Source organism: Arachis hypogaea, chromosome 9, assembly GCF_003086295.3.
Source record: "Arachis hypogaea cultivar Tifrunner chromosome 9, arahy.Tifrunner.gnm2.J5K5, whole genome shotgun sequence".
Taxonomy (NCBI): domain Eukaryota; kingdom Viridiplantae; phylum Streptophyta; class Magnoliopsida; order Fabales; family Fabaceae; genus Arachis; species Arachis hypogaea.
Window position 1 is genome coordinate 110,902,033 of NC_092044.1, and position 144,179 is coordinate 111,046,211.

A 144,179-nucleotide genomic window follows, 5' to 3' on the forward strand; every position below is an offset into this window, starting at 1 on the left:
TTTAATTTGGTCAAATTTAAAAAGTATGAAAAGATTATATGTGAACAATTTGTTTCTATTCCATTATGCAAACTTTTTCGGTCACATATAATTTTTTCATACTCACATTAATGGATTACATGCTCACATATAATCTTTTCATACTTTTTAAATTTGACCAAATTAAAAAGGTTAAATAATTTTTTGAATTTATTAAAAAAAAATCATGGGATGTATATTATTAAATTTACATTTTACTGTTTCTCATCTTTTTTAAAATTTTTTTATAAATTCTTTTTCTCTTTTTTCTTCTCTTTCTTTCTTTTAATTTTTTATTTTTTTATTCTATCTCTATTTTGTTTAACATATCTTTCGCTCGTTATTTTTTTAATATGTATGCATTTTGTTATATATATTTTTTTGTTATTTATAAATGCATAAAGTAATATTAGATGCATATTCCTTTTTTTTGTTTAACATATTTTCTTTTTAAAACCCTAACGCTTTGGCTTCTTGACACTCTTCGGGAGAGGGGGAATCAGTCTCGAGCTTCAATGGAGCCACCTCAATGTCACTGTGAGTTCATGCTCTTTCTCTTTCTGTATTAAAATCCTAGCCTTTCTCTCTCTAGGAACCTTTTATTATTCCCCTTCTTTCATGTCTGATTTTTTTTTCTTTGCAAATCTATGGTTGATTTTCTCGCATTCTGCGTTGGACTCGATTTTGGCAGGTTGTGCAATCATTTGTCTATGGTATGGTGAATTTGGATACTGATTTTTAGGTGGAATTGTGCCGTGTTTTTTATCTTATGTGTTTTTCGGGATAAATTTGAGATTTACGAGTGATTTTTGGTTTTCAGGATGAGGTTAGTTGAGGGGTAAGTTGGGAGAAGGAGGTAGTAATTGAGGAGTTTTTGTTTGTTCTATTTCGTCTCATTTCGGTTAGAAGTGGGATGTTTTTTAAGAGTTAAGTGAAATTGCGCAAAATATTAGATTCTTGGGTTTCGTTGTGGTTTCCTCTTCTCTGTTTCTTAGTTCTTCATTAGGTGTCTCTTAGGTATAACTATGTGCTTTTTGGGTATCTAATGTACATAGATGAGAGTTTGAATTACTGCCATCCCGGTTGAAATTAAGCTTGAGCACTTTCATATAACTATAACTTCGATATGCACGGTAAAAGAAATGAAGGAGAAAGATTTTTTAGTGCAGATGTTTTAAAGTTAGTAGATTATAACGTTATGTGTAATGAATAGGTATTTTCTTCTCTTTAAATTTTATTTCCTGTGGATATGGATCCCTTGCAACAAATGGTGGGTTTTGATTATTATGTGTTTACAATCTTTGATGCTTTTATCTTCTGATTGTTAGTTAATTATGTGTTTTCAGATTCAATTTTATGTTTATTAGTTTGTAGAAATTCATCATTAACATTAATTAAATCTATGTCAGTATGTTTTCTAACTTCTTCTTCTAATTATGTAGGAAGGTATTTTCCCTCTGTGATATTAAACATCACATGTCGATTGGTTTACTCATCCACCAAGAATCATGATTTTGAGCTGATTCTTTGATTAATGGGGTCTTCTCTTCTGATGGAGGGCAGCAATCTTGCTAGCAGTGCCCATGATAATAGTCTCTCTCTCTCTCATGTTTCCTTTACTTATGTTATCTTTGGTATGGTAAGATAAAAATTGAGTTATCTTTATATGTTTTCAGGAAGTTGGTAAAATGATAAATTAAGACTTTAATCAACCTCCTTAATGATTTTCTAATCTAGATTTAGGTTGAAATAAAATTATCAATGAGAAAAAAAGTGATTAATTGATTTTGAATTGGTGTGGGTTTGTCTCAAATTTGTCTATTTTTGGGTGTAGGTTTTATTTTGTTTTTTAAATCTCTTGAAGTTTCACCTAAACTCTTTAGCATGAGTGATAAAAGTTTGTATTTTTTATTTTATTTTTATTTGGGTCAATCTTCATAATTGATGTGTTTAAATGAATTTTTTAGAGAAAACATTCTGATTTATTTGTAAATTGGGTTTTCGAATATTATGCTTTTGCTGGATCCATTTCCTATTAGTGTGGTTTTGCAATTTTTGAGGCTTCATTAGGTTTGCAACACAATATATTTTGAAGTGTGGTCCTTATTGTTTTCATTTTCGATTATTTTGCACATTCCATTATATAAAATTCACTTTTCATAGGTATTCAAGTTTCATTCTGGTTTTACTTATGTGGTGGAGAAAGACCTAAAATTTTACCTTTGCTTTGATACTCTGATTACAAGTTAATAATATCGTACTGACATAGACATCTCTCGAAAAAGATTCCTAGGATGTTATCTTTGCTTTGATAAGGTCTGTTCAAAAGTAAAGAAAGATCTGATAGTTAGTGATTTGGATAATAATTTTTAACTAAAATACTTTTTGTTGTGGTCTATAGATTTCATTTGAATCATTAAGAAATAAGTATTAATTTTTTCAAACTATAATTATGGTGAATATTAGTTGGTTCTAATTATCTTTGAATTGATTAAAATTTTATAAAAATCTGTTAATGTTATTCCACTCAAGATTATATGAAAATAATATCTAATTAAAAAGAAAGGAGAAGTTGAGAATAGAAAAGATCAGTTTTTTATTACTTAAACTCAAAATTATTAATTAAGTCTTATTAAAGAGACTTTTAATGCCAAAATTAGTAACAATAATCAATTTTTTTAACATGTATCATAAATTCTTACAAAACTGTTTGATATTGGTTCAAGGTTAAAGCACGTTTCACCTTTTTAGGAAAGTTTTACATGAACACAAGAATATCTATTCAAAAGTGAAGAAAGATCTGATTGTTAGTGATTTGAGTCATAATTTTTAAGTAAAATATTTTTCACTCTGGTCTATAAATTTTATTTGAATCATTAACAAGTAAATATTAATTTTTTAAACTATAATTATTGTGAATATTAGTTGGTTCTAATTTTCTTTGAGTTGATTAAAATTTTATAAAAATGTCTTATTGTTATTTTACTACAAAATTATATAAAAAATATCTAATTAAAAAGAGAGTAGAAGTTGAGAATAGAAAAGGTCAATACTTTAACTCAAGATCATTAATTAAGTCCTATTAAAAAGACTTTTAGTACCAAATTTGTTAAGAATAATCAACTTTTTTGTTTTAACATGTATCATATTTAAGAAGGAGCAAATATTTTATAAAAAAATAAATATATCTGTAATTATTTTCTTATGTAATTTTCATAATTCGTATCTTAATGATTTTTGTGTCACGTAAAATTTTTATCAATAATTTAGTTATTTATTGTTTTTTTTTAGCTTTTTGTGATTTTTCGTCATTTTTATTTTTATGTGCATTAACAATAGAAAAAATAATTGAAAAAAATGTGAACATTACTTAAACTTTAGGATACATAAAATTTATTAATATAAAAAACTCATAAATAAATAAAGAAAATAATTCATGATATATATTTTTCGGGTAAAAAATCATAATAAGCCAACTGGCTCAGAAAATTACGTAAATACGCCAAAGCAAAAATCGTTTCAGCAATAAGCCAGATCGCATTTTTATATAATTCGAACCAGGTTGGTTCGAACTCTATTTGTTAGTAAATCGAACCAGGTGAGTTCGAATTAGTGTTTTCTGTTGTTAATAAATCGAACCAGCCTGGTTCGAATTAGGAATGAAGGTAATTCGAACCAGGTTGGTTCGAATTATAGAGAGAGAAGGTTCCCATGTAATTCGAACCGGGTTGGTTCGAATTACACCAATCATAGTTCGAACCAGGCCGGTTCGAATTAGTGTGAGACTGAGCTAGCTGTGTATCTATGGAGGAGGCAGATCCGAATCGGCCAAAGAGATGCGGCCTATGTCGCCAACCCGGACACAATTTAATAAGAAAAAATAAACACTAAACTGTTTCAAGATTCATTGATCATACAAAATGAATGTCCCAGAACACAAATAAAAAAAAACATAGGTAAACAGACTATAACATAACAAAAAAAAGTACAAACCACTATGATATTTGATTGAACTTTAAAGAAAAAAATACATAATTAAAGAAGCCATATTCATTACTACTCGCAACAATCAAACTAAAAGTCATGTGCACTAATGTAAATAATACTGAGACTAACAACATGGGAAATAATCTAAATAACTCTAAGACTAGTAAGATGCGCACTAATGTAGATAATGCTAACACTAACAACATGCATCCTAATGGTGTCCTGTCTGAGACGAGCCTGCAACCTGTGGGCAACTACGTCGTGTGTGTCCGGGTTGGCGACATAGGCCGCACCTCTTTGGCCGATTCGGATCCGCCTGGTCCATATTCGTCCGTATCCTAGTGGATCTAGGACGACCCTCTCTGGCACGCCTCTTGTCAGGGTCTGGAATCACCGTGGGTCCGTCGTAAGGTGGCCAGAAGCCCTCCGGGATCGGAGGTGTGAATCCCATCCGATACACATTGAACACCGAGCTAATCTGATAGACGCTGTGAACGTAAGAGGTCCAGGTGACCCGTGAGTATGCACAGCATGCAAGTGCGTGCTGACACGGGAAATGAAGAGCCTGGAAGTAGCCGCAGTCACATGTCCGAGAGGCAAGTGATACTCTGTAAGTACCCAAGGAGAAAGAACCAGTCGGAGTGGTCTCTGCTACAGTGAACTCGGAGTTATCCCGGTCATACAGCGTCACCGTGAAGCACCTGGCCGTCTTCATGTTGGCCTCAATACACTTCACCAAATGCTGACTGAATTGTTGTCCTGTTCCCATCTGGGCCTCAGCCTCTCTCCCCTTGCGAACAAACAGTTCCGCAAGCCTACAATATGTTGCCTTCACCAGGGATGCTACAGGGAGATTTCTGACCCCCTTTAGGATAGAGTTCACACACTCGGAGATGTTTGTCGTCATGTGACCAAATCTCCGCCCCTCATCACGATGCTGAGTCCACAACGAGTAATCAATCCGGTTCGCCCACTCACACATCGCCGGATCTTCAGATCGCAGGATATCAAACCAGTAATCAAATTCAACCTCGGTCTTCGCATACGCCGCGTTGACTAGTAGCCTCCTAGCGTCTTTGCCCTTGAAGGTTAGGGCAAAATTAGCCGCTACGTGTCGTATGCAGAATGCACGGTACGCAGATGGCGGTAGCCAACCGCTGTCAGGAGCCTCAAGCGCAGCCTTGATGCCGTTGTGCCTGTCCGATATAACCAGCAGACCGGGCTGCGGGGTCACGTGCTGTCGAAGGTGCGAGAGAAAGAATGTCCAGGATTCCGCATTCTCACCCTCTACTAGTGCGAATGCCACAGGTAGAATGTTGGAGTTCCCATCCTGTGCAATCGCGATGAGCAACGTTCCCCCATACTTCCCATACAAATGTGTGCCGTCAATGCTGATTAGCGGCTTGCAATGACGGAATGCCTCGATGCAGGGCGGGAAAGTCCAGAAAAGTCTGTGGAAGTACGCTTGAGATTCGTCCACCTGTCCTCCAACTCGAACCGGGCTCGTCTTCAGTACCGCAACACTCCCAGGCATCGTCAGCTGGACACCCAAGACCCACCTAGGCAGGTCGTTGTAGGACTCATCCCAGTCACCGTATATGAGGGCAATAGATTTCTGCTTCGCCATCCAAACCCTCCGGTAAGTCGGCCTAAAACCAAAGTGCGCTGCCGTGGCGTTCAGGAGCACCTTGATGCTCACGGATGCATCGGCCCTAACCATTGGCATAATGAACGCCGAAATCACATGATAATCCAAACTCCTGTGGTCACTCGAGATGGATGTGGCCAGGCAGGTGTGAGGTCCATTGTACCGTTTGACCTCCCAAATGCCCTTGCGCTTCCGGAGACTCAGTCGAATCAACCATGTGCACCCGTTCCCAAACTCGGAACACTTGCCCACATACCGGCGGTGATCGGACTCCACCACCTTGTACTGTACCCCTCGCCTGATGCTGTAAGTCTTCACACTTAAAAGGGCCTCATCTTTATCCTGGAATTGCTGACCCACCTGGAACTCTGTCAGACCAGTAGTCCCTTCCGCATCTCTAGCTCCGAATCCAACAGCGTGCCCTAAAACCCCCTCATGTCTCATGGCGTCCAAGTCCAACGAGGAAAAATGTGGTGGATACTGCTGTGTGCCAGAGCTAGAACCACCTACCTCCAACGCAGGCCCAGTCGCTCCAATATCATCAGCGCTATCATCGTCAATCATATCCGGCTCGACGTCATCCTCGTCTTCATCGTCCAAAAAACCGTCTCCTACGCCAACAAGTGCAACTCCCACTAAAGCGTTCGGCAAGTTTTCCCTTTCCACTACCTCGTCGCCTTCGGTGGCATTGAGGTCAACAGCGAAAGATGGGGAGGCGACATGTTGGACCACTGGTTCGTACACAGGGACGGACGAGGAAGCAACGGCAGGCCGGGAACTAGAACCTGCTGCATTCGCTATAGTGTTCGTATTCCTGTTCGAACCGCCGGAGCTGGATACAACATCAACCAGCCGGGCCAACAACTCCGGTGTCCTCACCTCCGGAAACTGCCGCCGACAGAGAAACATTACTTGCAAGTCCGCATCATTATTAATCGTGAAGCAATCATACTTCACCGTATTCTGTAGCACCGTGACTGGAATGCGATAGAAAAACTTCTTTACCCGCTTCGCACCCTCCAGACCGAGCTTCATTAGTACAGCGCTAACAAGGTCATCGTAACTCGTCGTTGATGTTATGACAATACATAGAGGATTCTTATCTGTGAACTTTACTCCGGAACGAGTTTTTCTATTAACAGATCCTCTGTGGTGCACCAAAACCACAAAACTCTCCTCACTAGCCATCCTACTCCCTCTAATGATACTAACTCACGTTTGGAACCATATATATACAGCTCAGTCTCACACATAGTTCGAACCAGGCGGTTCGAACTATGATTGGTGTAATTCGAACCAGCCCGGTTCGAATTACATGCAAACATTCTCTCTCTATAATTCGAACCATCTTGGTTCGAATTACCTTCATTCCTAATTCGAACCAGGCTGGTTCGATTTAGTACCAACAAAAAATCCTAATTCGAACTCACCTGGTTCGATTTACTAACAAATAGAGTTCGAACCAACCTGGTTCGAATTATATAAAAATGCGATCTGGCTTATTGCTGAAACGATTTTTGCTTTGGCGTATTTACGTAATTTTTTGAGCTAGTTGGCTTATTATGGTTTTTTACCCATATTTTTCAACATTTAACCATTCTTTTTAATTGTCATAAATACTAAAAAAAATAAGTGCTTCTTAATAATTCGAATATTAAAAGTCTTTATGATCATTAGTAATTAATTCTTCATAATAGTCCAGCTCTTTTTTTTTTAAAAAAAATTTAACTATCTTTTATTTTTGTGTTTCTTTAATTTTTTCCCAAAGTTTAAGAAGATCAACAGTAATCACCAGCAAAGAGTAAAAATCCAAAGGTCACGACCCACTTTCTCCACCTTTCCCCAGCGAAAAAAAAAGAAAGAAATGCGACAACAACATACTTACTGAAGCTCTTTCGTCTTTCTCTGTATCGTGTCACCTCGCTCAACCCGCAAAGTCTACCACCGAACTTTTTCATATTCAAAACCCCATATCCTCCTACAGGATACCAAGCTGTCCTTATCTGCGGTGGCTCCCAGTGCTTCAAATCCCTCCGACAGACCAGTCTACCTCGGTGACTCGACAGATACTTCTTTATCTTCAGGTTTTGACAAATCAAGACACTAAACTTCAGCCAAGTAACAAGGGAGGTGCTGTTAAGGTAAATCCTTTAAAAACTGAAAATCAAAGATCAATTTCAGCTTTTGTCCTAATGGTTGCACTGATAACTAAATTTTCTGTTTTGTATCTTTTTTTTTTTCGTTTTCTTTTCAGTTTTGCTAGCTTTCTTTGCCTTTAAACTTTTTTTTTCTGGACATGCATGTATTATTCGGTGAAAGTTTAGCTGCAAATTTAAAGAAAAAGAAAGAAACAGTTGATTTTCAGCACATGACATGTCTTATACTTCCTTGATCACAACATCTGATTCTTCTCAAGTTATTTTTTTATGCTTTCTGTTAGCATGATTTTAATTTTACATTTAATTTTTTTTTGTTCTCTACAAGGATCAGTTATTTTGTAAAGTACTCCAACTATTAATCCCAAATTTATTTTCTCAGGTATGGATTTACTCTTTTAAGTTTTGTAAACTCTTCCTCAACTTAAAAGATATAATCATTGTTTACATTATTTTATCGATTATTTTAAAATATAAAAAAAGATTTTCTTGAAATCAGTTTTATCATATTTATAATTTTTGAATATTCATTCTAGTCTTTTATATTTTAATATTGATCTAATTTTTGTATATTTTCTTTTTTCCATGTCGTTTGTAATGCGTATTGTAATTAACAAATTGATAATTCATGATTGTTTGTTTAAATTATTATTAGTAGTGATTAACTTTTTGAAACTTCTCGGCTTTATAATTAGCATTAGCAGAAATTTAATTTACTAGAATAAATAACCATATTTTTGTTCATCTATTTCTTCTTTTGTTTATCAATGGTTGCTGTTCCTTCTTTATGTTTGTTCTTTATCTTTATGGATTCAATTTTATCACTTATTTTTCTTGAATTTGTTGAAATCTCATATTAGGATTTACTTTATTATAGTACTCTCTTTTGCAGTAAGACACAAGATATTTTCTCTGTTCTTGAATCTTTATACCAAGTCTCTCTATCTGATAAGGGTGAATGGCGATAAATGCTAATAGAGAAGATGCAAACAGGTATGGTGTTGAGCATTAGAAAAAATGTTTTTTTTGCTGCATTTTCAATTCCATTGAAGTCTCATTTATTTTTCCATTCAATATATTTCATATTAGCTTTTGAAAATTTTAATGTCAATTAAATATCGTGTTATGCCATCTATAGTTTTTTTTTTAATTCTTTCTCAAATATTTTTCATGTTGTAATTTAATTTTATTGTCTTCGCATTTATATGTAGGCCAGATTTCATAAGTTGTCCTAATCTGTAAAATATGTTGTATAGTGGTTTTCCAAAGTGATTTCTTGGGTATTTTTCATTAATATGCTTTTAATTTGTTACTTAACTTTTTTTGAATACTTAGTTAGTTCGTTTCTTGGTTAAAAGTCTCAGTCTTATATTCTAATCGTACCATTATGTGCTAATAGGAGGTTTTTAGCAACCCAACAATATTGGTCCAACGAAAAAGAACTGATTTTTAGATTTCGCCTTTTTAGTGATCATGTAACGAAGTATATTATGGAATATTATATCATGTATGTTAACCGATTAAAGAGGTGGATTTAATCTTTAACTTCGAATGGTTTGTTTTTAATTTATATTCAGTTAGTAGTCTTTTTTACTTTCCTCCTCTTGATAGTTTCTTTTCTCTGTTAGGTGAGTTTGATTAGCTAATTCTGAGTTCCTGATATTTCTAATCTCAAATAGGTGTAGACTACAACAACTCTAAAAAGATTTGTTTTCATAAATTATCAATGTCCATTCAAAATAAATAATATAATCTTTACTAATCATACATATATTGATACTAACTTTAAAAAATCAGCATTTATTAATATGTGAAAAGATGATTCGAAATTTATGTATATGATTTGGTTTCAGAATCTATCAAGATAACAGCAAATTTTTTTTCATTGTTTCTTTCAAAATTTTAGTATTTTTTTTCTTGGACATTCAAAAAGACCTCATATGTGTTAGTTACTTAATTACCTGTTTTTGTGATGCTGATTATAATGTCTGTTCATTTACGTGATTATTGTTCTCTTGTGTTGCTCAGTTGGTAATAATGATAGATTTAAAGGTATATATACTTCTCTTTGCTAAATAATTAGGTAAAATTATCTGAAGTATTTTTAGCATCTTTTGTTAGATATAAATTAACTTTGGAAAAAAATTTGAATATAGGGTGAGAGACCTCTTTCCTCAACTTTTGTTTCAACTCATAGCGAAGGATTTGGGCCAATGTTCTATGTCATTGACGAGCTAGATAATTGTTTAGTCTTGGAGGTGATAAGAAAGAATGATCAGTTGCTCATAATTGACTACTCATTTGAACAGATTAGAACTTTCTATTTTATCGATAGAGCGGCATCTGTTCAATTTAGGTATGTCGGTTTTTGAATTTTTTTTTATTTCATTGTGGAATAAGGAGAACCAGCCATCCAAGTTCACCTTGATCCTGATGCATATGTGACTGAGCTAATGGACCCAGAGACACTTGATAATGTATCAAGAGTGTTCCGCATCAAATATACCAGGATTGATGAGGAGTCATCAGCTGATGTGATGGTTCTATCTGGGTCTGAACCATCTGATGATTAGTTTTCATCAGATGGTGATGAAAACAATGATCAAGATGGGATACTGGTAGGGGATAATCCGCATAATCCGATAGATTTGTCTAGTGGATGCAGTTTATCATTAAAGGTCAACGAACAAAGTAACGCGGCAAACGAATTGTCTGATCCTAGGTAATGTTAGATGTAACTTTTTTTCTTCTGTTTTAGATTTTAATATCATGGCATAGCTTGCTATTTTTTAGTGTGGTGACTAACATATTTAAATTATCCTGAATTAGATACGCTCCAGAGGTTTGTTTTGAAAAGATCATCACGGCTTCGGATCTGGGTCAATCTAGATTGGTAACGTCATCTCAAAAGAGTGATTTCTTTTATTCTTTTTTTTTCTTGCAAGCTTATTGAATGTTCTTCTTAAATCTGTTATTCATTTTGTATGAAAATATTATGTTTATGTTAACTATGAATTGTTAGTTGCAGTATTTGGCTTCAAAATTTGCTGCGTATCTTAAACTATTTGAAGATGGTTCGATTTGGACGATCACCGGTCCAGATTTCAACGTAGAGAAGAATGTGTTCTTTTTCCACTTACTGAAAAGTGGAGAAAGAGGTGGAGAATGAAAATTTGGGGTCGGGTGGAATGAATGTTGTAGAGTATATAATTTAAAGGAGGGTGATATCATTACCTTAAAACTCGGCTCAATAGCTAACCGCCAGATAGAGTTATTGATTCAGCGACGTTAGGCGTCATATGTATAACTCTATTTGATGGATATTTTGAATTATATGTTAAGTTGTCTTTGACATATTTTGTTTTTTGTTTAATAAACAAATTTATATATGTTGTATATATTTTGTTTTGCTATTAGTAGGTATCTTGACGTTATGTGTTTAAAATAATACGTAATAGTAAAATACATCTCTGTTGGACTTCTTTTTTCTGTTTTTTTAGTGGCTAACAATTGTTTAAATATTTTATTATCTTTTATTATCTTAGAAACTATGTTATACCATTTGTTGACATATTGAATAATTGATGTATTCTATTTTTTTATTTTAGTGTAATAATAATTTTGTAATTATCCAAATTTAATACAACATATCTATTTTTATAGAATACATTTTAGTGATATTTTTAGTATTTTTTTTTAAAGGTCCAAAAAAAAATTTCGTGAAGTCCGTGCATTGCACGGGTTATCACGCTAGTATATATATATATTGGGTCATGGCACATGGCCAAACTGGGCCGGGCATATCCCAGTATGGTTCATATGATGTATTGAATCTACGAGACAACACCAAAAAGTAAAAGAGGCCTTATGGGCTTTGGTTCAACAATGTCATGACGTGGCTGCATGTATGGTTTAATAGGCACGTTTGTTCCCTGACCAAAAAAAAATGGCACGTTTGTGCAACTGAACCTTAGTTCACATGGCAAAAAAATTAGTAAGTGCGTGAAGAATGTGTGTACGTTGTTCAATCCATCTGAAGTATTTAAAATTGGCAGTTATCCAATTTATCAGACAAAAAACGGTCAGGAACTTCTCTCGGAATGGTCTCTGAATTTGGTTATCCGGGTCTGACCCGCTTCGCTCTTCTAGAAGGTTTGGAACTAGTCCACTAGAGTTTCTAACCAATAATCAAATTTAAATCTCTCTTATCTTGACTTGTTTGGGTGAGCTTTTAAGAAAATATCTTTTTTCGAGTTATCTTTTTTTAAAAGATCTTATAGAAAAGTAAAAGTAATTTTATGTTTAGATATCTCATGTAAAAAGGTTTTTTTATCTATCAATTATATTTGGGTATAACAATATAAAAGTACTTTTTTGTTTATTTATTACATGAAAAACATCTTTTTTTTAAGGAAAAAAGATCTTTTAAAAAAAATGTAAATTACAGCTTCTAAAAAAAAATCTTTTTTTATTTTACTGGTGTTTTTACTTTTATTACTAAAAATTTATCAAATACGTTAAAAAATAAAAAAAGATATTTTTTTATTAAAAAATATATTTTTTTAACAAAATAACGACATCCAAACATGCCAAATAAGATTAAATAAGATAATTATCAGTCCCCATATAAAAGAGGCGTTTGTCTTAACTTGCAAATTTTCAATTTATCTCACAACTCGTACCAGAGACATCTTGTACAAAAAATACCACTGACAAAACTTTCTTCAAATAAACTTATTTTTTTTGCGTGACAATATTATAAATTACATAAATCATATAATTCTTACATTAGTATTAAATAAAAATAAAAATATTTTAAAATCTAATACATAGAGTGAAGAATTATATAAAAATATTCCAAATAAAAAAATTAAATTCTATTTTATTAGTATATTAAAATTATACTAAACTATAAAGTTCAATTTTAAATAAAAATAAATTATTTTTTTAAATAAAATAAAATTCTTTTTTCCAAACAAGTTCTAGGATGAAAAGTAAAAAGCAAAATAATGCGTAATGGTCGTATTGGAGACGTTAAGGATCTGTATGATAGCAGCAGATACCGAGACTGAGCGCGACAAATGCTCCGCGCCCGATCTTCAAAGCAACCCTCTCGTTGCCCTCTGCAATTTTCACTCATTCCATTCCATTCCATTCCAAACCTTCTTCTTTCGATCATGCAAGCGCCAACCCAGAAGGACTAGACACACAAACAGGGAATATATTGTTTTCCCAAATCGAAAGATTCGATTTTTAGCGTGCAACCAATAATGGGGTCTGCTAAAACTAAAAGATCGTCTACTTCTCGAAGAACTAACATTTCAAACTCAGGCACGTTCTTTTATTCCATTTTAATTTCAATTAGTATTTTCATGTATACTTTCATTCTCTACGTTCAAGGTTATATATATTTATTTAATTATTATATTTAAGCACTGTTTTAATCACCGTGTTATATTTATTTAATCTACGTTCAAACTTGTTCCACTCTGGGGTTTGCGTATTTGGTTTTGTAATTTCAGGCTTTTTTTAAAAAAAATATTATTTTTTAATCTGTGAAATTGTTTGTAGTTAGGAATTAGGATTGGGATGGTATAACAATGAAGAATTTTTTGCCAAATTGAATGGTGATGTATGATGCTTTGTGGAAGAGGGCTTTAGTAAAGTTTTTCACGGTATTTTGGAAAACATCAAATTTTAGTGATTTGTTATTTTGGGGGGTCTTTGTCATGTATTGTTATGTGGCAATCCATGCCACACTAAGTTGGCTAACTAGCTGTTTGAAACAACCTGAGATTAACATTTGAAAAGTGAAAACCATCAAATTGATTCTACTTCTCTCTTCTTAGGTGTAAGTTGAGTAAAGGTTTAAATTTGGCATCTGGAATTGGTAGTCATATAGTGACTAGAAATTTTCTGTCTTGCAGGGCATAAACGGAAGCAACAATTGGAGCTAGAAAATTTGACGATAACCACACAACCACTCAGAACTCTAAAATTCTTCACACTTGCTATAATTCAATACCTGAAGAAATCAATATTCTATCTGCTGGAAATAGGTGGATGGCTTGTGCTTTTTGTTTGTGTTATAGGGGCTCTTGCCATGATGCTGATTCCAACTGATGGTTCTCATGAAAAGGTATTTCATTTTTCCCACAGTAATGAATGTAGGTACGAAAAACAGTTTCACTGAAAATAATTCTTCAGATTACTGAGTACCCCAGGATTAGGTATGTGAACCTAGACATTCAATTTTCCAGGCCTTTTGAAATATTCAATAAGCAGTAGAAAGATGTATAACTTGCTTAAGTTTTCATTTTGTGAACATTTTGCCAAATGTGTCCTCCCTTCTTTATTTACCGCGGTCATTCTCCTAAGATGCTATCTTCAAGGCCTCCCCCCAACCATATGCAGTTCTTTTGTTTTCGATTAGCTGCTCCGTTGACATTAACTGTTCATGCTCTTTGTGCAGCATTTGGAGGAACTTATTAATTATTCACGCTTTGTACTGTGGTGGGTAGCCCTTGGAGTTGCATCTTCAATTGGTCTTGGTAAGGAATATAAACTTGCATTCCTGATTGAGTTATTTATGGTTAGTACTTCGTACATGGTTGGTCTTTAGACTGCTGTGTGATCTGAACTTTAGAAAACATTTGCTTACAATAAATATTCTTCATACTTGTAAAGGCTTACCAATCCTTGTTTATATAGCTTCTATCCCCACGAGTTATATATTTGGTCCTGTTATTTTATTTTTCGTTTTTTTCATTTTTTGTTAAGTTTTTGTTGTCATTTTCTTTGTTTCAGGATCTGGTTTGCATACTTTTGTTCTCTACTTAGGTCCACATATAGTATTGTTTACAATCAAAGCAATGCAATGTGGCCGAGTTGATTTGAAAAGTGCCCCATATGATACAATACAATTCAACAGTAGTCCTTCTTGGCTCGATAAAGAATGCTCGGAATTCGGGCGACCATTGTTCAAGGTAGTCGATGATGGTTCACGAGTTCCACTCAGCAGCATTTTGCCTCAAGTTCAGGTGGAGGCTGTTCTATGGGGTATAGGAACAGCTATTGGGGAGCTTCCTCCATACTTTATCTCCAGGGCAGGTATATATGATTAATTTATGTGTCTTATTCTTTCTAGTTTTCAATACATGTACTTGGTGACACCAACAACCTTTCTATTTCTCTATAACTTTCTGCAGTTGGTTTGTCTGATTTAGCATCAGTAATTAGTTATTTTCTTTAGGGATTGGTTTGTATATGAGTCTACTAATCAAATCATTTGAGTAGCACGCTTGTCTGGGAGCAAATTGGATGCCATGGCTGAGTTGGATAGTGAAGATAAAGGATTCATGGCAACTCACTTGAATCGAGCCAAGCGCTGGCTTCTATCGCACACTCAATATTTGAACTTCTTTACAATTTTAGCACTTGCTTCGGTTGGTATCAACTTCATTCTTTATTAATAGCATGAACTTTCCCTTCATTAGATTAGACTTCTTGTGCTTAGAGTTGAGAAAATAAGTTGGTTGTTCCTTTGTTCAATGTGCATATGATACATTCATCATTAACATGTTAAGATGCAATCTTCCAACATCTGAATTTACATCTCAGATTCCAAATCCTCTGTTTGACCTTGCTGGCATTATGTGCGGACAATTTGGCGTTTCGTTTTGGAAATTCTTTCTTGCAACTTTCTTTGGAAAGGCCATTATTAAAACTCACATACAGGTTTGTATAATTATAGAAGAGTGACATCGTTGTGTGTATACAAGCTTTCGATTGACGCTGAATGTTGCGCAGACGGTATTCATCATCGCAATTTGCAATAATCAGCTTCTTAATTGGATAGAAAATGGTGTTGTTGGGGTCCTTGGCCATGTACCTGGTGTTGCTTCTTTCTTGCCTCCTGTGATTGCTAAGCTCCATGCAATTAGAGATAAGTATTTGAAAGAACCCATTCCGGTTTTGCCAAATAGTAAGGTAATCATTATTAATTGATATGTTATATGTTTATCAGTGTTCTGAATTGCTAAATATATTAGTATGGTTTGTATAATCTTCAGGAGAAAAAATGGGACTTGTCCATTGCTTCAATCTGGAACACTGTTGTGTTGCTTATGCTTTTGAACTTCTTTGTCAAGATTGTAAATGCAACTGCACAGAGTTATATGAGGAAACAACAGGAGAGAAAAGAGGCCACAAAAACCAATGGATCTTTCTCAAGAAATTCATACATGCAATAATGCAATGCTGATAATCTGCTAGCATTGCTGAATTATTTTTTGGTGGTACTTTGCAAGCATAAACTCTTGAAGGTTACCAATGGAAACTAGAATCAGATAGGTCTAACTAGGAGCTTATATTTATAGGAATGAAAATACACACTTTAGGCAACAAAAGTTGAAACTTCTCATCTTAGTCAATCTTTTGTTTGGAAACTTGACATTATTTTTGAAATGGCAAATGAAATTATTGCTTATTTTATGAATATTAGACCATTTTTTCATTATATTATATTAGTGTCCATTGTGATAATCAATCATAACACGACAGTCCAGCCAATTGTTTGATAATATAATTTAAATGCTACTTCCTACAATTGTAAATAATTGGAAGCAGTCCAAGTCAGCAAAGCATATCAAAATTTTCGACCATGTGATCTAGATTTTGTTTGATATAAAGTCTACTATAATTTAATTCTAACACAGTATTAAACATCATCATTGTCATACACTTTGGTTTTATTTTATGTGTAGATTAATGACTAATAAGAATCTGCTGGCGGAGATTACTAGCAAAATGAATATATTATCTTTACTCACTTGAAAGATTTTAAAACTTAGCGTATTTCTTGATCACTGTGTTCAATTGAGATGATGCCAAATTATCAAGGCAACTTAACTTAAGACTCTCCATTATTTAATCATAACTGCTCCAATTATTAAACTGCACCTTGGCTTCACCTAAGAGGCTTTATCTTTGTTTCATTTATTTTTATATTTTTTTAGGGGAGCACATACCATGCAATAAGGAAGGCCATATTAATATTAACATAATTTAAAATAGGAGTGCAAGGTGGGCTGATCCAAGCTGCATCATTAAAAATTTAAAATAAAAATATTAAACATCCTTCAGAATCATCATAGTAATATTTATATTGTTATTGGCATGATCCAAGATCTATTGCTTGTCCTTATTATAGGTCCAATACAGAATAATGTTTGCTTTTAAGGCATATAATAATTGTACAGCCATGTCTTACTATTTGTGGTTAGTAATATTAATGTGATGATAATCTTTAATTTAAAATATAATTTACCTAAAAATCTGGAATTCGAGTCTCACTCCTAATTTTAGAGGGAAAAAAAAGCCAGCTTACATCAATATCCAAAAGTAAGATGAATTATTTATGCCCAAATGAACAACCAATATTTTTGTTAATCAAAACATTAAAATATGATAATAACAATATAAAATTTAGCTTCATATTTTACATTTGGAAACTAAGTCAAATTTTATTTGGATTTATTAGTAATTTAATTTTTTTTGAAACTATAAAGTAGGTAACAAAATGTATGATTATAAATGATAGAATAATCAAATGAGCATGGACCCAGAAAATAGAAAGAGAGGAAGAAAAGAAAAGGCACTTACTGAGTGCGAAATGAGAATGGCACCGGTGAGTCAAATGGTGGAGGGTCCTACCACCATGACCACCGCAATCTACCGTCGGCAATCCTTTGCATATGGTGGGGACCACCATTGCTATGGTGGGGCGGCGCATCATTTAATATAGCCCTCCATCTCAGGGCGCTCTAACCTCTCTTTTCTCCATAGACCAAACCTTTTAATTTGCCTGCTCTATGTTTCTTGCCAACTTTTCTTTAATTTCAGGGTTTTTTTATACAGTTTTTGTTAGTTAAAGTCTTAAAAATCTTTTCTTTTTTTTTTTAAATAAAACTCACCAGCTTATTCATTTAATACTGTTTGAATAGTCAAAACAGATAAAACAAATTATGTCTGAATAATTTTCTGGACCACCAATGAATAATACTGTTAAATATTGCTCGGCTAAAATTGGATACAATTAAGTGAAAAAAAAATTACTTGCCGTATTATTATATTTTTATTTAAGTCTCGTCAATAAACATTAGATAAATATTTTTTTCATTATTAATTAGTTAATTTTATATGTTTGGAATAAAGATCTGATTTGTATTAACAAGACAGATAATATAATAAAAAGAAAAACATTATGTATGCATGTGTGTTTGTATAGACATGGAAAGAGGTTGTGGGACCCATATCCCCGGATTTTGTGGTGTTATCTTGTTTAGTAAGTGTCCCAACTCCAAACACTTCACTTGTTTGGTGGTTCCCACCATTTTCTTTTCCATTATTTGTATTTATTCTTTATTCTTTTGGGTTGGGTTGCTGGCTCCTATATTATAAATGCATGAGAGAGAGAGAAAGAGATAGAGAGAGTTTGGTGAGTCCAATAAATAGAGGGAAGGGAAGGGAATGGTTCTGTTCTTTCTCTCTCCCTTCCTCCACTAAGATCCAACTTCCAAGAACTATGGTGATCTGATAATCACTCTCATGGAATTGAAGTAAAGCTGCATCCAATTCAGCTAACTCTCTTCTCCCAATTCATATGTATGTATTGAATTGTTTCTAATCTGGATTATTTTCTTTCCTTCAACCTTCTATTGTTCACCTTCTTAAGTTCTGTTTTTTTTTTTTCTTTTACCTTTGGGGTTTGCATTCAAATTCTCAGCTCAATTTTGGTTGACTAAATGGATGCAATTTCTTTTCATGCTTCAGATGAGGGAAGGCTTTATGGGTCCTTCCATGCCTTTTTATTTTTTTCTAAATTATGGTCGTCCATAATTTATATTTTAAGAATATCATTAAAAAAAAATTGTTGATTAATGTTTTTAAAAAAATTATTATTATTATTCTCTTATCATGATAAAGACATTTGTTAACATTATCAATAATCTTTTTGTTTTTGTAAAAAAGGTAATTTATGAGGAGGAACCCACCACCATTTTCCACCCACTCTACCCTCCCCATGTCATGTGATCTCATCTATGCTTCTCTCTTTCCCCATATACAGTACAATTTTTTTAAACAATGAATTTCAAAAGTTCTAATTCACATGATTGGCTCTAGTGGCACTTGGGTAATTTCCCTCTTATGAGTGGCTATTTTCATTGTCTCACTATCACACACTAAATTAAAGAGCATGCTTAGCTTATTCCACCTTCTCAAGTAATCATAGGGATGATAAATAAATAAATAAAAAATATGTTGATTGATATTTATCTCTAAAAAAAAACATCTCTTTCATTCATTTTCATAGCATTTCTTTTTCACTCAATTTCTTGCTCTGCTTATCCTATTTACTAAGCTTTTGGACATTCATTCACCTGTGCCTAATGTAGACATTGCCTTTGACGTGGATTCACCTCGCACCTTCTAAAGGCAATGGACCCTCCAATTCCAATTAGGCCTCATATCTTTATTATCATTTGTGCCGTGTAGTGAATGGTAAAATGTAATGCAATATAATTTCATGTAATGCAAGAAAAAAATTCACTTTATAATGTGATCCAAGTAATTGCGTTCATTCCAATTTTGCTTTGAAGGTATTTATTTATGGGTATTTATTTATTTTTTTCTTTACCCACCAATCTGATGTTACGTATCACACATGCAATGAACTAAGTGAAAGATGAAGCACGTATGGAGAAAATGTTTATTTAAAAATTGAATAAACAATCCACGTAAGAAAGAGATGAAAGCAAACGGAAACAGTCTCCTAGACTCACCAGATATAGAAATTATATTTTTGTTGAACTATAATTTTTTATACTTCATATTTTGGGGAATGAATCATTTCCGGAGATAGTGACACATGGATGAATATTCAACCCAAATAAATTGATTAATATGGTTAACTTTAGCCTTATACATCTGCATAGTCCAAACAAACTTACACCTCTCATTTTCACAGACGATTCAGATTGTCATACAAGCATATATACATACCTTACCTACCTTACCCGAATTTAGCAATAATACGTTTTTTTAAGGAAGTAGAATTATATGGGTTACGTGCAATTACAGTTTTATGACAGTACAAGTAATATTTTAAAAAAAAAATTAAAAGTATTGGACTATTGGTGATTATGTGCAAAAGGAGAAATGCTTGTGCTAGGTGACTAGGTTGTCTTATCTAATTAGCAACATGGGAAGAAGGGTCAATTCCGAGGCTTGGAAGAAATTTCAAAATGTGAACAGAAAAGAAAAAAGTTGAAGTAGCTTGACTCTTTTCGATCAGTGACCAAAGAGTAGGTTACACTGCTTATGATGCTCACCAAACACATAAATAATGATTATTTATAATAATAATAAAAGAATATATATAGAGAGAGAGAGAGAAAGAGAGAAGAGTTTACTTTAATAAGGAGGTGTTAGAGTGGGGACAGGAAGGTGCGGTAAGTCATAGTTGAAAGTTGATTTTATTTTGTGGTGGCATGAGGCTTATCTTTCTTTCAGCATTCACAAGTGGGTAAAGGGGGGCATGAAGACTTTGCTTATTGCCTTATTCCATTAATTGATTCCTTTCATGGGTCCCTCTCTGAACGGGAAAAGGACACAAAATATTGTCTTTTTCAGTTGATCAAGAGGGAACCAAGTGAAGATCTCTATGCTTTATCTTTGGCCCCTCAAAAAAGAAAAACAGATAAGTGAATAAATGAATATCACTCAAAAAAGGTACCAATCTGAAATTCCCATATAATCATTATAATTTATATTTACACCCCCTACCAAACTTTTTTTAATAGGAAATAAAAAATGCTTTCCTGCCATTTCAGCACTAGAAGGAAGTAGATACTTTTCCCTTTATGAAGATGGGAGAAAGGATATTTAAAAAAGAAATCCATGTCATTCTCACTCATCTCTTTATCTATTTATTTATCTTCATGTCTTGCGAGATGCAAATACAACTGGTCCACGCCACGAGAGTATAGAATTGATGTATTTTATTAATAAAATTATCTCTAAACCAATTCCCATAAGGAGAAAAGATAAAAAGTTATTTTGCCTCTTGTGTAAGCCTTTGTTCATGTATCATAAAGTTGAAGAGGCTAGCTAGAGAAAAGAACCAATGTTAAGGCAGAGAGGGTAAATGTTAGAAGAGGTAGAGCTCTGCTGCAATCAGATGAGTTAGGAACATGTTTGTTACTTTTGTGAAATCAAAAGGGAAGTAGAAAGAGGGCACACACGTGTAACATGTTAGAGACAAGAGCAAATTTTTTCACATCATCACAGGTGGGATGTCTGGGCCCACAATATGTCGCTGCTTGAGTTTGGTTATGAAAGGCCTAAACACTGTGATTGTTCAAGTGGGCCAGGGTGTTGTCTGTAACTAGAGGGGACCCTCCATTAAGGGCAAAACATGGAAAAACAAAATTTTTCCATAATATAAAAGGAAAAAAAAAGCTAGCAAAGTTAGCAATATAGCCCACATTTACCCTACTAGGTACTATCATATACCCATTAACAATAATCAATATGATTATTATTCAAATAAAAGTAGTTATGATACACATAAGCCACGTGTGGAATGCTGACACCATACAGAGAACAACTTGTCTAGTGCATAGCCGTGGTGTTATGAAACTATCTTCACAACATTACCCGGACCACACCACCCTTGCCCACAACCAACCAAAGATTCCAGAAATTAAGAAGCCAGTAATAATTTTGAATACCCTTTCACCCCTTAAGCTCCAAACTATTTATCTAACTCATCTGTTTTCTACACATTGATATTACACTCACCTACAACTAAAACTTCTTGCATTCAATCCAGCGCTGCCACCCAAACTTCATTTTATTTCAATTAGGCGAAAGAATGAAACCAAAGAAACGAAAAGAGGAAGTAAGGAATTAAAGCCGAATCAGGAACAGAAGAAGAAAATCATCTTTGATCTTTAAATTAAAAAATGAGGGTTACTGTTATATATGTCCAGACACATACACATTCATCCTACCCACATAGACTTGTCAAAAAGATGTTTACTGCTCTTGTAGCCTAGAAGTAGAAGATAATAAGGGGGAAAAAAGGGAGAAAGAGAATAATACAGCATCGAAGACACCATCTTTCACCACAAAAAGCCATGCCATGCCAAATTATACCTCTTAGCTCACAGTGCTTTCTTTCTTTCTGTTTCTTTCTTGACCACACGCACAGCACAGCAGAGGGTTTCAACCAAGGGATATATATCTCATCCCACTACTCACCAGCGGGTTGCTTCTGATCTGACGGCTTTACTTGAACAGCAGTGGGCACAGGATGGACATACGGGAAGTTAGGAACAAACTGATGGTGGTTACCAGATGGTGGCATTGCAGCAAACTGGGCGGGGTGCATAAGACCCTGACCTGGTATGGTACTGCCTTTTGAATTGTTCACTGCAGCACCATTTGAGGAGTTGCCGGAAGAGCCTGGTCGTTGCATCTGCTCAGGGCCGCGCCGTTGAATATAGTACCCACTTGCAGCAGCCGAAGTAGCAGAGGGGGAACTACCTGACTGTGAAACTTGGGAATGCATATACGGATTTGAGAAGAACAGCTGGGCCTGTGGCATTGTTTGCTTTGGTAATTGCTGCTGTTGCTTTTGTTGCTGTTGTGGCAATTGGGATTTACTCCCAGAGCTTGTTGAAGAGGGTGGTAGCTGAGGGCCACTTAGGATCGATGGGACATTCCTGCCACCAACAGGTGAGGATTTCCGAGCCGGCACAGCAGAAGAGTTCTTGGCTTGCTGTGATGATAAGGAAGAAGTTTGGCTGATCTTGTTATTGTTTGATGCCGATGTTGTCCTTGGGCTACCAGTGTTCTTTGATACTGAGGAAGTAGTTGGTGAGCCAACCACAACTGGAGGAGATGGGGACTGGGTGGAACTTGAAGGTTGCACCTGTGCTGTGGATGGTTTTGGACTTGCGGCAAAAGATATTTGTGCGTGAGCTTGCTGGGAACGACCCTGCTGCTGTAGGGGTAGAGACTTGACTGACGACGGTGTTGTCGAAGCCATGGAAGGAGGAGACTGAGAAGTGGTTGGCCTTGTTGAGTTCTTCCACTGAGCTGACTGAGCAACAGTGCTGCTGCTCTGTACAAGGTTTTGAGGGAAGGCAGATACTGCATTGGGATACTTGGTGGCCATTGCAGATGTAGAAGGTAGATTATCAGAGTAAACAATGCCATTACTTGTGGATGGCGTCTTATTTCGAGTGGAAGCTGCAGCCGCAGCTGCGAATTGACTCTGCTTCTGAAGCTGAAGAATTTGCTGTTGACATCGCTGCATTTGTTGTGATTGACTGGCTGCACTAGTGGAGTTGATGGCAGCAGGCATGACAGAAGCAGAAGCCCGGGAAGATGCAGAACCAAGGTTGAGACTGCGGCCTGAGCTATCAATGACATTGCTACCTGCTATAGAAGTTATTGAGGGGTCAGACACATCTGGCCTTGAGAATGCAATGGATTGGCCCATTGATGATTGAATTTTACTGGACATGGTTTTTCTATCTTCATCAAGGTTTGAAGAATTACCAGCACTTTTCCCTTCTTCAGGGACATGATAATTTTTCTTATTCTGAGCACTTGCAGCTTGTGCAGCAGCCATTAATTGATAATTATGATGTTGCATAATTGAATGATTCTGGGCAATAAAGGAGAGGTCAAGGCCAGGGGCAGCAGTAGCACCATTGATTGGTGCAAATGACACGGCAAAAGCCTGAGATGCTTCACCTCCAGCCTTTGAACCGGGATGCTGCTGTTGTGGTTGCTTCTTCTCACTGCCATTAGACCCAACACCACTAATTGATGCAGGCGACATCAAAGCAAAATTTGGTGTCTGCATTGGCATTGCAAAACTTTGGCCATAGATATTCATCGTAGTTCGGGGAATGCGACTATCAGCAGCGGACGGGCTGTCTTCGCCCCCCATCTCAGACTCAATTTGGCGAGCTGGATGAGAAGCATGATGATTTGGTAACTGCTGCCTGGGATGCTGCTGTTGCATCTGGAGTGGCTGTGAGGAAAGATTTTTGGTGACAGGGAAACCTTGCAAACTTCCACCACCACCACCACCACCACCAGCAGCAGCACCACCATTGGGACCAGTTGCAGCATTAGGCTTTTGTTGCTGATTTTGTGCATGCTTTTGGGAAGAGGAGGACCCACTAGAAATACTGGTATTTTGATGGCCATGCTGCTGGTTCTGCTGTGATTGAACTGGAAGCTGCTGCTGTTGCTGAATCTGTGAAGGATGGAGCATTTGAGAAGAATAAAAAGACCCATTGAAGAATGGGAACGCTTGAGCATGGGTTCCACGATAAGCAGGCGGACTCCCAACATGAGCTGGTATTGGAAATGGGTAAGCATTATTTTGCAAGATGGCCAAGTACTGAGTTTCATTGCCAGGCATATTCGGATAGCTGAAGCTCATTGTTGGTGCAGCAGCAGCCCCAGTAGCAGTTGCATTAGGTGGAGCAGAATTGGAAGGGCCGGATGATGCTCCATTGCTTGTAACCGGCAAGGACTTGACAGATCCAGGCCGAACAGACGCTGCTGCAGCTGCTTGCTGCTGATTCAGAGGGAAGATGAAAGCAGGGCCATGCTGAAATTTGCGGGGGAGGAAGAATTCATTATTTTTAAAAGAAGAGGAGAGGAATACATCCGATATTTCAAAAGTGATAAATTAAAGCATACCAATATATTACTAGGTGCTGCTCCCGGAGGTAAAGCTTGCTGGAGCAAGATTTGCTTTCTTGATTGGTTGTCCACAGCCGCAGGCGGAGTGGCTTTATCCTTCCCAATATGAGCTGGAAACATGGCAAGACTGTGGCCCTTGTCCTGAGTAGAGTTGGTGGCCCTACCAGGAAGATTGCCATGCAAATCTGTGGATGACACCATGTTAAGATGGCCAGGCTTAGTTCCATATAATGACGCTGAACCTGCTGCAGCAGGCCAGAATGGATTCATCCTCGCAATTTGCTGGTGATACATTATGGTACGAGCAATGTAGCAATGTGTTGCACACCGTTTAGGCCGTGGCTGATTGAAGAGAAGATGGGGAGGCTGAAAAAAGAGAATAAATATAAGTATATAAATAAAAGAAATTCAGTCTACGCTTTTTGAAATATTACTATAGAAAATAAGACATGTACCGGTATGGCAGCAGGAGTCACGGTAGTTCCGTCCATAGATACTACTCCTTGTAAAGGTGTCATGTAACTGAAGAAAAGAGGAGAGAAGTCAGATACCACATCCAAAGAGAAAAGAAACATACCACACAAATAGTGCAGCAGATCACATCCGATCCAAAACATCAAACAGTGAACGCATGAAAGTTGATCCCTCCGTACCTCATAGGAGGAAGCCCACCAGGCCAGCTGGGAACAGACATTGGAAGTGGCAAAGAATTGGATTGTACTGCCAAAAAAATAAAAGAAAGCTCATGAGCCACCAGATCAACAAGAAACTTAGCTCAGATAGGGATGCTAAAATTGAAGAAACTGAATTCTTTTCATTATTATTATTATTATTACGTTTATCTTCAGAATTGAACGTACCATTTTTATCTGAGTTTGTTTGCTGCGGCTGTTGCCTCTGAACTGTTTGATGCTGCTTCTTGCTAGCTAAAGTGCCATTTGCACCAGTGTCTCCCTTATCAGTTTTTTCCAAGTCAAGGTGCAAATCAATACCCCTTTCCTTCAGGAAATTAACTGCTTTGTTGGATTCAGCTTCTTCCACCATAGCTCTCATTTTCTCTTTTTCTAGACCCACTGCTGCCTCGTCTTTATTCATTCTCACTTGTTTCTCATCCTGCTTCATCGCAGGCTTCACTTCCTGCACAAACCACAACCCAAATCCCTTTAGAACTGCTTATCATCCAGCAACGCAGAAACAGAGCTAATTGCACAAAACCGTGCCCAAGCCAACTTACTTTCTCTGCGTCAACAACCATGTTCATCACAACATCTCTTTCCGGAGACGACCTCAACGGAGGAGGCGGCGCCTGAAAACCCCACCAAAAAAGAATAAGAATACAGAGTTGCGGAGACAGAGCTCTATTGATTTATTGAAGATGAATAGATGAAGAAAAGGAGATAAGCACCATCAGATCTATCTGGAACTTCTCCTCTCGTTGGTTTTCACCCTCTGATATTGTCGGATTCCTGAAGAACCAAGGGGGAAAAAAAAGGGAAGCAAAGATCAGATTCACATTCAGACCAAACCCACCAAAAAGATAAGAACGGAAGAGAGATAAAAGAAACAGTAGAAAAAGATGGTGCTCACGCTTTAGTCGCTTTCACATCTTCACGGTCATCATCTACTTGCTGAACAGCAGCAGATTCCTTCTTCGGTGAGTGAGGGGCCGCCATCACTTCCTTGCTGCTCAATCCCACATCTTTAGGTTTCCCCGATTCCTCCACCAAAGGCTTAGAATCCGATAATACGTTGCCTTCTGGCTTAATCAGCTCCGGCAAAGGCCCAACCGGCTGCTGATTGTCCAAATTCTCAGGCGCAGATCCTGTGTTGTTCTTATCTGAATTCAGCGAGCAAGTTTCATTCTTTGAAGGCTGTTCAGACTCCGGTTTCATTGCTGATGAAATGGGGCTGCTACGGGCGCCGAAAATCGTCGGATTCTCATCCTCTGGCTTCACTGGACGCGGCTTCTTCCTCTTAGGAGCTGCAGGGTGAAATCAAAATAAATGAAATCACCAAAAATTAAAAGATGAGGAACACATCACTTTCAATCTTGGACAACCGAGAAAATAAAGCGAAAGTGTGGATTTGATTTCCCTTCACTTTCACCTCGTTTTCTAGCCAACCAAAGAGACGATTAAGCTGAGAAAAGTCCCAGAAAAGATGAACCCACCAACAGCGGAAACAGTAACAGCAGAAGAGCTTGAATTCTGAGGCAGCGAGGATTGGGAGTTGGAGATCGGCGATGAAATCCTTGACTTGCCGTCACCGGAAGATTTATTAGCTTCCCTTGACGGTTCATGGGCCAAGATTTCATGCCTAGATGGCCCTTGTGACTGTCTACCCATGCCGTACAGCACTTCCGCGATCTCTATCTCGATATCGTCCTGCGCTGAAGACGATGACTTCGAAGACGATTTTGGTGGCCGAAACTTTGGCCCTCCTCCATTCGGCTTCTGAAAATTACAGACACTCACTGTTAGTACTTCACACCCATTAAGATAACACCAGAAAGAGTGAGGAAGAGGAGGAAGAATACTGAGAACAAGAACTCACTATTTTCTTCCTTGCTGATGCATTCGACGATGACGGCGAAGCTGGAGCAGCTGTCGCTGCCATGGCTGTTCTCACCGGAGAAGTGGATGCCTGCCGGTGATTCTGCTCCGCCGTTATGGCGCTAGTCGAAGCCCAGCATTCATGCGACCTCTTCGTCGATGCTGAAAGCAAAAGAAAAGAATCAGAAGGCGTTGAAAACACCAAATTCTGGGTGGAGCTTTTTGAAAATCTAGTTGATTTGCTATTAATTCTGATTTTTAAATACCTGAGCGTGCCTTTCTGGGGATAGAGACTCCGATCATCTCATCGGCGGCCTTCCACGTCGTCGGCGGGGTTGGTCTAAAAACTTTTGCCGGAGGGAAGCTCTTCCGATGGTGGTTCAAGGAAGACGATGATGAAGACATCGAGGAGGGGTTAAGTGGGAGCATTCTGACGGAAGCGCCAGCGCTACCGGGAGCGGAAGCACCACCATCTCTTCCACCGAGTCCTCCGTCGCCATCATCGTCATCCTCTTCGTCGTTGATACTGTCCTCGGAGGTGTCGTCCCCACCATCCTCCCGGCTACTGTGCATCAACCTATCCCCTCTCCTCCTCTTTGTCCTGCCAAGCCGATCCCTCTCTCTTTCCCTCTCTCGATCTCGATCCTTCTTCCCACTCCCTCGATCTCTGAGCCTCGTCGGCTCCTGGAGCTCGATGGCTCCATCTTCATCTGCAAATTGAAAAAGAAAGAATTAGAATCGGTGACAAAAGTGAAGATTAGAAGGAATGAGAGTGATGAGTTAGATCTGATTGGAACCTGGCGAGTCTCTGAGTGTGTTAGTCCTGGGTCTTCTCCTCGTCAAACCGTTAGCTGCCATAGTTGTTCTCCGTGCTTCTCTAATCCTATCCATTCCACCACCACCGCAACACTATCAGCTGAACCCACCTCCTTCCTCGGATTTATCTCATCTCTCATCACTCATCACTCATAACTCAATCTCCTTTCCCCTTTTCACCAAAATTCCCAAATAGATTAGATATTTTAACCCTAAATTGATTCTCACCTCTCAAACAAGATACTCTCACTTTTTCAGAGATCTTAGGGGCCTTCGCCTTGGCTTATCTTCTTTACTTCTTTCTTTCTCTCTTCTCTTCTCTTCTCTTCTCTTCTTTGCTGCCTCCACTCTCTTGTGCTTCTCTTTCTCTCTCTTCCTCCCCTCTCTTTTCTCCGTCCCCTCTTTTTGTGCTCCAATCTCATCTCCTTTCCGCTATTTCACTCTCCGCCAAACCCACTCCAAAGACTCGTGGACGCTCACGATTCTGCACCGCGTCACCTGTTCCCATCCCCACCATTCCCTCTCTCCCCACATCCAACGGCTCCCCTTCTATTCTGCCAGCATGGCATCATCTGAGACGTCCATCCAACCACTCATGCCAAAGACCTTTTAACCTTTTCAGCGCGTCACCTCCACGTGTCCCCCCTCCTTTCTTTGTCCGCAAGCTTCCCATCTTTACTCACTACCAACTTGGCACAATATCTACTTAATTATTCAATCAATGGGCACAAATATGTCATACTTTAGTTTCTACTCATTAATTTAATCTAATATAAAAGAGGCAACCGGGTATCACCCGTTACCGGGGACCTTGGTAAAAGCAAACATGAAACACCAGATCACAAGGAATCTAGGTGACCGCAGAAAATATCGTTCCCACCGGTCAAATTCATTATTTCGATTCCACGTTTTCCCTTTCTTTATTTTTACTTTTATTTTTTCATTTTTATTTTATTCTCTCTCCTTCTATAATTTCAGAAATGGACTAGACTAGCGGCCCCACGAACGAATAAACAAATGCAAACAAAACCATTTTCTATTCAACGCACCAGATCCTCACATTATCAGTAACATGAGCTTTCTGCGTCGTTGGATTGCATCCTACGTGTCACTGGCACTAGTTTAAAAAAAAAAACAGCTTCGAACGGAGGAGCGGGTCCGACCTGGCACCTACACCAAGAGGTTCGGGCGCGTTCATCGTCAATTCCTAATCTCAACCGTCGAAGCAGCCTGATCCAATGGCTTACATGGGCGCCGAAGCAAGAGTTACTCGGAGTCACGGTCACGGAACTTCCAAGAAGCGTGGACCCCGCAATAGCTGCCGATCTAGAAATTATTTTCTCTCGTTTGGCCTAATTGTCACGTTCGTGAGATGTAGCAGCTTCATGACATGTACTTGGGACCCACAGTTAAAAACTTTTTCAAATAAAAAAATTATCTCCAATACGTAATATGTCAAAATTATATAACAAGGCTGTTAAAAGGATTAAACGAAAACGAAAACGAAAATATCTTTTAATATTCATTTAACAGTTAACTAAAAATCAAATCAAATAACGATGGAGGCAGCAAAACCAAAAGGGCCTCGCTTTTACCCCCACGCGCCGGCTGCATGAATCTGGTTGGACAGCGCTGCAATTATTTCGGGTGACGTGTCAAATTTTGGAAGCGACACGTGGAGATAGTCCCCGTGCTGATTTGTGGCCTCGGATCTTGGTATCGGTTACACCTCTATTCGCTTTTGATCAGGTAAATATCTTTTTCATGAATACATAGTGTAGAGGGAAAAATATGATTACGTCACTCTAGGAGAAAAGGCAATATCATTTTTTTTTCCACTGGCTTAACAAGGAAATAAAATATCGGCGTGGAATGCGGAGGAGTTAAAAAAGAGGAGGAAAATGGTTTTCTGCAGTTTTTTATTTTCGAATAGAGAATTTAAATTGATATTAAATGCAACGAAATCGAACCTGATAAGGCACAGGCAAGTGGAGTTATCATAACTTTTGATTAAAATATGTTTATGTTTGGGAGTAAGTGTGCCACGTCATATTGGGCCCTTTTCTTTGCTTATGTGGACCCTACTCTGCAGCTTGTCCTACTGCGACGTGCTTTCGCGCTCTCTATCGCTCACTCGCTATCGTGATATCCTACAGTTCTGCCACGTGTACAATAAAACTGCTACGTCAGATAGTCTACGTGGATTGGTTTCTGACCGTACAGAAAACCCTAGCCGTCACCAACAAGTGCTAATGTGCCATGCGATGATTTTATTTATTTTTTTTCTCACTTTTCCTTTTCTAATTTTTTTTATTATTATTCATTGTCATTATCACATATTAATATTTACCACTTATATAATGTATCCAGAACCCTCACAATCTAGCATACTATTTATTAATAATTAAATAATATTTTTTTATCAGAATTGAAATAATTGTTTTCCACTAAGTCAAGGATAATTCCTTTTCGAAGTTTTCTAATTAGTGAATTAAAATCTTTTGAAGATCGTCTTCCATTAACCACTGGCTATTAGTGTCCGCATAATACAATTTCTAATATGAAAACGGGTAACATCAGTAAATTAAACAATCTACTTTTTTAAGGGTTTAATTATTCGGTTGGATTTTATAATTTTATTTAATTTTTAATTAATTTTTTATTTTTTATTAAATTTTTATATTATATCTAAATATTCAGATTGTGATAAAAATATTAAAATTAATAGAATATTCTATTAAACTATATAGAATATTAAATTAAATATTAGATATATATGATTTATTTAATAAAATATTTTGTTAATTTTAATATTTTTATTATAATAAAAACTTAATTATAAAATTTAATATAGTATAAAAATTTAATTAAAAATATATAAAAATTTAATTATAAATTTAATAAAACTATAAAAATTAACAAAATAATTAAACCTGCTTTAAAATATAGATGATGCTGTTTTGTTTTTTATTTTATTGGGATGCAACCAGTAAAAGCATCTAAAAAGGATGCGTTGCATTTAATTATTGGCGAAATGCCTTCTCAAATATTTAAAGTTTATTAAAATAAAAATTATAACTTCGTCTATGTTATATTTACGGTATATAATTAGTTCTAAATTTGGATAAAAGATTAGAGTTATGTTAATGTTAGGTTTTTGACAATTGATATAAAAACTTAGTCAAATTTTCATGATATAAATTAAAGATGTTATTATGCTAAAACTAGGTCGTTGTCCAAAAATAATGGGTTGTATAACTCGCAAACAGTGTCAAATAATCAAGAGTCGCTACATCAGTGTCTTGGTATAGTGTTAAATGAACAAAAATTTTCACATTTTCTGAATATACGAACGAGGGTAAATAAGTTAGTTCATAAAGAAAAATTTAAGATCAGAATTACAGAATGTTGATATTTGAGACATAAAATATAGACACTCTAATAGAAAAATCTATAGAGGTGGTGGATACACGACAAAGAAAAAAATTAACATTATGTGCTTATAAGAAATAAAATAGGTTAATGCAAAGACTAAGGACTTGAATACTTTCGAATTCAAATTTTGGTGTAGAGAAAATATGAAGAATAAAAATAAAGTAAGTATTATCATAAATAAAAAATAGAAGAAGGATGCAATTAATATCAAAAAGATAAAAGACCGAATCATCTTTATGAATCAGTAAAAAACGTCTAAAAAGGATGCATTGAATTTTTTTTTGGATATTAATTATTGGTGGAATGCCTTCTCAAATATTTAAAGTTTATTAAAATTTATACCAAAAAAAGTTTATTAAAATAAAAATTATATCTGCTCACTGAAGAAAATTGTATGTATATATATCCTTTCAAGTTACTCAAAAGCACAGATGCCCGTTCTAGAGTTCATCAATCCAAATGGAACCAAATCATATTTAATATTGAGATCTCAAAACACACACTATTAATAAGTAACTTATGTTATGGACGAGGTCACAATTTTTATATATTATCTTGTACCCTTTGCATATCTTTGGGTTTTTCCCCTAATGTTCTCAATATTATTCAACTATGTGAGAAATTAGAGGAAGGCCTGATTAAGGTAGTCAATGAACAAAGCAATAGAGGCAGAATTGGATAGAATTCTCAAATTGGGGAATGAATGAGAACACAAAATCAAAATAAACATGTTTAAGATTGGTTCGCTTCCGTAAAATTTTTTGAAACAGTATTTGTATTTTTTAAGAGTATAAATTTTTTATTTTATATTTGATAAATTAAAAAATTATATATTTATATTTATAATTTTTAAAATATGAGTGTTTTTCAATTATTTAGAGTAAAACTTTTTAAAATTGATTTATATAAAATTAAAAAATTTAATATAATCTCATACATTAATTAATTTTTAAATTTAACTCTTATATTTACATCTATTATAATATTTTAAAATTTTAAAAATAATTTTATTAAATATAATTATTGTTAGTTGAATTTATTAAAAATTATTTTTAATTTAATTTATTAAACATAAATATAACGACTTTTAAAAAATTATCTTTTGAAATTAAGTTTTATAAACTTTTTAAAAAAAGTATAAACTTTACTAAATTAAGAATTCATTATATATTGGACATTTTTTAGCCAAAGTAACTAAAATGTGGATGGACTTCAGCTAAATAGTAAATACAATTTCTTTATAATTTAAAATAATTATTAAGAATACCAAAAATTATATTGACACGAAGAATTAGGTAATTTGACAAGAATTTTTGTGACTCGAAACATATTTTTGATAATGTCATCTGACATTAAATTTATCGTTATTTTGATGATGTTTTACGTCATTTTTAGCATTAAAAATGTGCACTTTAATAATATAAGTTGTTAAAAAAATTTCATTCGTTACGATCTGATATTCTCATTCTAATACTATGGTGATGATGGTTAAAATTATCTGATAATAAATACGACAATAATTATTGTGGTTCTGATAGTAATCAATATAATTGTGAATCAAAATTACAAAAATTAGTAAAAAGGAAACAAATCTAGCGTTGTATTGATTAAGCTTAAATTAGTTTTACAAAAGTTGGACTCATTTTGATTTATTAGTAATTGTGTATTATGAATCGTCGCAATTATTTTATCAAGTATAATTATTTATCATTTAATATATTATTTCACATGATTTTTTTTATCTTATTTAAAAAATATATAATAAGAAGTCATATTTTACAACAATAATTACGAAAAAAATTGAAAAAATATATTTCCCATTTTATTGATATATAAACTAAAACTCGAATTTAAGTTTGACCTGTAAAAATTTACACATTAACATGAAAAAAGAAGGTAATTTGACAAAAAATTCAGCAACTCTAAAACATATTTTTGATAATGTACATCAAATTTATCGTCATTTTAATTCTATTTTGTATATATATATTTTTTTATCAAAGATAGAGAAATTTAAATTTGTAATCTTTTAAGTATAAAAAAAATTATATTATTTAAATTATAACTCGTTCGTATTCTGCATCATTATTTTTAGTATAAAAAAATATATAATTTAATAATATAATATGCCAAAAATGAATTTCATTGGTTATTCTTGGATATTCCCGTTCTAATACCAATGGTGACAATGGTTGGAAGGTGAATTTTAACAATTGTTGATTTATTGGACCCACAAAAAAAAAGAGAGTGTGTGACATTATATTTGTATCATAGAGATAACTTATTAAGTTTTTTATTTTAATAAATTAAATAAATATTTTATTTATTAAAATAAATAATTTAAAAAATTATTACTATGTAGACGAGATATATGTATTTATAAATATGGAAAAGTCTAGGGGACCAGCAGTTTTGTTGAATTTTGGCCAGCATGTAACCAGCAGAGGAAGGTGAGCCATTAGATGAAATCTCACACCAATCTCACACCATCAAATCATCATTGATGGCTAGTTGATGGCTAACAATCACAAAAATTGCTGGTCCCCTTGCATTGCTCTATAAATATAAAAATATATTTTATAAAAATAATAAAAATATTAATAATTTAAATTAGACCAAACTCTTAAAAATAAAACATTTCAATTAATATGGAAGGTGGATGATCTTAACCGTACTACTTCCATCTACCGGCGTTTTTTATTAGAATTTACACTAAATCAATTCAAATAATAACAAGGCGGGATTCGAATCTCCAACACTTGCTTAAGCAAACTAGTGAGCTAACCACTAGACCAAGTTCATTAATTAGTTAGTTAAAACCGCCTATTTCTTCTATTATTTTAAAAATGCTCATATTTTCTATTATTTGAAACTGTTTATCTTCTTATTATTTGAAATATTCTATTTTTAAGAGTTTAATTTAATTTAAATTATTAATATTTTTTATTATTTTCAAAAATTACATTTTTATATTTACAAATACACATATCTCGTTTACAGTAAGGAGATATATGAAAATTAAAAAAATACACATATCTCTATACGGATAAAATTATCTCGTTTACAGTATAAACAAGATAAGAGATGCTGATGTATTTTCCTAATAATTTTTAAAATTATTTATTTCAGAAAATAAAATATTTATTTAATTTATTAAAATAAAAAATTCCCACATATTATTTGATTTATTGTTAATAAATATGTTTATCATTAATCAAATTAGAATTAAGTCCATTAGATGAAAAAATTTTTGAAAAAAATAATATTTTTTTAATATTAACCAAAATAATTTTCATAGAATTTAAAAAAGAAAAAGATTTGGAGACTAACTTCCTTTCACTCTTAAAATTATTACTATTAAAAACGAAAGAATGTATAATTTAAGTAATAAATAATTACTATTCATTTACTGTGGTTAACAAATTTAATTTGTTTTTATAATTATATGTTCTAAATATATTACTAATTATTTTTATATTTTTAATATTTTACATGTTTTAATTTATAAATTGAATTGATAATTTACTATTATTAAAGGTATCCCATTTTTTTAGAAGAAAATATTTAACTTTGAACAAAAGGCTAAATTAGAACGATATAAAATGTTTTAGACAAATAATAGAAAAGATGAGCAGTTTCAAAATAATAGAAGAAATAGGCGGTTTTAACTAACTAATTAATGAACTTGGTCTAGTGGTTAGCTCACTAGTTTGCTTAAGCAAGTGTTAGGGATTCGAATTCCGCCTTATTATTATTTGAATTGATTTAGTGTAAATTCTAATAAAAAACGCTGGTGGATGGAAGTAGTACGGTTAAGATCGTCCACCTTCCATATTAATTAAAATGTCTATTTTTAAGAGTTTAGTCTAATTTAAATTATTAATATTTTTATTATTTTTATAAAATATATTTTTATATTTATAAATACATATATCTCGTCTACATGGTAATAATTTTTTAAATTATTTATTTTAATAAATAAAATATTTATTTAATTTATTAAAATAAAAAAACCTAATAAATTGTCTCTATGACACAGATATAATGTCACACACTCTCTTTTTTTTGTGGATTCAATATATCAACAATTATATACTCTAATTAATTCTTTCCCATTTAAAAACCATCAATATAAACTACTAATACATTGACACCTATTTTTCTATACATATAAAAACAATTTTCTTTCTATACCATAGAATTCACATGGTTGGAATCATCTTATAATAAATACGACAATAATTACTGTATTTCTGATAATAATCAATATAACCGTGAATCAAAATTACAAAAACTAATAAAAATGAAACGAATCTAGCATCGTATTAAACTTAAATTAGTCCTATAAAAGTTGAACTGACTTTAATTTATTAGTAATTGTGCATTATGAATCTTTTTAATTATTTTATCAAGTATGACAAATGACTTTATTAAACCTAATGAATTTTAATATGTCCTGAATATCTTAAATTAAAAAATGTAACGTCAAAATTTTAAATCACATTTCTATATAAATCGAATTGAGTGAATTTGGTTTAGTAGTAAATAGAATTTAATTAATTTAATTTAGGTGAAAAACATAGAGAGAATTATAAGGTACAGATTTATTTGTACATATATTTTTTTTTTATTCATAAGCAAAACAATATGTACTAGTCTGAGTGTTTACAAATTTGAAAGATAACGTAAGAAAGAGAAAGTAGAATTATAGTTAATACATACACTTTAATAGTTTAATTACGGAATATTATTTTTGTCAAGAAAAAGGAAAAAAAATATGAAATAACAAAATTTATTTTTGAGGATGAGTATGTGTATATAGAAGAAAAAGAGTGAGACACTCTAGATATTAAATATACTTTGTCTTTTCTTAACCCTTTTAATGTTAAATTTTTTTATTATATTTCAAGAATAAAATTTATTATTAGAATATTATTTATTGTATTTTTAGAATAAAGTAATTGCACACATAAATTTAATATATTTTTTTAAAAAATAATTAAAGCATTATTAAATTAGTTTGAACAACTTAAAAAAATAATTGACAAAAATAACATTAGTTTAATATTAACTGAATTTGTCTTATTTTAATTAACGGATGAACATGGAGTAATAATAATATTTCAAATTCATTTTTAATAATTTTGTTTCAAATAAATTAGTACTTAAAAAATAAATATTAACGCACGTAAATGGTAAAGGAGAACGCAGAGAAAAACGTACGAAAAAGATCGAAGAGAAAAGGCAAGAAAATGCAGAAGAAACTCGAAAAAGAAAGTTATGTATTTGCGCATTGATTGATTGAAAAATCTGTTAAGAAAACACGTAGACTAGGGTTGGCAATGGGTAGGATAGGGTAAGGTTAGACTCTATCCTAATCCTACCCGCGAAATGAAAACTTTTTTAGAACTCTATCCTACCCTACCCGCGGGTTGAGAATATCTCAACCCTAACCCTACCTACACCCTAAAGTTCTAAATCCTATCATACCCGACCTATTCGTAGAAACAAAAAAAAATTCAAATAAATATAAAATTTAACTATCCTAAATTTCACACATGTTAATAAAATAGACGTGCCAGAAGAGGCGCATTTTAGGGATAAGAGAGTATATAAACTTGTAAGACTTATATAGCAAAAAGGCTTGTATAGGGAGATTAATTCTTAATTTTTTTCATCCAGGTTTTAAATTTTAAAATGTTTGCAATTTAAATTACATCTTATCTAAATTTTAAATTTTAAAATTATTGTAATTTATAATTTATCAAATTTTTCAAACCAAAATAAATTAATTCAATCCAAATAACAATTACTAGAATCACAATGGATAAAAAAAATCAATTAATATAACATAAATTCTTATCATTTGAATTTAATTTTATTAGATTTTTTAATTCAAATGATAAAAATTCATGTTATATTAATTAAATTTTTTTATCCATTTTGATTCTAGTAATTGCTATTTGGATTGGATCAATTTATTTTGATTTAAAAAATTTGATAAATTAAAATTTTTAAATTATAATAATTTAAAAATTTGAGGATAAAAGAAATTAATTTGTCCTCTTATATTATTTTAAAACTGATTTATCTAATTAACTATTATGTTAATATTTATCTTTTAAGTACAAATTTATTTGAAACAAAATTATTAAAAATTAATTTGGAGTATTATCATTATTGCATGTTCATCCATTAGTTAAAATAAACAAATTCAGTTAATATTAAATTAATGTTATTTTTGTCAATTATATTTTTAAGTTATTCAAACCAATTTAACAATGCTTTAATTATTTTTTTAAAAAGATATATTAAATTTATGTGTGCAATTATTTTATTCTAAAAATACAATAAATAATATTGTAATAATGAATCTTATTTTTTAAATACAATAAAAAAAAGAATTTTAATATTAAAAGAGTTAAAAAACATATGAAGAACAAAGTCTATTTAATATCGGAAAAAAGTGTCTCACTCTTCCTCTGCTATATATCCATACTCATCTTTAAGAATGAGTTTTATATTATTTCTCATTTTTTCTTTTTTTTTTATAAAAAGAATATTTCCGGAATTCAACTTTTAAAGTGTATTAACTCTTCTAACTATAATTTTACTTTCTCTTTCTTAAGTCATCTTGCATATTTGTAACACTCAGATTACGTATATGTTATTTTACTTGTGAATAAAAAATAAATATCTGTATAAATAAATCTATACCATAGTGTGACCTAAAATGTAGTTCAACTAAAATTGAATCAAATCAATTCGATTTGATGTTCTCCTACTAAAACGAAACAAATGAGCTCGATTTACAGATGAATTTAAATCGAATGCAATAGATTTGATTTATAAATGAACGTAAATCGAATCGATTAAATTTGATTTAGACATGCACCAACGTTAGGGTAAATCCACACTAAATGTTTCAATTTACAGAGCAATGAGGTATATAAAAATGAGCTCATACACGAAATTTTGCAGAAGAGTAAGATTCACAATGGCTAGTGATGAGAGTTTTGTAATTCTTTTACACTATAGAGGGTCAATTAAGAAGAAAACGCGATCAGGAATTAAGTTCACTGACAACGATCCGCTGAGTGTTTTTCTCAAACGTTCGACCAATTTTGCTGAGTTTAAGAATATTATACTCCAAAGACTAGGACTGCATAGCGTGAAACGAATGGAGAAGTTATTCTATAGAATTCCAATTTCCGTATTACGCGATGATGTAAAGTATGATTCATTCGTAATTAGCAGTGACGTAGATATGCATGTGTTGTTTCATTGTCGCCGTCAGTTTCCTGAGATGAGGACTCCAGAGTTGTTGGCGAAGTTTGTGAATGTGGCATCTAGTTATGGAGATTCGAATTGGAATCTGCACTCCACAGGACATCTAGCCAGCTCTAGTGCCATGCCTGTTGGATCCTCGTCAGCAGAGCCGGTGATTACACCCGAGCCAAATTTAGTGGCTTGACCATCCTTTGCCATTAATCTAAATTGCAGTTGTGATGCATTAGTTGGTGAGACTGGACCGTTGGGAGAGGGTGCTTTCGCGGCGCCCAGTTTCCTCCGTTTGTTCCGGTTTTTGGAGAGGTTAGAGCACCCGATGGGGTTGAGGATGCATTGCATGATGATGATGATGTGGAGCCCGCAACGATTGCTGATGATAGCGACGAGGAGACACCACGGACGACTCCACCTGTGGGTAGGGGAACATCTAGTTCAAGTACTAATCAGTACCCCCTGTACTTCTCTGCTCTGCACTTGGATGCCATGGCACCTCAGGAGGATCCCTCTGTACCTGTTGGCTTCGGGGCAAGAGACACGCAAAATGCAGGAGGTGTAGCTGAATTTCAGGATAAAGAGGAAGTCGTGCTTAGCGTGAAGACCTATAGCATTCGCCATGGGGTTGAGTACAAGGTATTGGAGTCGGATAACCGCAAGTACTATGGCAAGCGCAAGGAGTTCGGGAGCGGAAGCGTATGGCTCATCCGGGTCAGCCTCCGCCAGCGCAAAGAGATTTGGGAGGTAAAACGGTACAATGGTCTTCATACTTGTCTAGTCACATCGATCTCTAGTGACCACAGAAAGCTTGATTATTATGTCATATCGGCCTTCATTATGCCCATGATCAGAGCTGATGCTGCCACATCGATTAAGGTACTGCAAAATGCCATGGAAGCACACTTCGGCTTCAGACCGATGTACAGGAGGCTTTGGATAGCCAAACAGAAGGCCGTGTCACAAATTTACGGAGATTGGGAAGATTCGTATATGAGTTTCCACGATGGGTATTGGGCTTACAGATCACTATTCCGGGTAGTGTAGCTGTGTTGAGGACGAGTCCTATTCGAGTTGGTGGCAACTGGATGAATCTATAGCTTATTTCCATCGCTTGTTTTGGACATTCCCTCCCTGTGTTGAGACATTTCGATATTGCAAGTCGTTGGTCAGTATGGACGGTACACACCTGTACGATAAATACGGTGGTACACTGCTTATCGTGATTGCACAAGATGAAAACTCCAACATCGTCCCTATTGCTTTTGCACTTGTGGAAGGTAAAAATACAAAGTCGTGGTCATTCTTTCTATCTCATCTTCGGGCTCATGTGACGCCTCAACCGGGTATACTTATCATATTAGATAGGCACAACGGGATAAAAGCTGCATTGGAGGCTCCTGATGGGGGATGGCTTCCGCTTATTGCATATAGGGCATTTTGTATCCGTCACGTGGCAGCTAATTTTGCCTTGACTTTCAAGGGGAAGGAAGCAAGGAGGCTATTAGTGAATGCTGCATATGCAAAGACGGAGGTCGAGTTTCAATACTGGTTTGACATCCTGCGTACGTTTGATCCTGCGATGTGCGACTGGGCTAATCGAATTGAGTATGCACATTGGACTCAGCATCGAGATGAAAGCCGCAGATTTGGTCACATGACTACGAATATATCTAAGTGTGTAAACTCGATCCTAAAGGGTATTAAGAACCTTCTGGTGTGTGCATTGGTAAAGGTCACATATGGGAGATGTGATCCGATAAAGCAGCACCGAGGTCGTCTGACCCGCCTGCCTCTCTGTGCCAGGGGGACCTCATCACCACCCATTTCATCGTCACCATCCCCTCCCTGGGGTTCTGCATTCGACGTGATAGCATGCGATGTAGACGGACCGGGCTGGATGATATGGGACATGCGAAAGCAGAGGAAGGGTATCCCACCCAACGGTAACGAGTCGTCCAAAGGTCCAGAAGGAGGCTCGTTCAGGTCTACATCTACCCGAGCCTGGGATCCAAGAAGCGGAGACCTGCTCCTGGCTAGCTTATCCTCCTGCATGATTATGCTGATCTCGTCTAGAAAGTGTGACCTCCAAACTCTGCATCGAGGCCCTCACTACCGAGCAAGTTCGACAACATTTGTCCTGGGCTAATATACGACTGATGCTCCTGCAGACTATCATCACACGCAGGAACCCCAGCGAAATAGCCTCCAAATCTGCAACCAAGAATATCAGCACCATCTGAATCCCCTACTCCCCCACCTACGCTGCCTCCGTCACCCCCACCTCTCTGACCACCTGAGCCCCCCTGCACTTCCTGACCCCACCTCCACGGCCCTCACCATCATCGGGACCCCCGTCATCCCCGTCACCACCTCCCCCTAGACCCTCGTCCCACCACCGCCATCATCATCCCTTCTTCCACCTCCACATCGGGCACGGTCTAGGCCACGACCTCTGACTCCCCGCAAGCCACGACCCCTCCCCTCCATCATATCAATGGCCTCCTCCATCCAAATTTACTTACGTTGGCAAGATCGTGTCCTAACACGGTGCCTCCTAGCAACCCTACGGTTGTCCGAAACATCAGGCAGCTGGTCCATGTTTGGGACTTGTCCGGGACCTCGATCAATCGCCTAAGCTAGTATCGTAGCTGCCCTAAGGTCACATAGGATGAGCTAAGGCGATAAAAATCTCCTACCGTGCTGATACCACCAATCAAAGTACTCATGAGAAGGTCCTGGATCAGGTACGATGTCAAACTGTAGCACGTGTTGCACCCTGTTGACCCAATGAATGTGCCAACTCTGTAGTGTCAACGGAAACCAAGGATCTCCACCCCTCCCATCCTTTGACATTAGAGAATCTATGTTCAGGGCAGCACGTGGCCTACCCTAAACCCCACCAAACTGAGGGAGCACCCGATCTACCAGATGCCACTTAATGACAGCAAAATATATCAATGTTGTTGCAGTCCTCCACAGAGTCATATGGCGTGGCTCCAATATCTCGGGGTGTACCACCTGCACGACCTCCATCAGGCTGTATGGCATCCACAGAAACTGCGCATAGAAGTTCATATTGTTAGTCAACATAAACTAATAAAGATGCAAATATAACATGAACATGGAAATACTCACATCCCTCGGCTGGAGTAAATCAATCCTCAATTTCCAATTTGTGACACGAGGCCCCTTGACGCTCAAGCTCGGCTGATAACCTTCCCATTTGATAACCACAACATTTAGTTAACAATAATTTTAACTGCTAAAAAACGGAAAATAGTTCGCATAGCTAAAGGGAGACTACCTCGACGCCAACGACCAATGAAAAACATCAAATCCATTCGGCCGGAATCCAGGGAACCTCCAAAAGATCTACGACTGGAGGAGCTGCAGTGGACCAACCAACTTCACGACATTTTTGTTCACCACACAGCACATGCACTTGTATAGCCATGACAACGCAGTAGAATCCCAACTGTACTGACCCATGTCCTCCAACCTGGCGACGTACGACAGCCATCGGATGTGGAGGCGGGTACCTGACTTGTCCCCAAACAGCTGCGTCGATAGGAGCATCATGATTTACGCACGGGCATACCTCCTAACCGTCTCCTCATCTGCCCCCTGTGGAAGCTCACTAAACGTCTCCTCAAACCATGTGTACTTCACTGTGAACTTGTCGATGCAGTTCGCAGGAGGCAATACCCCGAGCAGATCCTTAAACCACACCAATGGTGGTCGGCCACCCGCTATATATTGTGGAAAGTCTGTCAGGCATCTGCTAACATACTGACTGTCGATCGGGAGACCAAGGTGGTACGCTACATCCTGTAGGGTTATCGTGCACTCTCCAAATGGCATGTGAAATGTATGCGTCTCAGGGCGCCATCTCTCTATGAAGGCGCTGACCAACGGCTCATCTAACCGAAACCAACTCTCGTTGAATCTTGCAAGATGGTAAAGACCAGCCATCTGCAAGTAAAGAACAATCCTATCATCCAAAATCATACCGTACTGCCGTCTCATGCTGTTGATGCATCGATAGGGCTACATAAGAATAGAAGATGACTTCACACATTCGTCACAAAAAACTGCTCGATGCATCAAAATTTCTAGTTACGACAGACATCGCATGCCATCACCTTACAAACATTTTTACAATAAATCCCTAGCAAACTTTTATAGATAAAAACGCTAACCATTACATTACTCATGATCCAATTCTTCGTATTAACATAAAAAAATACTAATATGAGATAAAAACATGTTCTTTTTATTAACACACATAAAAATCCGTACCTAACCATGTTCATGACTCTACAGCTAACCCTATTCTATAGTTAATGACTCACTAATTCTGACATGAACTAAATTCAAATATCTGTTTTTGAATTTATTTTAAAAATCCCACACTAACAGTTCTAATTAATCACTAATTTATTTAAAAAAATTATAAATATTAAAAAACATTAACCTCGAGGTGGACGGCACCAGCAATATGCGCGACTCCATCTAGTCGATACAGACGATTCGGATCATCCTACATGCATACAGATTCAGTTGTTCTCGGGTTGCTTTCAGAGAAATATGGATCTGGGTGGTAGGGTTGGGGTGGGGTTTGAGGTTTCTAGATTCGAATTATGCTCAACGACAAGTGCATGTAAATTGAAACAAGTAACTTCGATTTACAAAACCATCAAATCGAATCAAGTGGTTTCAATTTACATTTGGCTTGAAATCCGTTGGCTAAATCGAATCGTGTTAATTTAATTTACGTGTATTTAAAAATCGAATTCACTAAATTCGATTTATTCATATTTTTACCATGAACGTAATTCGAATTGATCTGATTCGATTTTCATTCAAGTTCCTTTTTCAATTAATTCGAGTCTAATAGATTCGATTTACAACGTGTTTCACTAAATCGAATTAAGTGAATTCGATTTATATAGAAATGTGGTTTGAGACTTTGATATTGCATTTTTTTATTTGGGACATTTAGGACATATTGAATTTCATTGGGTTTAATCAAGTCATTTTTCTGGATAATTATTCAAAATATTTTTTTCATATAATTTTTCTTAGTTCTATTTAAAAAGTAGATAGTGAAAAGTCATATTTTATAATGATAATTAAAAAAATTTAAAAAGATCTATTATCTCATTCGTTGATATATGAACTAAAATTTTGAATTTAAATTTAAGTTGCAAATTCATAAATTCAATTTATTAAGAAAAATTAATTAATTTTAATGTATTGTTAGTATAAAATAATTATATATATATATTTAATTATATAGTATTATATTAATAAAAATAATTACTTTTTATATGACTTTGTAATGATGATCCGAAAAAATATAATTGTATAAAGCATCGTATATATTAATACATTAAAATTAAATTATTATTAAATCTATTATATATTATATTATATATATCTCTAATTTTAGAGTCAAAATATATCACATGTTACTCTTTCATTACAATTAGAATTAAATTTTTCTCTTCAAAATTAAGAAATTCTCCTTTTCTTCTTACTAATTTTACAACCAAAATGTGCCACATATCACTATCTCACTCTCTCATTGTAATTGAAATTAAATCTTTTTCTCCAAAATAAAAGAATTCTTCTATCCTCTTTACTAATTTTACAACCAAAATGTGCCACATGTCACTCACTCATTGCAATTAAAATCAAATATTTTCCTCCAAAATCAAAGAGTTCTCCCCTCCTCTCTCTTTCTTTCTCTATTTCTCTCATTCCTTCAACAACTCTATTTTATAAATCATTATCAATATCAATCAATGACTAATTACTAATTTAACAATTAAAATGTGCAGCATGACATTCTTTAATTGCATTAAAGTTAAATTGAAATTGAAATATATCTATATTATGTATCATATTGATAAGTGACCTTTGTAATAAATGTGGTCATGCGTCTGAATCTGTGTTATATTGCCTTCGAAATTTTTCCACTGCTCGTCATGTATAAAATTCTTTAAATCCTTCTATTGTTGAACATGCTAATGCTGCTGACTTCTTATCCTGAATTACTAGCGTTATTAATGGTAAAGAGAAAATAGTGGCTGCTGAAATTTGGTGGATTTGGCAGAATAGATGTAATGATTTACTTAACCCGAATGAAACTTGGCCTAGGAGAAAAATCTCTTGCCTTGCGAGAGCCTTGGTGAATGAGTTGAAAAGGGTGAAGAAGGATAGAAATTTTTGGGATTATGCAGTCCAGAATTTTTTGTGGCAGCCACCCCCCAGAATGTTCTTAAGGTCAACTGTGATGCTAGTGTTCTCTCGAACTCTCTTGTAGCGGACTTTGGGTGTGTTATCTGTGATCATTATGGCACTTGGGTGCTGAGTAGCTCGGGACGCTTGCCTTTTGATTCAGTTTTTAAGAATGAGTTATTGGCAGTGTGGAATGGTCTTATGATTGCGTGAGAAGTTAGTTGTTATTCCCTTATTTGTGAAACTGATTTTATAAAGATGTAATTTTTGCTGAACAATATTATCAACTATGTTGTAGGAGAAAATATGGATATTATAGAGAATATTATGTAGTTATTAAGTAAAAACTGAGAGGTGTCATTCACTTGGGTTAGAAGAGAAGCTAATGTTGTTGTAGGTTATCTGGCTAAGATAGGGGCTAAGAGTGTTTATTCTCATTCGGTGTGGATTTAGCCAAATGATGACCTCAAGCAAATTTTGTTAAAGGATTGTGCTGTGTAATTTTTTGGGTTGTTTTTTTGTTTGATTTCGTTTTTGTTATAGACACAAATATATATATATATATATATATATATATATATATATATATATATATATATATATATATATATATCTAATTTTACAATCATAATATGTCACATGTCATTTTCTCATTACAATTGGAATCAAATCTTTCCCTCTAAAATTAAGGAATTTTCCTCTCATCCTTACTAAATTTACAACCAAAATGTGCCAGATGTCTCTCAGCCATTGTAATTGAAATTAAATCTATTTTTTCAAAATTAAAGAATTTTTTCCTCATTCTTACTAATTTTTACAACCAAAATGTGTCACATGTCGCTCTCTCATTATAATTGAAATGAACTTTTTTCCTCCAAAATTAAAGAATTTTTCCGTCATCCTTATTATTTTATAACCAAAATGTGCCACATGTCACTCCTCATTGCAATTGAAATCAAATATTTTCCTCCAGAATTAAAAAGTTCTCCCATCCTCCCTCTTTTTTTTTCTATTTCTCTCATTCCTTCAACCACTCTATCTATTTTATATATCATTATCAATATCAGTTATTAATACTAATTTGACAACCAAAATATGCAACATGACATTTTTTAATAGGATTAAAATTAAAATTGAAATATTAAAATTGAAATTGAAATACCTATATTATGTATCATATATTAGGGTAAAAAACTAAAATAAGTCATTGGTTGATTCATATTACATGAATTAGCCAAAACAAAATCTGATTCACCAATCAACCAATGCACAAATATATGTAGTTCGAATCAAACCATTTCAAACTTCAGTTGAATGTAATTCGAATTACGCTGCTTCGAATTACATGCAACGCTGATTTATACATAATTCGAATTGAGGCAATTCGAATTATTATCAAACGTGAACTCAGCGTAATTCGAATTGAAGCAATTCGAATTACTATGACACGTGAATTCAACATAATTCGAACTGAGCTGGTTCGAATTACTCCAATGTAATTCGAATGACGTTGATTCGAAATACACATTGTACAATTTGAATTAGGCTAGCTCGAATTAGTGAGGACCAGACCTGTATATATATAGTGTGAACGTGAGTTGCTCTTATTAGAGGGGTAAGATGGCTTGTGAGGAGAGTTTTGTAGTGTTGGTTCACCACAAAGGATCGATTAAGAGAAAAACTCGTTCCGGTGTGAAGTTCACTGATAAGGATCCTCTCTGTATTATTGTGAGGCCTACGACGAGCTATGATGACCTTGTTAGCTCTGTACTGCTGAAACTTGGTCTGGAAGGTGTGAAACAAGTTAAGAAATTTTTCTATCGCATTCCAATCACTGTGCTCCAAGAAACTGTGAAGTATGATTGTTTCACGATTGAGAGTGATGAGGACTTGCAGGTCAAGTTTTATTGTCGCCGGCAGTTTCCCGAAGTAAGGACACCAGAGTTATTGGCAAAGCTGGTTGATGTGGTATCCTGCTCGGGGGTTCGAACTGGAATACCGCCACTTTAGCCACAGTAGCTGGTTCTAGCTCTAGACCTGCCGTTGCTTATTCCTCCGTCCCTATGTACGAGCCACCCGTCCAGCATGTCGCCTCCCCTTCGTTCGCTGTTGATCTCAACGGCAGTGTTGGCGATGAGGTTTGAACAGAGAATTTCTGCCAACCTCTGAACAGTGTGCTGCACCGGCTGGGGTTGGAGATGGATTGTTGGATGATCTAGAGGACGATGATGTCGAGCCGGATATGATTGCTGATGACAGTGGCGATGATATTGGAGCGAGTGAGCCTGCAGGGGCTGGAGGTGGTTCTAGCTCTGCCACACAGCAGTACTCTCCACATTTTTCGTCGTTGGACCTGGATGCCATGAGGCAAGAGGGGGTTCCTGGGCAGCTGGCCGGATTTGGCGCTAGAGATGCGGAAGGGTCTGCTGGTCTGACAGAGTTCCAGGTTGGTCAACAATTTCAGGATAAAGATGAGGCTCTGTTAAGTGTGAAGACTTACAGTATCCGTCGACGGGTACAGTACAAGGTAGTGGAGTATGACTATCGCCGGTATTTGGGCAAGTGTTCTGAGTTTGGGAATGGGTGCACATGGTTGATTCGGCTGAGTCTCCGGCAGCGCAAGGGCATTTGAGAGGTCAAACGGTACAATGGACCGCATACGTGTCTAGCCACCTCCATCTCTAGCGACCACAGGAGTTTGGATTATCATGTGATATCGGTATTCATTATGCCAATGGTTAGGGCTGATGCATCCGTCAGCATCAAGGTGCTCCTAAATGCCACGGCCGCACACTTTGGGTTTAGGCCGACATACAGGAGGGTTTGGTTGGCGAAGTAGAAGGCTGTAGATGTCATCTATGGTGACTGGGATGAGTCGTACAACAAGCTCCCTAGGTAAGTGTTAGGAGTCCAGTTGACCATGCCTGGTACTGTTGCAGTCCTTAAGAAGAGCCCTGTTCGAGTTGGGGGACAGTTGGACGAGTCTCAAGCTTATTTTCACAGACTATTCTGGACATTCCTGCCATGTATCGAGGCATTCCGTCATTGTAAGCCGTTGGTGAGTATTGACGGCACCCATCTATATGGCAAGTATGGGGGAACGTTGCTTGTCGCGATTGTACAAGACTGGAACTCCAACATACTCACTGTTGCATTCGCACTAGTCGAGAGTGAGAATGCTGAGTCCTGGTCCTTCTTTCTCTCCCACCTGCGTCAGCACGTGACACTGCAGCCGGGTCTGCTGGTTATATTGGACAGGCATAACAGCATCAAGACTGCCCTTGAGGCTCCTGACGGGGGATGGCTACCTCCAGCTGCATACCGGGCATTCTGCATTCGACATGTAGCAGCAAATTTTGCCCTCAGCTTCAAAGACAAAGACGCAAGGAGGCTTCTTGTGAACGCTGCATATGCTATAGGGCATCCAGATAAACTGCAGAAAGATTCCAACATTGTCAGGCCAATTCTTGATCCAAAGTCATAAAGTTTAATTAATTAAATAAAGATTTCCGGTTAGTATACTCACATCCCTGGGCTGTGTCTATCCTCAGTCTCCAGTTCTACACTCTAGGTCCCTTCTCGCCACCGGAAGGGTTCTAACTTGACCACCTGCATCTCACATTGGTGTTATCGCTAATTAAAAGTGTGACAGATTTGTATAACATAAGAAGCGAACATGGAATCAACTATTTTAAATTGAAATAGAAAGGTATTAGTAGGGTACCTCGAGGCCAACGGCCAGCTGCACGTATCATACCCAGCAGGCCTAAACCTAGGAAAGCACCAGAAGATCCAAGACTGCAGTAACTGAAGTGAACCCGCTAACTTCACGACATGTCTATTCGCCACTCGGCACATGCACCGGTACAACCATGCTAATGCTGCAGACCCCCAGCTGTAGGTACCCATCTCCTAAAGCCTGGCTACGTACGGAAGCCATCTGATGTGAATGCGGTTGCCGGACTTGTCGGCAAACAACTGAGTACCCAACAACATCATGATATATGCACGAGCAAAGTGCCGCACAGTCTCCTCATCGGCTCCCGCGGGGCACTCCCCAAAAGTCTCCTTGAATCAATTGCAGTTTACAACGAACTTCTGAACTTGGCTCGGAGGAGGAATCACTCCAAGCAACTCCTGGAACCATACCCAGGCAGAACGGCCACCCTCGATGTATATATGGAAATCTGTAAGGCAACCACTAACATAGCGCCCGTCCACTGGCAACCCCAACTGGTACGCCACATCCTGAAGTGTGATCGTGCACTCTCCAAACGGCATGTGGAAGGTGTGCATCTCCGGACACCACCGCTCGACGAATGCACTAACAAGGGGCTCATCTAATTAGAACCATTTATCGTTTAGCCTCGCAAGATGGTATAATCCGGCCATTTGCGGGTTCGGAACGTATCTCTCATCGAGTCGCATGCCCTGCTGCCGCCGCATGCTCGAGATGCAATGCTGGGGCTGTCAAAACATGGACCGCATACAAAAGCAATATAATAAACCACATACAAAAGCAATATAATAAGCCACTACAAAAACCGCATGCAAATCCACTTACATAAAACTGCATACAAGAATACCGCTAACATAAACCGCATATAAAACTACTAAATAAACCACATGCAAGACCACCAACATAAACCGCTAACATAAACCATCCACAAAATTTGTCTACAAAACCACTAAAATCAACCGCACACAATACCACTAACGAAAATCACTAACACAAACCGCTAACGTAAACTGCTAACGTAAACCACATCGAAAGCCACTAACAATACAACATACAAAACCAGTTAAACAAAATCACTAACAATACCACATGCAAAGCCAGTAACGAAAACCGCTAAATTAAACTACCTACCAAACCACAAACAAAACCACTTCAATAAACCACATGCAATACCACCCACAAAAATCACGTGCATGACCACAAAAATAAAGCACAAGAAAAAAAACTAACCTCATCGTTGATGACCCCGACAATATGAGCCACTCCATCCAACCGATATAGTCTACCTAGATCGTCCTCCATCAGCTAAATAGTCTGCTGGAGCCTTTGTCGGAGCGAAACTGGGTCGTTTTCTCTGGGATTTGGTGGGGTCTGAGAGTGGGAAGTGGTTCGAATAGGGTGGATTCGAACTCCTTTTATAGAAAAATCTAGTGTAATTCGAAACAGCTCAATTCGAATTACTACTAATGCCGAAACGTGCATAGTTCGAATCAACAAGATTCGAATTATATAGGGTTCCTAACTCAAGGTAATTCGAATCATCTACCTCTCTATTTTTCTAGTTCTCTCTACTATTTTTACTCTATATATAATTTATATTTCATATTAGTAATTTGACAAATTAAAATAAAAATTTTTCTTTCAAAATTAACAGACTCTCACTCTCATTCTTCATCTTTATCTTTCTCTCTCTTTTCTCTCATTTTCTATTTTTTCTATCTTTTTCTTCTATAGAAAATAAAATCAACAAAATAATATAATTTAAATAAAAAATATTATTATTGTTATTATTATATACATAGTTTCTTAGTTTTTTATTTAATTTTAAATTTTTACCGCTTATCATTCTAATCTATATTTTTATTTTTCTTTTTTCAAATATTTATTACATATAATTTTAAGAGAATACTAATGTTATAATTAAAAGTTAGAATCAATATTCAATTATTTTTTTTAAAAAATAATTTTGAGTTAATTTTATAACTATCAGTATAATGCTGAATCAATTTTCCCAGTGGGGTATGTTCGGGGTTCATTTATTTTCAATTTTAAATAATGAATATACATAGAGAGAAAAAATATTATTTTTAAATAGCAAGTATAAAAATTAATTATTTTTATTTGTGCAACAAACTTAACAATTAACACCTAATTAAATATAAAAGTATATACGTTAAATTATTTTAAATTTTAGATAACAAATATTAAAATTAATTATTAATAATAAATTAGACTTTTTTATATAAAAATAATAATTAAAAATCTTATTATTATTTAATTTTTTATCTATAGAGATTTTGATTTTCTTAGTTAGAGAGTTTTGTCAATTTATAATTTTTTTTATAAAAATAATTTGATTTTATAATTTTTTTTGTACCATATATAATCTATACTATCGAAACAAAATAGATAATAATTTTAAAAAAATTATATTTTCATAATATTATTACGCTTAAAAATACTAATTCCATCTAAACAAGGGATGCTACATGTAGCTCACACTTTCATTGGCATGGAGGCTAGGAGGTTAGCTAGTTTGCCTCTACTTTCACGGGTTTAATTTGGAAATTGTTTTATGATGGTATAATATAATTTTACTTTGAATTTTGAAATGTCCAAAATTATTAGTAGCTGCACATATGACATATCATTGTTAGGTGTGACCACCATCATCAGCTGTCCTTCAACATTGGTTAGTTGTCAGAATCGACCACCATTTATTGTTACCGATTAGTGCATGTATTAGTGAGATCGATCATGGTCCTTTGGTAGCAGATAATTTTTCAGCCACCACTACTGTGTTTACAGTTAAGTGTGCCTTGCAATTACTTGTCCATCTTATCATATGCTTAGAATTTTTTTTGTTCCTTCACACAAATAAGTACATTCTTCTTCTTCACAATGCAGCCAACCAGTACCCATGAAAAATCAAATTTACATTCATGAAAAAATAAAAAAGCAACACTGATATGCTTCTAGGCTCTAGCTAGCTCAGTCCTTTTTGGCATTCCATAAGTGATATACAACACTAATTTTTAGAATGATACCTAGGGAATAGATCTTAATATTAGTGCCTTAAAAAGTGTATTTTGACGCCTTATTATCTGCAACAACTAAATTTTTATACTGATATATGATATTTACGATTTTTATTATTTTAATATTTTAAATTCAAAATTTATTATATTATTTTTTGAAATTCAACTCCAAATATTATATTAGTTCTTAGATTTTTTTAGTATTGCAAAATGTTGAACTAGTTCTAACTTATTATGTTAGACACATAATTAAATAACGTCTTTTCGTTTAATCTCTTAAATTAGACAAAAATAATGAAGTCGTTTTGGAAAATAAAAAAAGATATAATGATTTGTATATCATATAAACTCTTTTTTTTATTTTTTTTTTCTGTTTCTAGCATAACAACTCAAAACCAGTTCATTACTACTTAATTCTCTAATTCGGTACTAGAAAGGATCAAGGAATCAATATAGCATCCAGAACTAAATTTTAAAAATCAGTATAGATAATTTTAAATTTCAGAAACTAAAATGATAAAAATAATAAATTTGAGAAACCATTTTGTGTATTTAATTTATGTGTAATTTGACGTTTCTGTGAATCGAATTTGTCTACAAGAATGTGACTTAACTTAATTATATTATTCATTTTATTTTGTTTCTTCTAAATTTTATTTATTTATTTATTACAAAATTGTTTATCAATTTTTAGCAAATCAAAGGTGGTTCGATATCAAGTGGTCTGAGAGCAAAATCTACTCCTCTTTGCAAGTATCAATTTTATTAAAATGCATTAAAGATCTTTCAATTGGACAAGTATTTAAAGAAATCTGAAAACAAATAAAGACTTTAAAAATAAATTGACTGAATTTAAAATGTTTTGCATTGAATTTAAATGAAAGCAATAAAGTACTTTCGATTAAATCAAAGGGCTTTCAAAATTGAAATTAAAGTGCTGAATCTTAAAAGAGAATAGAAAGATAAATTTTTTTGAAAGATAAATTTGCAGAAAAAATAAATATTGCAGAAAATGTAAACATAATTTGAAAATAATGGAAGGAACCTTACAGAAAAATGACTTAAATGCAGACTTAAAAAGTCTCTGAAATGTGAGTGTGTTTGAGTATTTTTCTAAAGTAAAGTTTCAATCCTTGTGCCTTCGAGACTTTTTCTATTTATAAAAATCTTCAACCAATCAAATTGAAGTGTAACTCCCACGTTCATTGATCCATAGGTAACAATTTCTGCTTGTTTTGTTAGATAAAGAGTAACGTTTAAAAAACAACCCTCAAACTTTTAGTCCTTTGATTCAACATGTCGATCAACTTGTTGACTGGTCACGACAAACTCCTGCTCAAACTTTTTTGCCATCTCTTTCGATATTATCTTTTTTTCGAAAATACACTCTTAGTGACTCTTCGAATACTCTCTTTTTAAAATAAATTATTTTCGACAAACAAAAATATTTTTTAATCACTTGGCATATATGGCATATATGTGATGATCATCAAACCCTAGTGAAAAAAACATGTTTAAACTGAGCACATCATCTTTATCATCAGAGCGTTGCCGTTGCCAAGTTGGACTTTTTAAGTTCAATAGGAGGTATCATGTGTAATGAATAAAAATACATAAAATCGCACCTATAATCCCTAAGTTGGGTTATTCAGCTTATATTATGGAGCAAAAATATAAATTGAACTTAGAATTGCTAACATCTATTTATTATCAGGATGTATATATATTTTGTTTTGTCCTCTGTAAAACAATTATAATAATCTCCTTGCTTGATTCTTATTAATAACTAATTAGTAAAACATTAAAATGATAATAACAACAAATATACTTAATATCTAAAAAACATATATAAAACATTAAATAAATAATATTACTTTATATTTTTGTTAGTTTGGATACTAAAAATATTATTAATATATTAAAATTAATACTAAAATTAATTATTATATATTTGTATATAAATATATATTATTTAATTTATTTTTAATATATATTTTATATTAACAATTAATTTTAATATATATCTAACACGATTGTGTTGGCACATGCTGGTTATAAATTTTCAAAGTTGTAGTAATATTCGATTATAAATTATATAGTTGTTGAGAGAAGACGTGTAGTAGTATCATGCTGTATTAATTTCAGTATTCAGGAAGAACCAAACACCAAACTTTATAACACACTTACCCTTTGTGTAGTATTTTAGTCAAACAATAGGGTTGATGTTATCCTCAACTTTCTTGACTAATACGAATACTACTAAAGTACATAGAAGCAATAATGCTCATATTTTAAAATAGCCTAGAATACTGTAGTAGTGTAGTGTATCTTAGGCTCTCTCGTTCATTCTATGTAGTGGAACTTGGATTGTTTCGTGTTTTGACCCAACCTTGCCATGATTAATAATTTAATATAATAATAACTAGATTTAGACTCGTACGCTCTATGTGAATAAAATGGATATATTATTTATAAAATATATAAATTAGTTTAAAATTTAATAATTATAAAATAAAAAATTTATACATTAGATTTTAAATATAATTACAAAAATATTTAATTTAAATTTATTTATTTAATTTTGAATTATAATTTTTATGTTGTTCTTTTATATAATTACTTTTATCATTTTTTAGAGTAAATTTAGATATTATAGCAGTATAAATATAAAATTGTTAGATAAAATACAATTTGAATATAATATTTTAATAGTTAAAGTTAACATTTAATTTTCTAAATTTATTTTGCATGATTTACGGTAATATCATTCAAAATACAATATTACAATTAAATGATATTAAAAAATATAAACTGTTAAAAGAAAAAAAATGATATATAAATGACATAATTAATGAATACAATTAAATTAAAAATAAAAAAATTAATTTTTTTTGTAAAGAACATGATATATAGTTAACATTAATATTCAATTTTTTTAATGTTATTTTTCATGACTCACGATAATTAATATCATATATTTTTAATAATATTACAACTAAATAAAATTAAAAAATATAAATCGTTAAAAAAATTATATATGGATGCTATAACTAATTAATATAATTCTACCAAAAATAAATTAAAAAATTAAAAAGAAATTGTAAAGGTCTAGTGTTTAAGAATAGTTTAATTATTTTATTGATTTTTATAATTTTACCAAATTTTTAATTAAGTTTTTATATTTTTTCTTTTGAATTAGGTGTTTATAGTATTTTTAATTTTATAATTAGATAATTTTTATGTCAAAAGTATTAAAATTAACAGAATATTTGTTCAAAATACATGCGTCTAAAGATCTAGTTAGATTTTTAATTATGAATACTTTTAATTTGTAAAAAAATATTCAATTAACTCTAATATTTTTTTTATATTAGAAAATATCTAATTATAAAATAAAAAATAGTGTACTGTAGAAGTCCAATTAAAAAATATATATATATAAAGACCTAAATAATTAAAAATTTGATGAAATTATAGAGATTGACAAAATAATTAAACTTTTAAAAATTTATCACCTAATATACACGTTTATTAGAAAACTAAGAAAATAATTTTAGTTATCAACCAAAAATTCTTTAAATACTCGTGCAAAAGTAAGAATAAAAGAAAAAGAAAAAGAATAATTTAAGATGCACGAGAATATGTAAAAAGAGGATACGGAGAAGAGGTATGATGTGAGTATTAATTATATAGTAAATATAAGAATTAGTGAATATGAAAGAAGATAATAAATTATATATTTTTTTATTCAATTTATACTTATTAAAAAAAATAACATTAACATTGAACTATATAATATCTTATATGAAGATAAAGAATAAAAGAATATGAAAAACATAGAGTGATTTAAAAAGAAATAAATGCTATAAAAATGAGAAAGAAAATAAAAAGAAGAATTCTAAGTTATTTATATATATAATCCGATATAATAAGTATAAGAATGAGTGAGTATAAATAAAACAGATGAATTATATTTATATTTATTAAAAAAATAATATTAACATCAAAGGTATATAATATTTTATATAAAAATAAAAATAAATAAGTTTAATAATTATAAAATAACTTAAAAAATATCACAAAAATGAGAAAAAATAAAAAAAGATATATGAAAAGTAAAAAAAAAATAAAAAATAAAAAATAATTTAATTAGATAAATAATAAGCAAATTATACCAATTAACTATTTAAATTAATGTAATATAATATTAAAAAAATTAAAAGACTAAAAATACATTAAGTGACTACTTGAGGTTATGTTTTTTTTTTTGGTGACTACTTGAGGTTATGTTTTAATATTATAAACTAGATTTAATTGATTAGAATAATTGGAACTTTGATTTCCGCTGCGGTTGTGGTATACCACATGTTCCTCCATGTCCTGTTTGCTTTAAAAATATGAAAGAAAAGAACATAGTTATCGTGTATCTAAATAACAAGATCCAAGCTAATTATGCTGTGAAGAAACTATTCTTTTAATTATTTGTCTTTTTTTATTTATTTATTTTTTCTTGAGTGCTTCTGACATGACACGTGGACAAGACACGTGCTGTGGTATAAAAAAATATGGCAAGTGCATGAGGGTGGTTATTGATAGTGGACTATGTATGTTAAGGTATTATTATTTGAATAATCATATGAAAACCATTCTACTGAGAAAAAAGTATTTAACGAACAGGGATGTAAAGAAGAATGAGAGATTAAATTAAACTAAAACAAGTCAAGGATTTGATTCGATGTATGGAATCATTTTTGAGCTTTCAATTCGGTTCAATATCTGATATTTCATTTTGAGAATTGAGGAACACGAAAGACATTTAGGAATCGAATTATATTATGATGATATTCGAGGCCCAAATCAAATTGACACAGAATCATTTTGAAACTAAGCTAAATATAAAATAATTTTTTGAAATTCAATATATTTGTATTTAAAGGTATTTCCTTGTATGAAACATTTTTAATGTAAATAATTTAACCAAATTCGGTTGGAAACTATCTTCCATTAAATTTATAACCCATTTTTGCATTAAAAAATTATTAAAACATTTCTAATAAATATTCTAGTTTTAACCATTTTATTGTTTTATTAGAAGTATAGTTAAATAGTTTTATTGTTTTTTTATGGTATTTTAAAGTTTGACAGACAAAAAACTAATTATCATAGATGTGAATTTCTGTGAATAAGAGGCAACTTTTGTATAGTTTGTGATCGGATGTAATTGTGTATGCACAATGCAGGATTTGGACCTCCTACTTATTTGAGAGGATTAGTTGCTAACCATTAAATCAATCCAAGTTGATTTTTTAGATTAATCCGACAAGTTAAAAACTAATTCGTCGTGGATTTGAGCTCTATTTAAAGATCTGTAGTTGGTCAATAACTTGCTACATACATAAAATGTAATTCAAATTTTCAATTCTTATTTAAGCGGATGAGTGAATTGCATTTGACCGATTCAAATTAGTTTTTTTAGTATTATTTTATTTTTTTCTTTTGTTACTAGTTTTTTTTTATTTATTTTTTATTTATCATAATCGCTCGGTTGGATTAGCCCAACTAACTTACATGTGGGCTTCACGAAAAGCGATATAATACATAATGGGCTTGAATGGCTATTACATGGAAGTTTATTAAAGCAAAAACTTAGGTGATTTGCTGATAAAATAATATTTTTGGGTGATTTCCAATTTTTGAATTGAAGTAAATATATATAGAAACTATGTTATTTTTCAATCTTTCACGTTAAAATTTAATTTGTCGCGTATTTAAGTTTTATTTAAGAATATATTGTTGATAAGTTTTAAAAAATAAATGGTGTAAACATATTTGACCAAGAAAAAATATGATAAAAAATTAATTTTGATATAATTACGTAGTTAGTCATACATATAATGTAGGGTAATTCATTGAATTAAATAAATTGGTCATCAATATCACTATAATATATATTTGACAAAATAGATACCGAAATGTATTTTTTCAATAAACTATGTAAACTGCGACAGGAGTATCTCGGTTTACAAATGCACGTAATCTGTTGCAGGGGTGTCGCGGATTACGTTGGAAGAAAAATATCACATAATCCGCCGTAGGGGTGTTACGGTTTATGGTTGTCAACTTTGTCTATAAATACCAAGCAAGATAGGGAGTGGGTCATTTGAGGAGAGTCATTTTTACACTTTCACAAATGGATAGTAAGGAGAATTTGATGGTTCTAGTCCAATGCTCTGGTAAAAAAAAAGTAATAGGCATGGTGTTAAGTTAATTGATAAAGAACCTTGAGCATTTTTATCCGTTCGACTGATATTTTGTCGGATCTGAAGAGGAACATATTGTAGAAGGCAGGGTTGTGTGGGGCCAAATTGGTGAAGAAGGTGTTCTACAAGATTCCGATGATGGTTGTGTCAAGTGGTGTGCAGTATGAAACATTTGTCATAGGATCGGATGAAGACATAGGGGTCTTGTTTCATTGTCGGCGGAGTTTTCTGGAAGTGAAAATACACGAGTTGTTTGCCAAGTTGGAAGACTTTATGGACAATTCCAGGGCTTCAGCACCAAATCTTCAGTCGATGACGGTGGAGGGTGCTTCTACTTCGATGTGTGTCGTTGCACTTGGTTGTCTCCTAGCTGCACCTTCACTTGTTCTAGCACCGACAGCTAGATCACCTGGTTTGATTACTGGTCTTGTTGGTGGTGGTGAGCCGGATCACGTTGAGGACGCGATGCGGGAAGATGATTCGGACGATGAGCCCAATCAAATATTAGGGGATAGTGGAGGAGGAGACTTCAGTGGCCTAACCTGCACCTCATGGGTCATCCAGTTCTGGGTCCAACCAACAACCCCCGCATTTCTCGACGTTGAACCTGGAAGTAGTGAGTCAACAACCGGATGATGTACACACCTTTGGTTACCAAGAATTACACGACGACAATACTTCTGGAAAATTTCAGATTGGCCAATCTTTCCAGACTAAGGAGGAAGCTGTGATGAATGCTACGGATTATAGCATTCGTCGTGGAGCTCAGTATTGGGTTATGAAATCTGATCATTTGAAGTATCTTGGGAGATGCAAGGAGTTTGGAAACGGCTGTACCTGGATGATCCGCGTGGCACTTTGATGAGTGAAAAATTGATGGTTAAGAATTTCACAATTGAAGTCTCGTTGCAAGTATAATTTTTAAATTAACAATAATCCTTTTATACAAAAATTTGGTTGTCACTAAAACAAACCCCAATAAAAATAACCGAAGTATTCAAACCTCAGGTCGTTCTCCCTAAGAATTGCAATAAGGTGTTTTTGTTATTGGTTAGAGGTATTTTTGGGGTTTTTAGAATAAGAGACAAGAATTGTAAATTGTAAAGGAAATAAATTAATAACTGTGAAAGACTCTTGGCAAGGTATGAGAACTAGAAGTCCTATCCTAGCTATCTTTATCAATTGTGATGAGAATTATTCATTGCTCCCACTTAGTTAACCTCTAACCATGGAGGAAAGTCAAGTGGATGAATTAACTTGAGTCCACAAGTCCTAGCCAACTCATAATGAAAGACTAGCTTTAGTGGCATTCAAGTCAATTAGCAACTTCTAATTATCAATCAACAAAGTAGTTTGACAACTCAAGAGTCACTAATTACTCAACCAAAGTCAAGAGGAACAAAATCTAACTCATAACTAGAAGAAACATTTTAACAAACACATAGAAGACAATAAAGATAAACATTATTAATTGAAAGAATTAAAGGAATCTACAACTACAAAATCAAGAGATTAACAATAGAAAGGCAAAACAATTATGAAACAACAAAGAACTTACCAATTGCATTGAAGAAGAAATGTAGATCTATAAAAGAATTTAAAAACTACAACTAACAATACAAAGAAACTACAAGAGAAGTAGAATGCTACAACTATAAGGGAACAATTAAAGATGAAAAAGGAAAATTAAGCAAGAGAGAAGAAATAGATCTAGATCTAAACCAAGAACCCTAATTCTAGAGAGAAGAGAGAGCTTTTCTCTCTAGAAACTAACTAAAGCCTAATCTAAACTAAAGCTAACTAGATACTACATCCCCCCTTCATTCCTTGGGTTTAATAGCTTCAGAAATGAGTTGGATTGGGCCCAAAATGCTCCAGAAATCGCTGGCCACGAGTTGCCTTTAGTGAGTCACGTGCAACTTTCCACGCGTACGCGTACATCACACGTATGCATCCCTAAACGCTAGGCAACTATGGCAAATTTTATATCATGTTGAAGCCCTAGATGTTAGCTTTCCAACGCAACTGGAACCACCTCATTTGGACCTTTGTAGCTCAAGTTATGATCAATTAAGTGCGAAAAAGTCAGAATTGACAGCTTTGCGATTCCTTCATTTCTTCATGAGTTCTCAATTTCTACATGCTTTTTCTTCATTCCCTCAATTTCAATCTTTGCCTCCTAAACCTAAAATCACTTAACAAACATATCAAGGCATCTAATGGAATCAAGGTGAATTAAATTTAGCTATTTTAAGACCTAAAAAGCATATTTTCACTCTTAAGCACAATTAAAGGAGAATTTACAAAACCATACTATTTTAGTGAATAAATGGGAGAAACTTTGACAAAACACTCTAAATTCAACACAAGATAAACCCCAAAAATGGGATTTATCACACTTTGGTAGCGCAAGGGTAACTGGGAGGTTAGAAGGTACAATGTAGCCCACACTTGCTTGGCCACTTTAATTTCGAGCGACCACCGACAGCTCGATTATCACGTAAGTTGTGCGAGGATCTATCCATTGGTTAGGACGGATGTAGCGGTTACCATAAAGGTGTTGCAAGAAGCTACTGAGTCAACCTACAAGTTCTGGCCTAGTTATAGGAAGGTGTGGAAGGCAAAGCAAAAGGCAGTCGTCTAGATTTACGGGGATTGGGAAGAGTCGTATGCGGAGTTGCTCCAATGGATCCTTGGGATGCAAGAAACGATGGATGGAACCATAGCTTTGTTGAAGACTTCTCCAATGCGTGTAGGTGGTGAGATTGATGAGTCTGCAGAGTATTTTCATCGACTTTTCTGGACATTCCCTCCATGCATTAAGTCTTTTAAATATTGCAAGCCACTAATCAGCATTGAGTCATTGACGGTACACATCTGTATGAGAAGTATGGCAGGACTTTGCTTCTTGCTATTGCGCAAGATGAAAACTCGAATATATTGCCAGTTGCGTTTGCACTTGTTGAGTGGGAGAATGCTGAGTCGTGGACTTTTTTCTTATCCCACTTGCGTCAACATGTGACCCCACAGGAAGGGGTTCTGGTGATCTCTGACAGATACAACGACATTAAGGCTGCACTAGAGGCACCAGAGAGTGGTTGGAAACTGCCTCATGCATATCAAGCGTATTGCATTCGCCATGTTGCAGCTAATTTTGCTCTCAGCTTCAAGGGTCAGGATGCAAGGCGGATGCTCGTGAATGCGGCGTATGCCAAGACTGAGGCCGAGTTTGACTACTGGTTTGATATTATGAGGACTGAGAATTCGGCCATGTGTAATTGGGCCAACCGACTGGAGTACGATAAGTGGACCCAACACCAGGATGGAGGCAGACGGTTCGGCCACATGACGACGAACATATCCGAGTGTGTTAACTCTGTACTGATGGGGACACAGAATCTGCCGGTTACTGCACTTGTCAAATCCACATATGGGAGGTTAGCAAAGCTTTTTGTCGTCCGAGGGCAGACAGCAGAGGCGCAATTGGGATCAGTCTAATGGTTTTGCCAGGTGCTGGTCAAGGCGATCGAGCGCAAGCTGAAAGATGTGAGGTGCTTCACAGTTACTCTATTCGACAGACATCAGGCTGAGTATACTGTGGCTGAGACAACTCCTACCGATAACTTCTCGCTTGGGACGTATCCGGTTTTCCTCAGAGATCGCACTTGTGACTGCGGGTACTTTCAAACTCTCCATTACCCGTGCTGCCATGCGATTGCATGCTGTGCTCAGTCCCGGTTAGACTGGGCTATGTATGTCCATGAGGTTTATACCATGAGTAAGGTGTTTAGCGTATACCGGATGGGATTTTTGCCCCCTATTCCAGAGGGTCTGTGGCCACTGAACGCTGGTCTTACTATCGTTCCTAATCCTAACATGAGACGTGCCAGAGAAGGGCAATTGAGGTCAACAAGAATCCGTAACACCATGGATGAGGCCGATACTAGTCAGTCGAAGCGATGTGGGCTATGCAGACAGACAGGACACACTCGCAGGACTTGTCCTCAGCGAGGATCCGCCCCCAGTGTTGAGGCATATGTGTCATTAGGTCGTCATGATTAGCTTACATTTTTCTTTCCTTATTTGTGTTCTTGTTCTGTTTTAACTTTACTTACTGTTAAGTAAAGTTATACTTGCTGTTCGTTTTACGGTGACGTTGTTATTGTTAGCGATTCTCTATGTAGTTGTGATTCTCTTGAGTTAAGTTGTTCTAATTTTGTTGGTAATTCTATGAGTACAAGAGACTAATTTCAATTAAACTAAAGCAGGAACCTATATTGCGCCATACATAAAAATTGCAAACCAAATTTTCATCCAAAAACTCATCCTCCATGAAAAATGAACTAAGTCCACACTAAAGCATAAACTGCAACACCCCTACCGTGGATTATGTGATGTTTTTCTTCCAACATAATCCGCGACACCCCTGCAGCGGATTACGTGTATTTGTAAATTGTGATACCCTTGTCGCAGTTTACATAGTTTATGAAAAAAATGTATTTCAGTATCTACTTTGCAAAATATGTATTATGATAATATGGGTGGCCAATTTATTTAATTAAGTGAATTGCCCTATAATATAATATATTTATGATTTTTGAAATTGACTTGATTAAAATAATTATGCTGCATGTATATTAAATATCAATTACTTATTTATATAGAATATAGGTTAAAATATAAAAAAATTAAATTAAATAATATATATTTATACATAAACACATATAAACTACTTTTTAGTGTAAGTGATATTTTTTGAATATCAAATGATTGTGGATAAATAGTTCACGTCTCCGCATGACCAAATCCTTTAAAGGAAGAAGAATCTTTTGATGGAGTTGTTTTATAGTTTACAGTTTATACACACCATTTTCTCTCTTTATTTAGTATACAATCATATAATCCAACCCTAGCTACTTATTAGCTTTTATTATCATTGAAAATGATTGAAAACCCGGTTTAATTATCTTTTACCTAGAAATGGAGAGAGAGAGAAGGGAAAAGAAAGAAAAGATAAGTGGGAGAGGATTTACCTAGATATAATTAGAATGAGTAGTGGATATACTCCACAATTAGACATAACAAGTGGATTTGAACAGATTGATTCTTGTAGGATTCTAAAGATGGGATATCCATATTGGTGGTCAAACTTATTCGTTTCAATTTCCATTCTTAGTTTCCTATATATTCCTCATCATCACCCTAACACAATGTTTATTGTTTAGAGAGATGATCCAAAGGCGAAGTTGGATTCTGTATATGTGAATAACTTCGCCTTTATAAAACCTCAATAATTAATTATAAAGCTTTGAAGCAAATATAAGAACTTTAGTAGACATATTATGGCAGGAGGAATTATTACATCAGCTTCAGGGGGAACCCATTTTGAGGCCAAGATTACATTTGCTGTCATAATTTCTTGCATAATGGCCGCCACCGGGGGCCTTATGTTTGGTTATGACATTGGAATTTCAGGTATTCTATTATGGAACATATATATAGTTACAAATAAATAGTTAGGATTTGGATTTAACCTTAAAATTTTTGGATGGTCAGGTGGGGTGACATCAATGCCTAGATTTCTGCAAGATTTTTTTCCAGAGGTATATGTAAAGACAAAAGATACGAGAAGAAAAGAAAGTAATTATTGCAAGTACGACAACCAAAATCTACAATTGTTCACATCGTCGTTGTACCTTGCAGCATTGGTAGCAACCATAGTTGCATCTCCGGTGAACAGAACGCTAGGTCGGAAGCAGACAATGTTGGCTGCTGGATTTTTCTTCGTTGTTGGAACGGGGTTTAGTTCTCTAGCAAGGAGCCTCTTCATCCTCATCATTGGCAGGGTCTTACTCGGCTGTGGCGTTGGTTTCGCCAACCAAGCCGTCCCATTGTTTCTTTCAGAGATCGCTCCCACCAGAATTCGTGGGGCTCTTAACATCTTGTTCCAGCTTAACATCACCATTGGCATTCTTCTTGCCAACTTGGTTAACTGGTTCACTTCCAAGTAAGTAAATATATAAACTCTCCAATCCAATGCGAATCGGATTGGATATGGTCAAAATTTCAATCTGATCCGCACTAAATCCACAGTTATTTTGGATGACGATTCATGCACTTAATAAAAAATAATTACATGTGTAGGATGCAAGGTGGAAATGGGTGGAGGGTATCACTGGGATTTGGGGGCATTCCAGCAATTTTGTTAACAATAGGGTCAATTATAGTAGAAGACACACCTAACAGTCTCGTTGAGAGGGGTTTTGAGGAATATGCAAAAGTTGTGCTCAAGAAGATTCGAGGCGTTGACAATGTTGACCCTGAGTTTGAAGAGATTCTCAATGCCAGCAAAGCCGCCAGAGAAGCCAAGGGCCGCCGTTCCGCTCCCTTCGGCGGCCTTCTCGTGCGCCACAACCGTCCTCCGTTCATAATCGCCATCTTCATGCAGGTGTTCCAGCAATTCACCGGAATTAACGCCATCATGTTCTACGCACCGGTGCTTTTCAGCACGTTAGGGTTCCACAGCGACGCGTCTCTCTACTCAGCGGTGATCACAGGAGCCGTGAACGTGGTTTCCACCTTGGTTTCTGTATACTTCGTGGACAAATTAGGGCGGCGCGTGCTGCTATTGGAGGCCGGAGTTCAGATGTTTGTGTCGCAAATGGTGATCGGAGCGGTTCTCATGAAGAAGGTCCAGGATTACTCCGATGACTTGGGAAAGGGGTATGCGTTTTTGGTGGTGGTTATGGTTTGCATGTTCGTGTCATCTTTTGCGTGGTCGTGGGGCCCACTCGGGTGGTTAATTCCCAGTGAGACTTTTCCGTTGGAGACTCGATCGGCGGGAGCGAGTGTAACCGTTTTCGTGAACATGCTTTTCACGTTTCTCATTGCTCAGTCTTTCTTGTCCATGCTGTGCCGAATGAAGTTCGCTATTTTCTGGTTCTTCTCTGCTTGGGTGCTTCTTATGTCTTTGTTCACCATTTTTCTCATTCCGGAGACCAAGAATGTCCCCATTGAAGAGATGCAAGAACGAGTCTGGAAACGCCATTGGTTTTGGAAGAGGTTTATGGATCGGATTGAGGATTGATAATTGGTTCAGTTTCATGTATGAATGGGAATGTATAGTGATTAATTAGTGCATGTTGCAAACAAGTACATTAATCATGATTAGAAAGAATTTTAACGGGAGTATGTACACTTTAGTAGCCAAATTCTTTTATTCATTTATTTTTTGGATAAGAATAAGATGCATGTAAAAGTATTATAGACAAATTAGTTAAAATAGAGATTTCATATAAACTAAAAGGTAAAAGCATAAATCATTTAAAATTATACTATTAAAAATTTTAAGAGTTAATTTGCTTAATTAACAACAGTAACAATGTATATATCAATGTTTGTGATTGCATCATGATCACATAATCACATGATTTTACAAGAATTCTCAGGGGTTAATGCTTCTTTGATTGCAAAGCAATGTGATCACCAAATGGAAACAAAATATGGTGGTTACCGTTTATGATGACACTCACCAATAATTTGTTACAAATAAAAATACGAAAATAGTAATCAAGGCACCCACCAATTTTCTGTTGCAGATGAAGTGTAGTAGCAGCTAGCACATACCATAACAATACTATATGCCCCCAACATAACATTCTTTCCTTTCAAGGTTTACAACCAATATCATATTCCTTCAGATTTAATTAAATTTATCAACTTTGGATTTACCTCTTATAATTGTACACATGATAATTATATATTATTTTGTTATGTTTAAGAACAAAGATAGTATTATTATTTATACTAAATATAATGGAAATTGTTGTCTGTCACTTATGCATTCTATAAAAAGTTTCTAAATTTACACAAAATAGTAATTGAATGTATCTGAAAACAGTTGGAGAACTTTCCTTTTAACAGGGACCTACAGATGAATGCAGTGAGTAAGATAATGAAAGAGTGGGAAGGACCCACCCATGTCGTTTTGTTCATATTGGAAAAAGAGGTTCCCATCAAACCAATTAAGAAGACAATGACAAATATTAAATCCATTTACCATTCTTCAAGTTCCAACCTCCTCCAACTCCCTAAAAGGCCAAACTATATGTCAAAAAGTCAAGGATAATATATATATAAAGACCACAACCTCAGAGAAAACAAGGACAAGTTAAAAGAATCTCAAATACTACTTTGAAGAGCATAAAGTTAAACTGAGGCCATGGCTTTGGTAGTAGAGAGAGCTATGGTTTTGTTGATGGTGATGGCAGTGGCAACGGTGAAGGTGTCATATGGAGCTGTCTACAAGGTTGGGGACTCTGCTGGTTGGACTACCCTTGGCAACATAGACTACAGAAAGTGGTCTGCTCCCAAGAACTTCCAAATTGGTGACACTATCAGTAAGTCTTTCATTACTCTTAATTGAAATCAAGTAATATAATATGTTTATAAAATCATATGTTTATTTTTGTTCATTGTTGTCAAACACTTATATTAACGTTTGGAATTGTTCTGGAAAAAATGGAGGTGTCCTTTCCATAGTTCTGCTCCCTCTTTTTAGAATTAGAACAAGACAAACAAAACAATCTTTACACTATTTTTTCTACAATTCCATGATGCCATTCTCTATCAGCATTCAATTTGGTATAAGAATGTCATAATCCTTGTATTTTTCTTGCTTTTCATCCATGGTGACCCTTTCTGTTTTCTAGTCTTGCTACTCTGTAGAGTCTATATTCTATAATTATATCATAAGTTTAGGGGAGGGCCCCTACATTGGACTCTTATTTTTCACTCAACCAAACCAATCAATAGTATTTCTTTTTCTTATTCTTATGGCTTTTGTTATTTTAATAGCAAATTAGACATGAGTTTTCATGATGATGTAGCATGACCCTACACACACCACTTTCAATTCCATCAAATTTTTTGTTCTTTGCTGTTCTGCACTAGCTTTATTGGATAGGATGAAAAGAAAGGAAAAGAACAGCAATGAATTCTTGAACGCACTGCTCAAAATCATTATAGCCACATAAAAAGCAAAAGAATTAAAGAACCAAAAGATTGATTGATTTTTTTTTGTTTTGTTCAGTATTTGAGTACAATGCGAAATTCCACAATGTGATGAGAGTAACGCATGCAATGTACAAGACATGCAACACATCATCCCCAATAGCAACATTCACAACTGGCAATGACACTATTAAGATAACCAATTATGGTCACCACTTCTTCTTCTGTGGAGTCCCTGGTCACTGCCAAGCAGGCCAGAAGGTTGATATTAACGTGCTCAAGGTCTCCGCGGGTGCGCCTGAACCCTCAGCTTTGGCCTCCCCTGCAGTCTCTACCGGTGGTAGTGTACCAGCACCTTCCCCTAGCAATGCTGATGCCCCATTCATTGCTCTAAAGGGACCATTTGGAATCATCATGGGTTTGGGCATGGTACTCTTTGCACTTGCTTAACAAGGAATAGTGTTCTTTAGCTTTGGATTGTGGGACTTTTTGGAGTCTCTATAATTCCTTTGCCTAGATCCTAGGCACGTTTATACTTTTTTGAATGACAGTGAAAATATATATAGTAGCTAATTAGCCATGTTAAATACAATGTATTTTCCCTTTACATGTAGCTTGAAATAAACAAAGGTATTGTGAACATCTGAAGTTTCTCCCTTATAACACAAGTACACAACTTCTCATCTTTTCTTTTTTATCTCACTTGCTTTATAGTCATTGCAAACGTGCTAGTGATTAGTGAAGGGTTAGAAATAAAAAAGGATCTCTAGTTATCCAAATCAATACAATTCTCTAACTCCTTTAACTAACCAATATCATCACTCTGGTCATAATCTACTCGTACTTTTAGGATCAAAATAACAATAATTAAGCCAGAAGTCTATCTTGATGATAAGTGGTGATGAACCACCGAATGAAGGAGACATCTTATGTTACCCAAAAACCAAAGAAAGAATGCATCTTATTATAATTGTAATAAATAATAATATACTATTCAAAAATCTAAAAGATAGAGAAGAATATGAACAAATCACGAGACAATACAACACAGCAAAAACATGCAGGAACTTTCCAGTTAGGCCAATGTTTCCAGTTTGCGGATAGGGAAGGAGATCCTCAATTTCACAATGGCTTTTGAGTAGGATCGTTTCTTGAAAGCTCATCGTACATATCAGATATTGCTTTGCCAAAGTATTCCCTAGCTTGAGGCCTCTTAACCTGAAAAGTAAAATGCACGTACACAGAACATGATTTCATTGCCACTTAACAGGTGAATCTCACACACTTGAAAGGCTGAGGACTCTATGCTTACCTTGAATGTTGGTGTCAGAAGACCATTTTCTATCGTAAATGGTTCAGGCACCAAAGTAAGAGCTTTTACAAATTCAAAACCTCTAAGCTGCATAGCATCAAATAAGATACAGAAAACTAATTACTACTGAAACTGAGGTGTCTTGAAGTTGAAAACATTAAGTGAATATGATAGAGAGGCGCCTACTACTAACAAGTTTGGACTGTGTTACAAAAGGAGAGGTAAGTAGAGGTAAAGTAGAAGTGTTTTAGGAGTTGTTAGGATATCCAGCTGGCTGATAGGTTGTTATAAATAGCTAGGATATAGTAGTTTAGGGGGCATGGTTTTTCTGTTACGAATTCTGCTAGAAATTGGAGAGGATCTCTCTCTCTCAGAGCTGGTAGTTCCAGCTGTGTAGAACCTTCTAGGGAGAGCTAATTGGCCATCCCGGTATATCAATAAAGCTTGATCATTCTACTACTACTGGTCCTATCAACTGGTATCAAGAGCTTGAGGATCCCGACGCTGAATGGTGCAATCGAGATCGAGAAAAATGGAGTCACGATTTGACACGATTGAATCGCGCATGGAGGAGATGTTCCGATCGATGCAGGAGACGCTACAGCGCTTCGATTCTCGAATTGATGCGTTTGAAAATCGCGTGCCTAATCGGAATGAGCGTGGTTCACCGGGATCGCACTTGGCCGCAGGCTCATCGGCCGGAAGCCGCGGAGCGCCGGAGCAATGGCGAAAGCTGGAACTTCCGATCTTCCGCGGAGACGACGCAGTGGTTTGGGTTCAACGCATGGAGCAATTCTTCTTGCTGCGCTCAGTGCCAGAGGAGGAATGGCTCACGGTCGCCACCTTTGCAATGGAAGGAAGGGCATTCACGTGGTTCAGGTGGTGGGAGGCGACGGCGCCGGTGTTGCAGTGGCGGTTTTTCAGTGCGGCGCTGCTGCGGCATTTTCAACCGGAACGGCTACAGAGCCCTTATCAAGCGCTGCTGAAGCTGAAACAGACGAACTCAGTGCGGGACTATGTTGACCAGTTCGTGCTTCACGCGCGGCCCCTCCGTGGAATTGCACCAGAATTGCTGATGGATCTCTTCTTGAATGGGCTGAAACCAGAAGTAGGGGAAGAATGTAAACTGTTCTCGTACCAGTCAGTGGACGAGTTAATGGAACTGGCACAGAAGGTCGAAAACCGCAACACGGCCTTGCGAGGGGCATCGGGACGCGGTAAATCACTGGCTCCCAACTTCGCCGTTGCCAATTCAACCGCCACCAAAGCGGTGCATCCCACTACAGCGTCCACCTCTGCAGCAAGCAACAGCATGGAGTCGACGACGGACCCCTTGCGACGGCACGGACTGAGACATCTCAGCAACGAGGAATATAGAGCTAAGCGGGCCAAGGGGGGAATGCTTCCTCTGTGACGAACCATACACTGCAGATCACAATTGCAAGAATAGAGAGTTCAAGCTGTTAATCATGGAGCCAGACTTTGAAGCGGATGGGTTACAGCACGAGGCAGTTTCGGAAACAGGGGAACAGGGACAATTGGAGCTCAAATTCATGAGCTTGAGTGGACATCACAAGTCAATCAAAGCCTGGGCAGAGGTAAATGGCCGCCGTGTACGCGTTCTCGTAGATTGTGGAGCTTCGGACAACTTCGCGACACCAGAGATTATCACCGAGTTGGGCCTGAGAATTGACAACACCCCTAAGTTCCAGGTCAGGGTAGCGGACAGTACCAATACTGGGTGTCACACTCCAATTCAAGGAAGTGGAAATCAAGGAAGACTTCATCTTCCCAACTGACGAAGCGGAATTTGTCCTGGGACTGGCGTGGCTAGATAAGTTGGGAGACGTTCTCGCAAACTTCAAAAAATCACGCCTTCGATTTCGGAATGGGGACAGCATGGTTACATTGCAGGGGGACCCGGAGCTGCGCTATGGAGGTATGCACCTTCAATCTGCAGTTTTGTCCATTCAAGAAGGGGGAGAAGGATTTATGGTCTAGCTGTGGCCCATGACTTTGCAAGCGGCTACGGTATCGCAGGTGCCACAGGTAATCGAATCAGTGTTAGCATCTCATGATAAGGTGTTTCAGGCATTACCGGGGCTGCCACCACATCGTTACCATGATCATGCCATTCCACTAATAGAAGGAGCTTTAGTTCCGAATATAAGACCTTATCGTTACCCGCACCATCAGAAAGCAGTAATTAAACTAATGGTACGAGAAAAGCTGGCCTCAGGGATAATTCGGCCAAGCTCCAGTCCCTATGCGAGTCCGATATTGTTGGTGAAGAAAAAGGACGGCAGCTGGAGATTTGGTGTCGATTATAGGGCGTTAAATGGTATTACGGTGCCGGATAAATTTTCTATTCCCGTCATTGATGAGCTACTCGATGAGTTGGCGGGAGCTGTAGTTTTCTCTAAGCTGGATTTAAAATCGGGGTACCACCAAATTCGGATGAGGGATCAAGACATCCACAAGACCGCCTTCCGCACTCATGAGGGCCATTATGAGTTTCTAGTCATGCCCTTCGGCTTGACCAACGCGCCCCTAGCTCCTTCCAAGCCTTGATGAATGACATTCTTAAGCCTCTATTGCGAAAATTTGTCCTAGTTTTTTTTGATGATATCCTCATCTACAGTCAGGATATGGCTAGCCATGCCCTTCATCTCCAACAAGTTTTCCAGATTTTAGTGGAGAACCAGCTGGTGTTGAATGAGAAGAAATGCACATTCGCAGTGAGCTCGGTGGAGTACTTGGGCCACATTATCTCGGCACAAGGGGTCTCGGCGGATCCTAACAAAACCACAGCGATGCTAGAGTGGCCAGTGCCTACGGATCAGTGAGCTTTACGGGGATTCTTGGGTCTTACCGGCTACTATAGGCGATTTGTGCAAGGATATGGGGTAATCGCCAAGCCATTAACGGAGCTGACGAAGCGAAATGCGTTTGAATGGAATGACAAGGCACAGGAGGCTTTCAAGAGATTGAAGAGGTTGATGGCAGACCTACCGACTCTAGCAGTTCCGGATTTCAATCAAGACTTTGTTTTGGAAACGGATGCATCGAGTGAGGGGTTGGGTGCGGTGCTGTCCCAGCAAGGCAGACCAATAGCATTCCTAAGCCAAGCACTATCTCCAAGGGCCCGACAAAAATCTGCATATGAGAGGGAGTTGATGGCCATTGTCTTCGCTGTCCAAAAGTGGCGGCATTACTTGTTGGGTCGCCATTTTATTGTTCTCACAGATCAGCAAAGTCTGAAGTTCCTCACAGACCAGCGACTTATGGACCCAACTTATTTGAAGTGAACCATTAAATTGTTAGGCTTGGATTTTGAGATCCAATACCGGCCAGGCCTTGAGAATAAGGCAGCAGATGTGTTGTCACAGCAAATGATGGGAAGGGCGATTTCAGTAGTACATGTGAACCTCTGGGAAACGGTGGAAGAGGAGGTGGCTCACGACCAAGAGCTACAAAAGATTGTGGTCGCCTTGCAGCAGGGGCGGGATGACTATCCGGGGTATTCCCTACACAAGGGTCGGCTGTTTTATCAAGGGAGAGCAGTGTTGCCTGCAAATTCTTCTCAGATCCCACTTTTGCTGGCTGAGTCCCATGACAGCAGGGCAGGCGGACATTCAGGCTTCTTTCGAACCTATAAGCGGCTGGCAGCAGCGGTCCATTGGTGCGGCATGAGGCAACGGATCAGGGAGTATGTTGCGGGCTGCCACACTTGCCAGCAAAACAAGCATGCAGCGATGAAACTGGCGGGGCTGTTGCAGCCACTACCAGTCCCGGAGCGAGTTTGGGAGCACGTTACGATGGATTTTGTGGCGGCATTGCCAAAATCCAAAGGCATGGACACTATCCTAGTAGTGATCGATCGGTTAACTAAATATGCTCACTTTATCCCGTTAGCTCATCCATTTTCAGCCAAGGAGGTGGCACTAGCCTTTATTAAAGAGGTAGCTAAACTGCACGGGTTCCCCAAGTCAATCATATCGGATAGGGATAGGGTGTTCATGAGTAAGTTTTTGTCCAAACTGTTCCAAGCAGCAAGGACAAAATTGAAGTACAGCACTGCATTTCATCCGCAAACCGATGGCCAAACCGAGGTGGTGAATCGCTGTTTGGAGACTTATTTGCGGTGCTTTGTGGGGGGCTACCCAAAGAAATGGTTGGAGTGGCTCCCATGGGCTGAGTTTTGGTTTAATACCTCCTACAATGCCTCAGCCCAAACAACTCCATTTCAAGCACTTTATGGGGTGCCGGCACCTATTCTTTTCCGGAGAGAGACATTTCCATCACATGTTGAGGAGGTGGCAGCATTGACTGCAGCCAGAGATGCAGTGTTGGCAGAGTTGAAGATGCACTTGGTACAGGCTCAGCAGCGGATGAAACAAGCAGCGAATAGGCATCGAAGAGATATCGAGTTCAAGCCGGGTGAGTGGGTTTATTTGAAAATGCAACCTTATCGGATGCGGACACTAGCGGAGGGTCAATGAAAAGCTAAGCCCTCGGTACTATGGACCGTTTGAAGTGGTTGAGAGGATAGGGGCAGTGGCATACATGTTAGCCATGCCTCAAGGGTGCAGACTTCACCCGGTCTTCCATGTTAGCAAGTTGAAAAAGGCTGTTCCGCCGCAGCAGCAGGTACAGACGCTTCCACCAGGGCTGGCTGAGGACGGTGAACTGGTGATGCAGCCATCCCAGATTATGGCATCGCGAACCGCAGAGGATGGGGCCTTGGAGTATTTGGTGCGCTGGGTGGGCCTATCTCCTTGTGAGGACAGTTGGGAGCGAGCAACGACACTGCGGGCCACCTTTCCGGAGCTCCACCTTGAGGACAAGGTGGTTGTCCGAGGGGGGAGTATTGATAGAGAGGCGCCTACTACTAACAGGTTTGGACTGTGTTACAAAAGGAGAGGTAAGTAGAGGTCAAGTAGAAGTGTTTTAGGAGTTGTTAGGATATCCAGCTGGCTGATAGGTTGTTATAAATAGCTAGGATATAGTAGTTTAGGGGGCATGGTTTTTCTGTTACGAATTCTGTTAGAAATTGGAGAGGATCAGCTGTGTAGAACCTTCTAGGGAGAGCTAATTGGCCATCCCGGTATATCAATAAAGCTTGATCATTCTGCTACTACTGGTCCTACCAGAATAACTTATACTTACCTGAGCATCTCGTCCAACAGCGTCCATATCAGCCAAGACAGCAGCCTTTGTTCGGGGATCATTGCAAAGTTGTGCTAGATCATTATGCTGCATCCATGCACAGAAAATAGGGATCATAAGTTACTTATTGGAACACACAGCTTTCAAAAATCAGCACCATCCCCTTAAAGGAAAAATAAAATAAAAGAATAAATTTTGATGAACCTCCCTTGAAATTTGATATAAATACAGGATGGTACTCCCCTTTTATTCTTTTTCTAATTTCAAAATTACAAATGCGTCGGTTGCTTTAAGTCAAAACATATTTTTTTTTTGGTGACTAGTCAAAACATATTTTAAACATACCGTGTTTAACCTATAAAACTTATAAATCTTTTATCAAAACTAAAAGAAGTTCTATTTAATTTATCGAGATAAACATACAACAACCATTTTACAAATAATAAAAAAGAAAGAAAGAAGCGCATGTGCATAAAAATAGGTACAAACACCACGAAAAGAGGCTATTTGTTACTTAAAAGTTAAAATAAATTTGGCTCCATGTCTATATGACTATATCTCTAGATCAATCAAATGATGCTAAAGTTCCCTGTCATAAATCATATTTACATTTAAACCTTATGTTCATCTCTTTTTAACAATGTCTACAAAATAGAGAATCAACTTCTTCTCTAGGCAGTTAAGGACTTTAGGTTATACATATGAGCCAAAGGATTTGATCTGATAGTTAACAATTAAACTACCTGAATGCCTTCTGAAGCAGCCCATGCTTTCATGGCGTCTGGATCCACCGCAACAATAGCGACCAAGGAAGCATTGAAGCTATCACCTATGAAACGAAACGAAGTATCAGCATGCTAGACAGGGATCAAAGTAGATAGACAGAGAAAATTAAACACAATAATATCATATTTCCTTACCATATACAAAGCATTGCCCAACAAACTTGCATTTGACATATACATTTTCGATTTTCTCAGGAGCAATGTACTCGCCTTGTGCCAACTTAAAGATATTCTTCTTCCTATAATGAAAACGAAAATCTTGATTTATATGCTCGACAAATTCAGTGAAAGGGATACGAAGATATTCAGGAGTAAAATAGATCTTTCTGGATAAGACACTAGGGAGTTCTTGTATAACTTCTCACTATTGTTGTTGGTATTTTTTTTTTTTTTGGGGGGGGGGGTGGTTGGAAATAAGTGAATAGCTGACGCCTCTTAAGAAAACATGACACAGTATTCAGGTAAGATTGCCCACCCTGGATTTCATTGAATGATGACAAAAAAGAAAGCTATTACCTACACTTAAACAAGAAGGAACAGAAAATAGAATCTCCTGCTTGTATATTACATGTAGCTAAGAAGTAGACAGGAAGATAGCAGTAATATGCTTTAGCTCATTTGTCTGAAGTCCAATATATAAAAGTTAAATGGAAGTAATGCTAAGTTAGAAGTATTGCAAAAATGGCATTCATTGAACAGAGCACCTGAAGAAGATAATACCAAGGTTCACCTTAAAATGCATTGATAGTCTACTCAATGAACACAGCAGACGTGCAGCCCAACGGGATTAGTATCACTTCATTGATGGACAGTACTTTAAGAAGCCATGCTTTGTACTAAAACAGTAAAACATATGAAATATAATTAGGATGGTACTATCTCACCTATCAATAATTTTGAGTCGACCACCAGGTAACCACATTCCAATATCTCCTGTATGCAACCATCCTTCTTCATCTATCACTTCTCTCCTGCTCAATTTAATCAAAATTCAGGAAAATTTTAAACGAACAAGGTAAATCTCATAAAAGATATAAAAATCTCATTGAAAATATTAAAAGAAATCACAGAACAAGCAAGGTGGTTACGTCTGAACTTCATCTTTGTAATAACCTTGAAAAATAATGGGACCCCTGACACATATTTCACCACGGGGATTGGGCTGATCATCAGATGAATAGTTCATCTCTGGAACATCCACAAGTTTTATCTCTGAAATAGAACGAAACTCTTAGCACTAGAACTCCAAACCAGCAGTCCAAATAAAATTCACTTTTTAACATTCATTTCAGATTAGGCAGGGGCAGGTAAAAAATTGTTCCAATCCCATATTTTTATTTTTATTTTTTTGTATAATTATTGTCAACTTTCACATTTCCTTTAAGGTGATTAATCCAGGTCCTTTGAGTGATAAAGGTAAGAATCCACAAACTGATAAATCAACTTATCTCTCCCATTTTCTATATCTCTAAACTAAAAAATAACTACTAAACTAAACAATAACTATTAAGCTTTGTCCCATTAATTGTTAGGTGAGGTCAGCTACATATATCAGACAATACCATGGCATCCTGTCACAAATCATATTTAATTTAAACTATTATCATCTTGATCTCTTTTAATAATTGTCATATATACACTATCCTGATCTCCCTCTATATTAAGCTATTTGACTACCGTCTATCTGATTAACCTTTCTCATTAATGGTTTCTTTTATAGTCTTTCTTGAATCATGAATCCAGGGCAGAGAAAGCTATCTGATGTAAAATCCACACCAACTACTTACCACAAGCTGGATTAGCTGAGCCAACATGACCACAAAGGTTGTCATCCAGATCCATACAGCTTATAATACAAGTAGTCTCAGTCATTCCATATCCTTCGGACACTCGAGCACCAAAGCAACTGTGCAGTTCACATGTCATGCAACCAAGAAAAGAATTCAAATCAAATAATAAGAGGACAATCCTTCTTAGCACCTGTGCAAAAACTTACATCTTTAAAAATTCCATGACATCAGGTGATAAGGGTGAGGCACCTGATGTCATCAAACGAACTCGTCCTCCAAGCTTTTCCTTTATCTTGTTGAAAACTAACCTGTCCCATATGGGAGATGGGCTCTTTCCTGAAAAATATATTTATACATATTATATTACTGAAAATAAGTTTCATTTACAATGATACTAAAGTTTAAAGAGGCACAACTGAAGAGGCCACTCTTCTTGAGAATAAGTTTGAGAAAACTATATAAACAGGGAATTAATAACGACCATCAACAGAGGAAGACCGAAAAATACAACTTTGATACAAGTATCAGCAGGATCAAGACGAATAGGACAATGCAGCAATATAAATGCATGTTATGCAGAAGATAGTTCATTGAGAATACAATTTACCATGAATTAGTGCCTGCCTTTTAGCATTGAAGGCAGCATTAAATAGCCTTTCCTTCAGACCACCAGATGTTTTAACAGCAGTCAAAATACTGCAAAAAGAGAAGGGAAAAAAGATTGAATGGCACGATGAAGTTGAACACGGGAAGCTAATATTTTGAAAGGTGTAGTTAAATGTATATTACTTTACCCAGCATATATTCTGTTGTATAGCCGAGGAACACTAACAAATATGGTAGGTTTTAGAGCAGCTATGTCATCCATTAGTTTCATATTATCCTGCATGGAGATGGTAAAAACAAAGTGTCAGGTTCATATGAAAATATTGAAGCATAGAGTGAGCCACTGATATAATTATCAAGTTAGGCTGCCTATATTACACTCTTTGGGTACGACTCTTCTTCGGATCCTACGTTACCACGGGATACTTATGCACTGGATTGCCCTTTTATACAGTGAAACAGAAATAGCCAATATAAAACCTACCTTTACACATCATACAAGGTTGGTTGTTGGTTTGATAATTTGCATGGGACATTAAAGGATATTAACAAATACAATGCTGTGATGTCTTTCATCCATGTAGCTAACCCCACCTAGTGGGAAAAGGCTTTGTTAAGTGTTAAGTGTAAGTGAGGCTTGCTGAATTGAGCTCCCAACTGATGGGGTGTTGTAAGGGGAAACTATTATAAAGATTGTTATTTGCACATAACTTTTGACAGAGTAATGTGGAATTCCATGAAATGGCAATCATGAAATATATGTTCGCCTCACAAAAATATATCGTTCCAATACAAAAAAGTCATTATTCTTGCTGAATTATTATGTGGACTCCTAACACTACAGTATACTATAAGAAATCTTTATCACATTTAAAATGTGAAAGTAAATGGCTATAAGCATCAGACTCATGCAATACAAATCTAAAGCAGCAATTACATAACTCAATCAAAACAAATAGAGAAGTAAGCCATCTCAAAGGAAGAAAGAAGCCTGATTGTTCAAGGTTACATACCCCCTGGTAGAATCCCACTGCAATACCAAAATATACAGTGAAGACCTGGTTAGCTCGTTCATAAATGTGAGCCAAAGGGAGATAAGATAAAAAACTGAAAATTGAAAGAATTTCAGGAAAAGACATCAGAATAAAATACCAAAAGAAACAACAACATCAAATAGAGCCTAATAAATTATAGAGTTCGAAAATGAGCTTACGTATCAGAAGGACCGAAAACTTCATTTGAAGTGCACGTGCTCCCAGCCACACTTGCAATGAAGTTTCCATGGCTCAAGACAGCACCCTGAACAAAATTTGTTCAGCAGAAACATGCAGCAGCAATGCTTTGTAGAGATTCAAAGAGTTATCTGGAAACAATATACCAATATGGAAGCAAACGAGAGTTTCTTTTTACGAGAACCTATGTACCTTTGGGGTTCCAGTGGTACCACTTGTATAGCAAATGGTTGCAACATCATTGGGCTTAGGTGGGCAAAAGGGCTGAATATTACTGCTCCCCTATATCCAAATCCACAAACAATTTGGTAACGATATAGTAAATAGCAGGCAGATAAAATCAATCGAAACAGCATTCGCAAAAAAAACTATAATATTCCAGTGAAGCCTACATGTGGTATAATATGAATGCAATATGTATTGCTCATAAAGTTTACACTATTTGAGAGAAAACTACTAGTTTACCTGAGTAAATAGCTGTGAATATGTAATAACCTTAACTGCGGATGATGAAGGAATTGATGGAATTTGATCATCCATACCTCCAACTACCTGCATACAAACTGAAAATCAGCGAGGATATACTTTGATGTTGAATATTCAGCATGAGCATAAGTCAAATGCAGACGTACCACAATCAGACGTATAGTTGGAATCTCCGATAAGTAGCTCAGCAACTGCAAAGTCAGTTGACATATATAAGAAGGGGTTTTGTATGATAATTTTTACATTGGCATGATAAATTTAACATTTTAGTATCTGATAAATTAAATTTGACAATAAAAACCATTGACAAGATATTGATATGCACTACTATTGAACTTACAATATGACGATAACAGAAGCGATATGCTATATTAAGTATAAGTTGAAGCTCCGATATACTTACTAAATTTAATGTCTGAGGAACACAGAATACAACTTGTACAACAGCATGATGAACGATGTACTTGACAGCATCAGGACCTACAGAGAAAACAATTGCTCGCTATTAAATCTACAAGTTAGGCCAACGTAAATACGAAAGAATGTTCCCTGATAAATAAAAAACAACGTACCTAGAGTATCATATAAAGGAACTGATATGTATGAGTATGCAGAGCAAGCATGATCAACAATGAGCCACTCAGGTCTGTTAATAAAATACAAACCAATGCAGGAGCCCTGCAAATTACCACGCCAACCAATGGTTAAATGATATCATGCGTAAAAATGAACAATGATGGACCACATTTATACAATCTAGCATTCACCTTCTGGATTCCATAATGTATCAAACCAGAACCTATTGCACTGCGGGCAGCACCCGCTTCACCAAAAGTCATCCATTTGTACCTTAAGAGTGTAACAAGAACAGGAATGAGGAGAAGGATGTAAAAGAAATCTTGTGAAGAAATCAAGACAGGTCAGAAAACAGGTTGAAAATTGAGCTGCTTACTCCCCAACTGTTCCATCCACACGGACACGAGTTCCCAGATACTTGTAGTCTCGAAAAACTTCAGTTGCATGCCTATTATTAGAGTTTACCAACATTCATATCAATTTATAAGGCATAAAAAAAATTCTTACTGAAGTATTGGAGAATTGGCGATTAATATTACTCATCTATATTCTATGATCTATCTTATGGAGCTGAATTAAAAAAAACTTTGGATAAAAAAGAGTAACACTCACACAAAATTATCATGCAGGGTGCCAATTTCAGGATTATCAGGAAATCTGGTCACCAGTTGCAGAGGATGGCGTGCAGATCTACGAAAGAAAATCACAGTAATAATAATATCAGAGAAATGGCCCTAAATTGATGAAAAAAAGACAAGAAGACCAAAAAACAGAGGAAGAGGTATACCTATACACGTTCCACTTTCCTGTCTGCAATTTCTCTGGGAGTACAACACTATAACCTTGTTCTGCTCAGAAGTAAACATCATAACTAGTGATATCAATAGCATGCCTGAGCAAGAAAGTAATTGCAAAAAAGTAACGAGGTAACACCAACAAGCCATGCACGTGAAAAGTTGGAGCCTGGAATTCAAATTAATTATAAACATATTATATGCCATTTTATTTTTCGCAAAAGAATGGAAAATGATCAGCAGTTACAAATGTTTTGGTGAAGTTGCAACTAGTGATGTCAATATCACTGACATTACTTTATTAGATTCATCTCTGAATTTAATTTTAGATCCATCTTTGGGAATACAATACAATAAAGAAGTGTTAAGATTCAGAATTCCGAATGCATGACACCTACCTAGGTGATAATTAATTTCAAAGATGCGGAATAGTGGTCCATCTTGGGGGAAAAGAAAAATATAAATTTATAAAAGGTCCCCACTGAATAACAACGATAATTTATCAGTGCACTCGGAAAAAGTGATAGCTGAAACTTTCACACCTTTTCTCTGGGAATAAACTTTACTCTTTTGAATTTCTGGATTTCGATTCAAATCTCACAAAGCCTTTTTCTACTGACTCGCAATAAAAAAAAAAAAAAGTGAAAGAACTTTAAACAACACACTTGTTTGATACACTTTCTAAACGTAAACAACAGTAAGACATAAATTACAGTGATTAACTCCATTTATTAATCAATTGGTGTTTATTATTTGCTGGCAATGATAATAAAGAAGGACAAATCAGATTCATCCACAACAACAGAAACAAAGTAATATCACATCATTATCCTCATTGAGAGAGAGAGAGAGAGAACCTAAGGCGAACTCGGCGGCGGTAGGGGAAGGTTGAAGGAGAGCGGAGGGAGAACGGTGAGAGGAGGCGGCGGGGGTGAGGTGGTTGTTGATGGCTTTGATTCGACGTTGCGCAGCAGGTGCTGGATCCATCTTCGTCATCACCACGACGAACAGCGAGTGAACGACAATGTGCGATTCGCGTTTTGGTGTGAATGAACAAGTAGTGAACGACGATCAGAAGAGATCAAGAGAATATCAGATTAGTATGAAGAATGAAGCTGCGCGCACATTAAGCTTTTTCCAACTACGTGGCGTCTTCCCATAATAATGATCATTATCATAATCATAATCATAATCATGCGTCATCGTTTTCACCTGCATTTAATTACTAAGTATGTGACCCCTCCATAACTATAATAACTATATTATTATTTTTTCTTAGCACTTGGAACTTTGACCATCGTGATTCGTGCATAGTTGAGTTTGTCCAGACATTATACGACAATTTCATTGGTGCTTTACTGCTTTATCATTTAAATTCGTTGTAAATTTCTATATTTATTTGTATGAACTTTACATGCATGTATTTGTAACTAAATTATTTTATACCAATATATCTTGAAAATAAAATGAAAAAAAATTGACATCGTTTTTAAAGTATCAGTTTTTTAATCTTTGGAACACAGGTTTACGGCTGCAAGATTTGACAAACATGAAACTCGTTTACCATTAACCAAAACATTCTTTTTGCGAACCTGTCCAACTTCTTCTTTTCTTGAATTAGAATATGATGGGCTACTTCGTTGTTATGTGTGGAAAACATGGGTTCAATCAGTGCCCGCCATATGTTGTTTTTGGAGACTGCTTAATTAAATCAATGTTATGTCGTAAATGATTTTTTTTGCATAGTTTATTTCATTTACATTTGAATCATTTACATTTGAAACTTCAAATGTAAATGAAATAAACTATGTAAAAAAAATTCAATATATCTCTCATATTTTTTCCATCCCGTATCAATAATGATAAAAGATCAGTATATTTTATAATTATATTTAATAGTATAAAATTATATGCTCCTTTTTTATGATTAAATATTGACTAAATTTTAATAAAAGTAGTGAGTACTAATTCTTGAAATTTTTTCACCAAGTATTTACGTGTTAACTATATAATTCAATAGATATACTACGAATATATTAAATTAATTATCAAATCAGTCATTTGATATAAAATATATATTAAACAAAAATGCTATTTATATACTAAAATCAGTTATTAAAATCAGTCAACAATGTATTTATGTATAAATATATGTATAGATTTAATTTATTTTCAATATATATTTGTATTTTAATATATATTTTATATTAATATATGATTTTAGTGGCTGATTTTGATGTACACGTAATATAGTCATATATTAAAATATAAAATATATTTTAAAAATAAATTAAATAATATTAATAATTCAATTGAAAAGTTGTAACCATTTTGCTAAGTTGACGGAGTTATATGATAATTAAGACTATGTGCTATAATATTTAGTCATTATTATATATAATACTGATTATACAATGAACTGGAATTATTCGATCAAGCTTGGTATGTATTGACCTGTTCTATTGTATCATTATGGTAAAAGGGTAAAAAATGCATTTAAGCAAAGGAGAGAAATTTATTATGTATATAAGTCAAATAAGAATCTGATGCAAGAATCAGTCAAAGCACATTTTAATGTAATTCGAAACAACTTTATTCGAATTACATTCCTTAATAATTCGAATCAATACAGCTTGAATTATTCTCAACTATTGCATACAAGTAATTCGAATCAATTTGGAACGAATTATAAAAGCATAATTCGAATGGTCTCAATTCGAATTAGTAGGAACACGTGAGTAGGAGGAAGTTCGAATTAAATTGATTCGAATTACTCACATTTCGAATTAAATGGTAATTCGAATTACACATTGTACAATAAGATGCTAGAAAAATACTATATAATATAAAAAATATACTAAAAAAAGTATAAAACAAGATTATAGTAAATTAATTTTAGTATAAAATTATTAAATATAAATTAATTTTAACTACTATTAGTACATTGAATTAAAAATAACATATAAAAATGTACTTGTATTTATTAAATTTTAATAACATATCAAAATTTAATGACTTTTTAAATATTCTTTTTATAATAGGAGTACATTTTTATATGCTTTAAATGCTTTATATAAAAATGTACTTGTATTTATCATACAAAAATAAAGTGTTGTGCCAATATAATAACATTATAACATTTTAAATCAATTTTTTCTAGGATTTTAGATTAAAAGCAGCACATGAAAATGCATTATTGGTATTTTAAAGCTAACTTAATTAAAAAAGATAGAACTATATTTTTTAGGATTCTATGTACATAATTAGGCTAATTTTTTTTAATATTTATCAAAGATGTGTGTGACACTATGTTATTTGGTTTCAGGTAAGTTTTACTCTGCTGTAATTTTTTTTTTTACTTTTTAGAAGACAGAAATCTAAAAAATTTTATAAATTAATTTAAAAGAAAATATCATTGACGTTTTATAAAATTTTTTAGATTTGTGTCTTTAAAAAAAATTATAGTAGAATAAAACTTACCTGAAACCAAATAACATAGTGTCACACACATCTTTGATCAATATTAAAAAAAATTAGCCTAATTATGTACATAAAATCTTAAAAAATACAGTTCTATCTTTTTTAATTAAGTTAGCTTTAAAATACCAATAATACTTTTTCATGTGCTGCTTTTAATCTAAAATTCTAGAAAAAATTGATTTAAAATGTTATAATATTATTATATTGGCACAACACTTTATTTTTGTATGATAAATACAAGTACATTTTTATATAAAGTATTTAAAGTATATAAAAATGTACTCCTGTTATAGAAAGAATATTTAAAAAGTCATTAAATTTTGATATGTTATTAAAATTTAATAAATACAAGTACATTTTTATATATTATTTTTAATTCAATGTACTAATAGTAGTTAAAATTAATTTATATTTAATAATTTTATACTAAAATTAATTTACGATAATCTTGTTTTATACTTCTTTTAGTATATTTTTTTTATATTATATAGTATTTTTTCTAGCATCTTATTGTACAATGTGTAATTCGAATTACCATTTGATTCAAAATATGAGTAATTCGAATCAATTTGATTCGAACTTCCTCCTACTCACGTGTTCCTACTAATTAGTATTGATTCGAATTATTAAGGAATATAATTCGAATAAAGTTGTTTCGAATTACATTAAAGTGTGCTTTGACTGATTCTTGCATCAGATTCTTGTTTGGCTTATATGCATAATAAATTTCTCTCCTTGGCTTAAATGCGTTTTTTTTCCTATCCATTATTATTATTGTATTATTATTAATTTTACATGTCTCATTATATACTTAAATTTTATTTATTATCATATCTTATATTTTAGTATCACAGTCTCCATATGATACCTACATCCAATGCTCCCCATCCATGTAAAGATTTCCATGATAGCTCACCAAATCTCTGCTTTTCATCTGGTCGCATAAACTCTCCAAACATGTATTAAATTGTATGAATTCCTGTCTGGTGCTTAATCCAAAAATGAGTTTCCAGCCAGAATGTAGCAATAAGAAAGGATTCCCAATGCACAAGATTCAAAATATTTCAGTAAACATTTAGTGAACTTCTATAAATTCGATTATGTAAAGTCTTATGTCGTGAAACCATTTCTACAAGATTAATTAAAACAGAATTTGACACCTTGGAACCCCAATGATGGAAATGTTCCTCCTCAACTAGACTAGACGCCCTGGTTGGTATAGATGACAATTCAAAGTATATCACACTGCATTGCACCAACGAAATGTATGCAAAGTGTGATCCAGGTTTGATAAAAATATACATGAGATGCTGAAACACTAGGACAACCATAGGTCACACCTTTCAATCTGTAATCTGCCAAATTATTTATCAAACTTCCCAACACTGATTATCTGTGGCTCATACTATTTCAACTCTGCGACATTTTGACTATGTACTTAGAATCTACTCTACAAGGTAAATGCTATCTTGTTCTTTTATACTTTCAGAAGAGCTCCAATAATTGCTGCGAGACATCTGCAACAAGGTGAGATTAATCATCAGAAAATATTAAATACAAAACTATTTTTCGCAGCTGAAAAAGTAGGCCGACAGCGATTCAAGAAGATACCTTCCAAAATAATAAAGATCGCTCAATTTTAACTGCATAAGATTTATCCTAATCTTGATATTAAAAAAGGATGTGGGATGAGGTTACCTTGAAGAATGGATGGTGTTGTCTGGAACTCTTGCCAGATGTTCCGATCAGCAGCAAGATCCATGTTGAGAAACTTGGCAGCAAGATATGCAGCTCCAGCAGCAATATGTTCAGGTTTAAATTGAAGCCAAAGAGAACTCCGAAGCCTGCAATACATGTTTCGGCTTCAGAAGGTCATTCGAGACAAATAACTACCGCCAGCATTGGTCAACACAAATAGCTAGAAATAGGCAAACTAACCATCCGAGGCAACACTAATAGAAGATTTCTGGACAACTTAGCATATGATTCTACCATGACAGATCAAGTCAGCTATTACAATAAGCAGGGAATATAAACTTAGATCATACAAACATATTCAACATTCCTACCAAGTGAAAAGCACAAATTTATTAACTTTTCTTACCAACTATACAAGCAGCAACTCAGGAAGAATAATATTCCAAGAATCTGTGCAGGATTGCTGATATACCAAACTATAGCAATATCTTATACTCATTTAGAGAACATACTTCCAGGATCAAATCTGCTGTAGGGGCTTTAAACTCCCAAAGTACATGCAATTAAAATGAGAAAGCATGCATGTAGCGCTGCAAATTGCAAACAACTGAATCTTTCAAAGCTAATGCCAATGCCACATCTTCTGCTCAACATTTTGACCTGACGACTCTTGCTATCATGCATTCATGCACATTGGAATGCTTATTATGAATGCAACTTATTCCACACTAAACACCAGCCGCCTAAGATATCAATTGTTCCATTTCCCAAGGAACAGGGATAAAACAAAACAGGAGCAAACCTCCCTTAATTATCAACATGGAGTACATTATAATTTTCAGAGAAATTGTGCAGAACTTTCTGGAGCATTAAAAGTGCTACAAAGGGAAGTTTTTTTTGTTTTTAATTTTTTTTAAGGTGCTACACAGTTCTCAACACAATACCATATAAATTGCAAAAAACTAAAGCAATGGTCAATGGAGATCAAGAATTCATAGTGCTAACAGACTCAACATTGATGAGCAATAACAAAGATTAATAAATTATTTTCTTTTTGTCAAATATATAAACATATGCTTAAAAGAAGCAGAGCCACCAGTGAACCACTCAGGCTGCCCCACTCATTAAAAAATGTGTGGGGTGGCTTTTACCTTGCTTATTATTACAGAGTTTGAATTAAGTTCCTCTGAAAAAGAATTTGGATGTTTAGTTTGTTAAGCTCTCACAAACTGGTTCATAATAGATCAATTTCTTTTATATTTTATTTATTTATTTGGTTTACGTATATTGCTAAATAATAAGCATGTAAAAATGGAACTAAACCTTTAAAAAATACATCTCTTCAGCAAATAAATACATTTTTTCATAACAATCAAATCCAGAAAAATGGCAGCATGCATTTCATGTCATAGAACCTAAAAATGATGACCTTGATATGGCTGATTTCTTTTCGACTACAGAACCAGTACTCTATCCAATAAGCAAATTTAGGAACTTTTAAAATTAAGAGATCAACTATTACCAGATGAACAGAAACATAAACGGCACAAGTTTGTCTTACAAACACAGGAAAACCACTAAAGTAAAAGGAGTTAGACATCTAGAACTGCAAACACACGCTAGCCACGCATCTAGGCTTTGCCTTTGAGTCGTCTACCCCTAAATATACGACACACATCCATAATGGATTTCAATTTGGGAGGTTCAACATCTACATTTTGAAATAACCTAGGTTTACACAAAGGATGAACAGACCAATTCCAAATCATGAACAATGCTCGTATATCACAATTGGATCCCTGGGAATGCTACACTAAAGAAACTTTTTAAAAATGGAATTAAGAGTCTGACAATTTTAAATAGCCATATATTACTTTCTTCTTCCTGTAATGAAAAATACCCATTCCCATTACAAACTTAACCAGACCTAACCTTGGACAAAGAAACTAGAAAACGAATCACTTGAACAGATGAAAAATCAGTACAAATTTTTAAAAATAATATTCATCATTTAGAAGTTACTAAAGAATAAAATATGCACGCACGCACACACACACTCACTCACTCTTACACTAAAGTCTAAACTGGGATAAAAGAAATAATTTCAAAATTTAAAACACTCGTGGAAGAGAAAGCTGTCCAAACTATTCCATTTGATTGACCAACAAATTCAATGTGGTTGGAGAATGGGGGAATTTAGGACAACTTTCACAAACCAAAGAAATTTCAATTATAAGATAGCATTAACAGCTATCACTAACCAATTACTAGAACACGTGAAAAGCTTCATTTTTTTAAGAAACAAAAAATAAATGTACAAGAAAAAAGGGATAATAAACAAAAATTCAGTATCAGCATAGGAACTGAGCAGGAAAGACATCAACATCTTGTCAACTGAGGAATGACATGCATTTTTTTTTTTTCAGGATAAGAAATGACCCAGACCATATCTGAATTTTGGAATATTTGAAAATTTTTGTTGGTTTTTTCAAATAATTTCTAATTTGTATGACCATCCAACCCATTTTACTAAAAAAGCAATGTATGATCTCCCAATCCATTTGACTGGCTATGATCTTTCTTTTTCCCTTTCAACAAACAACTTAGTCCATGCTTCAATTTTGGACTATTTGAAATTTTTTGTTGGTTTTTTCAGATCATTTCTATGATCTCCAACCATTAATTAAAAGAGCAAAACCATTTCTAAGATCTTTCAACCCTTTTTAGCTGAGACTTCTTTTTTTCCAGGACAACAAATGACTCGGTCCATTTATGAATTTTGGTCTGTGTGAATTTTTTTGTTGGTTTATTTCAGATCATTTCATGATCTTCCAACCCTTTTACTAAATGAGCAACAAGAGCACATTCGGCTCAAGGTCATCGGCAACTACAAGGCATTGGATGGAAAATCTGGATTGGGGCTCCTGTAGCTATCTCGGGTAGCCCCAATAAGATTCCATGGGACATATTCAGACTAAAGCAATCCATTAGACATCAGCAGTTCAACTTCAGATGTAAAACAAAACTTTCCATGAACAGCATATCAATCCGCCAGCTAAGAATATCATATAGGCCAGCACGCTAATCTTGTGAATATCCTGCAATTATATGCATGCCAAAAGAATCAATATCCCATGACAGAATACATACACAGATGTTGGACTAAAGAACAACATTTTGAGAATCAACACTATCTTGCACCAAAATTTAGAAGGGTAAAGACCAATGTATCTTCCTCAGCCAATAGATCTCCAGACCTCAAGACATGTTATTGCTTGAGGTTTAACACACCCAGTGCCCCACATGAGCTGTTTACTAAACTAGTAATTTTCATTCCAATCACTGTATTAGATAACAGGAGGCAAGTCAGAAACCAATGAAAGGGCACTCAAACAAATTGAATGTCTAAAAGCATTGAACCAATTTGACATGAGTCAATCAGTTCTCTTCTTAAAATAAATGGTATAAACAAACATCACTGCAGCAATTGTAGAAGGTGCAGGATTAAGAGAAGAAAACTCACCCTTCACTGACCAGGTTTAAAGCCAGGTTCACCAAAATGGTCTTTGATAGACCTAATTTGTTAAGAACAGATGTAAGGGGTGCATATGGATGTTGCACATTGAGTTCAAAATTTAGGGTAGTCAGAATCAACTGTTCAGCCTCAAACAATCGCTCACGATACTGTTCAAACCAATCCTGCGACACAAATCAATTCAGTACAATTGTAAATTACTATCTGTTAAACTAGTATTCAATGGCAATATAAAGAGATTAAATATCATCTTAATAGGCAATCATTTTCATGCTTGATTTTACGAACATATCGGGCATAGCCACGTAAGAGGTGATGGAGTCTAGACTATTTAATATTCTCTGGATATCTTCCACAAGAAACATAATATATAGGAGACAACTTTGGGCAGTCAGAAGTATACTCACAATAGGAAAAAGATAGGACAACATAGTAAAATCTTGTTTATGTAAGATTTCACTAGATGCCCGCAAAACATTGTTCAAAGGGCGTGGCGATTCCTCCGACTTTGCAGCTAGGAAAAGGGCAGCAGTAGCAATCAACTGTAGCACAACACAAAAAATTAAAAAACATGGAGCTTGAACCATTTACATGATATAGAATCAGACCTACTTGCATAGAATCAGACCACGGATGTCGCTATCTCTGAAACATGCCTTAAAATTTAGAGGGAAATAGAACTCACAAATCTATCATGGCAGGCATGTGATCTCCGAACAAAAAATCGGTGGCATAGAACCATAGCCGTCCCAATGGTAGTTTGAGGCCTGTTAAAAAATCATGTCATGCTTTCACATTGGCACAAAATAGTATCATGCAATGAACTAAATCCATAACAACAACATCGCAAGCATATATCTAATGAAGTTTTCAACCCCACCACTGGGACAAGGGCAGCTATAACCATGTCAGATAATATGAGTGATGAGTCTTACAGTTCAAGCCGCATTCCAAGGTTCTGGAGGTAAGCACAATAGGAGTACCGCAAGTGTGTTTCGTGACGCACATCAATGCCATCTTTTCTTGATGGAGAATATCTGTCAATCTCGTCCCTTGACATGAAGGATGGCTTATCATCTTCAAATATAGACCAATCAAGCTGCAAGCTAGCAGATGTTGATGTATCCGCATTGGATCTTGTAGGAGGAGCTTGGAAATTGGCTGATGAGAAATTGTTTTGGACAGTGTATGGAAGATAGTACATCTGGCTATCTTCCCAAGCAGGAGCTGCATATTTTCTCCTTTTCAAGGATGCTGGGACAGCATCGTACTTAGCATAATTAGCATGATCAGCCCTGTAAAAATTACAGTTGCCACCATGGTCCCCAAAATTTGCCCAGTTGTTATTCTGAATATTATAGTTCCTGTGATGATAATCATTCCTGCTCCTTTTCCTATTATTGTTGCCAAAGTTGTTACCGTCATAGGTGGACCTATAACCTCCGTGTAGATGTCTTCCTTCCGGTTCAAAATTCCGCACAAAAGACATAATTCCTGGAAAAATCACATAAACAACCAAATTTAGACAGAAAATTGCATGTTTCCTTCGAAAGTATTTGATACAATAAAATTTCAATTTCATGACGACCAGTCTTTGTCAAAGATAACAAATTCTAGCTGGAACAAATCAAATCAGCGTTCTATGATCTTATAATTATTAATAAACCATACATCTGAAGGTAATTCGCATGATCATGGAATATGTAGAAAAGAAATTTTTATCTTTGGGATTTATCAAGCTCAGGAAAAGAAAAAGCCAGCTTGAATTCACGAACAACAACGCAAAAAGAAACACATAATTTACATATGAGATTTAATCAAGCAGATCTCGTGCAACAAAAACAAATACAATTCAAGAATCAGAACCTCAGAAAAAGATAATCGAAAGAGAAGATAAATAAAAGGAGGTAAATATACCTGAGTAATCAGCGAAGCCGATCTGGTGAAATCAGCAGAGAAATTACTTGATTTCAGATTGGATATTGGAGATCGGAATTAGGGTTTTGAAGAAGAAAAGATTGGGAATGGAATTGAAAGGTAGTAGCTTTGTATTTGAAGGTCAAAAAGGAAGAGGAGGATTGTCTAAAACGGCAAACATTATCTACGTTTTAAAAGTTGGGTCAGGTTGGAGTAATGGAGTTAGTATCCAACCGGATCCAAAATTATTAACCCGTTTAAACTTTAAAGAAGAAAATATTAAATATGTACCATTTAAAACTAGCACTTACATATTTCAAATAGGAAAAAAATAAACTTTCATCAAATTCATGTGATAAAAGTTTTTCATAAATATTTAATTGTACCATTGCTATATTTTATAATATCAATAAAAAATTTGTTTTTGAAAACTCCATATAACTTTAACATTTTTGCATCATAATATAAATACTTTAATAAGAGGTTAATAACAATGTGTAACAATAATAGAAGCTTATATCAATTGACCAACAAATTAAAGGTGTGTTTGAATATTATGACATATATTTATATACAATACATATTAGAAAATGAAATATATATTGAAAAGTGTGAAACAATAAACATAGGTATAAGGTTTAATAAATTTTTTTTATTTTTTATTATTTTATTATTTTATTTTTTTATTATTTTATTTTATTTTCATTTTTTTATTTTATTTTTTTTCTTCTTATGATGTTCTATTAACGAGTTTCCTTATAGATATTTATTCGAGTGGGAATTTAAAATTTCTCATCTCAGTGCTCTGCTAGGGTTTAGCTACTCTGTTAGGGTGTTAGGCTGCCAACTGAGGTTCTTGTGAGAATTTTAAAATTCTCATCTCAGTAGAAATCTCTTGGATCGTAATTATAGTTGGGAAGGGAAGTGATTGAGATGGCTAATGAGGAGGAGAATGATAAGCTACGAAGGGAGGGAGTAATCCTATTTGACTCAATCGATGTTGAAAGGGGTTTGGAAGAATGTAGGAGAAGCCTAGTGGGAAGATTGCTTACGGATCGTTTGTTCACTATTGGTACAATAGATCCTGCCATGACAGCTATATGGAGACAGCCGGAGGGAATAAGAGTGATAGATCATGGTAAAAATGTTTTCCAGTTCTTTTTTGAGAAGGAACAAAACTTACTCCAAATAGAGAAGGAGGCTCCTTAGTTGTTCAAGAATTATATATTTAATGTCAAATGGTGGTGTCCGGATATGGAAGTAGCAACAGAAGATTTCTCAATTGTCCCAATTTGGATCCAACTATGGGGACTACCAGAATATTGTAAAACAAAAGAATTGGGAAGGAAGATTGGTGACTCGATGGGAGAGGTGCTAGAGGTGGGGTTGTTTCTGATGAAAGGAAGGGAGACCAAAATTATTAAAGTCAGAGTCGATCTAGACATTACAAAGAAGTTAAAACAGGTGATAAAAATCGCAGGGCCAAATAAGAAGATTATGGAGATTCGACTGAAATATGAAAGAATTGGAAGTTTCTGTTTTCTTTGTGGCCATCTAGGTCATGAACTCAGGAACTGTTCCAGTAACCTAAGTATGGAGAACCATGAGGGGGATAAGGAGGAGAAGTGGGGGGAATGGCTGAGGGCGGACCAGGTGGGGAGAAAGATAGAGGAAATAAAGGAGAACCCCAATTTTAATCAACAAAAGGCGGGCTGGCAGAGTAATGATCGGCGCAAAAAACCAACCCCGGTTAGTATGCTGAGAAGTCTCGCTGGTCTCTCAATATAAGAAAAGGAGAACTCTAGTCAATTGAAGCAAGGAGAAACATTGGGTGTGGTATTAATGCAGAATGTGAAAGAAGCTACTTCAAATTCAACTAATGCTATTGAGAAGGCTATAATAACGAAAGACACGACAACAATTTCAGTTGCAGAAATGAGAGCTAACCAAGATGATGGGGCGTTTAATATCAACAAACTTGGCAACAAAAAACAAAATCTGAAACACTTAGCTAGGAAAGTGGAGCCGGGGAAGAGTTCTGTTGTTGGAATTAAGAGGAGAAGTAGCGAGATTGAAACGGAGGCAGAGCATGAGGATATCGAGGCAGCTGAAACGGGAGAGGTTGCCAACCCACAATTGGCACCCAAAGGTCAATGAAGATGTTGATGTGGAATTGTAGGAATTTGGGGAAGACCCTTACAATTCACAACATACAAGGGATCAACAGATCTCATTCCCCCGAAGTGATGTTCTTATGTGAAACAAAGAACAATTCTTCATTTCTTACAAGGCAGTGTGAGAGGTTGGGGTTTCCGAACAGTTTTTGTGTGAATCCTATAGGAGTTGCTGGAGGTTTGGTGCTAGCATGGCGGACTGAGGTGCATATTAATATCATGGAATCAGCAAGCTTCTTTATCTATTTTAAAGTTCTGGATACTAGCAGAAACAAATTTTAGAATGTGATTGCAGTGCACCTGCATAGTGAAAAAAATCAACAGAGTAGGCAGTTTGATAAGCTACTCCAAATTCTCAATTCGGGAGAGGAATTATTCTTAGTTCTGGGAGACTTTAATGCTATTCTAGCTCATCATGAGAAGAAGGGAGGGAGGCCTAAAGCAACTAGTTCTGTTGAAAAGTTTCAGAACTTTCTTGATGGTGGCAATTTAAGTGACTTGGGGTATGAAGGAATTAAATACACGTGGAACAACAGGCAGTTTGGAGACTCTTTTATCAGAGAGAGGTTAGATCGTTGTCTGGTTTCTAATCATTGGAGGCAGGATTACCCAACAATAAAAATTCTGCATTTGGAGGATCAAGGGTTAAATCATAGACCTATTCTTTTGGAATCAGAACTGCAGGGTCGGAGGCCAAAACGACGTTTCCACTTTCAAAAAAGGTGGTGTGGGGATGAAGAGATGGCTACTACTATGGTAACAGATGCATGAAAGACATAATACTTAGGTTCTCCTATGTTTAGGCTATTCAATAAACTCAAACAATGTCGACATAACATTGTTGAGTGACTGAAATTGAAGCCAGGCAACTCGGCTAAGATAATAGAAGAGACCAAGCAGAAGTTAGAAGTCGAGAAACTGAAGGGGGCCGGAGCCAACAAGCAGCATATTCTCATCTTTGAGGCAACTCTAGAAGATGCTTATGAGAAAGAAGAGAGGTATTGGAAGGAGAAATCTAGAGTCAATTGGTTACAATGGGGAGATCAAAATACAAAATTTTTTCATTCTAAATTTTGTTCAAGAAATAAACACAACAAGATTGAAAAGTTCAAAGATGAAAGCGGTCAGTACCAATCAGAGACGGAAGAAATTGGCAGAATAGCCCAAGAATTCTTTGAAAATTTATTCACAACTTCGAATCCAATTGACCCGGGGGGAGACTCTGGAAGGTATAGAGGTTAAAGTGGATAGAAAGGAGAACAGAATTCTCACAAGGCCGATCTGTGATAAAGAAATCAAGTGTGCAGTCTTCTCTATTAACCCATTCTCAGCACTAGGAGAGGATGGGTTCACAGCAAAGTTTTATCAATTTTATTGGAGTATTATTAAAGAAGATGTAACTATGGATGTCAGAAGTTTTTTCTCAGGGGGGAAAGATGCTGCGTTCCCTCAATCACACCCAAATTTGTTTGATTCCAAAGGTTCCAGGGGCAGATACTATGGGGCATATCAGACCAATCAGTTTGAGCACGGTATTCTACAAGATAATAGCCAAAATTCTGGTGCATAGGATGCAAGGAGTGATGGATAAAGTAATTAGTGGGAACCAAAGTGCATTTATCAAAGGTCGGTTAATTAGTGATAACATATTAATAGCCCACGAATACATGCATTACTTGAAGAATAAGAAGTATGGCGAGTACGACTTAGCACTTAAACTTGACATGAGCAAAGCCTATGACCGGGTTGAATGGAGTTTTGTGTGGGAGGTTATGAAGAGGCTTGGTTTTTGCAAAAAATGGATAGACTGGATGAAGGAATGTGTTACGACAGTTTCTTACTCTGTTACTGTGGAAGGACACTCTCACGGCTTGTTTAAGCCAACAAGGGGACTCCGACAAGGAGATCCTCTTTCCCCTATCTATTCCTAGTCTGTGCAGAGGGTTTATCTTATCTGCTCCACAGAGGAGAACAGAGACAACAATTTTCTGGACTTAAATTAAACCGGAGGTGCCCTACAATCAGTCATCTCTTTTTCGCAAACGACTCCGTCCTCTTTAGTAAAGCAAATGTTCAAACATGCCAAAGATTAATGCAAATCCTACAAGACTACACCAGAGTTAGCGGCCAGATTGTTAACCTGAATAAGTCATCAGTCTTTTTCAGTCAAAATACTCCTTAGCAGATTCGGGCAGAGCTTGCACAACTCCTTCAGGTTTCACATGTTGGAGCCCAAGATAAATATCTGGGTCTACCTGTAATTATGTCACGATCAAAACGAAAAACCTTTAAATACATATAAGATAAGACTGTGAAGAAACTGAGCTGCGGAAACGATCGCTATTATCAATGAGTGGGAGGAAAGTGCTGATTAAGGCAGTGAGGACTGCGATTCCTATTTACACATTAAGCTACTTTAAGATGCTAGAATCTCTCTTAGAGAATATTCAAAGAAAGATGATGCTGTTTTGGTGGGGCCAAAGAGGTGATGAAAGAAAGCAGCAATGGCTAAGTTGGGACACTGTATGTCGAGACAAAAGTCATGGGGGACTAGGATTCAAAGATCTCAAAGCTTTCAATCTAGCTATGCTAGACAAACAAGGCTGGCGGTTATTCTCCAAGACAAATTCTCTAATTTACAAGGTATTTAAAAGTAGATATTTTTCTTTCTCCAATTTCTTAAAAGCCCTACCAGGTAACAACCCTTCTTAGGCCTGGAGAAGTATGCTAGAAGGCAGGAAGCCAGGAAGGTTATTGAAAAGGGTGTTAAATGGCAAGTGGGGAGTGGCAGTATGATTCCTATCTTTGAAGAGTCTTGGGGTGATAACAAAGAAAAGATTCAGAGATCCCAATTAATTAATCCCAACCACAACCTACAATGGGTGAACCAATTGCTGCTTCCAGACGAGAATTGGAATATACAGCTCATCAAAGATAGTTTTTCCCCACTATAGCTCAGCAGATTATCCAAATCCAAAGAACAGAGCAACAAGATAAACTAATTTGGGCAAAAGACAGAAGTGGTACTTACAAAGTGAACTTAGGATACCGAATTGCATTTCAATTTTTTCACTTACCAATAGAGTTCCTCCTGGAAGTCTTCAAGCAAAAAGATGTGTGGCAATCGATATGGTCCTTACATTCCCCAGCAAAGGTGAAGGTATTTTTGTGGAAAGCTATTCATGGAGGACTCCCAGTTAAACTCAAGCTGCAGTCCAGATTTTCGAATGTGAATCTCCAGTGTCCTAGATGCATAAATGAACCAGAATCAATTATTTATTATTTAATTCATTGCCCTCAGGCTGAGCAAGTATGGAAAAAAATTGATAATTTGGCTTACTTGGACATACCACAGTGTTATGGAAATGGTAGAGGGAGATAGTAATTCGATGCGGTGGTGGAACCCAATGAAAACAACGACGGAGCCTTGCTGCAATCACCTTATGGAAGATTTGATTGGCGCGTAACTTGCAAGTCTTCGAACATAAAACGATCTCATGTGTTGAAGTTGTTAAAGAGGCCAGAAAGCTCGTGGAGGATTTCTTTTCCAGCAGGAATCCTTGTTGCTAATTCTCTCTTCCCCAATGTTATTTTTCTATTTGTTTATTTCTTTCTTAAAGTTAACTTTATCTCATGTTAATCAATGTAATTGGTGGAACCATCTTCTTCTAGTGTTGTCCTATTTTGGACCGTCTATTTCAACAAATCAATAAAATCATTCTTTGATAAAAAAAACAAATATATTAAATTTTAAATTTTATAATTTTTATACGTAAACTTCTGTAATTAATAACACTAACATAGATACATGTTAGCTAACTCAATTGGTGTTTATCTTGTTCAGATATTATCGAATTCAGTTATGGATGATGGCGGTTCAAGCACACGACAAAATAGGAGGCAAATCTCTACTGTAATTGGTTGCAATAACTCTATAGAATTTGGATGGCCTGAAAATAACAGAATAGCTGAATTTTCGAGTGCAAATGTTGCAGCTCAACGGAAGTGATAGCTTCGACGAGAAAGCTATATCAAGAACGGCAAGATCTTCTGCGTTAATCTCCCTCTTAGTTTTTATTACTAATGTTCACTTTTTTCTTTTGATTTCAGGTTTTATTCGTTTCTGATGTCTTTAGAAGATCCTCTTTTACTTTGTTAAGTCCTTGTAATATGGACACTTATTTTTTTTATTTCTATTAATAAAATATTATTGATTTTGGATAAAAAAATTAATTTTTTGGGTTAATATAATATTTTTATTATTTGAACCAGTTAATAATTTAGATGATTCAAATTTTTTTCAAAAGAATATTAGTATTATACAATTTAGTCACAAAAAAAATTAGTATTATACAATTTACTCTTTTAACAACCGTCTATAAAGATGTGTTTGTTTAAAGTGAAAATAAAAAAAGAAAAAAAATTTGTATAGTTAAATGAAAAAGTAAAAAAAAAAAGTGTAAAAAAGGAAGTGAGATCTATTGAATTTTTTTTCCTCTAACGTTAGATGAAAATAAAATAAAAGAAAAGTATATTTATATTAATATTTTAATATTATTCTCTATTAATACATTTTAAAATATATAAAAATAAAATTATCTTTCCATAACATGATATATGATTTCTTCTTTTTATTTTTTCTTTCGTCCAAACATATTTTTAAAAAAATAAAATTTTACTCAATTTTTTTTAATTTTCTTTATATTTATTTCTTTTCTTTCCACTAAAGATATTGCGGGTATTTTTAATTTTTTTAGATAATTTGAACATATTTATTCCTAATACAAGATTTAGTAATTAAATTGATTTAAGTATAGAATTACAGAATGAATTACAATTTTTATTTATAAAAGTATAAAATCATAACAAATTTAACATGTAAGATATTTTACATGACAAAAATAATCAAACACAATAATTTTATTTATCTAAATTTATCAATATTTTAAATTTGTAAAAATAAAAATAGTAACTATTCATTTTTAGTAGATGCAAAACTAATATCCTTAATTCATGAATAAATGTGTGGACTCTTAATTTTTTATAGTAAAAATGGTATTTTTTACTTTGTATTTTTATTCTCTAGTTAGAGCAACATTCAACAGAGAGATACTAAGAAAATCTAGAAGGGCAGAAGGAGCACGTGAAAAACACTGCAAAGTACCATAGGAGAATCATCCGTCTCAAGCTGTATTGTAAGTGTCTAAGTATCCATCTTGTGTTGTAGAACCAAGGCGGTTTGGCCATGGGCCTCCACCAAAAAAATAAATAAAAGAGATTGATCTTTAACCACTAATCTTGGAGAACCAATTTAGATTGATTGAGTAATTAGCTGGTTTGTTCTTTTATATAAATGTTGAGAGTTTAAATTTTGTCATGTGTATGCAGTAATTTATTGGCTAGTGACAGATTTTTAAATGAAATTCAGATTCGTGACGGATTAATCATTGACCTGTCGAATTCGAAATACCGTGAACAAGAAAAAAAATAACTAATCTTCGAAAAAGCAACTTTCAAAATGTATTTTTCAGTGTAAGTGAAGTTTTAATTTAGTGGTTATTATATATGTCTTACATTAAGAGTCTATTTGAAAAATTTTTAAAATTATTTTTTTGAGTTTTTAATTTATAAAAAATAATGATATTAATGTGTAGTATAATTTTTAAAAATAAATTATAATTTTTTAAAAAAGTTATTTAAGTGTTTATAAAAAAATTTAAAAAATAAATTTTCTCGTAATAAAAATATTTTTATTATATATTTTTTAAATAAACACTTTTAAAATTAAAATATTAAATACAAAATAATTTATTTATAAATTATTTTTAATATAAATATTTATTATTTAAATTTTCTTTTTAAATTAATTAAACTACTAAACTAAAAATATATAAAACTTGTAAATATTATATGTATGAGTGTAATATAAGTGCATTTGTAATAAAATTAAGAATTGTTTAATTTTTTTTTTTTTTTTTTAAAGAAGGCATTCTTCGGTTAACCCCTAATTAATGCCTCAAGAAGAGTAACCTCTCCAAGGCTCTCCTTGGAACCAAGTTCCAATTTCTCATAACAGGCTGCAACGTGGCGTGGAAAGAGAGAACAAAATGAGCTTACTATAAATCACGTGATAGTCACGTGGCATTGTTGTGAGAGAAGAAGCATTGACCAGTCATTGAAAGGTGTATAAATGGCAGAATCTTGGTCAATAACCAAAACTCTTTTTTTTTACCTTGAAAGAACAACAGCAGTAGATGAATGAAGAAACAAGATGGGGAGAAGAAGTAATAATAGACCAAACCCTTCTTCACACTCATGCACTCTTCCACCATCTCCAACCCATTCCTTTTCTTCTTCTTCTTCTTCTTCATCTTCAGATTTCGAGTTCACAATCTCAATCTCACCTCGAAAATCCTCCACTCTTCTCTGCCCCGCCGATGAGCTCTTCTACAAAGGCCAGCTCCTCCCTCTTCATCTCTCCCCTCGCATCTCCATGGTCCGCACTCTCCTCCTCTCTTCCTCCTCCTCCGCCGCCGCGCCACGTCACTCCACCGCCAGCACCACCTCCACCTCTTCCTCCTTCACCTACGACTGCGATTCCTCCCGCCCCAGCTCTGTCACCGACGACGAAAACAACTTCGTCAACCGCCATAACACCACCATCAACAATGCCTTCCACTGCGACAAGAAAACCGCCATCAATAACAACAACAACAACAACAAGTACTTCTCGTTCTCTAGATTCTCCTCTGTTTTCCGCAAAAACCGCGTCGAAACTCATGAGAGCGTCTCTGTTTCCGTTTCTGAACCCTCAAGGTCGGTGAAGAAAATGGGAAGCACCGCCAAGGAGGTTATAAGAAAGTATCTGAACAAAGTGAAGAAGCCATTGTTGTTCTCTCACAAACATAAGGATCACCAGCAAACAACGCAAGTCTCATCGTCGTCTTCGAAAAAAGTAGCAAAGAGATCCGCCATGGAAACACAGAATGCTCCTCCTCCTCCTCCTCCTCCTTCATCATCATTTTCCTGCTTGAAGAAGGAAACGACGGAGATCAACAAAAGCGCACTGGTTTCTTCTTCGTGGCATTCTTCCTTCTCGGGAAACTTGAACTACCCTCGACGAAAGAGCATCTACGTTTCAAGCTGCCCTTCGTCCATGAGGTCCTCTCCGACACACTCCGGTGTTCTCTCCACCGCCGGAGGGTTCTCTTACGCTGACACTTCGACAACGGAAGAGTTGCAGAACGCAATCCAAGGAGCCATCGCTCATTGCAAGAACTCGTTGGCTCAGAACAAAGACTATGGTCAGTAGCCAAATATAATTAATTAATTAATTAAAACGAAACTAGGTTATTATTATTTTTTTAAAAATGTTATATTTTTATTTTTGTTTTTGGTCACATGCAGGTGCAGTTTGTTTCAGGATCTGATTAAACCCAAAATTATGTTCTGAAAAAAAAAAGGGTTGCCTTTTCTATGTCTACTTTTGTGTGTCTGTGATTTCTCACGTTACGGAATCTGACATGAAAGTGATGTAAAAGGAGTTGCATGGTAAGATAGCACGGAAAATCGGAACCCTTTATGACCGTTTATGATCATGCCCTTTCAAAGTGTAATTTTACTACTTTTGTGTGTGGTGTGTATAATAATTACATTAATTAATTAACTTCATCATCATGGATTATTAATTATTTAGCTGCTATGCAACAAGATTCCTTTGTAGCTGATGAGAATCTCTTAAGTTAATTATTTGATTGATTATGGAGATTGACTTTTGTTAAATGGTATTTAAGGGGCATTTAGTGTGATATGTCTAATGCAAATTAATGGAGCCGCCCTGTGTTATAGGGTTGTATAGCTGTAGGACTGACTGAATAATTAATATTATAGATTATAGATGTGCCTATAAGGCAGTGTTAAACTCATATCTAATCTAATATAGGAGTGGTACTATATCTAAACTCTCATTTATGGCTAATTAAATTTAAAGGACGAAAAATGCATAGGTTGCTATATATATATTCATATTATATAGGACGCTGTTATGCTATGCTACCTTGGGTAGCTTACTTGATTCTGCAGCTTGAATTTGCCAACATTATCGTTGTTTTATTTTCTTCGTGTATAATTAAAACTAAATACACCATGACCAATAGTTAATATACTAATATTATTCTCTTAAATTGCAGAAGAAACAAGTTGACTAATAAATATATATATAAGTTATTTTCAAGGAATGATATAGGTCATTTTTCACTAGTAAAATGTATTTTTTTTTGGTGATTTAAATAATTAGCTAAATAAAAAAAATTATAAGTAGATATATGGCACAAGAGGACATAGTAATGTAACTCATTTTTTATTTAGGTAAATCCGTAAATACAATAGCGTCTAAAAAGTAGTGTCTATTTATTAAAAAAATTAAAAAATAATATTTAATTTAAAAGATATAATAATAAATAATTTTTAAAAAATCAAAAAATAAGTTAAGTAAAATTTTAGACACCAATTCATAGACACCATAGGATTCGCATTTTATTTATTGATAGACTCAATGACAATCTACATCATTCAATTATATTCTTTGCAACTAGATTCAATTGGGAAAATGAATATTTTCAGCGATGGAATGCTCCATAATTGTCACAAAATAATAACATAGAATTTTCCAGCTCAATTCTATTTTAATATTTATATAGCTCATAAAAGAAAATGCAACTTGACCTAAGCCTAAGCATTGATGAATAGTAAAAGAGTGATTATTTATATAAAAATGTCTTTATGTAGAGATAATAATAGAAAATTATTAAATATATGGCATATTTTACTAAATTACTTAATGTAACATATGTTTGCACCTTAGTTATCAGTGTATCACTTTATTATAAATTAAAAAGATCTTAATATAAGTAGTCATTGTTCAAAATCACAGTCATTGAAGATATTATTCTTAGAGGATCTCATTTAACTATAAAAATAAAAGCAATAACCCAAAATGTTCTTTGATTTTTAGATGGTATTATATAACAGTTGAAAAATTTTATTTGAGCATGTCAAGTGTTTTTTGTTTTTTAAATTCATGTCAAATGTTCATATCAGTGGTTATCACAGTCAATTAATTAAAATTTAAAATTAAGAGGATTCATTTTCAATCTATGATATGTTCATTTTCTCATTAATTAATTTAATTTCCAGCAAGAATTGAATTGAAAGGATAGATGAAACAAGATATCATGATCAAGGGGTTCGGTAGCACACGGCAACCAATTTGAGTTTCATTTGATTATGTTCTAACTTTTGACTCTGAAAAAAAAAGTGACAATAACGATTTCTGTTAGTGATTAAGGATGGTAACATGTATTTTATTTGTAGGTACTTAACTCGATTCAATTCGGTTGAGTAGAATTGTCAATCCAATCTATAATGGGTAGGATAAGGAGTGGGTAGAATTTTTGTGAGAGTTGAGTCAGGTGTAGGTTGAGTCTCGACTCTACTCGACTAAATCGCACCCTATATATGTATATATTAAATATTTATATAAAAATATATTTTAAGTAGATGTTGAACCAAAAATTTTTTACTAAATGTATAAGATCTTTAGTCATTAAAAAAATACCATTAATTGATAATTTAATACTTTTTTATATAAAAGTATGTTATATTTTAAATTATCATTAAGTTATATAATAATATTGTATTTTTTGATAATATCTACGAGTTAAAAACAAGTAGAGTTAATGTTGGAATATTCTCAACCCACAGACAGAATAGAGTTAAATTTATATAAAAATCTCAACATACTAATAAGATTAAGATTGGATCCAAGCCCTATCCTATCTTATCCTACCCATTACCATCCTTTTCAGTAATCATACAACACATATTCAATAATTCAATAATATGTGTATATGTACAAATCAATATAATTTTCCACCATTTTCCTTCCAGAAATCACGTATAGCCATACAGATGGGAAGAAGAAGAGAGCCACGAAATTATATTCATTAAAGAAAACGAACGTGTCATTTACACATCATGAGAAATCAATCTTCCGTTGCCTAATTTCTTTTGTGACATTAATCAAAAGTTGACATCTGAAAAAACCCATGATAATATTACTTTCATGTTACATTTCATAATATATTATCCAGAGTTTTGTTTTGGGATTTTTTATTTTAATAAATAAATTAATTATAATTATTATAGAAATAAATAATTCAAAAAAATATTTATCAAAATAAATACTTTTCTCTTATTTCAATGAGATAATTTTATATGTATATCATTTATAAGTGTCGCATCTATCTGTCTTATCTCGTTTACACTGTAACCGAAATACATGCAAAATTATCTCGTTGAGATAAAAAAATTATTTATTTTAATAAATATTTTTTAAATTATTTATTTCAGTAATTATTATAATTAATTTATTTATTAAAATAAAAAATCCGTTTTGTAATTTATATAACAGAATTGAGTAACCATAATTTTAAAGAGAAAATGATTGGGAGTTCTGATTTATTCGTTTAATTATCCTTTTAACCTCTAGATAAAGATTTAAGAGAAAAGGACAATTTAGTTCCTGACCTTTTAACCCGAGGACATTTTCGTCCCTGAGCATTGAAAAATACATTTAAATCCCTGACGTTCCTTAAAATAAGACCGATTAGTCCCTCCGTCCATGAGCCACCCTCAGAGCGGACGAAAAACGCTGAGATGGCTCCCCCTATGCTGACCTGGCTCATTGGCGTTCCCACGTGGCAAGTAAGTGGGATGGAGGTTTTGAAAACGGGACACATTAGTCCCTCTAACACAAAATGATGTCGTTCTGCCCTGGACACATTAGTCCTTAAAACACAGGAGGGGCTTGAGGAATTGGAGTTACACACAGCTCTGCCCTGGAGTTACACACACTCCAATGGTGACGCCACCACCCTCACCACCACCCCCAACCACCATAACAACCACCCTGTTCTGACCCTTCACCTCAAAGACCCCCATTTTGGAACAAAATTCAGACACCCTTTTCACACCAACACCAACAATGGCTTCCACAAACTCCACCAACTCCACCGACCCTCTTCCTTCCCCTGATGACATTGCCGCCAAAGCCCTCACAAAACGATTCGACGCACTCATCACGGTTCGAACCAAAGCCATAAAGGGAAAGGGTGCTTGGTACTGTGTCCCAATTTCAGCACAAGATTGAGGCCCGGTTCGGTTCCTTCTCCGCTTCCAATCTCAATGGTCAACACCGGTTCGAACCATAGCAACAATAGCAGGAAGAGGGCTTCACCTGCATCATCTGTTCCTTATCAAAATCATGCCTTGGCAATGGTGGAGTCTTCAAAGTTTGGTCCTTTTGGTGGTGAAATTGGGTACACTCAGGTGCATGGTAACTCTGTGAACCAGCACCATCATCATAATCAGCATCAGCATCATCAGCAGCAACAGCATTTAGTGCTGTCTGGTGGGAAGGAAGATTTGTGTGCTTTGGCTATGTTTGAGGACAGTGTGAAGAAGCTCAAGAGCCCTAAGACCTCACCTGGTCCTGCTTTGAGTAAGGAGTAGGTCAACTCTGCCCTTGAGTTGCTCTCTGATTGGTTGTATGAGACTTGTGGTTCTGTGTCTCTGGCCACAATTGAGCACAGAAAGTTTCAGGCTTTTCTAAGCCAGGTTGGTTTGCCTGCAACAAATACTTTGAGGCGTGAAATCTCAGGTCCAAGGCTTGATGCTAAGTTCAGTGAGGCCAAGGCTGAGTCTGAGGCCAAGATAAGGGATGCCATGTTCTTTCAGGTGGCTAGTGATGGTTGGAAGAATATGAATTGGTATAGTTTGTGTTGTAGTGGTGAGAATTTGGTGAAGTTTGTGGTGAATCTTCCCAATGGTACTAGTGTGTTCCAGAAGGCTTTGTTCACTGGTGGAGTTGTGTCTTCCAGTTATGCTGAGGAGGTTCTGTGGGAGACTGTGATTGGTGCCAGTGGAAGTGTTGTTCAAAGGTGTGTTGGGATTGTTGCAGACAAGTTCAAGGCCAAGGCTTTGAGGAACTTGGAGGCTCAGAACCATTGGATGGTAAATACTTCTTGTCAGCTTCAGGGGTTCATTAGTTTAATCAATGATTTTAACAACGAGGGCTTTTGGAATGAGTTAGAAGCCGTTTATTCCATTGTGAAGGTCATAAGAGGAATGATTCAGGACATTGAAGCTGAGCGACTACTGATTGGTAGATGCTTGCCTCTTTGGGAGGAGTTGAGAACCAAGGTGAAAGAATGGTATTCCAAGTACAACATTGCGGAAGGTCCTGTAGAGAAACTAATGTGTCCAGGGCAGAACGACGTCGTTTTGTGTTAGAGGGACTAATGTGTCCCGTTTTCAAAACATCCATCCCACTTACTTGCCACGTGGGAACACCGATGAGCCAGGTCAGCATAGGGGGAGCCAGCTCAGCGTTTTCTGTCCGCTCTGAGGGTGGCTCATGGACGGAGGGACTGATCGGTCTTATTTTAAGGAACGTCAGGGATTTAAATGTATTTTTCAATGTTCAGGGACGAAAATATCCTCGGGTTAAAAGGTCAGGGACTAAATTGTCCTTTTCTCAAGATTTAATTTTTTTTATATTTTTTAAGTTTTTTAAAAATAATATACATTTAAATTTTTTACTTAAATATTAGGAGGATAATTTAAAAACAACAATGCTAGGAATTAAGAGGGTATTAGCTAAAAACCAACCAAATGTCTCTGGGTGAATCTAATGGTGCTTATGTTAGGCATTAAGATGTTTCTTTTCTTTATAAATTGGATGGTTCTGAATCTATTTTTTATTTATCATGTTTTAGGCATTTGGAGAGTGAAGGAGGGTGAAGAGACGGAAACTAATTGAATCAGTTTTCGTCGCGTTTCAATGATACTGAACGTATCTCCTCCTAATTTGAATGTGGTGAAACATTTAATAACCAATATTTTAAATCATAAATAAATAAGTTAATATACATAGATGTTTCTTCTGTTAAGTATTACAATGTTTCTTTTTCATACTAAATGGATGTTCTTTTATATATTTTTTGAATTTTTTTGGATTGCGAACGTGAATATCCTTATTTTTTTTTTAAAGAATTTTATAATTTTTTAAAAATTTCTCTCCTTCGTTCTTTCCTTTTCAAAGTTTTATGAAAGCTTCTCCTCCGAATTCGAATCCGAACCCGAGTTTCTTGACGAACAATGGCTATTCCTGGTTGTGATTATGCTTCTTTCAAGGTGAAGAACCTTCCAGATCCGATTCTGTTTCGTCGATAAGGTAAAATCTATACACTATTTCTCAGTGTGTGCCAGAAAGCCTCTTTGGTTGATGGTATCATAGTGAATACCTTCAATGATTTGGAACCAGAGACTATGAGAGCTTTACACAACGGTTCTCATCTTTCTCGTTCTATTTTTCCGGTTGGATCCATAGTTGCTCAACCCAACCAAAATCAAGATGAGTAGATTCAAGAATGTGTTGCATGGTTGAACCATCAGCCATCAAAATCTGTGTTGTATATATGTTTCGGAAGTGGTGGAACACTCTCTCAGAAGCAAGTGAATGAGATAGCATTTGGATTGAAATTGAGTGAACACAAATTCTTGTGGAGATTTTTAGAAGTAGATAGGTTAATGTGGAAGAGAAGAGGAATGTTTTTATAAGCTTTAATTAGGTTTACTTAATTAGTTTAAAATTTTTTAAATTTTAAATTTAAAAATTTAAAATTAATTATTAATAATTATAATTAATTGAATTGTTCACTTTTTGATTGGTTAGACACTTGATTCTATACTTTTCCTTTAAAAAATAAATTAAAATTCTTAATTGTTACTCATACATACCCTGTCATCTCATATTCTCATTCAATGATAAAACTAGAAAGTAGAGAAAGGAGCTGGGAGAAGAACAAGAAGCATTTTAATTTATTACATAAAAAAAGTTGGTTTAAAATTGATTCAAACCTGAGACCTGGAAAGAATGCTGGTTTAAGCTTTCAGGCTTTAATTTTGAAGTGAAACTCTTATTAATACTGATTTTGACGTATAGCAAAGGTCATCTACCTGCCTAAATATGCTTTTAATTAAGCTAATGTCACCATTTTCAAACTTAGATTTTCCCTCGTGTAAGTTGCGACTTAATTATGTTGTATAATTTGATTTGATTTATTCCTACTTAAGATTCTAGATGGAAATTAGAAAGTTAATGAAAGACTAAAGTTTTAATGAATATCTATTTCGTTAGATAATTATGTAGAACTTGTCTCAAAATTTTTAGCTATATTTTGTAAGTTACAATAACTTATCAATAAGGAATTCTCAGAAAAAGGAATAAAGAAGATAACTCAAATATGTATTATTATGTCTAAAATGTTTAAAAATATCATTCTATTAATAATTAACAGAGATTAAAATAGAACTAGTTATCCTAATTTTAATGATAGTGTTAGTTTTATTTGGATTATCAAAGATTATAATAAGTGTTGGCAAATGGAATGTTTGGAAATAATTGCAAGTAATAGTATTTTTTAAGAGAAATTATTTGCTATTTGGAGATGTTATCTCTTAGTTTGAGATGTGGGTTGACGAAATGTTCTTTGTGAGACGGATTGTGTGGAGGTGTTTAATCTTGTTACTAATCATCAAAATAGTTTTGGGTTTATTAATCCGTTAGTGTCCAAAATAAAAAATATCATGCATTAAAATTAGTGTGTTAATTTTTGTTTAATTACGAGAGATGTAAATACAGAAATGAATATTATGATAAAAATAGCAATGAAGTTATAACTTCATCAAGTGGAGCCTTCTTCTTAGAAGAAGATTGAAAGTAATTTTAAACAAACTATCCTCCTGCTTAAACAATTCCTGATATTTGTTTTTTTTTATTTAAATTATTTAAATTAAAAAAAAAAACAAAATATATAAACCATAGTGACCTTATATATTGCTTCATCCATTATCCCTTTTCCCTTTCCTCCACTACTCTAATTGTAGCCCGGTCCATTATTTTTAACTAGGTGACGTTCTCCTAACAAGCCTGCCTAATTACATAATCAAACAATTTGAAGATAATGGAGCTTAATTTTTTCCAAATTATGTACCATAGTGGACCCAATCAATGTTATCTTGTAGTGTCCATTTGGGCATTCCCTGCCAAAGTACCAATCATTAACCTTGACCAAGTCCACGTCATCTTCTTAAACTCCAATAGTAATATATATCTACAATCTATTCGCATAAAAAAATGTATTTATATAAAAATAACAACTAAAAATAATTAAATAATTTTATATTTAATAAAATCATTTAATATAATAGATGTTAGACTTTAACTATTATTTTTATAAAAAAATATCTTCGTATGAATAATTATCTTTGTAAAAAAAAAAGTGGTTTTATATATTATTTTTATAATTCATTTTCTGTTTTTAATGAATATTCTTTTTTATTTATCATTTTCCTTGTTTGAGCAATGGAAGTAGTACAGAACTACAGATAATCACTACTTTCATAAAACAAAAAGTTTATTTTTAAGGATACTTGAGGAAAGCCTGTCCTAATAAAGTAAGGCAAATATTTTCTTAGGCATTAAATTATGATTAATAGCAAGATTATTAGACCAGCCTAATAATCTAATATAATAGCCCTTGCCAACAAGTAGTCAAATCAGAGGACTGCTCTATATATCTATTCTCTTTTATTAATAACAGCTGTTATTCATAACATGAATCCTATTAAATATTGAGTATGCTCTTATTAATCTAAGGTCCCTTCCTTGAATAAATGCCTTAGCTTAGGTGTTATTTTTGGATAGAGAAATAGGGGGAAAAAAGTATACTAATTAAATATTAAAAGCCAAAAAAAAAATAACGTGGTATCAATAATTAATTTGTTATAAATCTGAATTTTATTAAAAATTTATTATTAATCAATAAATTATTATATATACAAAATAAAATTCCGAGCAAATGAGATAGTTGATCAAGTTTTACTAATGTGATGTAAAACATGTTTCAACCAAATTAATTAGTAATATTATGATGGAATTTTAACACGTTTGTTTCCTAACACCTAAATTATATTCTTGATTTTTACCTTTGATTGAATTGGGTATCTAGAAAGATGTCACTATTATTTTGTTGATTGTAAAAAAATGATGAGAGGGCATTTAGCAGAGTCTGTGCATAAAACTGTAGCTGTTTCTTTCCCTCATAAAAACTTAAAACGTGCATAGTGCAACTAGTTTCAGATTGTTGTAGTTCATGTTAATTCCAAAGCACCAAAAGGACAAAGAAAAGTGTGGTCCCTCTCTCACCCAAAGCAAACACACATGCCTCACTATCCCATATAAGATGAATTGGAAGGTACTATTGAGTTCTTGTTACATAACTCTTTACTCTTGTCTGTTTCATGTATCATCATGATCCATTCTCTATGGGGCCCTACTTTGAGTGAAACCGTTGGTCAAAATGCAATGTATTGCATTGCATTGAATTCATATTTACACCATCATATGGTGCTACACTCTGAACAACCTCAACAGTCAGAGAATGAATTATTTTTTACAACTGTGAAAATACAACTTTTACTGTAAAGCACATGTTGAGAAGTGAGAACAATAACTTGGGGACCTCAAAGGCTAAAATTCTTGCCATAATAGTGGTTTTATTTTATATGAATAATTGATTAAGTAATTGATTTGATGTGTACATAGTTGCTAATGTAAAAGCATTGACTAATTGGTGTATTGATCAATCATGAGATGCCTTAAACTAAATTAAACTGTGTTGATTGTGCTAGAGTTTTATACTAATGTGGTAGAACTTCTTGCTTTTGATCAAGATCAGCAAATATAGTTATCCTTATAAATTAAGGACAAATCACATGTTTAAGTTTTTGTTCTTTTTCACAAACATTATGCTGTCATTTTACATTATTGTGTAGTTCAATTATAGTCCAAAGCAGGACCACAGAATACACAAGGATAATGTTAATGGAGTTATACAAAGGCTTGTGCTATTTAAATACTAAAAAGAGTAGCTATTATTCATACACTAGTTTTATTTTTATATATATCTATTATCTCCATTCTTGAGTTTAAAAAATGTATAAGTAAACACTAATTTAATTATTTAAGTACTAAAAGGCAAGCAATGTGTAATAATTGAAAGATTTACCCTCCAATGTTCATTAGCTGTCAAGAATTAATTAGAGCCTGCCCAAATCTTAACAGAAGCTTTTTCAAGAGCTGGACATGATCACACACAACTTGTTTCCCTTTTCTTAGGACAATAAACTCAACCCCATGTTGGAAATATAACCAACTGGACCAGCTGTGACCAACTTATTCTGAGGGTAACTTGGTCATTTTCATCAACATATGTTCAATCTTTTAACCTTGTTGTCACATGCCCAAGAAGCTACTTTCATGTGGCCACATGCTTGAGGCTTCTCCCATGTTATAGTTCCTTCATGCAGGGTTGGGTCAAATTAAAGCCTATGTTTCTTTGACTAATAAGGAGTAAGGAGTGTAATTTTTTTAATGTATATAATTAGGATCCTTAAGCTCATTTGTAAAGGCATTCTTAATTAATGGTTTTAGTTTAAATAATATGATCCCCTTCTGTCTTTTCTTCTGTGCTCTTCTGCAATGTATGTGGAGGCCATTACAAGCAATGTGAAAGAGAAAATGCCTGAAATCTGAATACATTCACTTGATCTGCAAAATGTTTGCAATTGATAGCAGCACATGATTTTGTCATCTCATTCAGTGAGATAATATTTTGATGAAAATTATGATATACTATTTTCTTCACTTTTCTTTTTTGAACAGTTATTAATAAGAGAATCTAATATTTGTAATATATTCTCAACCAATTTATTAACTCCTTCCACCCATCTCATCATATATAGTTTGTGCTATTGCAATTTCCGAGTGACACTGACAATACTAAAATCTTTTTGGGAGTGAGTAAAAAACTAGTATAGAATTGATTAAGATTCTTGCTAATTAATGCTCTCCATAAATTTGAAAATTTTCACTCTTTTCCCTCCTCCTTATCATTGAAAGAAATATATAAAATGTTAAATTCATAGAAATAAAACACTAAATTAAAGCATGCAGAGCAAGAGTGTAGATACAAGTGTTTAGACTTGCATTGCATGCAAAGAATTGATAATGATAAAATGCTTTTGTCTTTTACTTCCCAAGGCTTCCATGTGCTGTCCCTATATTCTAAACAGTTTCATAGGTCACCTGTTTCTGGTTTGCTAGACCATTTCATTTTTATAATCTCACCGTTCTGACAGTAGTTAAAAAAAATGTGATTAAAAATTTAGTACCCATATATATAATTCTTCATTTTTAGTGATAAGATAATGACCAAAAAATAGTCACAAAAATACTTCTACTACTCTTAAAAAGTTAGATGTGACATTAATAACAGTCTCTTCTCCTTTATAAAATCACAATTCTCATGCATATGATAAAGCACAATCACAATTCATCACAACCCTCAAGGCTAGCCACTACCACACCAAACTCCTAAAAAAACTGCAGCATCTACTCTTTCTTTTGTTTTATTCTTTTCTCTCTTCCTACCCCAAAACACAGACAAATAATGGTATCTCTTGAGTCTGTTCCCAGATCCATTGATGCACCTTCAAGCCCCAGAATATCTTTCTCTGCTGAGTTCTTAGATGAGAACAACTTCATCTCCATAAGTCCAAACCCTGAGTATGAAAGAGATAATGAAGAGAAGAAGGAAGGTGCTGCAGAGAGAGGAGGAGCAAAGAATAGTAATAATAATAATAATGCTGCAGATTTTGAGTTCCTCTCAAACAATGTGAGTAACAACAACAACACAGTGTTAACTGCTGATGAGCTTTTCTTTGAAGGGAAGCTTCTTCCCTTTTGGCAGATGCAGCATCTTGAGAAGCTAAGCAAGATCAACCTCAAAGCCAAAGAGGGAGAAGAAGAAGAAGATGATGATGAAGATGAAGAGTTAGAAGAGGAAGTTGTAGTAGTGAACAACAACAACAACAGTAGCAATAACAAGGAAGAGAGTAGTAGAGTGAACTGGTTTGTGGATGATGATCCATCTCCAAGGCCACCAAAGTGCACTGTTCTTTGGAAAGAGTTGCTGAGGTTGAAGAAGCAACGTGCTTCTTCTTCCTTGTCACCTTCATCTTCTTCCTCATCTTCATCATCTTCTGCAAGCTCACTTGGTGATGTAGCAGCAAAAGAAGGAAAAGAACAAGGATCATCAAGGAACAATAACAATAATAATCATAAGGAGCAGCATGTAAAGAGGATCAAGAAAGGGTTAGAGAGAACAAGGTCAGCTACTATTAGAATTAGACCAATGATTAATGTTCCAATTTGCACCCAGGTCAAAAGCAGTGCCTTGCCACCTCTTTTTCCACTCAAGAAAGGAAGATTAGAGAGGTAAAAAAAATAAAAGAAAGATTTTGGAGTATTCATAAGTTTGTTTAGTTTGATCCTCCTTATTAGTCCTCAGAGTTCTTCTCAAATAAATTTCCTTATTTGTTTTTATGATCAAATTATGCTTTCATGCTTATTAGGCTAGCTGTTAATTTGGGTGGATCTGAGAGATTTAGAATGTAAATTCTGACTTTTGTATAATCATATGGAATGTGCATTCCCTTGTGATGTCACTAGAGGCCAGAAATATTTGATGTTCTGCATGTGTGGGTAGCTAATTAGGATAGAAGTGGGGGTCATCTCACATGATAGATGCAGAGTTCCTCAATAAGTGAGTCCCACATGGCTGCTTGATCTATCAGCCTCAAAGATCTGATCAATCGACACAATATTAATGAGTGAGTGGTACAACAATTCAGTTTTCATATGGTATTCAACTTCATAGTACCTCACTCTCCACTTTTCTTCAAAGCAATTTAGCTTTATACTTGCCTCACAATTTACAATTAGAAAATGTTGTGCACTAAGTCAACACACCCCTTCTATTAATGGCAAAGAAGCCCTTCTTAATTTATGTCAAGCATTTCATAACAAAATCAGAAACAATTTCATAGAGTGACAATTCATAGGAATCTTTTAATCTTTTACATTGACAAAGTAGACCAAGACTCTCTAACTTTGAAAGTAGTTCAATAAGTCAATAACAGAATATAATCAAAAGTGAACAAATGAAGATTGTAAATAGAAAGGTGTACAAGAGAACTATGGATAAACTTGGTTTTGCAAAAATTAATATGTCGACTAGTAAAAACTGAAAGGACTAATGACGTTATATCCACATTTCTCTGGTTACATAAGATGAATTGATGTATCTTGTTTGAATGTGGAAGAAGAGTTAAAATATGAACTATTTCAGTTTTGTTTGATTACAAGAAAAGAAAAATATGCCAGACAACTATATCTCAGGCTCTATTTTTTACTTTCACAATAGCATATACACTGTTGTTTAGGGTGTCTTAAGTATCCGTTCCCTAAGTTGTACCCTACAATTAGCAGAATACAAACCAGAATGACATACAAAGTATGGGAAACTGGCATCTCATGGACAACCTTAAAAAAATATTGAATAAAATAATGAATAATTCCTATACAAGGATATTTAAGATACAATTTTCAGGTAAGATTCGAATTTTCAACCGGATTGAGAATCTAGCTCGAAGAATACAAGATAAGGCTGAAATGAAGTTTGATCTTCAGTTTGAGGAGTCGAAATCAAATCATTTCCACAAAAATTAGAAACCTAAGGACAAAATGAATCGAAAGTTCTTCACAAGAGTATTGATCTTGACCACAGAAGGCACTGAGCAAATTCCTCAAGGTGCTGGTGCTGGTGCTGATGCAGGTGATAAGAAGTTATTTCCAGACGTTCTGTTATAACATGCAGAAGTGAGAAGTCGGTGAGACAACAATTTTGAATCCCGTGACAAGAAAAGATAAATAGGTTTTTTTAGTTACCTGAGGTTCAGCCCTGGTTTTCCAATAAGGTTTGATGGAACTTGACCTGTCAAATTATTGTTTTGCAGAAATCTGCAACAGCCAAAGAGGGTCTAATCAAGAAACAACAAAGAATAGAAAAGATAAAAAAAAACTACAGGGACACTAAATAATAGAACTGAGCAGAAACTGGCAGATTTTCCTCTGTAGAGAGGATGACAGCAAAGACTCTCTGAATGGTGATAAATTGTACTATTTTTGGGCCACACTCATGTAAACAACGTAGTTGTACAGGGCTGACTTAAATATCTACTCAGGATTCAAGAAACAACACAAAAAACCAGTTTAATTGTATTCTCTTGTATAAAGAGGACAGAGCTTACATTTCATGCAAAGTGCTGATGTTCCCTAGGGATGAAGGAATCTCTCCGTCGAATTGATTGTCTTCCAAGTGCCTTTAAATACAATAATAATATCCAGATAGTGAGCTTCATGGCATGAATACATCAAAGTTCTCTGATTTCAAACATTTAGATCACGGAATTGCATACAAAATGAGTTACTTACAATGTTTCTAACAGTGTTAGTGAACCTAGGTCAGGAATGTGCCCTGACAAACTGTTATTTCCAAGCCAGCTACAAAAAGCAATGGTTTTCCAATTAAAACTTGTAAATACCAGATTCAATGAACTGAGATTTAGAGTTAAGCACCTACATATTAGTCAGAGCTGTCATATTGGCAACAAAAGGAGACAAAGATCCTGAAAGCTCCATACTTGTCAAATTTCTGAAAACAACAGGAAATCATAAGTAACATCATTTACGGAGTACAGTAACATTGGAACTGGAAGGACAAAGTATTGTGCCATGACAGCTCAACTCTGTGCTTACAAAGTCACTACTCGAATGCGGGGACCCGTGGAACATGTGATGCCAGTCCACGCGTACTGCTGAGGCATACAAGGATCACCATTCCAATCAAGTGGAGGATTTCGGAGGCTCTTTTTTATCCTTTCCAAAGCAATAACTGTCCAAAAGAAAGTTCCCATCCCATTCATAAACCCTTGCATGTTCAGAACTAACATTTTAATGCACTACAATTATGTGTACCATGCTACACCTTGTAATGATTACATTCCATTACTACCACAAGACCAATTTGGAATTGCAACATTTAATTCATAAACACTGTTTGGATGAGTGAAAGTAAAGATCTGCAATATTGTTAAACAGCATTGTCATTGGAGAAATATTTCACCTTTTCCTCTTATTACCTACTTTCTTAATTCTTTGCTATTAGATATTCTAGGAGAACCAAGGTTAATTAAAGAAAACATGAAATCAGAAGATATACCGTCTCGAGTTAAAGTTCTTTCCCCGAGAGACAGCACCTCAAAAACTTCGCCAGCGTTGATTAAGGGGCCCAAGGATGAATTAGCAGTAGGGGTCAAAGTTACAGTTGTAGGACCAGAAAGAGGCCACTGGTTGGCAAAGACAACAACACCTGATGAAATGGCATTCAAGTCACGGAAATATGTTATATCATTCACACTTATGTTAAAGATTCTTGATCCTGCAGCGTCATCAGCAAAGTATAGGGCGACATAGTATTTGGAGCTCGGAAGTGATGCCGGAGGCCATCTCAGTTCCAATGATTCCAACTGATCAGATCCTATGTGTGTCTCAAATATTTTAAGAGGAGGAAGGTTCCAAAATCCAGAAACAGAAACATTGTCAGTGTTTGCTTTGGTAGAGTTACCCTGCGCATAAGGCTCCCATATCCGGTCGAACTGATCATCAGGATATCTGATACTCAATTATAGAGAAAAACATCATCAGCAATAATGAGGAATGGAAAGAAAAATAGAACTACAGGTAGAGAGAAAGCAAACTTTGTAAGGACATGTTTATTTATTATATGAAAAATATATATTTTTTTTAAGTAAAAATGATCTTTTAGAAAATGATAAAAAAAAATTTCTTATTTTTCTAGTATTTTTACTATTAAAAATTTATCAAATACTTAAAACAAGGAAAATATTTTTTGCTGACAACTTAATAACATCCAAACAAGCTCTAAATCCAATAAATTAATGATCATACATATATAGTTTCTATTCAATTCATATGCTTCATAAACAAACTTCTTAAGTTGTAACCTTTCCCAGCTCATTCACTCACTAGTTTCTCTTCTAAACATTACTGTATGTAACATATATGGAGCCAAATAATCCAATGCTATAGCAGGACTTAGTTATAAATAGGATGTTAGTACTACTATTTTCTCCTCCAATTATTTTTCTTCTCTTTGGTTACCCTCTCTTAGTTCATCTGCGATTATACAATTCTTTCACGAATTTCTCAATCTAATCCTTAGTTCAAATATGGAGAATTCCACAACAAAGCATCCCAATATTTCCATCAACTTCACAATACAACAAAATCATCATAACGAATGATTTCAATCCAAGGCATATAAATTTTTTATCACAATGTTAAAAGATAAAAGAAACACTCACCGAATTGGTGATCCTGAATATCCAAAACTGCTCCTTGCAACCAAGCTAAGTCCAAATTTGGTGAAATCCGTGGTGTTATAAAGAGAACCTCCAACAATCAGAAACTCCAAAGCAGATATGAAGGGATCAGAATCCGTGTAATTATTGGACCCAATACAGAAGCTCATGTTCTTGCCCTGAGCCAAGAACATCCCTTCGTAGAGCGTAGAGTTTCCATTGGCATAGTCAACGGTGGTGTTGACCACGGTCCAAAGTGTTCCGTCAACGATCTGGTCAAAGACCGGAGGGGAAGGGTGATCGGGACCGTTCACAGCGCCGTAGAAGAACGTAGACCGTAGCAAGTACTTTGCACCGCGATACACGGGAACACTGTAGCAGTGCTTCTTCACCTGATAATTGAAGGACCTGACGGTTGCAAGAGTGGGATGCAAAACAGAGGGCGTTACGTTCTTTGGTGTGCCCGTTGAGATATAAGCCGAATCGGAAATCCATTCACGGCCATCGATTTTGGTCCCCGAGAGCGCGCCGCAGTTAAGGGAGTAACCTTTGGGGAATGTTTGAGAGAAGGAAAGGGTGAAGAGGAGAGGTAAGAGGAGGAGGGGGTAGAGGAGGCGCATGGCGGTGGAGAATGAGTGAATGAAAGAAAGAATGAGTGGTTGAGTGCTGAGGTGGGTTTTGTTAGTTAATAGTTGTTGCGTTAAGTGTTTGAAGGAGTCTTTGTGAAAGGAAGAAGAGGAAGAAGAAAAGAATATAGCTGGAATGCGGACGCGGGAAATGAAGCTTACTGGTCAGAGTTTGAGAGACGGCACTTGTATTGTGTGTGGTGCTTTCGTTGGAAATATAAAAATAATAAAATAATAATAAAAAATACAGCCGGTTGCAAATATCAATTAGTGGGATTTGACTTTTATCTTTGAGTTGGTTTAGACCTATCCGTTGCTTTTCTATCCGTTGATTGTAGATTCTCCTGTTTTTACTTCATTATACCAAAAAAGGGCTTAATTTAACAAATGCGTGGTTCAATGATGAAATACAATTAAAAGCATTCAAAGTAATTTCATTTCTAAATATTTTTATTGTTCGTAGTGCCTTTAGCTCAATACAAAAAAACTAATTCATTATAAATTAGATTTTTATTTAAAAATTTATTGTTGACTAATAAATTATTATATATAAGACGAAATTCGAATCTTCAATACTTATTTAAGTAAATTTATAAACTAACTACTAAATTAAGTCAAATATTTTTTTCGGTGACTTTTGGTAATTTGAGTCTTAAATTTTAAATTAATATTTTTTTACTATTTTGATAATATATTTTTAAAAAATATTGTTAAATAATAAAAATATATTATTTTAATTTTAAAAACACTTTTTGAAATAATACTATATCACTGTAGCTATCCTAATATACCTATATTAGAATAACCCAACTAATATATATAGTTAAAAAAATTTTTTGTTCATGATACATAGTTTAATTTGTTTTGTTATTTTCTATTAAAAATTTAAGCTACTCATTAGTCACTTATAAAAGTTGTTTTTTTTTTAATGTTACTGATACATTAAATTAATTACTAATATATTTATGTATAAATAAGTGTGTGTATTTGTGAACTTATTCTTTATATTCACATATCTAAATCTGATTTTGTAATACTAGTGACAAATTTGTCGCATGCTTGATTTTGGAAGGTGAAAAAACTTGTATCGATAATTTCTCTTAAGATCAAGCATTTCATTCATTGCCTGCACTATCCAACTTTAATTGACATAGAACTGAAGTGGAGTTGGTGACCTATAGGAACAAAAGGGTATAATACAAAAGAGGGGTTATCGTTGGTTGTTAAAGAATAAATTGAATTGGAATAAAAATAGCAATTGGAACTAGCTTTGCCACCTGAATCTTTTGGAAAAAGATTAAAATCGACTCTATGGTTTGGGTTTCATAACGCTCTCCCAACGGAGGTCTTCCGCTTTAGGCGGCATCTAGCTAGTTCAGTTATGTGCTAGAGATGCAATGCGATTCCGGAGATAGTAGAACATTGTCTTAGAGATTGTGTATATTCCAGAGTTATTTGGCAGATGCTAGCTTCTCGAATTACTGATTCGATTGAAGGCTTCCCTATGGAAGCCTGGTTTCGGAAGGTCATGTCTGGTAAGGAGGTTCTTTTAGTGGGTCAGAATGTGGTGATTGTAGAGGTATAGGTGCAATGACATTTTCAATGTTAAAAGTTATTGGACAGATCACAAGGTGGTTGCTCTCGTCAGAAGCACGGTCATAGATCTAAGGTTATATATGAACAGGTGTACTTCTTTTAGTACCTTCAAGAACTGTTTGTATTGGAAATTTTCAATAGGTAATAGCTTTAAAGATAATTGTGATGCTAGTTTGTTTACTAATTTGAGTTTGGTTGGATTCGGTTGTCTTATTAGAAATTCTAATGAGAGTTGGATTCCAGGTTATTCTGGTAGTTTTTCTCCCTAATTCATCATCCAATATGAATTTTTTGCAGTTTGGAGGGGCCTTATTTTAATTTGGGATTACGGATTGAGAGACATAGTGTATGAAATGGATTATTTGGACATTCTTCATTTTTTGCATGACTTAAATAAATTTGTAGATTGGATGGCTAAATATAGAGTTAGAAGAAGCAATTCCAATTATATTATTTGGTTTAAGTTTTGTGAAACTCTCCAACAAATTATTATGTCTATTTAGAATATGTGTTTTGCTTTGTATTTTTTGTTGTTGTTTAGATACCAAAAATATGTAATTTAATTTATTTTTAATGTATATTTATATTTTAATATGTATTTTATATTGATAATTAATTTTGGTGACTGATTTTAGTATACACATAATATAGTAGTATTTTATTTTGATTTTGTACATACATAGTCGTAACTTTTAATGTAGATTATATGTTTAAGAGGGCCTGAAAAATTTTAGTTTGTCTTATTACTGGGTGGAAGACCAGCGATCATGGGCCAATAATCTTAGAGCATAACTGTGAAGGCTTAGATGGTAAAAACCCATTCAGCTTTAAAACACCAGGAAGGGATGGATTACAAGCTGTCTTTTATCATAGCTAATGGGATAAAGTTGGGTCTGACTTTTGTACCCTTATACATCGTATTTTCCAGGAGCCTGAGAAAGTTCAAGATATAAATGAAACTCTTATTACTCTTATTCCTAAGGTGAAACCTGTCACTAGCCTCAAGCAAATGAGACCAATCAGTTTATGCAATGTCTCCTATAAAGTTGTCACTAAAGTCCTTGCCAACTATATTAGAAGCCTCATGGAGAAGTTAGTCAAACCCACACTGTGCAGTTTTGTTCCTGACAGACATAGCTCAGATAATATCATCATTATTGTTTAGGAAGTCATTCATAAGATGAGAAGCAAGAAGGGTCCAAAAGGGTGGATGGCTATCAAGATTGATTTGGAAAAAACTTATGATAGAATCAAATGGAGCTTTGTTAGAGATACTCTTTTGGAGGTTGGTTTCCCAAACCATATTATCAAGCTCATAATGTCATGCATTTCCACAGGAAGGATGCGAGTTCTTTAGAATGGTGAGGAATTAGATGAATTCTCTCCATCCAGAGGTATTCGCTAAGGTGACCCCCTTTCACCGTATATTTTTGTACTGTGTATTGAACGCCTCTCTCAACTGGTTAATGCTGCTGTTGATCATGGGTTCTGGAAGCCTATCAAATTGTACAGGGATGGTCCTAAGCTCTCCCGCCTATGCTTTACCGATGATTTAATTCTTTTTGTGGAAGCTAATCTCCAACAAGTGGATATTATCAAGAAATGTCTCAAAGCCTTCTGTGACAACTCTGGTCAGAAATTAACAATGAAAAAATTTGGGTGTACTTCTCCAAAAACATGGGAAACCAAGTTAGAGTTGAGATTAGTGAAGCTCTCGAATTTGCTAGAACTTATAACCTTGGAAAGTATTTGGGTGTTCCTCTTCTACATTCCAAAGTATCCAAGCATACCTTCAATGACATCATCAACAAGCTCAACTCCAGACTAAATTCTTGGAAAGCCTCATCTCTTTCGTTTGCAGGCAGAACTACCCTGGTGAAATCTGTCCTCTTTTCTATTCCTCTTTATACTATGCAAACTGCTTTATTACCTGTCTCTACTTGTAATATTATTGATCGCAAATGCAGGAGTTTTCTTTGGGGGGGATACTGACCAATCAAAGAAGATTCATCTCATGAATTGGAATAAAGTTTGTCAACCCAAGAAAGCGGGAGGTCTTGACATTAGACATGCAAGCAAAATGAACCATACTTTCATGATGAAAGATGGATGGGGGCTAGTTGAGAAAAGAGATTCTTTATGAGCCACTATCCTCCGATCCAAATATAAAGCCAGGAAGGATATCATTCCTAATGTTGAGCGAAAGACAAATAGCTCTAACATGTGGAAGGGAATATGCAAGTCATGGCCAGATGTAAAACAAAACCATATCTGGCGTATTGGGGATGGCTCTGTGATTAAGTTTTGGCAACATAACTGGGTTTCCAATTTGAGTAGTCTTGATCAGCATGTGCCACAGGTAAGAACTAATTATGTAGATTATTCTAGTTCATTGATGGACTTCCTTGATGTTTCAGGTAATTGGGATTTGAACAAACTCAATAGGTGGTTGCCGGAAGATATGGTGAAGAAGATTGCTGTCATCTCTCCACTATCTCCATGGAAGATGCCGGATCATGTGGCATGGAACTTGTCATCAGATGGCTCCTTCGATCTCAAACAATCCTATCAAGCACATTACAACACTTCTCCTCCCTATAATGGAATGTTTAATCTGGTTTGGCGTTGGTGTGGTCCCGAACGTGTTCGATCCTTTCTTTGGTTAGTTGCCAATAATGCAATCCTAACCAATGCGAAAAGACAACGACGTCACCTCTCAACCGCGTCATCATGTCCAAGATGTAACATTCACAACAAAACGACCCTCCATATCCTTAGAGACTGTACATTTGCATCAACAGTCTGGGATAACTTACTGCTTTTGGCATGGAATCAAAGTTTCTTCAGCTCAAACCTCTAAGACTGGTTGAGATCCAACCTCTCTACTTCAAGAAATTGGCAATGTCTTTTTGGGGTGGTGGCATCCTCTCTTTAGTTTTTTCGAAATAAGCTAATTTTTGAAGAAAACTCCACCATAGTGGCCTTGGCTATAGCTCAAATTAGAGTAAGGTTTGATGAGTTCAACCGTTCGTTAAGTTCTAAAGTGCACCTGAATGCTCCCTATGCCAATCATGATCGATTGATAAGCTGGAAGCCTCCTAGTGAGGATGCTGTTAAGTTGAATGTAGATGGCTCTTATATGGCAATAATTAATAATGATGTTTGTGGTGGGATCCTTAGAAACTATCTTAGAGGGTTCATCAAAGACTTCTCTTGCAACCTCGGGAGCTACTCCATCATGCATGCAGAACTAGGGGGGATTATCCATGATTTTCGGATTGCTACTTCTCTAAATCTTTCTTGTGTAATTGCAGAATCAGACTCGGCTTCAGCGTTAAAGTTCATCACCCAAAGATGTCCAACAACTCATTCTTGTTCCTCCTTTATTGAGGAAATCAAACTCCAAGCAAGCCGCATCCCTCATGTGTACTGGAATAATGTGCCTCGCAAAGCTAACTCTGTTGCGGATCAACTAGCAAAGAAAGGGCAACATTTACCGCTTGGTCTCTATACTTTTGATTCAGCCCCTTGTAAGATTTCTCACATTCTAACTTCCGATATAGCTTCTGTCCCTTATTTAGAGACATTTAGTTTTTTGTCTTTGTTTTTGGGTCTTTGACCCCACTATCACAAAAAAAGATGGTAAAAGCCCATTTAGTCTAAAATTCATTATCAGCCCAACTGGTGTCTTGAATGATAAGTGAATTAGATTTTAGATACATATTCCAGATCGGGAAAAAAATAAAACTAGTATTATATTGTTGGAAAAATTTTAAGTAGATCGGAAACACTGGTGTTTTAGTTGTTTTAGCCGTTGATTTTAATTAATATATATTATATATATCTTTTATAATTCAGATCAACGGTTAAAACAATTGAAACACCAATATTTTCGATATACTTAAAACTCTTCCTATACTATTATTCCACTTAAAACAACATGCAAAATATAGTAGAACCTTATAAGACTATGGGTATGTTTGTGTTGAGAGGCAAAATCCATAGTTACCAATTCTGGCTCAATTGGTAGGTGGAACTGGAGATTCGATTAATCATCAATTTGGGTTGAGTCATAATTTAAATTGGTCAAACAATAAATTAGATAAAAACCGAGTAATTCACATAAATAAATTAACATTCATTTAATATTATACATATCACCCAAAATAAAAAGCATAACATGAATCACTCCAATCACATTTCTATACAAATTGAAATGGGCAGATTTAGCTTTTTACATAAATCAAAACAGGATTGTTCAATTTATATGTGTTCCTAAATCTAATGAAGTTGTTTTCGATTTATATACGCATGCAACGTATCCTAGTAAATCTAATTATACCGTTTTGAATCGGGGGCATAGATTTACTAGGGTACCTTGTATTGTATAAATCAAAACAATATAATTAGATTTACTAGGATACAATACATGCATATATAAATCGAAACAGTTTAACTAGATTTACTAGAAACACATATAAATCGAACAACTCTATTTCGATTTACGTAAAAAGCTAAATCTGCTCTACCCATTTTGATCATTTGTATAGAGATGTGATTGAGATGATTCACGTTATATTTTTCATTTTGGATTATATGCGTAATATTGAATAAGTATTGGTTTATTTATGTGAATTACCCACTGATCAAATCCAATTGAAATCCATTAAAATCGTTCCCATCAAATTCGATAAATCCGATTAAACTAAAAAAAAATATTATTTTTTATACATATATTTTTTATTAAATATATTACACAAATACAATTAAATTATACTACAATTTAAAAAAAATTATATTTTATTGATAATATATTTTTTATTTTTATAATTATTATTTTATTATTTTTATAAATACCTAAAGAGTATAATAAATATAAACTAATTGATGGGTTATTAAAATTTAAAAATAATAATTCAATTGATTTAATCTGTAATTCATCTGTTGAATCAGTAATCTAATGATCTAATAATGTGACTGATTCGATGCTAACGATTTATAGTTTAAATGACATAGTCTCTTCATACATACTCACTTAGAGGTTGTGAGTTCGAGTCTTCCTATCTTTAATAATAAAAAAAACTGACTGATTTAAGGTGGAAACTCACCTGCAGTCGACTGCAGGTGAAGTTGCTTTTGGATGACTGACACGTGTTACTATATGGTTTAAAAAAACCGATTTATTTTATACAGATGGTTTATTTAAAAAACCGGTTTGAATTTGACCAAACAGTTACTTTTATTCCCTTCTTCTTCGTTTCACACGTAAACATCATTATCTTCCAATCCTTTTTCAGAACTAATATCGGTTTGAATAGATCAAATAACTACTCTTAAAATAATTTCAATTCTTTCTGTGTGTTATTCCTAAATTCCTAACAGATGAATTTGGTACGTTCTTCTTCTCTATTCTTATTGACCAATTTTTCTTTAAATTTATTTGAAACTTTTATTTATTTAATTTTCGTCAAATATATGTATACACATTGTTTGAAAAAGTAAAATTTAGTATTCTTAAAAAGAAACAAAATTCACATTTTTTTATAGGAATTGCATAAATGATATCATCTGTCCTTTGTTGTGTGTCTCTATTTCTATCTTCTTGATGAGCTTTGTTTTGTTTTCCATGACTTACATTTTCAGTTGCTTTCAAATTAAGCTGTAAAATTTTATGGTAATCAATCAATTAACTTTTATTTTACTAATAAACTATTTTCATGCAAATTATTGTTGATTTTTCAATATTATTCTTTAAATAGATTATTTTTTAAGATAATAAGATGATAATTTACTTGTGTAGAAATTATGATTTCACTCTCATGCATATTTTTGTGTTTTTACTTACCAACTAGAATTTATTTTTAATGAAATTAGAATTTATTTTCAATAAAACAAAATTATCTAATCAAAATATTAATTTGGTCTCCTTAAATAATTGAACATAATATTATTAATTTTGTCTACAACAAAAATTTTTAATAAAATTTTTCAAAATAAAATCGACCCAAAAATAGAGAAAACAAAAAAAGAACAACTAATGAAAATATTTATTTTAGCATTGTCATAAAGAATAGGATAGCCATAGAAAAATCCAACCAAATAAAAAGGACCTAATTCATATAATTAAACTACCATCATATCATCACAATAAACTATAACACCACCAACTAAAGAAACATGCAACAATTATGAAAGAGATCATGCCAAAATTTCAACTATACTCATACTATCAACCAATCCACATTATACCATAATTACATTTTTGTCTTCCATCACATGAAATTGCGATGAATTATCTTGACATTTATGATATCTTCCTTAGACTCGTAAGAAATCTCTATTTTCGTTTTTCCTGTCTTCATATTAATCAACGATGTTAAACATGATTCCCACAAAATCATTGACACCAAATTTCAAAATTAATATTTTTCACGTATTCCATTTGCTAATACAATTATTTCTCTAAAAAATAAAAAATAAAAAATAAAAAAATAAATACATGACTTATCTCTACACATATCTTTTAGACTTTTTTATTTGAATAAAATAAAAAAGAATTAATTTTCCTTGATTCTCTTAGATTAAATTCAAAAATGTGAATATTTTAAATCTATTAATACATAAATCGTGCTAGAATATTGTGTATTAAATATTATATTAAACAGCACAATTTAGGATAATTTATACATCAAACCCCTTTAAAAAATGCTCATAAACCGTTACACGCATCCCAAATTATATATAATTCGTCCTAGGATAGTTTATTTTTTTTTCACCTAAACCACAATGGGATAGCACAATTTACGTGCAACAAGCTATCCCACACTCCCTAGCACGATTAACGTGCAACAACCTATCCCATACTACCCTAACACACGATTAAAAAAATATGTCTACATTTATTTAAATACATTCATATTAGTTTTAAATTAAAAGAATATATTTATTTAAAATAATAAAAATATATCTATTTAAAATTCTAAAATTTTGTATCAATCTACTTGTATTAATTTCAAAATGATGAGTACGTTTATTTAAATTTTAAATAAATCTACTTATATTAATTTTAAATTTTATTTAAAATAATATGAATATGTTTATTTAAATAAAAAATTAAAATAATAAAAGTACATTTATTTAATAAATTTTAAGTTAAAAATAATACAAGTGTATTACTTTTTAGTTAAGAATTAACGATTTCAAATTGTTATTTTTTTAAATTAAAAGAATATAATTAATCATATGAGTACAATAATACAAATTTTATAATTTAAAATTCAAATTATTTAAATAAAATTAAATTGATTGAAAAATAAAAATATATCATAAATAAATAAGTTCAGTTAATGTGATAAATGAATTTTATGCAAACTTTATGAAAATACTATAAAAAATTAAATACTACAAACTAACATTATTTTAATTTGTTTTGAGAATTAAAATTTTATTATATTTTATAATAGAAAAATAAATGTGATTAACATTGAATTAGTTTCAATATAGTAAATAATTTTGTTTCTTTTTTCAATTATAAATTTGGTTTAAAAAAATTTATAATAATTAATTAACTACAATTTCTCAATTTAAATTAATCAATTTATTTTTATAATAAAATTCATATAACGGTAAAAAAAATCTAATATCATGGCTATATCATATATCCTATATACTTAAATCACCGAGGCCAATTAAGTTTTGTAATTAATCTAGAAATTTGTTCCTCAAAATTATATTAAAAAAATAACTACAATATTTTAATTTAAATTAATCAATCATATCCTATATCCAAGTGCTTTCTCCCTTCTTATTTCAAAATATTACTCATCACACTTAACCTAATTTAATATGTCACTTTTATTTAAAAAAACATTTATACTTTTTAGAATTATAATTTTAACAAAATATATTTTAAAAAACTCAAATAACAAAATAAATTTTTAAAGATATATTTTATTTGAAAAAATAAACTAAACATATATAATTAATTGAAGTTTAGGATTATCAAAAAAAAGTAAACCATGCTATCTATGACGAATTATATACAATTTAAGATGTTCGGTGTCTTGAGACTCTTTATGAATATTTTTTTTTTGAAAAAATTTAATGTATAAATCGGTGTTTAATACACACGATCATAGCACAATTTATATATTAGTAAGTATAGGAGATTTACTTTTTTCAATTTGTAGAATCAAATAAAATTGATTCCTCCTTATTTTATTTAATTAAAAAAAACTTATCCCTCAATATACCCATATCTTCTGAGTCTAAATCCATATCCGTATGATATAGGCTTAATGCATGAGTTTTTTTATCTTCCTTTACAAAAGAATCAGGACTCCAAAATTTTCTACTGCATTCGTCCGAACAAACAGAGATTAATATAAGTCATTCATTATTGGGAAAAAAATTAGGAGACAACCTATAAATGTCATTATAAAAAAGTATGAGTGGTTATGTTGTATTGTCCCAACGCATAAAAGATTATTGATTTTTTGTTTTTTTATTTTTCCAATAGGTTAAGTATATTTTCTTACAAAGATATACGCTTTTCATTAATTTAAATAATTTTTATCTTAATGTCGATGTTATGTATGAGCTAATACATTTGTACATTTTTTTATTTTATTGTCAAGAATGCAATCACTTAATTTTTATGAATAATTCTATTCTTATATTCTAATGTTGTACTCTAGTTATGTACTTTTAATTGTAAAATATAATATTTTTGTTTAATATCATTTTTGTTAATATTGATATATTTTTAATTTTGTTTATTCTAGAGTAATACTATAATTATGAATGAAGAAGATAAAGACAAGCGAAGGTAGAAATCTAAATTAGAGTACTCCAAAAAGTTCAAAAATAAATATTAAGAGTTAACAAATGATAAAAAATTACCTATACTATAAGTATTAAAAAATTATTTTGACAACTATCTTATAATAATCATAATTTAGAAGAATAAATTAAAAGATGTTATGTATCAGTCTAAACTTATCCTTGTTATTATTATTATTATTATTATTATTATTATTATTATTATTATTATTATTATTATTATTATTATTTTGTATTTTCATTGGTCGTACAGTTAGGTTAAATAAAAAAATATTTTAAGAGCTTTTGAGTATAGATCATTTTCCATTTGAGTATAGATCATTTTCTATTTGAATATAGACTATTTTACATTAAAATATACTTTCAAAGATCCAACTCTAATAATCAGCAACATATATGATCATAAATTATGTATTTAACATATATCAAATTATATAAAGATTAATAAATTTTAAATCAAATAAAATAACAATTAAAAAAGATGAATAATATGAGCAGAAATAACAAATATTAAAAGAAAGAACATCAAGCTAACAGTAAACAAATAAATAATTTGGAGATCTAATACTAATGTATCCTACTTTTTAACTAAAGTCCTATACTTGGCATCAATTTCCTTGTAATTTTTTTCGGCAGCTTTGATGACAACATCCCTTTTCACATTGTCCTTATGCAATATGAGATCCAAAGCAAGTTTCATCCGAATTTCATCATGAACTTGTAAAAAGAAAAAAAATATATTCATGCAATTTGAAATAAATACTTAATTTTTTATGTTATGTTATAACTACTTACATCAATAGAAGAATATTGATCGCATCAACCACATTCTCTCATCCATTGAGCCACCCAAACACCTCCATCATTTCTATAAAGTAAGTTACAGTCAATAAAAATATTCAGTTTGATTGTAATATAATTTTGTTGAATAAACTATAAATAAAACAAATAGTTTTCACATCTTCCGATTTCATCTGACATGACGACAGCAAATTTTGAAACTTTTGGCATTACAGTGCGTTTGGAGTCATAAAATGTGGAATCCTGTAACATGACTTCGGTATACAAAGCCTGCATCTATTTTAACCATTTAACATTATTTACAAATATAATAGAAATTAGACAACTAAGATTATCAAACAAGTATAATTACCAGTCTTTTAATGGTCAAATCCTTTGAGTCCTCTTTAAATAGATCAGGTGTGGGATCTAATAAAATAATTTCTTGCTTTCGAAAATCAAACACCACTAAGTACCAATGATTGCTGTCTTCTTTAACACTAACAAACATCTAATAATTTTTTAATTGTGAGTAAACAGAAAATGAAAAATAAAAAATTAAATAATTTTTTATAAAAACTAAATTGTAAATAATTCAATCACCTTTCTAAGGTAATCTACCTTCCCCATAAAATCTTCTTGATATTTTTTTCGCATATTCTTTGACGATATCTCCTCATCTAGTATGTATTGCTATAGAGGACAAGTAAAATAATAATTTAAGAATGAACTATATTTAAAAATTATTTTTTAAAATATTTTTATATACTTACTGGAAAGGTTGATGGCATGTACCAATTCATATGCAATTCTGACACTGATCTTTCATCATATGTCAACATTGAAGCTAACACATTAAGTACCTGTTTAGTAAATTATAAATTTCAGTTTTTACTATGGTAGAGTGCACACATGATTTATAAATGATAGAGACCTTACATTTTCATCTATACGATTTCCTGGGCACAGAGTCTTAAATGATGATATTTTGGCACTAAATTGGCTTGATTTTGCTAATATTTCATCTCTGCTCAAATAAATGTTAACACCAATTTAAACAAAAATTTTAAGTGTAAAAAATAGAGATAAATTTATACAAACCTATGAGTTTTGGTATCATTGGCTATGCCATAAACATATGTTGCAACTAGTGTTTCTGTATGTGCCAATGTCATCCATGGAGGGGGTCTAAATAAAATGGATAGCCACTACATTTATAAGAAGTTAAAATAACAAATTGTAACTGAATGTTTAATAATATAATCTTAAATGAAATAACAATATATAATTCATTTGTATATACTGCTAAATATCTAAGGCACTCACCAGGGGAATGTAGATATCGGTCTCTGTTCCTTTGGCAAGGATATCAATTGATACAGACAAATACTTTTCTGTATTTTTTGTTGTATGAACTTTTTTTTCACCACCAAATTTCATACGTAATGCCTTTGGCAAGAGCATCTCCGTCGACGATTTTAACTCTTTTTTGGAGCTGCTAGTGGTCATGATAAGAGTACTATAATAACAAATAAAACTGCTAGTGGTCATGATAAGAGTACTCTAATAACAAATAAAAGTACCTGTTATATTAAAGTATAAGAATGCATTGTGATTTATATAGCTCGTCATCAAGGAAATTATATTTTTATTGGATTAAAAAAACTAGCAGAATATGCATGAATACGATTGATCATGGAGTAGTGGAAGAACGGTAGCAGAACATGCGTGAACATGATTGATCATAGAGTAACGGAAGAACGGTTGACATATTTTAGTCTTTGCGATAAAATTGGTGAAAGAAAAATGCCTTCTTTTACTTGTTCGCTAAATTTTTTTAAAAATAGTTGACATAAATTTTGTTTAACTTTTTTATATTTTAAAAAATAATATATATTTTAATCCTTTTTCGTTTAAATATTAAAAGAATAAATAATATCCAAGATCATAACAACTTTTATGACTCCAATCTAAATAAAATAATTTTATCCCAAAAAAGAATAATCTCTTCGTATTTTTTTTTTACAATACGTTGGCATACAAATTATAACATGTAAAAATTTAGTTTTAGATCACGATAATGTAAAATTATAGTTTAGTTTTTAGTGTCCAAGTTGTCAAAAATATATTTCTTTCAAGAAATTCGAATCATAAAGAAAAATATATCATAAAAAATAATATTTTTTAAAAATAAATTCATTAACCCATTAATTAAAATGAAATGAATTTGTTATTGTCATATAAGGAAGGGTCATTTGATTATGGGATGTTTCTGTTTTTTTTTAAAAGTTAAACTTCGAATGAGTACACATTTATTATTATAAAATGATTGTGAGAAGATAAAAATAAATAAAAATAAAATATGATAATAAGGTTGTAATTAATTGTTATACAATCCTTTAAGAAGAGATTTAAAATATCATAACATAATGTTTACTATATCTTTATTTTTAAATTTATTTTTTCTTCTAATTAACATGTTTTTTTCTTCTTTTATAGTTTTCTTATTACAATTTTGTATGAATTAAAAGATATAAATTACTAACAAAAATATACTGTGTATACAAAAAGTTCTCACAAATTCACTAACAGTGTATTTTTATATGAATATATATATTGTTTAACTTATTTTTTTAATGTGTATGTTATATTTTAATATATAATTTTATAAATATAATTTTTTTGTGTTCAACATATAATATTCCACAAAATCATCAAATCTTATTCATAACAAATATTAAACAAAAATATATTATATATGTTACACATAGTTTTGTGAGGGCCAAATATATATATATATATATTTGATATAATTATATAATTATATTTTATTTAAAAGTGATAGTTATAGTTTTATTTTTATAAAATATTTCGAGGACCATAATGAATTGTTGATCATATTGTAACAGATATTTTTGAATTACAAATATATTTTGACTCATAGTCATGATTATATTCTCGGAAAAAAAAAATCAATTTTTTTTTGTTTTGCAAATCTTGTTTCTTCTTTCGTTGAATCGTTGTAGAACAACGAATTTGGTTCTTCATAATATATGCTAATTGTTTCGAGGGTTACTTGAAACATTGATTTGTGTCTGAATGTGAGGTCTACACTCCTTATGAGGCAGTGTCCGACTTGTTCTTGCGCCAATGTGCCACCGTTCGAGTTCCATGTCAGGAGGTAAGGGCCAAGGGGTGGTACCTACAAGAGACTCCGATACTTAAGTTAGTAAGGGCTTTAAGCATAATTTTAGTAGAATAGAAGGTGTGTATACCTGAGGGGGTGTCAGTGTATTTATAGTAGAGTTTGATGACCACATTTTTTAGAGTAGTTACACCTTTAATTGATGGATAACCATTCCCTTTATCTTTGAGAGTTTGTTGGGTTCTATCTTTTAGGAGAGATAGAGATAGTAGAAGAGATTCGAAAAGACAGTTACATATTTGGATAAGTAATGTTGGTACTTGTCGCCGTGTCCAACCTATTTAAAGAGGTCAGGTAAACGATAGAGGCCACCCTTTTTGGGTGGGCTTTTTTGTCCTTGTTGGGCTTGGATCTATGTTTTAGGTCAGAGTATGAACAGTGCCCCTACTTGAATCCAAGCTTTCATGAGGCCGGGTTCAAGCATTTCGCGGCTTCAGTTTACCTTGTCGGGTATGCCACCTTCAAGAGGTCGGATTCTCGATGTGTTTTGAAATTTTGAATGTTACCACTTTAAATGAGGGGTGATCATTACATGGCCGTTTTGTTGGAATCCGTGCATAGGTCTAAAGAGGGGTGCAAAATATCCTTTTTCCCCTTCGCTCTTATACAAGCTTTGCGCCTTTCTTCTTCTTCCTTATTCCATATCTGAAAAGCTCTCTATGTTGCCATGTTTCCTTCTAGATGCAAAACAATTCTTCGCTTCACTTTTCCCTTTCGTTCCTTGTTCGTCGTTTCGACCCAAGATTTCTCTGTCTTAGACTCTTTAAAGGTCTCTTTTCATCCATCGGAGAAGAACGTTTGTGGTTGCTTGCTGCGAGACGTGCCTTTCCCTTTTCGCACCTCATCAATGTTGGTATTCTTGACTTCCTTTTGTGTAACTATTCTGGGCTCTTTCAATCTGTTTCTTGTATTTCGGGGACATTTCAAGTAACAGCGGAGATTCTTACATCGTTGATTTTGTTTGTGTCTTGAAACTTCTTTGGAAAAAGTTGTTCAATGATGCTGCTTTGTTTACTAAAAACCCCTTTTTGAAACTGTTTTCGTCGTCTGATGTTACTGTTATGAACATTTGGTTCTGTATTTGGAATTTTGGAGAAACTTGTTGCCGTTCATTGCTTGTAGAATATAATCGCATTGTCCTCCAATGGTGTTGCTGCTGATAGTGTAGGAGGGATGCCATTTATATTCGTTCTGTTTTGGAAAATATCTTGTGAAATCGCGTGTTGTGTTTTGTTGCTTTTACCCGACTTCCTCTGGATTTGACCAAGTTCCTTTAATGACGATGTTAATTTGTTGCATTTGTAGGTATAGCTGTATGTCTCGATCCATTGTTCATGATATATCGACAAAAATCCCCCCTTCTATTTTAGCTTGGCTGGGTACTTTTATCCTGACCCCGTTTCTGTAATTGATAAAGAATACACTGTAACTTTTCGTAGACACCATAGGCTATGTGAGAATCGGGAGAATGAGTGAAATTATGAGATAGTAATGGCTGATCCCGAAGAGAGGGTATGCTTCCCCCTTTTAGATGAGTCAGAGTGACCCTTTTTCTATGCTTAGGACTGCTTTTTCTCGAAGTTAGATGTTAGGTTTTCTTTTCCTGATTTCGAGAGCAATGTTATCTGGACCTGTAATGTTCCCCCTACCTAGCTACACCTGAACTCCTATTATTTTTTGAAGATATACCAGCTCGAATGTTGGGCGCTGGATGTGATTTAAAATATTCTTCCCCATAGGCATATCAGTATGGATGGCGTGGCTATTCAAATCCACCTTCAAATCATTACCCGAAATGGAAATTGGGCTGCTGGTGTGTGTACTATCTTGGACAGGGAGTTGGAGAAGACTCCTCTCAATGCTACTTAGAGTTCTTTAATGGCTGCCCGAGCTGAGGTGGACAGACTTAAAGAGAATAAAAAATAGTTGGAAGAGGAGAGGGACGGGTTGAGGTCTGACTTGGAGAAGGCTCGGGCCAGGGCGAAAAAGGCGGAGGCAGCTACAACTATAGGGGGTGGTTACAAAATGGTTGATGGGAAGATCGTCCCAGCTCCTGAGGATGGCGAGGTGGACTTAATTATGTCAGAGGTCAAATTTCAGGGGCCATTTGAAGTATTAAATAATTTACAAATTGATTATCTAGTAAGTTGAACATGAGATTTGCAAATAGATTCAATTTATCACAAACTAGTATGTGACACTTTTTCCATTATCGTGGGTCAAACCAATGACTTAAGCTAATTCCATATTTAACTCGATTTGCTTTTATGTTTGACTAAAGATCAAGTCTATTCTTGCAATCCTACAAACATAGTGTTATGATACTAAGTCACGCCAACTCGCATCGAATAATATTTACAAAAATCATCAACCAAAGATAAATATAAAATTTTCGACACTCGGGAGAAATATATATTTTCCGTATTAAAATTTTAACACAATTAACATTTATAAATTTATATAATCAAATTATATAAATAATGTAATAAAACTTATTCAAATTTATAATGAAATTTCACCATTAAAATCATGACATACATGAATAGTGCGAGATTACTCTTGTCAGTCCTAAAATTATTATGTATGGGACTATAAGATTTTTTTTTTCAGAATATGTAACCCCCGGTTTGATACCATTAGTTGTAACTAAAATATCATAAATTACATTCTTTTTATTTCTACATTTTTTCATTTTTCAAGTGAATCATAATATTTATATGAGATTTAGTTATTAACTTACAAAGAAGTACTACTTGACATTAGACTTAGATGTGAGTCGGGCTGAGTTGAGTATACCAAACTTAAGTTCGGGTCATGAAAATTGAACTTGGCTCATGGCGACAATCGAGCCTATTTCTTAAACTCAAGCATGGCTCACCAAAAGTTCATGAGCTGACTCAAATAACAAGAACATAATTTATAATTCTATTTCAATTAATTACAACTTATGTATACAGTAAAAATTATTAAAAATGATAAATTTGACATATTGTCTATTTATTTATTATCATAATTTTTCTATTTATGACCTACATCGAAAGTATAGCTTAAATGCATATAGGATATATGTATATGTACGTATGTATGTAATATTATACATATAATTGAGCCCATTTACGAGTTAATGAGCTGAACTTACCCAAGGTTAAGATCGGTTATTTAATTTATGAGTTCGATTCTTTTTTCAAGCTCGACTCACCAACTCACGAGTTTAATTTATCGAGCTTTTAACGAGTCAGGTGGTGTGCTGGCTTATGAATTGGATTGACTCACTTTGAGCTCTACTTGACATGTACAGTTATCATTAAATTTTAATATATTAATCGAAATATCTTAACTTGTAAAAAAATGCTAATAAGGTAAATGAATATTACACAGTACTTTTATGAGATCAATTAAATTAACCCAATAATTTTTTAAATAGATTTTTTTTGTTATATTTGATATATATAGAATTAAATCTAATACAATGATTTTTATATTAATCTAATAGAAGAGAATTATGTAATATAACAATGTCAAAATTAATAAACTAAGGAGGATAAATAAATAATATTATTATATGTTACTACATAATTTTTTAAGTTCTAACAGAAACATTTGGCTGTACTTATTCTAAAAAGGAAACAACATAAAAGAAATTACTAGAAAGAACTCTCTTACAATATTTTGGTTTGTTCTCTTGTAAGAGTGAATTCGTGAAATATTTCCGTTTTTAAAACTAAATTCAAATATTTAATGATTAATTAAATTAAATAATATTTTATCTAATAATGATGTTTTAGTCTATCGTCACTCTAAATGAATAATTATTTTATAAAACTAAAATTCTAATTCATATTAAAATTAAATAAATTAACTCATTACGATAAAATTAAATATGTCTTTTAACATTAACATTGATGTTTTTATTATTAAAAATTAATTAGTCAGTAAATCTAATCCTTATAAAGTTGGTATCTAATTTTTAATTTCTAATAGATTCACGTAATCTTTTATATAATTTATTATTATTTAGCACAAATAGTGAATTTATTATTATTGTGTATAAATAATGTCTTTTCAATTGTGAGGACTAGAATAAAGATATGCTACCTTTAATTCTATTTTAGGTGAGGTTAAAGAATTTAATTTTAATGTAACAAGTTTTTGTTACAGTCATAATTATATCTTAAAAAAATATTTTTATAGTTTATGTACTCTCTATCACTTTTTTCCATGAATAAAAAAAAAACATAGACACATAGGAGGTTAAGGTAAAGTAAAAATTTACATAATATAATTTATTTAATATTAAATTAAAATTTGACACCAACAAATAAATAACTAATTTTGTTTGCTCTCTAAATTAAATGAATGTTGGGAATAAAAATTTTTTTTTTGTAAATATAAGTATGTCAATTTTTTTATTTCTTCATATTTTTAGATAAGTGATAAGTGCAACTCAATTTATTAAACAGAACATATGGTAATATTTATCTACAAGTATATATGAAAAAATATATATTAACGTCTATATTGCACTACCTATTTGTCTTGTAAATTTTTTTTTCATTATCACCGAATTCTAAGATAATCTTGAACGGTTATTTGTTTATTCAAGATCTTTCTATAGATGAGGAAGTAGTGGGACATTTATGTAACCAACTTATGTTAAAAACCACTATCTATATATACATACTTTCATTCACAGCTAAATAAAATATTCACTACATTTTTATATTTTAAGTTTAAGATAGTTAATGGATTCTTCGAAGCAAAAGACTGAGTCCATAAGTATGGAATCGTTACATCCTTATGATACTAAGTGGATAGACACGAATTCCCAACTTATTTTCACAATGGTAACCATAAATCCTTCTTTATCCTTTTCTTTAGTAAGCAACTGTTTCTATTAATTGATTTGATTGTTCCTCTATTTGTTTTTGTGATAGACTAATGCTGAAGTAAGTATAATTCCAACAAAATTTTTACAAGGATTAGCTGAGCAACTACAGCTGTTGACCAAAAAGGTGGACGAACTATCATCACGACTAATTAACTCAACGCCTCCTGTGAGTCAATGTGTGGATACTACTCCTATAAGTGGTCCAATTTCCAGTGGTATAAAAAATACTGTTAAAAAGAAAACTACGCCCAAAGAGACAACACCAACATCTTCAAGACAGAATGGGAGACTGATAAAGGTTTTGCGCGCAAAAAAAGAAAATCTTTATGGCAAAAAACTAGACAAAATGGAGTATGGAAGACCCCATCTAAGACTGACACTAAGGTATTATTGTCTTTAAAACATTAATTGCATAACCAATTTTATTTTTGTTATTCATAAGTCTAACATGAATTGTACTTTTTTTTCCCTTAGCGTAATTTATTCTCGCACGAAGAAAAGTTAGCGATGTCTCAACCTTAGCGAATGGAGATAAAATTATCCAAGTAATTAATAATTTAATGAACAATATAAATAAATTTAGATTAATCAAGTAAATTATTTATTTTTTAGAATACATTATGCAGTGTTTCTCGGTTTCGTTTCAGGCAACAAAGAATTCGAGGTTTAGAGAAGCAGATATTGCCCTTGCGTCATATATTATTGGTTTTAATTATGACCCGAAGTACTATACAATATTCTTAATAAATTTTTAGAAGGTATACGTGATTTTTTTAAAGATGACACAAAGCAATGATTTTGTTTTTGACAGGGAAGAATTGGTTTCCAATGATCATTGTTCAGGCACAAGAGAAGCTTTGATGACACTAAAACCTGGGCAGCCCATTGTTGATGATGTATTGTATTTTTTTTACTTTGTTACACATTTATCCAAGATGTACTCAAATCCACTTTATTTTGTAACAAAACTTATTGAATTGTTTGTTTTATATAATTTTGGACCTTGTGATTTGATATAACTATAGGTCCTTATCCTTGTTGCTTCCATGCTAACTCATAATGATGATTGCCACAAGTGATTTCTCCCCACAACATTTGCGGTATATTTATTCTTTTTCCGCATTATAGGTATGTATGCTCGTTCTAATTGACATGTCTTTTACAGCAAATTGCAATGCATCTAGAAAATATTTCCATTGGAACTTGGAATTACATTAAGGCCAATTTTATGAGAGAAGCAGATAATCTTACTAAGGTAGGCATGTCTCATAGAGGAATTTCCTATCAAAGTATGGTGCTAAAAGTATATCATTTGTTAATGTAGATTTATGTTCCAATTCACGTGGATTTTCACTGGTTCTTAATGGTTGTTAACCCATCGGATCAAGAAATTGTGTATCTTGACTCTAAAAAATTTAAGATACAGAAAAAGTCAAGGATGACAGCAGTCAATAAAGTGGTGAGCTATTTAAACAAACAAACCAGATTGTATTTAAAAAATATTCTTTCATCATATTTGGATTACCACTTATGGTTGATGACTACCAGGTGTCATTTCTTGAAAATATTTTAGGTGACGGAACATATAAATTGCCTGTTGGGATATCACCTACAATTTCTACTTATAAATTAGTAGATCCCGAAGTTACACAACAAGAAGATGGCTCGTAAGTAAATAAAAATTTCGCACTTTATTCACTATTTTTAATCTAAATTAATATGAGTGAAAAGTTATAATAATTACATAAAGTTATCTTATTATTAAGAAGCAACATTATTAAAATTTATTATCTTTTTATTTTTTTTATTATGTGTTCTATTGCAAGAATGATTGTGGTATTTATGTTGCACAATGGATGATACTATCAGATCTTTGGGGATCATATGATGTTGGGGTATTATAACAATATATTTAATTTATTAAATTCACAAGTTAGTTTCTAATTTAATATAACATTGTAATTTTATTCTGTAACAGAGAGTGAATGATTTTACAAGAGTGCGCCTTGCAATTGATCTGGTTAGTGGGGATCACAACATCAAGAAAAGGGAAATAGAAGATTTGGCTATACAAAATTGGAACAATAATTCAAGACCAATTTAGTTTTAGAATAATTTAAATTAGGAACAATTTTAATTTTTTTTTCCCTTCAAGAAGGTGTTTTTATTATCTTAGTTTTATAGGGTAATCTAGTCTAGTTATAATTCTATATTAGAATTATTAGTTTATTTCTTTAGAAAATTTCATTACTTTTTGTTTCAGTAAATTATAAGTCAATGAAGTTTAAATTATTAAAAATTGAGCTTATTATTTATGATGTATTTGCATAAAAATGATTATTATCTTATTTTTATTTTTTTAAAATACGTAATATTCTACTGCATTACATTCATATCAAAAAAGACGTGTACTATTATAAAATCAATAGGTATTTATAAAAAAATATTGGAATACCTTAGATTTTAACCTAATTAACGTAATATAATTTTAAAAAAAAAGTGAATAAAAATTTATAATATCTATCTTAAAATTAAATTTATTTTATTCTTTACATTTTTATTGTTTACATATAAATCATAGTAATAATACATTGTCTTGTGTGGGTAGTAAATTTAAAAAAATGTTAGAATAATTTTTTTTAAAGAATCTTATAAAAAATACAAGTAATTTAATATTTGAATGTATCACTTTTAAAAAAAATACTTTTACGTATGGTACTAGGATGTAAAAATATATTTTGTTTATTTATGATGTTTTATAAAAATATTTTATATCTACTAAATATGTTTGAATATAATAATATAAAATGTTATTTATTATGTTTTGTTTAAAGGTAAATTTTTTAACTTGGTACACACTAAAATTTGTTAAAAGAAGTAAACGTTATTTAAAAAATATTTTGCAAACAACATAATTACACATAAACATGCATTAAATTATCCGTAATTAAAATATCTACTTTCTATCGACCTATGATGTACTCTTAAAGGATTAGTATTTAAGGAAATAAAATTGTACTCTAAAATTTTTCATTACAAAATTTTTTCAAAAATATTTAGAATTGCAAATAGAACCTGATTAAAAATTCTTTTGAGCTTATATTTATTGTTTATTTAATTATTTTATTATGTAATGATATTATTTTTTATAAAAATTAATTTTTTTACTATTGTATTAGCTATGTATCATTGTATTTTAAATTTTTTTTCTATAAAATTGATCATATATATATATATATATATAGAGAGAGAGAGAGAGAACATATGAAAAACATTAATTTCTGCTAAAACCTAAAGTAAATAAATAATATTTTTAGTTATTTATATACTTACACCTATCAAATTATGTATTTTTATCCAATGTCAACTCGTTTTTAAAAAAATCTAGTTAGTGGAATATTGTTCTTAATGTAACTTTTTCTTTTTTTTTAAATGGAGTGCATCAAGTATAAAAAAATAAAAGTCATACTAATGCCGAGTACTATTAAGTTGTTAATATTAATTATTTAATATAGTCCTAATTTATAATATTTTTTTTAATAATAATATGTGTTTTATTATGTATATAATGTGCTGAATAAAAAAATATGAAGCATAAAAGCATACATTTATTGGCCAAAATATAATAATAATAATAATAGTAATAATAATGATAGTAATAATAATAATAATAATAAAACGAACTAATTTAATAATATTCATGAACAGTTAGTTACAGATATATACTTGCATTATTTTCTTTTATCAATGTCTCTAAATAAAAAGTTTCTTCCGCTAATGTTCACAAAACATATTTGTATTTCATTACTATCAATGTCTTTAGTCCCAAAAACACTTTTTTCATAGTCCAAAACTATCTATTACATGATATTAATCTCAAAAATCACTCCTTATTTGACTGTGGTGTATTCTGCATGGCCTGTCAAAATAAAAAATCAAATCATTCGCATGCTATTAAATTCCAAAAGATATAAATTCATGGGAAAATATTACTTGAAAACTAAACATAAGATAGATAAATGACAATAAATCTTAATTACCTGTAGCAACCATCTATGACTGGGAATGGGACCATATAAGGAAGTTTCGTAGCTAGCAGAAGTATGGTTGCTATCTACTCCAAAAAATGTAGAACTTGAACCTTCACAAAGACATAGTCCATAATAGTATAATCAGAATTATAGGCTTTACTTATATCTTCTTGAGACAATTGTGGATTCTTTTTCTGACTCCAAAAGTGTATATTTTTAACATTCACCTCCACAGAAGAAGCTATTGAGTCTGTTCATATAAAAAACAAAGTTAAAACGTACATATTAACTCAAAATATCATGTCATTAGTTGTTTAGGCTAGTAAGTAATAATAAATTCCGTGAGTAATAATAAATTCTCATGGTACCTGATCATTTGGAATACTAACAGATTCAACACCATCTTCAAATTCATCTTCGCTGAACATTCTATCATTATGTTGAACATCTTTTTCAGCAGTTCTCTCTATGCATTTCCTTTTTGTGTGACCAGTTTGATTGCAATTAGAACATTGTCGTCTTTTATTTTCATCTTTTCGAACTTTTGGTGCACCTTTAGATTTTGCAACAGAAGGATCACCAACTTTCTTGCCTTTTTCCGGTGAAATAGTCTGCTCCAATTTTGCTTCCAAGTCATTCGTCACTCTACAAATTTCATTCATTGTGTAGCGAAAATGAGACAATTTCCTGCCTCCTAAGTATATCATACGAGAACTAGCAACTGATAATGCACCTATCCGCATCAGAATGCTCCTTTCTTCATCCTCTTTTCCGTTTATGTTACCTTGATCATCGTCAATTTTTTTAACGTCTTTAGTCCATCTTTTTAATATAAGAGTTTCTGGCAATTCCTTGATCTGCTCCCGTTTCATCACACAAAACATATGAGAACATGGAATACCATAACTATCCCATCTTTGACATTGACACACCATTTTTTGAGTATCTTGATCATATAAAACAATGTACTCATGATCAGGTCTTCCATACTTGATGATCTTGTATTCTGTAGTTGTTGAACGACTACCAGACGACACAATATCCAAAGCTGCCACACTTTTAATCTCTTCTAATATTTCCCAAAATATCTCCCTAGTATACACTGATGCAGCATGACGCTCAAGAGAATGTAAACCTGTTGTGGGCACATGTTCTCCATTTATTGTTTCGAATTCAGCAACAATCTCATTATTTCTGTAGTCCCTTAAAGCACGTTCTAGGTTTTGCACCAATGCAAGTATACTATCCCTTGAGTCAACAAAGCTTTTAATGAAAGAATTTATGCCTTCACATCTAGATGTAGTTCTAAATCCAGCGCAGAACTTGCTACTCAAATAAGCAGTAGCCCACTGTTCTTTCCTTCTATATTGTTTTTCTACCCAGTCGTTTCCCACAAGATTAAACCTTTCAACCATGTCATGCCAATACTCTTCAAATTCATCACATTCAAATTTGGCATACAAGCATTTCTTAAATTTCTCACGAAATTCTGGGTCCTTGATATGAGATACTGCATTTTTATACAGATGCCAAGCACACAATCTATGGGTAGCATTTGGAAAAACTTCTTCAATTGCACTCTTCATGGCATTATCACCATCTGTTATGACAAGACTCGGATGCTTATTCATCATCGCCTCTGAAAAGTTATCTAGTAACCACTTGTATGATTTTGTTTGTTCATCTGCTAGCAAACCGAAGCCAAAAATACAAGTTTGGCGATGATGGTTTGTGGCTGAAAAGATAACTAGCGGCCTATTATACTTATTTTTTCTGTAGGTAGAATCAAATGCTAGAACATCACCAAAATATTGATAGTCAAATAGACTTAAATCATCCGCCCAGAATAAATGCTCCAATTTATCGTCATCTGTTAAACTATGTCTCACAATCATCATAGGTGCATCCTCTGCTTTTCCATGCAAATAATTAAGAGTTGCATTTACATCTCCTTCAATGATCTTTGAACGTAGATTTCTTTCAATATAGTTATCCAAATCTTTTTTTGTAAAACCAGCAAATTCATAACCACCGGCTTGTCCAGCAATAAGACCCATGATCTTCGAAGGTGGGAGGCCATGTCTATGCATACTATCCACTTGTGCCTTGTCTGCATCTGTCATTGTACGATGATTTGGAATTTGGTGAACTAATTTAAGAGGTATCAAAGGATGGTTATGATCCTCTACCATCTTTCTGACTTTCCACATTGAACAACTCTTGTCAAGATAAATTGACAACATTGCATTACAATTTGTTCTAGTCTCAGGCTTCTGCTTTCTTATTTTACTAGTAGTTGCATAGCATTTCTTCTCTCTCACACCTGCTCTGTTGCACAAGAATTTACGTCGAACATAATTGCCAGTACTATCAGCAGCTGCATCCCCCTTTCGAACTCCAAACCCCACCAATCGTAAGCTTCTTCATAACTTACAAATTGCTGATTCAAAAAATCATTTGCACTCAAAACAGCTGCCTCTTATCATCAGTAGTTTTATCATTGCCGTATTCATTTTCCTCCTCCTCTATATAACATTCATCCTCTTCAGAATGTGATATATTTTCCATATTTTTTTCTTACCCTACATTAGTATTAAAATAAAATAACTTATAAAATTGACGAATTACAACAATGTAATCTCATGGTTTATTTTCTATTGTTCCTGTATCCTTTCTACCAGCAACATAAATTTTTTAACAAATAAACTAGAAAAATAAATGAGAAGAAATATAAAATTTAGTTCTAAACATCTTTTTAGTCATGTACCTTACTAATATTATATAGGTCAAATTTTGTTATGATTAATGTTAAAGTTTAAATTACTTTTAATAAATTGTTAATAATTTAAAATTTGTTTCTATAAAGTTAATAATTTGCTCACATGATTCTTTTCAAGAAAAAATATATACAAATTAAACCTGTACTAAGATAAAAATCTAAATCCCAAAACACTATTTTATTCTTTACAAATATTACTGTGGCAAAATTAAAAAAAATACTAGACCTAATATTACATTATAGTTATATTTGAAGTATTTTGGGTTATATATGTTTTTTTATTTTAGTACTCATGGTTGATACTAAAATTTTTAACCATATCAACTTTAAATTTATATATATATATAAATTTCATTCAAATTCAAGTGACTATAATTAACCTCTTAAAATTAATTTCGTCTACTCCTTAAATATCTCAAATCATCACCAAACTAAATAAGGAGAATAAGATAGGTTTTATTCAATTAGTTAGGTATTCAATTGAAAAAATAATAATTTACTGTTCTTTAATCAAATATAAATATTAAATTAGAGTACATAGTTTATTACTCCCTAATTCAATATCTTCTTTGTGAATTAATATATTTCTTAAAATATAATACAAGACTAGATCAGATCTTTATTAATATAAAATGCATTAATCAAAACTAGCTGAGTTTAAATAAGAATACAAAGAATATATACATCTTTAAATATTAAGCTTAAATGTATATACAGTTTTATTGAAAAAATTATCTCTATTTTTATAATATAGTTAAATCTCATACAATTACCTATTATATTTAATTGGATATTTGTATGGACAACACTAACAATGTTAATTTTTACATATTGTTGATATCAAATCAATACTTACTACAATTATATTTTACAAATTATTTGTAAAAAAAAAAGCATAACTCATTAATTCAATACTTGCAGGATAAATGTACTAACTTTACCTATAATGACTTGAATATGAGAAGTCACGATAATCTAATCAATTTCTGTACTGACTCTAGCCACAAAGATGTGAACAGTAGAACTCTCAAAATTGTTGTCTAACGTGCAATCAATTTCATCCTGAACATTAAAATGGTGTGATGATATAAACATGTATATATTTATTAAATAATTTTTATCATTCACGGAGGAATGAATAAAAACATAAATTAAGAAATACATTTGAAATAATAAATTTGATTAAGAAATATAAACAATAGGAACATACCTAATTAAATAAACCATTTGTATAAAATAAATCGTTTTTTTTTTAAAACCATATAATAACACGTGTCAGTCATCCAGAAGCAACTTCACCTACAGTCGACTGCAGGTGAGTTTCTGCCCTGATTTAATTTCTGGTTTAATTTTCGTAACTATTACAAAATGAGATAACAAATTTTATGGATAAATTTTATATATTTATTTATTTATCTATTTATCATC

General features: G+C 33.7%; 12 protein-coding genes and 1 long non-coding RNA gene across 24 annotated transcripts in view; 7 read left to right on the forward strand and 6 right to left on the reverse strand.

Annotated features, from left to right (window-relative positions):
- The first annotated feature begins 12,782 nt into the window (after nt 1–12,782).
- LOC112711808 (vacuole membrane protein KMS1) lies at nt 12,783–16,306 on the forward strand. The gene is made up of 8 exons (XM_025764530.3): nt 12,783–13,140; nt 13,737–13,948; nt 14,282–14,360; nt 14,617–14,919; nt 15,106–15,254; nt 15,430–15,546; nt 15,619–15,798; nt 15,882–16,306. The coding sequence occupies exons 1-8, from the start codon at nt 13,080–13,082 to the stop codon at nt 16,059–16,061; spliced, it is 1,281 nt and encodes a 426-aa protein (XP_025620315.1). The 5' UTR covers nt 12,783–13,079; the 3' UTR covers nt 16,062–16,306.
- Nucleotides 16,307–18,245: 1,939 nt separating this feature from the next.
- LOC112711811 (uncharacterized) lies at nt 18,246–19,456 on the forward strand. The gene is made up of 2 exons (XR_003157604.2): nt 18,246–18,474; nt 19,266–19,456. It is a non-coding gene; the product is annotated as an uncharacterized lncRNA (long non-coding RNA).
- Nucleotides 19,457–21,800: 2,344 nt separating this feature from the next.
- On the reverse strand, nt 21,801–28,562 carry LOC112711809 (protein TIME FOR COFFEE). Of its 3 annotated transcripts, none has more exons than XM_072203874.1 (13): nt 27,953–28,562; nt 27,422–27,865; nt 27,157–27,317; nt 26,774–27,056; nt 26,191–26,584; nt 26,009–26,069; nt 25,838–25,909; nt 25,464–25,740; nt 25,257–25,323; nt 25,059–25,125; nt 24,601–24,969; nt 23,440–24,508; nt 21,801–23,316 (listed from the first exon to the last, which is right to left on the reverse strand). In XM_072203874.1, the coding sequence occupies exons 1-13, from the start codon at nt 28,044–28,046 to the stop codon at nt 22,127–22,129; spliced, it is 4,548 nt and encodes a 1,515-aa protein (XP_072059975.1). In that variant the 5' UTR covers nt 28,047–28,562; the 3' UTR covers nt 21,801–22,126. The 3 variants fall into 3 exon arrangements, with proteins under 3 accessions (XP_072059975.1, XP_025620317.1, XP_025620316.1); XM_025764532.3 differs by having other exon boundaries at nt 21,801–23,319; XM_025764531.3 differs by having other exon boundaries at nt 21,801–24,508.
- A 13,710-nt stretch (nt 28,563–42,272) lies between these two features.
- Nucleotides 42,273–42,716, reverse strand: LOC140175217 (protein MAIN-LIKE 1-like). The gene has a single exon (XM_072202164.1). It carries the CDS (start codon nt 42,714–42,716, stop codon nt 42,273–42,275), a length of 444 nt encoding a protein of 147 aa, XP_072058265.1.
- Nucleotides 42,717–60,680: 17,964 nt separating this feature from the next.
- Nucleotides 60,681–62,032, forward strand: LOC112709500 (uncharacterized). The gene is made up of 3 exons (XM_025761385.1): nt 60,681–60,751; nt 60,868–61,375; nt 61,481–62,032. Exons 1-3 carry the CDS (start codon nt 60,681–60,683, stop codon nt 62,030–62,032), a joined length of 1,131 nt encoding a protein of 376 aa, XP_025617170.1.
- Nucleotides 62,033–63,203: 1,171 nt separating this feature from the next.
- On the forward strand, nt 63,204–65,181 carry LOC112711812 (sugar transport protein 13). The gene is made up of 3 exons (XM_025764534.3): nt 63,204–63,445; nt 63,527–63,977; nt 64,115–65,181. The coding sequence occupies exons 1-3, from the start codon at nt 63,313–63,315 to the stop codon at nt 65,055–65,057; spliced, it is 1,527 nt and encodes a 508-aa protein (XP_025620319.1). The 5' UTR covers nt 63,204–63,312; the 3' UTR covers nt 65,058–65,181.
- An 811-nt stretch (nt 65,182–65,992) lies between these two features.
- Nucleotides 65,993–67,667, forward strand: LOC112711814 (mavicyanin). The gene is made up of 2 exons (XM_025764536.3): nt 65,993–66,369; nt 67,062–67,667. The coding sequence occupies exons 1-2, from the start codon at nt 66,192–66,194 to the stop codon at nt 67,430–67,432; spliced, it is 549 nt and encodes a 182-aa protein (XP_025620321.1). The 5' UTR covers nt 65,993–66,191; the 3' UTR covers nt 67,433–67,667.
- LOC112711813 (long chain acyl-CoA synthetase 6, peroxisomal) lies at nt 67,018–80,959 on the reverse strand. Its single transcript, XM_025764535.3, has 23 exons — nt 80,590–80,959; nt 79,726–79,786; nt 79,551–79,628; nt 79,315–79,386; nt 79,130–79,211; nt 78,935–79,040; nt 78,766–78,842; nt 78,509–78,553; nt 78,342–78,428; nt 78,069–78,158; nt 77,858–77,943; nt 77,658–77,751; nt 76,833–76,921; nt 76,646–76,734; nt 76,245–76,374; nt 76,036–76,154; nt 75,337–75,460; nt 75,133–75,219; nt 74,384–74,487; nt 74,207–74,292; nt 73,464–73,550; nt 68,295–68,381; nt 67,018–68,200 (listed from the first exon to the last, which is right to left on the reverse strand). Exons 1-23 carry the CDS (start codon nt 80,726–80,728, stop codon nt 68,105–68,107), a joined length of 2,115 nt encoding a protein of 704 aa, XP_025620320.1. The 5' UTR covers nt 80,729–80,959; the 3' UTR covers nt 67,018–68,104.
- A 3,315-nt stretch (nt 80,960–84,274) lies between these two features.
- Nucleotides 84,275–90,621, reverse strand: LOC112711815 (cyclin-T1-4). 7 transcript variants are annotated; one of them, XR_011866085.1, is made up of 9 exons: nt 90,363–90,617; nt 89,381–89,939; nt 89,131–89,212; nt 88,853–88,987; nt 88,434–88,609; nt 85,317–88,008; nt 85,151–85,222; nt 84,911–85,056; nt 84,275–84,729 (listed from the first exon to the last, which is right to left on the reverse strand). XR_011866085.1 is itself a non-coding variant. In XM_025764537.2 (7 exons), exons 2-7 carry the CDS (start codon nt 89,932–89,934, stop codon nt 84,698–84,700), a joined length of 1,125 nt encoding a protein of 374 aa, XP_025620322.1. In that variant the 5' UTR covers nt 89,935–89,939; nt 90,363–90,621; the 3' UTR covers nt 84,275–84,697. The 7 variants fall into 7 exon arrangements, 1 of the variants encoding a protein (XP_025620322.1); XR_011866087.1 differs by having other exon boundaries at nt 85,317–88,252; XR_011866084.1 differs by lacking the exon at nt 85,151–85,222.
- Nucleotides 90,622–98,685: 8,064 nt separating this feature from the next.
- Nucleotides 98,686–100,227, forward strand: LOC112711817 (probable membrane-associated kinase regulator 1). Its single transcript, XM_025764540.2, has 2 exons — nt 98,686–99,840; nt 99,944–100,227. The coding sequence occupies exons 1-2, from the start codon at nt 98,808–98,810 to the stop codon at nt 99,964–99,966; spliced, it is 1,056 nt and encodes a 351-aa protein (XP_025620325.1). The 5' UTR covers nt 98,686–98,807; the 3' UTR covers nt 99,967–100,227.
- A 10,701-nt stretch (nt 100,228–110,928) lies between these two features.
- Nucleotides 110,929–112,454, forward strand: LOC112711819 (uncharacterized). Its single transcript, XM_025764542.3, has one exon. The coding sequence runs from the start codon at nt 111,172–111,174 to the stop codon at nt 112,000–112,002; it is 831 nt and encodes a 276-aa protein (XP_025620327.1). The 5' UTR covers nt 110,929–111,171; the 3' UTR covers nt 112,003–112,454.
- Nucleotides 112,455–112,868: 414 nt separating this feature from the next.
- Nucleotides 112,869–116,876, reverse strand: LOC112711818 (probable LRR receptor-like serine/threonine-protein kinase At1g67720). The gene is made up of 8 exons (XM_025764541.3): nt 116,009–116,876; nt 114,844–115,295; nt 114,381–114,516; nt 114,205–114,276; nt 114,057–114,125; nt 113,873–113,944; nt 113,511–113,582; nt 112,869–113,423 (listed from the first exon to the last, which is right to left on the reverse strand). Exons 1-8 carry the CDS (start codon nt 116,623–116,625, stop codon nt 113,369–113,371), a joined length of 1,545 nt encoding a protein of 514 aa, XP_025620326.1. The 5' UTR covers nt 116,626–116,876; the 3' UTR covers nt 112,869–113,368.
- A 22,813-nt stretch (nt 116,877–139,689) lies between these two features.
- The window catches only part of LOC112713076 (protein FAR1-RELATED SEQUENCE 5-like), a 7,479-nt gene continuing 2,989 nt past the window's right edge, over nt 139,690–144,179 (reverse strand). The window contains exons 3-6 of one of the 4 annotated variants that reach the window (XM_072203495.1): nt 143,693–143,813; nt 140,341–142,554; nt 139,982–140,222; nt 139,690–139,860 (exon numbers count right to left, since the gene is read on the reverse strand). In XM_072203495.1, the coding sequence (XP_072059596.1) occupies nt 140,214–140,222; nt 140,341–142,215 (1,884 nt within the window). In that variant the 5' untranslated portion in view covers nt 142,216–142,554; nt 143,693–143,813 and the 3' untranslated portion in view covers nt 139,690–139,860; nt 139,982–140,213. Of the gene's footprint in view, nt 139,861–139,981; nt 140,223–140,340; nt 143,814–144,179 lie in introns of all 4 variants that reach the window. The other 3 variants (XM_072203492.1, XM_072203494.1, XM_072203493.1) reach the window with 3 other exon arrangements.

What these genes read in the sequence shown, in the direction of transcription:
- LOC112711808 (XM_025764530.3), top strand. Translation starts at nt 13,080, where the DNA reads ATGGGGTCTGCTAAAACTAAAAGATCGTCTACTTCTCGAAGAACTAAC. An exon ending in AACTAACATTTCAAACTCAG is followed by an intron (nt 13,141 to 13,736) that starts GCACGTTCTTTT and finishes TCTGTCTTGCAG; the next exon opens with GGCATAAACGGAAGCAACAA. An exon ending in TGCATCTTCAATTGGTCTTG is followed by an intron (nt 14,361 to 14,616) that starts GTAAGGAATATA and finishes TCTTTGTTTCAG; the next exon opens with GATCTGGTTTGCATACTTTT.
- LOC112711809 (XM_025764531.3), bottom strand. Translation starts at nt 28,046, where the DNA reads ATGGATAGGATTAGAGAAGCACGGAGAACAACTATGGCAGCTAACGGT. An exon ending in AGTTCCAGATAGATCTGATG is followed by an intron (nt 25,910 to 26,008) that starts GTGCTTATCTCC and finishes TGGGGTTTTCAG; the next exon opens with GCGCCGCCTCCTCCGTTGAG. An exon ending in AACAAACTCAGATAAAAATG is followed by an intron (nt 25,324 to 25,463) that starts GTACGTTCAATT and finishes TTTTTTTGGCAG; the next exon opens with TACAATCCAATTCTTTGCCA.
- LOC140175217 (XM_072202164.1), bottom strand. Translation starts at nt 42,716, where the DNA reads ATGAGACGGCAGTACGGTATGATTTTGGATGATAGGATTGTTCTTTAC.
- LOC112709500 (XM_025761385.1), top strand. Translation starts at nt 60,681, where the DNA reads ATGGATGGAACCATAGCTTTGTTGAAGACTTCTCCAATGCGTGTAGGT. An exon ending in GAGATTGATGAGTCTGCAGA is followed by an intron (nt 60,752 to 60,867) that starts GTATTTTCATCG and finishes GAAGTATGGCAG; the next exon opens with GACTTTGCTTCTTGCTATTG. An exon ending in TGGGGACACAGAATCTGCCG is followed by an intron (nt 61,376 to 61,480) that starts GTTACTGCACTT and finishes TGGTTTTGCCAG; the next exon opens with GTGCTGGTCAAGGCGATCGA.
- LOC112711812 (XM_025764534.3), top strand. Translation starts at nt 63,313, where the DNA reads ATGGCAGGAGGAATTATTACATCAGCTTCAGGGGGAACCCATTTTGAG. An exon ending in TTATGACATTGGAATTTCAG is followed by an intron (nt 63,446 to 63,526) that starts GTATTCTATTAT and finishes TTGGATGGTCAG; the next exon opens with GTGGGGTGACATCAATGCCT. An exon ending in GTTAACTGGTTCACTTCCAA is followed by an intron (nt 63,978 to 64,114) that starts GTAAGTAAATAT and finishes TTACATGTGTAG; the next exon opens with GATGCAAGGTGGAAATGGGT.
- LOC112711814 (XM_025764536.3), top strand. Translation starts at nt 66,192, where the DNA reads ATGGCTTTGGTAGTAGAGAGAGCTATGGTTTTGTTGATGGTGATGGCA. An exon ending in CCAAATTGGTGACACTATCA is followed by an intron (nt 66,370 to 67,061) that starts GTAAGTCTTTCA and finishes TGTTTTGTTCAG; the next exon opens with TATTTGAGTACAATGCGAAA.
- LOC112711813 (XM_025764535.3), bottom strand. Translation starts at nt 80,728, where the DNA reads ATGACGAAGATGGATCCAGCACCTGCTGCGCAACGTCGAATCAAAGCC. An exon ending in GTACCACTGGAACCCCAAAG is followed by an intron (nt 77,944 to 78,068) that starts GTACATAGGTTC and finishes AATTTTGTTCAG; the next exon opens with GGTGCTGTCTTGAGCCATGG. An exon ending in CTGTTGGACGAGATGCTCAG is followed by an intron (nt 68,382 to 73,463) that starts GTAAGTATAAGT and finishes GATGCTATGCAG; the next exon opens with CTTAGAGGTTTTGAATTTGT.
- LOC112711815 (XM_025764537.2), bottom strand. Translation starts at nt 89,934, where the DNA reads ATGTCTTTTGTGCGGAATTTTGAACCGGAAGGAAGACATCTACACGGA. An exon ending in CTTGGAATGCGGCTTGAACT is followed by an intron (nt 89,213 to 89,380) that starts GTAAGACTCATC and finishes ATTTTTTAACAG; the next exon opens with GCCTCAAACTACCATTGGGA. An exon ending in TGTCCTATCTTTTTCCTATT is followed by an intron (nt 88,610 to 88,852) that starts GTGAGTATACTT and finishes TTTGTGTCGCAG; the next exon opens with GATTGGTTTGAACAGTATCG.
- LOC112711817 (XM_025764540.2), top strand. Translation starts at nt 98,808, where the DNA reads ATGGGGAGAAGAAGTAATAATAGACCAAACCCTTCTTCACACTCATGC. An exon ending in GGCTCAGAACAAAGACTATG is followed by an intron (nt 99,841 to 99,943) that starts GTCAGTAGCCAA and finishes GGTCACATGCAG; the next exon opens with GTGCAGTTTGTTTCAGGATC.
- LOC112711819 (XM_025764542.3), top strand. Translation starts at nt 111,172, where the DNA reads ATGGTATCTCTTGAGTCTGTTCCCAGATCCATTGATGCACCTTCAAGC.
- LOC112711818 (XM_025764541.3), bottom strand. Translation starts at nt 116,625, where the DNA reads ATGCGCCTCCTCTACCCCCTCCTCCTCTTACCTCTCCTCTTCACCCTT. An exon ending in AAGAACTTTAACTCGAGACG is followed by an intron (nt 114,517 to 114,843) that starts GTATATCTTCTG and finishes TCTTTTGGACAG; the next exon opens with TTATTGCTTTGGAAAGGATA. An exon ending in CGCATTCGAGTAGTGACTTT is followed by an intron (nt 114,277 to 114,380) that starts GTAAGCACAGAG and finishes TGTTGTTTTCAG; the next exon opens with AAATTTGACAAGTATGGAGC.